The sequence below is a fragment of the Balaenoptera borealis genome (genome assembly GCF_965194805.1).
Source record: "Balaenoptera borealis genome assembly, chromosome: 2".
NCBI classification, from domain to species: domain Eukaryota; kingdom Metazoa; phylum Chordata; class Mammalia; order Artiodactyla; family Balaenopteridae; genus Balaenoptera; species Balaenoptera borealis.
Genome location: NC_138867.1, coordinates 103299017 through 103443195, shown reverse-complemented (window position 1 = coordinate 103443195; position 144179 = coordinate 103299017). Strand labels below are relative to the sequence as shown.

Sequence of the window (144179 nt, the reverse complement as noted above, 5' to 3'; positions counted from 1 at the left end):
TATTTAGAACTGAACAACATGCAAATGTAGATATCAAAATCTGGGGACAAAATGTGTCACTTTAACTATACAGAGACAGGTGTGTAACTTATATGGAAACAGTGTATGACAGAAGTGGCATTTCATTTCAAGAAGTGTGGCATTCCCACACTTCTTGAAATGAATGAATAATAGGCTATTCATTCAATGGTGCTGGACAACTGGCTTTTCACATTGGGAAAACACATGTAATTGGAATCTTGTCTCATGCCATACACAGAAAATGAATTTTTGTTAGTAGAAGAAATTTTTGTTAGTAGAAAAATTTTTGTTAGTAGAAAATCTTTCCACTTGGAAAATGGGACAATCTTACCAAATGGCTTAAATTATCAGTCAGGAATATTAAATCAAGACAAAAGAAACTATCTCTAGCCTAAAACCTTCAGTGATCACACCCTTATTTCCCACATAATATGAGATTAAGCAGATAGATAAAAAGGCCATAATTTATAGACAAGTATAGATGTAGGATTTGTGAACAGACAGCAGAGAGGAAAATGCTCAGTCTTGGAATCACCTGGAATTGAGCATGTGGCCTTGGGCAAGAAACAACCTCAGTTATTTAGTTTTGGTTTCCTCAGCTGTGAAACAGCAATAACACTAATAGGAGTTTAAAGAGACCAAGTATTGGGCTGGCCAAAAAGTTCATTCGGGTTTCCCCATAAGACGTTCCAGAAGAGCCCGAATGAACTTTTTGGCCAACCCAGTACGTTAAGGGCCTAGAAAATGGGAGTTCGTGTGCTCTAAACTATAAGGTTCAGAGTGCGTTGAGGGCACCTGTCCTAGAGCTCTGCCCCCTCTTTCAACACTATGAGGTGTGAGGAGTTCTGTGATGCAATGTAGCACCCAGGGTACTCTGAGGTGGACGTGAAGGGCACGGGCTCCGAAGTCAAGCACACTTGTGTTTGAGTCCAAGGTCTACCTCTTGTTAGCTGGTAGACCTTAGGCAGGGTACTCAACATCTCTGGCCTCAGTATTAGTGTCTGTAAGCAGGGTTAATAATAGTATCCACGTCTCTGTCGAGAGTCTTAGCTTCAGCAACAGATGCCACTGTGGCTAATGTAAGCAGAAAGGGATCATGTTAAGGGTATTGAGGAGTTGGAGACGGCCCAGGCTGCAAAGCCAGGAGCCATGTCCAAAGTCATGCCTCAAAGTGGTCCCATGGAGATGCCACTGTGACAGCAGTGCTCACTGGCTGCTGATGCTGGAAACTTTTGCTGTTGGAACCTGGTTATGGCTCTCCTGACCAGGACATGCCCCAGCCAATCCCTGCTCCTTTGTGTCATTAGTTCTCTGGTGGAGGTCCAGAACAGGTCCATCTGACTGATGGAGCCTCAGGGACCTGTCCCCATCCCAGCTACACGGGAGGCTGAGAAAGTACGTTTTCAGCTTCCATAAAGGGAGGAAGGGAGTCTCTGACTCCACTTAGACCTCAGGCTGGGAAATCCTCCAAGAGAAAGGGAGTTCAGATGCTGGTTGGCCACGAAGAATGTCCACTACACCTGTCTGAAAGATTACTGTGAGGATAAAATGAGCTCATGAATATGAAACGCTCAGCATAGCACGTAACAGAGTTTCAGAGCCCAGCGGGGAGGTTTAATGGCAGAAAACAGGGGTCACACGAGCATTTGTGGAAGAAAAACAGAGCATATTCTGACCAGGAAATGGGGTAGATGTGTTAGAAAGTTCTTGTGTTCCTATTAGCCAAGTTAACAAATGTTTCCAGAGATTCTGAATTCTAAATTCACACATAAAATATGAAGGACCTTGAACAACATTGAACGAATGGAAGATTAGGGAAGAAGACAGAAAATCCTGTGTTTGGCTTCGTTTTGAAGGGGACTCACCCGTGATGAGCCAACAGAGAGAAAACCTGTTTCCCTCTGTTCCCAGGCGGATACGACACTATGGCCTTTTTCAGCACAAGAAGCAAACCTTCTTATTCCTGGGAGTTTAATTTTTAAAACGTAACTTACAAGATTTTTATGGAGCTACCTTAAGCAGAAACATGAAAACACCTGTAATTGCTCTTTTTTTTTTTTTTTTTTGGCGAAAGAATTGAGTTCACAGAAAAAGCCACTTTTCCTACGTCATAATGAGGCAGCAATCACAGAAGGCTTGAAGACTCATAGTGAATAATCAGGTGGAGTTTTGCAATCTTTATTAAAATCCTTCCTGCCTCGACCTACTTCTTCAGCTCTGGCCTTATTTTCTGCAAATTCTGGGACTAAGCTTTATATCAGACCATAAGCAGGTTTCAGGGAGAGGAACACAAGTTCAGTTTTCCTGTTACTTCCCACAAAAGCTGGGCAGGATCGCACTACTTCCCCAGCATTCAGCAAACATCATTAACTACAAGCAGTCCATACGCTGTATCTGGTGGGCCACCGCCAGCCCCCTGCTCCCTGGGGCACAGGGAGAGCACCCTCGCCTCGTGCTATGAGAGTGGTCAGCATTGAACAGTATTTATTAAATAGTCCTATGCATGGGGCACCGGGCTACACAAGTAAGTAGGACCGTCGTAGTCCACACCCTTTGGGAGCTTACAGTATCCAACAGGAAATTTCTCAGAGCCTGGAGGCGCACTGGTGAGGCGCAGCACTAAAGCATTCATTCACATCACAGGGCCTGGTTTTCTCCCAGCCAGCGGTTCACTCCATCTGGCTCCCCAGGCTCTAGGCTATCATTTAGAGGCAGCTAAGCCTCAGCTCACTTAAAAGTTTCATTATTAGGAGAATTCACTGCAAATGCCTGTACTAAATCAGCCCTTGTACCAGAACCTCCTCAAGCCCGGTCACTTCCCTTCCACAAGACCCACCAAGCCCCACGTGGGTTACAAGGTGAATGCCATGCTCTCTCCTCCGTCCAGCCTGTTGCTGATCCAGAGGTGTGAGGCACCCCCAGTAACCCTGGATTATGGCAGAGGCCAGCAGGCATGATACAGCTCCCACTACACATGTCCTAATACACAACACAGAAAATGCAGATAATCACACGGAAGAGAAAACTGATCCTTCTGACTTGTGGGCATCAGAGAAGGATTCTGGAGAAGAGGGCATTTGAATTACATCTTGAAATCAGGTGAGATTCTGATGGGCAAAGACCAGGGGGGCAGGCATTGCAAACTTTGGATGGGTCCTGGAAGAGTTGGGGGAAATGATGGATTTATGGTCTGGCTGTCAAATAATTCTCTCCCACGTAAGGCGTATTTCACTTACTTTAAAAAATCCTTGGGTCTATAGGTTGGAAGCAGGATTGGGACGTATGGAGCTAGGAGTCACCCCTGTTCCCCTTCTTCCTCCTGCTACCACCCATCCCCCTGTTTCAGCTAGAGACACTCCACCCCAGGAGCACAAGAATGACAAGTGGAAGAACAGCCACGACCCAAACTGCAGCAATGCCAGATGAAGGAAGACTTTGGGGATCGTCCAGAAATACAGACGCATCCAGCCATCCCTGCCATTCTAGGTCACAGTCAGAGGACTGAAGACAAGGCACTCTCATACACTGCTGGACATGTGTGATCGTTTTCTCCCATCCCGGGAGTCAACAAAAGCATTTTGTCTGCTAGGTGTTTGGGAGTGGCTCTGACAGGGAGAGAAGCCAGTGCCAGCCTTATAGCCTTAGAGGCAAAGGGAGCTCCACAGTACATAGCTCAGCCCGCTGCCTTTAGTCTGGGGAACACGCAAGTCATAAGGCAGAGTTGGAAATGAAATGGTTGTTTCTAACTCAGAGAGTTTCTTGAGGAGATGAGGCTTAGAAATTGATGTGTCCAGCCTGATACTGGATGCTTCCCTCTCTTGAACGTCCTCCTACCCAGGCTACCCACTCTACTCTTCTCATTGATTTGGGGTCACACATTCAAGAGGCACCTGCCTGTCCTTCCACCCCACAATGCCACAGTTCGCAAGGAAAAAGATGGTCCTTAACCAAGGGTCATCTTCTCAGGACAGGAGGTTTCTGCTTTGCATCAAATTCCTGTTCAGTTATATCCTACAATTTCCTCTGCCTTTAGTGATCGCAAATGAAAGCATACAATCATGGATACCAAAAGAAAGTTATTATTGCCCTTTGTTTTCAAAAGAAGAAGGAAAATGATGCCTTAGTCATTTCACATCCTCATATAGAAAACCAGCCAAGTTTGAAAAAGCACATTTCAGCTACACAAACTGAGACTCCTACACAAACTTCTCCTGACATGAGAAAGGATTCATCCTTCATGTGGATGAATTACTCGAGATTCTCTCTGATTTTGCTGGAAGCTTGCAGTTTTCCCATGTACCCCTATATCTTCATCAATCGACTCATAATTCTTTTTTAATGTGGTCACTTATTAAAACCAAATATGTTCTGCTTCTATCATGTAGTAACAGTGTGTGTTTGGATTACACTCATGCATGTTATTGAGAAAAAACTGGATAGCGTCATTACAAATGAAATTCCTCTGGAAGCTGATAACTTGTACACTGTGATTTCATCTTTCCACCTACAAATGGGACCAGTTCTAAAGATCTGTGACATTAAGTGAGGAGTTGTACAGAAATTGCTTGGGGATCATCTGGTTAATAGCAACTAGCATTTGGGGGTTTGTTTCTTTTTTTTGGTTATGATTTTATTATAATTATTTTGGCTGAATTTGTTTCTTCAATTTATAAACTAGACACTAGATAAAGCAACCCAGACAGGAAATTCTCCGCCAGTGAATGTGCAATTCAGATTCATTACCCTAGGTTTAAACTACCAATAAGATTTTTCTTCTTCTGAAAAATAAATGGGTATGTACTATTTCATCCAGGGCAGCAGGAAGAGAAGTTGGTCTTTCATCATTTTTATATAATTAATGTGGTACTCTCTAACTATAACTAAATAACAATATATGGCAGATGAGTAGTCAAAATCATTCATCCAATTTGCTTTAAGAGTTAAGTATGGGGTTTCCCTGGTGGCGCGGTGGTTAAGAATCCACCTGCCAATGCAGGGGACACCGGTTCGAGCCCTGGTCCGGGAAGATCCCACATGCCGCGGAGCAACTAAGCCCGTGTGCCACAACGACTGAGCATGCGCTCTAGAGCCCACGAGCCACGACTACTGAGCCCGCGCACCACAACTACTGAAGCCTGCGCGCCTAGAGCCTGTGCTCTGCAACAAGAGAAGCCACCGCAATGAGAAGCCCGTGCACCGCAACGAAGAGTAGCCCCCGCTCACCACAACTAGAGAAAGCCTGCGTGCAGCAACGAAGACCCAGCGCAGCCAAAAATAAAAAAAATTTTTTAAAAGATTAAAAAATTAAAAAATAAATTAATTAATTAAAAGAAAGAAAAAGAGTCAAGTACATACATTGTTTGAGTGGAAGAAAAGCTTAGGCTAAGATAATTCTTTGTTGGAAAAATAATGGTTTTTTTTCCTTCACTGTAAACATTACATACTTTACATACTTATACAGGAAAGTAAAAGGAAAAACCACCCATAATCCAAACACCCAAAGAGCAACAAATCACAAGTGTTGGTAAATTATGTCCGTTCTTTTCTCTATTCATGGCTATTGAGTTGAATGTTTGTGGTCACACTGTATTTAAAATTTTACATTATAAGTTAACATGACAACATGACAACTTTCTAAACATTTATTAATTCTTTGTACACCTTATTTTAAAAGGCTGCATAATATTGCATTAAGCAAATAATTAATTTAAAGGCATTAGATTGTTTTCCTCTTTTAAATAAAATTACATTGGGCATCTTTGTGCATGAAGCTTTCTCCATCATTAGGATTAATTTTCACTGGATAAATTTTCAGAAGCGAAAGTACAATACCAGTATGTTTTTCATCTTTATTTATAAGACTGTTTGAGGTCTACAATTATTTTAGTTAAGTAGAATTTTTTCCCCTGCCCTAGGGAGCACTCACTTGTCTGCCATAAGAGAAGTGATCTCAAGTTTGCAATAAATAATTTCATAATTTCAGAGGATTCCCTTTTCAAAATGTCCCTGTTTTTAGGAAAATCATATCTTGATATGATCGCACTGTTTTTTTTTCAAAGTCAGGATTTCAAAGCTCTGTTTTGCAAATATCTAGGGCTTGATTCAGTGCTTAGTATAGAGAAGGGAACTCATTAAAGATTGGAAGGAAAAAAAAGAGACAGCTTCTTTTGGCAATATTAAAGTCTTATTTATGTGGCAGGACCAGACTAATTTTCTTTTGTTTTTGCACCATTATGTTATATAGTCCCTGGAAGGGTGTGACACCAGGGTATGGGAATGTCCCCATGCACACAATTCACATCTGCTTAGCCATGTGAATATCACTGTGCCAGGAGGCCGGGATGTCAGTTTGCAGCACAGAAATCATGCTGTTGAGATTTAGTTCCTGAGCAACTGGAAGAGAGATTCCAGAGGGCCAAGTTCAAGAATGACTTAGAAATTATAGACCAGATCACACAACTGTCATAAAGCTATCATCAGTTAATAAAACAGGGTTTTCTTTTCATTAAAAAAAAATTGGCTTTTTTTCCCCCCTTTAAAAAAATTATTGATGTTGGAGGCTTTGGGAACTTTGTCTGACCTTCTTTCTGCTGACTTTTTCATTTCCTGTTTCTCTTTTTTTTTTCTTTTTTGCATAGCGTGGAGATCTCTGAAACAAGCTCCCAATGTGTTAAAAACAAACATACATTCCCTAAAAATAATTGAGCTTCAATGTCCTCGCTCCCAGAGCCCTGCTATTCTAGGGTCCATTGCTTCTGTGAACAAAAATGCAGTCTCCCTCCCTTCCCTCTCTTATCCTCCCCTCTTCCCCTTTGCTCCCACAGAAACCAGGCTGTGCAGACATTTGTAGGAGGAAGTCCAAGAAAAAGTATGAGAATCTTCTGAATGAAAAGCAAATCTCTAGTAAGGATGAATATAAGTGTCTGTAAAATGTTTCATAGATGAGCTTGGTTTAAATTCAAATCCTTACTCATAGCTCCACAGGGGGAAAAGGAGGGCACAGATAAGCCAGAACAGAAAATCACAAACATACTCGCTCCAGTTCTGCAGTGCATCAAGTTAACTAGTAGTAAGATGGCATTCTAGGGCCTTCTCCGAAGCACTGAGAAAGTGCTTCTCAAGTAGCCAGGCCCCTTGCTCAGCACTGGGAATAGAGCAGTCAATATGGCAGACACCATCAGCACCCTTGTGGGCCTTCCAGACACTGAACAAGCACACAGCCCAGCCAGGGAAGGAGCCGTACAGGTGCTGCTGTGAGATCCCAGAACAATGGATCAAACCTTGTCAGGGCAGGGCAGCCTCCCTGAGGAACATGTGTTTTAGCCCAGATCTGGAGCTTGCTAAGCAGAGAGCCAGGTGGGGAGAGGGGCAAGCAAACAACATTCCAAGCCCAGGACCCATGTATTTGGAGACTCCACACCTGGTTTACTGCAGGTAGAGAGGACTGTCCAGAGTGTCTGAGAAAAAGGAAGAGGGGGATTAGAGAAGTTGCAGGGGGCGGGGGCAGGGATGCTATCATGCAAAAGCCCCCAAGACTGTGAGATCCATTTGAACTTGATGCCAAGGGCAGTAAGGAGCAATTAAGTGGGGATGCAACACAAGCAGATTTGTACATGGGGCCAGAGAGTATTTTGAAATAGTAGTTTAGGCTTTTTTTCTTCTGTCCACCATTTTCTTCTTTATCTTTTTCATTTTTAAACAAATATCTGACTGTGCTTTCCAGTATTTGGGGGAGGTGTGCTACTTGCAGGGTAGTAAGAAAATACACCATGCAAGAATTTCTGCTTTAATTTTTAAAGCCTAAGCACTTAGGGAACTTGGAGATCTGCAAAGGAAGTAGGAAGGCATTGTAGGGTGAAGGAGGATGGAGATAGGGGCTTCCTTGCAGGTTAGAAAAATCGATTCCTTTGCACTTGGGGAAGAAGAGAGTGATTAGTGAGTTCTGGAATGGTGGGTGTATGGAGACAACCTCTCAGCAGCAGTGAGACACCAGGGAGCTCCTAAAAAAGAAACAGAGATGTGGGCGATGGTCATCCCAGAGGACATCTGTTGGCTGCCCCTAAACCTTGATCATACAGGAACCTGGAAGACTGACACAATTCCAGGGAGCCAGAGAAATCTCAAGAATGCCTGGGGATAACATTTCTATCGGCCTGGAAGGATTGGCCTTCAAAATTAAGAGAAGGGTGATCCATGAAAAATAAAGTCCCGTGATATTTCTTACACAGCTGACGTTGTGGGCCACGATTCATACCATTTATGCATATCGAAAGGCAAAAGGCTCAGTCTGGCTCCTGTGTGAAAAATGGATCGGAAGGAGGCAGGTGAAAGATAATAGCGGCCTGTCCTGGAGAGAAAAATGTGGGAATGAAAAGAAGTGGATAGATTTGCAAAATATTTAGGAAATGGAAGAGCAAGTACTTGGTGATGGGTCAGATGTGGCAGTGAGTGAGATGGGGGAGTCAAGGATAACTCCCAGGTTTCAGGCCTGAACAATTAGGTGGGTGGTAGAATAATATATGGGTCCATTTCCTTCAGTGACTAACTGTGCAGTGGGGCTGAAGAAGGTCTTTTGGAGATTTTATTGGGTCAGATGCAGCAATGAGATAGGGAGGACGTAACATTTTACCAATAGCGTATGAACAAAGACGTAGTAAATTCTCCCAAAGGCAGAAGATGCAGTTATTAGCTAAGGAGAAATAATCTCAGAGGTCAACACATTGCTGGAGATCTCACCAATCAAAATCCTTTCTGTCCACTGTCTCAAATACAGAAAATGAAATATTAATGCTGAAAGAGGACTCAGGAGTCCTCTGGCTGGAAGTGTTCCCTAAAGCAGGAATCTTCTCTCGAAGGATTTTGACAGCAGTCTCTGCTTCTGCACTCCCAGTGCCCCAGCACTTGCAATCTTTCAAGCAAGACCACATTTGGGATTCATTCCTAATTATAAGAAAGTTCTCCTTACCTTACATGGAAAACTGCCTCATTCTCCTGCTGCTCCCAGTTTTGCCCTCTGGAGCTACGCTTAAGTCCAATTCCTCTTTTACATGACATTTGAAAGCTGTTATCATGTTTCCTCTAAGTTTTCTTTACTCCAGGCTAAAACTATACATCATTTCCTTCATCTGTTCTTTTCAACGGACGTGTAGTAACAGAAACAGCAACTAATATTTATTGTGTGTTGAGAATGTGGTAAGGGGCAGGAATGTCTTCCCTGCTGTAGCAGGATGTCTTTGTCTTCTGCCTGCTGAATGGAGAGGATTCTGAAGCCCAAGGGGTGGGTGGAGGCAAAAAAGAGCATGGGAGCCTGGGTGCCTGTTCGCGGACAGCCACTCCACCATGATACTGCATTAGACAGTGATGTGAATACAAAATAAATTTTCCTGCATTAAGCCATTGAGAATATGAAGTTTCTCTGTTACAGCAACCAGTGTAACCTTAACTAATACAGAGATTTGTAGGGGAAGTCAGATGCCATAACAAAAACCTAAAATGTGTGGCAATGGCTTAGCGGCTAGTTCCAGAAGTTCTAGAAATCGTAGAAAGGGTCAGAGTGCTGGTGCAGGTTGGCTACTAGCTGGCTTTAGCAAGGTATCACAAGAAAGAGATGAGCTTGGGAAAGAATTGGCCAATTTTCAAGCAAGATTGGAATGAACAGAGAAAGTCTAGGGATCAAGGATCTTACAAGGTTGGAAAGATCAATCACTTCTGGACCCCAAAGGTTAAGAGATGAAATTGAAGAATGCTTTGGGGATAATGGCCTAGTAAGACTTCTCAGTTGAACAAAGTGACTCAGTCCTGGAGCAAAAACCAGATTAAAGGTATATTACCCTACATATAACGACCTCAAAGAAGCTGTCATTTAATTGAGAGAGATGGAGACAAGAAAGCAAAGAAATATGAATGCTGGAGAATAATATCTGACAAAGAACTTTGTGTATGGTTACTAGCACAAGGAATTCACAGAAGCAAATAGATCAGAAGGCTTCCAAGCTTCTGAGAATATTCTCTTGCCAGAGAAACCCTGAGCCTGAACCAAAACACAAAAACAAACACTCTTTTGACTGTTTAAATGATAAACATCCTTCAGGTCCCTGAACTTACAGCATCAGAAAGCTGAACAGACTGAAAGGGACACTCCTCAATACCCAGCTTAGGTGTACTTACGGGGATAATGGAGGAATTTTCAGAGGGTGGAGCCAGATCCTCAGGTGGAGGGCAATGGGCAGAGGGTTTCTCGTAGAGAGTAGGACCATGAGGAGCCTCTTCTAGACCTGATAGAAAGGGTTATATATTTCAGAGATCCTGGACTCTGAGCCAGATGCAGTAACTGGATGGGTTTCAGAGCTGTCTCCTTTGGGAAAGAGGTAAGTGTAGAGGAAGAAGGAAGTGGGTAACTGGTGACCAGAATGCTGGACTGTGGCAGAGACTGCTGTGTGTTCACCAAAACTCATTTCCTTTCTTCTTGGGCACTTGCATTTAGTATACTTCCCAGAAACCCTCGCACTTAGGTATGGCCACAGGATTGAATTCTTGACAATGGAATGTGAGTGGAAATGATTTGTCACTTCCCTGCTGATGAGGTTAAGAAGAAAGTAGTCTCTCACCTCCTCTGCAGGTACAACCATGAGATAGAAAGATCTTGGGTCCCTGAATGACTTCATGGAAGGCCATCTGATGAGATGAACCCCATTGGACTGTGATATGGGCAAGACATAAACTGTAATTACATTGGGTCACTGAGAAGTCAGAGTTTTTTCTGTTCCAGCAGTAGGTCTTACCTTAATAAATACAATGCATTATCTCACTTAATATCCATTTTATAGATGAAGAAATTAGAGAAGTTAAATGACGTGTTCAGGATGACTCATTTAGTAAGAAGGACATCCAATGCTAGAACGTCAGTCTGTCTGGTCCCAAAGCCCATGCTTTTAATCAATGTGCTATACTGTTTCCCAGGAGAGCAGACTTCTAGATCCTGTACCCCCTGGCTCACAATCCCTGGATGTTCTGAGTTTGTCCACCTTTTTTCAGAACTGAGCACAATAATTTACGTAATAATTTAGGGGGATGTGACTTAAATTACTTCTCTCTTCTGGAATCATCATCTATGAATGAAGCCCAGGAGCCCTCTAGTTATGTTAGTGGCCAAGCCTCATCCTAGGACCACTGACTTTAATCAACCAACACTCCTAGACCTTCTCACCACTGCTAAGCCCCTGCCCCAGGTGGAACTTAAATAATTACTTTTAATCTAAGGGCAGATTTTAGAATCCATCCTGTTTAATTTCTTCTTGATAATTTCAACCCAGTGTTCTAGCCTGTCCACATTTTTCTTCAATCATCCAGATGACTATCCCATCTGGGACTATCCCATACTGGGATGGAATCAGCCCCGTGGGAGGAACAGTGTCTTAGGATTCATACTATGATGAGTCATTGTACTAAGGACTTTATGTGCTTACTTCCTTTAATCTTTTCCTCCTGCCCATTTTAGAGATGAGAAAAGCAAGTTTTAGAGAGGTTAAGGTTTCACAGTTAGTAAGTGGAGCCCATCATCAGCCCTAATCACTGAGCGATCTGAACTGGTAGTTAATATACTATAATGACTTTTTCCCCTGAAAGGGGAAGAGAACAAATATTTACTAAGCACAAATTTTGTGTAAGGTGCTTTACTCACCCAACCACACTTAATCCTCACAATGATCCATGGCATGGTGGAACTTGGAATAATTTTAAGAGATTTTAAACACAAAATAGAATTATTTGGGGAGGTTCCCTATGTAGTAAAAGAGTCTATATAAATAAATAATGGCAGCAGAAAGAAGTCACCAAGTAGATACCTTGGGACCAAGCTAGCTAGAGTGGAATTCTGTGAAAGCCGAGATTTTTTTTCTCCTGAACACTGCCTGGCACAAAGTAAGTGCCCAATAATGTTTGTTAAAATGAATACATGAATGTGGACCTTAGTGGGCACATATAAAATTCTTCCTGAGACAAAAGCTTCACTCATACAACAATTATTTATCAGGCAGCTACTATATATGAGACAGTTTGTGGGGCAGGGGATGGCTTAGGGAAAAAAGAAATAATCCAAATACACACACACACACACTCACCCTGACGCTACATAGATATTGATTATCCCTGACTAATTTCCTTGGAGGTTGTGGAGCTGAGCTATACCCAGGCCAGCAGCGTCGTGAAGTAGATATGCAGATTACTGTTCAAGAAGCCCTGCATTTAAACCCAATACAAACACCCAGACTTAGCATGGTGTTGGGTGTTGATCCTCTTAAATCAACATTGGCAGATGTTTCATTGGATTGGAATAATTTAAGCATAACCATACCAGGGAGTGGGTCAGAAGACAATCCAGCTAGCCAGGCTTTCTCAATGCCATGGAATGTTTGAGCTCTCCAAAGTTCCCCTGAAACAGACACTAGGGGATGGATTCCACATACACCAGGCCTTGTTTGACTCTCCTAAGTGTCAGCCCTTGTCTGCAGGGGTATTCCTCCATCCTGCTCCTATCTGTGTCCTTTCTTGTTCTGCTCCAGTCTCCTCCTCCCCACCCCCACCCCCGCTACCATTCTATTTCCTTCTTTCTGAGTCTCTTTTTCTCTTTTCTTCCTTCCCCCTTCTCCCTCCCTCTCTTCCCCCCTTCCTTCCCTCCTTCCTTATTTCTTTTCTATATCTTCTTTTTTAGTCTCTTCTCTTTTCTATCACACTATTCTTTACCAGTCTCTCTCTAGAAGACACTGGAATTTAGAAGCTCCAAAGAGGAGTTAAGAACCTCCTTGTCCTTGCTTTGGAGGCTGAGATTAAAGCTGGCAGGGAACAATCAGAATGCGATTTTAGCAGCAGCCATTCACAGGCTACATCATACTTCCTGCTGAAAATCTACCAGCTGAGCTATTCACATGCTGTCATTTCAGGCAAAATTGTTTATGCATCGCATAATGCTGGTCTATGTTGTGTCTGTTCAAGCCCTGGCCAGGGCTCTGTCCTGGATTGGGTAGTTGGACCGAGACACATGGTCCACACAAAACATGAGCGACCCATATTTGGTCATGAGTATGCCTTAAACACAAATGGAGTTTGGCACGACTGTGGCTCTGCAAATCCAGCCCACAGATCAAGTCACACATCAGGGAAAATCAAAACAGAATTAAGTTGGCCACTTTTTCTTTGCACAGACACGAGAGGTATTTTGAGTTAAGTCTGTGAAACCTTGTTTTTCATGTTCAAGTCAGCCTTTGGGCATGGCCAAATGTTATCAGTGCCCTTTCTTTATACAACTTTTTCCCATACATAGATGAAGGAGGCCTAGGCCCAGACTCAAAGCATGGATTCAAAAGCAGCCCATGATCAAATGGTAGTTTCTTTCTGAAAGAGTTTTGAGATAACCGGATAAACACCCATTTGCCCAGGACAGTTTGCATATGTTCCTGCTCAATGGATGGGGAATAAACAGGGTCTGGCCCATGATCATCAGAAGTGAAAACACTTCTCAGAATAGAACACAGGTTATGGACTCTCCATTGTCCTTGGCCTAGCCTTCCATGGACTTTGATTGACATTTGGAAAATTTTTGGACTTATCGTCCATAATTCTTTTCTAGGCACTCAAAATTTCAGTCACATTGGGTAACTCTTTGTTTGCCTGATTCTCTTTCCTTCCAGGTCTTAGCTAATGTGATCCTTTCTCTTTGCACTTTCAACATTTCCAAACTGTAGTCATCCTTCAAGTCCCAGATCAAATGTTAGTTCCAAATGGAAGTAATCACTCCTCTCTGTAACCTTGTAGCACCTTATGCCTCTTTAAAGATGCTTGTCATTTTCTATGTCCAATTGTAACCTCAGAGAATTCTGGTGTCACTAGAGGGAGTGCTAGGCAAAAAGAATGGACAACTCCAGGACCTGCTGGTGCCTCTGATTCCAGAGATAGGAGTTTGTGTTTCTTGGTGCTCCCAACACCCCACTCCACTCCAGCATCTACTCTGTACCTCTCTTTCGTAAAACATACATTTTCTCCTTCTTAGTATTTTGGAAGGTGGGAGAGACAAACTGCCTGAACTGCAAAGGAAAAAAAATAGCAGCAGCTCAGGAATGAAACTACAACAGAGTTTTCCCCCTACCGTACGTTCAACGTGAGGGCTTGCCTAGTAACCAATTTAGAAAATTAAAAGATCAAGGTCACCAGTGAGGGAGAGAAGTACAGATATTAGATGAGACCAACACTGAGTCTTTAAGCATTCCAGGCAACCTAGAAAACTGGGGACTCGGCTACCCAACCACTAGTCACAGTCAATACACTGGAGGTGGTCTTGAACGAGAACCCTGGATGGGAAGACTCCCCCTCCCCACCCCCCTGCCCAGATATGGAGAACAAGGCTGATGGACACAAAGTACGAGATCTCCGGCTTCTCATGAAATCCAAAGACGTGGTGTCAGTTAAATGCATTTCTTTACCCAGTGTTAAAAGTTCACTTTGGAGGTACAGGCATGGTGATAGGAAAAAAAATGGTACTCATGCAGGTCCAATATAATAAGGAATTTGGCTAACTTTTGTTCCTGGTTCCTGGGAGGAAGCCTCTAATCCCTTAGACTTTCTGGAGTGACAGTGGTATCTTTGTTATTCACGGTGCCCCCCTTTCCCATCACAACCCTGTTTATGCCAATGGGATGACTCAGGATGGGGCTGCTGCTGTCAGAAAGACCAACCATGTGATTCAAGGGCTGGGGCTTTGAGCCATGTGATGTCAGCACCATCTATGAGGACGGGGACTGTGGACAAAGATTCACTCATTCATACCTGCATAACCAAACCCCAATAACAACTCTGAACATTGGCGCTGGGGTGAACTTCCCTGGTTGTCCTACATCGATGTGCCAGGAAGGTGATGCTCACTGAGAGCTCAGAAGCTTTGTGTCTGGGAACCTCCCAGACCTCCTCCTGTGTGTCTTTTCTTTCTGATTCTGATTTGTATCCTTTCACCCTATGAAACTGTAATCATAAGTAAAGCAGCTTTCTCAGTTCTGTGAGTCATCCTAGTAAATTATCACACCTGAGGGGATAGTGGGAACCCTCAAATTTGTAACCAGTTGGTCAGAAGTGCAGGTGGCCTGGGGGCCCTGCGTTTGTGGCTGGTGTTTGAAGTGAAGGTGGTCTTGTGGAGGACTAACTGTGCCCTCAACCTGCGAAATCTAACTCTGGGGAGTTGGTGTCAGAAGTCTTTGCAGCAAGGGAGTAAATATCCACAGAACAAGATTTGTGACAGAAAGATACTATTCCTAAATCTAGATACCTGAGTTTCCCATGCAAGAATCAGGACCCAAATAAGATCTCTATGTTAATGCATGCAAGAGGCAGGGCTGTGCCTAAACAGCCCTGTGGTTCCCTAAATAACCAGAGCAAAGTCTTAATCTGTTTGCTGAATGAAGTAAAGAAGTCTCAAAAGAATAGACTAATTCTATCACTTTCACCAATTTTAATGGGATCAAAGTTTTGTAAAAAGTCATATGCCTTCTATGCCCAGGTTAAAAACAGAGAGTGGAAGTATATGCATCAAAATGTTAACCATAGTTATTTCTGAGTAGAGGAGAGGGAATTTTCCAAAATATATTACTTTCTGCTTGCTGGTTTGTTTGTTTACATTACGTTTTGCTTTTATAACCTATTAAATAATGTGGGTTGGGGGGTGTGTGTGGCAAGCTTCTGGGAATAGAAGGATGTCTTCCAAGGGCTAGATAAAACATTGGGTTCTTTCTAGCACTGCTGATGCAGAACCTATGTAATAACAATTTTTTCCTGTTGGTGTCACTTTGGCTCTGTGATCTTGGACAAGTCATTTCACCTCAACTTCACCATATGTTAAATTGGGGCTTAAATAAGATGGTGGCTAATACTTCTTCCCATTCTAAAATTCGAAGTGTACATCTAAAAACTTAAGGTTATGTGCCCATAGCTCCAAAACATCCACAGATGCTGGAGATGAGGAAGAGGAGTTTCTGAATAGGTGAGCTCCGCTAGGGGAATGAATATTTGCATAAAGCTGATTTAGCAAGTGAAAAATGGACTGTGACAGATTAATGCTGGGAGGCTCGATCTGCTCAGTGTCTGGCCCACACAGCCTGGGTCTGATCAGATCTTCAAAGTCACATGGTCCCTACTGGGTTTTACAATAAATAACTCAGACTTATGAGTTAGACATCAATTAATGAAATCGTCCAAGCCAGAGGAGAGCAATCCTCTTGGGCAGTCATTTTGGAAGCACAGACCATCCACTCGGTTTGCCAAGCCTGGGGTTTTTATTCCTGCCGGTGATAGAAATGGTAGGATTCCTCTTAATTCCAGATGATCTTTGCTCTGAAATACACCATTGGTTACCATGGAGGTCCATGAGGGACTGACTCCCACAGGCTTTACTGATGATGAAAAGCCATTCTAATTCTACTCGGAGTTTGGACTCATTACTGGGAAGTACTGGGGGTCTGTATAAGAAGGACAAGAAACTTCTGATAAAACTATGTTTACTTACTTTTTTGTTTATATCCATCCTGAAAGGATATAGGAATGACTCCAGGTAGCATTGTCTTGGAAAGTACTGGACGCAGCGTCTTGAGGCATCATGTTTCTGGTTGAGAAAGAAAACTATTGACGTGTTCATATATATCGAGAACTAAACCCACCACGGGTCCTCAACAAATATCAAGCAATCAATCAATTCTCCAGCACAGAGAAGCTTTCTGTTCCAAACATGCAGTCATGGAAGGGAGCTTGGCCTAAGACCTATCTCTCCTTTCCAAATGATGTGGCTTCCATCTCCAGGAAAAGTTCTGGGTGTTTTTTGTTTGTTTGTTTGTTTGTTTGTTTTCATCCCACAGCAACTGACAGCACAATCCTTGGCAGCCCTGGAAACAGTGATTTCCAGATCAAGACACCAAAGGAGTGAGATTCTGCTGTGTGTTGGTCAAACTTTTACAACTTAATGGAAAGAGAATCTTAAATTATCACCAGGCAGCTGATTGGAAGTGGCTGTACTTGTTTTCAGAAATGTTCTAAGTAAAAATTGATGTGATTTTTATAATGGAAATCTATTGTATGGAACTCTTTAGCATGGAAAGCACTTGCTGGAAGATAGCCATAAGCTACATTTATTTGATTCAATTTTGCATCAATCAGTATGCCTCAAAGATCACATTCTGCATTTTTTATTTAATGATATGTATATTATATTATAAATTTTACCTCTAAGTGTGGGGCAAGAGAATGTTAAAAATCCACTGTAATGTTTGACAAGCTCCTAACAATTGTTAAACACTGCTACTGCAAAAACGATTACCAGTGAAGCTTGAACATTTGCAGTTACCCACTTTTCGACTTATAATACTGAGGTTTCACCAAATGTGAAATTCACTTCTGAGGGTTCCGCTTTTACATTGCCCTTTAAAATGATGCATGTTTTAATGGTTCCTTGGGCACATATGATTTGCAAGACTGTTTCAGCTGTAACTTTAGAGACCTTTTGATGGACCATTTGTCTTTGCCTTTTGGAGAAGAGAACTAAAGTTATGTGTTCATGTATGTTTTCTATTTAATAGCCATGTATCAAATCCCTACATACTTTTTAGTGTGGTGGGATAATAATTTGATATATTAACCATGTGAGGCTTTTTTTGTTTGCATTTTTTTAGCACTGTGACCCCGTGAGCATCTCCCATTAGGGCCATTAGCCATATGGCCTCCACTGGAGGGCAATTTCAGAGGGGATAGGTGAACAAAGGGGTAAATCATGAGTTTTAAATTCAAAAGCTGCTTATCCTTGAGTCTGACAGAGGAAGTGATGAGACCTAATTAATCTCTGTGGGGTTCTACAACTCACCCTCACCCAAAATAGCGATCCTGAGAGCTGGTGAGCAAAACAGAGCTGAGAGGATTTGTGATTGGCCATAAGATGGGGTGGACACTTTGCCCAGGTTGGGGGGTGAGTAATTAGATATAGAGAATTGAGCATGTTTTCCATTGTGGGTACTGAGAGGTGGCCAAGCCCCTTAGAATTCCTTTGTCACCGTGCCCCTGGAAAGCAAGCTAATGGCGTGCAGCAGTGGGAACACAGGGAAGAGAAAGGCAGTGTTCAGGAGGTCCTGAGGCCAGGGTAAGCAGCCCCTGCAAAAGGAGATACGGCCTGGGGCTTCCAGCCAGGGCTCTGATGAAGCATCATTCACTGTAGCAGATGCCAGCATGGAGAGGTGAAGACCAGCTAAGACTCAAAGTACATGGCATCTCTTAGCAGAAGCCAGATCTTTTGCACAGATATGAAGAAGCCTGAGCACTTTTCACCCTCACAATCTCATGCACCCCCCTAAACTCACCCCAGACACCCTATCGCTAAGGAAGACTCTCTCAAATCAACTGAGATGATTCGTTGCTAAGGAAGACCTTCTGAACCCATAATCCCTCACAGGACAAGGAAAGAAAAAGGAAACCTTTAAGTGACTGAATCTGCCCTTAAAATTACAGATCAAATGTTAGAATGGACTAGATTGTATTCTGGCTGTCAGATGAAGGCAGAAATGAAATGTAAGGAATGGAGCCACAATTCTTATAAGTTTGTGGCCTGAGAACTCTATCTTCCACAAGTGTAGTGTGAAACAAATATTCTCCTTATCGCCTGCACGAACAGCAACAACGTACTGCGCAGAAAACAGAGAGGCCAAGTAAACTTTGACTTAGTAAGATCATAAATGAAAGTTTCCCTGGTGAGTGGAACGTCACCAGAAGACTGGAGTTCCAGTCTCAGCCCTGCCACTCACTAGCCGTGTAAGCTTCAGTGAGTCATCTGGTCTTTCCCAGACTCTGTATTCTCATCTGTAAAGTGGGGATAACACTGCTGTATCTCACAGTGACTTGCACAGGGTCATGGTGAAGGTCAAATAAGAAAGTATGTGCCTCTTAGGCTACAAAACACTGCGTAAATGTAAGGTATCTCAACTATTTCTTTCTGAGGAACAGAAACACGGGGAGATCAGTTCCAAGAGGCAACAAGAGCATTCGGCTGCGTGTATGTAGGTCATTCAAATGGTCTGCCCTCAAGATCTAAGAAGCAAAAGCTTACTTGAGATTTTAAATAATTCTTCTTAACTGGTATATTAGGAGAATGATTGGTAGTCTGACTATTTTTCAACACTATGATTTTTTTTTTTTTTTTTTTAATAGAGTGTATGTAGGGCTTGGTACTATCTGCCGTTTCAGACATCCCCTGTTGATGAGAGGGGACTACTGTATTCTTTATTTATTTATTTATTTATTTATGGCTGTGTTGGGTCTTCGTTTCTGTGTGAGGGCTTTCTCCAGTTGCAGCAAGTGGGGGCTACTCTTCATCGCGGTGCGCGGGCCTCTCACTGTCATGGCCTCTCTTGTTGCGGAGCACAGGCTCCAGACACGCAGGCTCAGTAGTTGTGGCTCACGGGCCTAGTTGCTCCGCGGCATGTGGGATCTTCCCAGACCAGGGCTCGAACCCGTGTCCCCTGCATTGGCAAGCAGATTCTCAACCACTGGGCCACCAGGGAAGCCCCAACACTATGATTTTAATCACATCTCAATCAGGTAAGTGTGGAAAGCATTACATCTCCCTACCTGACCTTCATCCAACATGCAGGGGGAAAGCCCTTGAAATTGATTTGGTCCAAACATGTATTCCTCCTTCTTTTACAAGGCTGATTTCTGACTCCCCCTATCAGACTAGTTCTTCATATCGGAAGAATGTATTATAAAGTTAACAACTAATATGAATAAGAAACATCAATCCTCTCATGCTTCATCTCAAGGAAAGTAAATCAGATGCCAAGAAGCTACGAGATACTGCAAAGGAATGGGACCATAAAAAACAGGACTGGGTGATGGATAAACAAAGTCAGGGAGTGGCGGTCGGTGAATACAGAGGAATTATTCAGCGATGGCCCCAGTGCCTGTGTGGCCCCCACCCACGGATGCCCACGAAAGGCCATACACACACCAGGTTAACTTACAATAGCGCGCCCACACATACTCAGGCGGGTCTGTCTTTTTGTGCAATTAAAAATAGTATAAAATTATTTCTTGCACAAGTAATATTTATTATATATTGCTTTACTATATAATGAAACTTTTATACATATACATTTCTGTACTTTACGTGCATTATAAGGGGTTTTCAAGGATGACTGGACTACGCACATTTCTTGCCTTAAATAATACCGACTTTGGAGTCAAATCTCCATATAAAATGGAACTTCTTTACATAGCTTAGTAGTCAATTCTTGCTAAGCTGACAAAATTTTAAACACAAAAGAATCATGCAACTCTCTAAGGCAGAGTCATCTTATCCATATTTACCTACCTTTGGAGAAACAAATTGATTCCATATTTATTTGGAAGTGAATATCCTTACTAGATTTACAGACCTCTAGATAAGATTTGCACCTCCTCTGCTAACCTGTTTATTTCACTCCCAGCTAACCCAATTCCAGGGCTGACAATGTATTTTCAAAATCCTCAGGAATTTGGCTCCCAGAAGCACTGGCTTCACAAGTGGAACAGAAGGTAGGGTGAGTAAGGCATCACATGCACAACCAAGGCTTGAGGTAGGGCAGAGATATCTGATTTGAAAACCAATCCATTTTAATCACATCCCAAATTAAGGAGATGGACATGCAATCCTCAGAAAGGGATAGTACAGGCAGGAAGTCAGAAAACAATCTTCAGTGTCCTCTTTTGCTTTTCTTAACAGTCTCTGGAGATCTACATGAATTTTTGGTGAGAATATTTCTGCAAGTACAATGATAGGAAATTATTATTGACCTTTTCAATAGGCAAAGTTGTGATAAAATCTGTTTTTCTGATGCCTTTCAGACTGGTTACTTCTAAACACCAGCAAATTCCAGAAGTAGAGAGTGACTGTAACAGGTATTGCCAGCCCAGGAAAGACGCAAGAGGATGGATACCCTATGTTTTTCATATCCAAGGGAGGCAAGTGGAAAATAATGGCAGCAAGCAGCATTAATTCTGTCCCTAACAGCATCATTCATGGCAAAACTAAGCCTAGAAGCTTCAGCTCCAGAAATACTGGGGCTATAAGCTTTGCCAGCCATTGCCGCTAGGGAACTGGTTTGTTGAGGATACCTGGGTCAATGCTTGCCCACTGGTTAGGTTTTAAAAATAATCACCTAAAATGCAAAATTTCACACTCTTTTTTACGGAGCCATGAGTATTTCAAGGGACAAAGAAGAGGCCAGTGGGTCCTCCTCCACCCAAAACATCTCCGCTGTTTTATATTTTGGGAGTTTGTTTAAGATTTCATTTTTTTAAAGTTCCACTGTTTTAAAAAAAAAAAAAAAAGCTTAAAAATTACTGATCTAAACTGCGCTTCCAACTAGTAATCTTTTCTACTTCACTTGGACAGAAATGATACCCCCAGGTGATGACTTTCATAGGTTGATGATGCATAGATGTAAAGAGTATATCCTTGAATCAATTTTCAATGGAAGCCTTTTGACTTAATTTTAATTGAATACTGTCTGGGCCTTGAATTATGAGAGAACAAACCAGAAACACCTGTGTGACCATGCATTATTTCAATGTCTGTCATTTTTCCCCTGATATGCCTCATTCTGTCCAAATACTATATACCAGTGACTTCTGATTGGTTTTCTGCATCATTTCCATAACTTTATATTTTAGTTTCCTTCTAATAAATCTTGGTAAAATGCAAAGTTAGCCTCCTACTGCTCTCCAACCCAAGAATTTCTTAGCCTTCCCTCCTCTTCTCGCTGGTCAGTCTTGCCGGTTGCAAACTTCTTTGTCAGCCCATTTCGAGATTTGAGAACAATCTTCACAGTTTTTCTAACTAAGAGTGAAACCAAAGTGTCCTTCCAAAGTCAGAGTAAAGTCCCACAGTTTTGCACTTTCCCTGGCAGCAGGAAAAGATAAAGGTTTTCCATGCATGCATACATCACTCTGACACGTGGTTACTGGAGCTTATCAATTGCTGGCCAATTTTTACACCACTTTTGGCCTTCAGCTCCTAACACATAGCTCTTTGCATATGAGGACTCATGTTCAATGCAGAGAGACTTATTGTTCTACTGAGTGACCCCATAAGAGGCAAAAATTTCATGCTTGTTTTGAGGGAAGAGCTTCATTTGGAGGAGACCAGTTCTCATCAAGGAAATGCTCTTCGGCTTTAGTGAGGGACATTTGCCAAGTCATTTACAAGATCCCCCACCAGCCCTGTGTGAGAAGGTTCCATGCCAACCACCACACACCTGGGCAAAGAGGCATATATAACTCCACAGCAGGTCATTCTGAAGACCCATTTTCTGAAGAGGAAAATGTAGTCGGGCAGAGAAGGAGGGGCATCTCCTTATCACAAAGCCTCCTTTGATAGAATCAAGCACACTTGACTGGCTGATGAACCCCAGGCCTCCCAGGGTAACCCTCAGCACAGACCAGCACTGATTCCCGCTCTCTGTGCATTCCTGCGCTCTGAGGAATGGTTGTCTGAGACAGCTTCACGAAGCTGGAGCTTATAACTTCCCTCTGGAACATTCTTCTGGGGCTCTGCCAGCTAGAGCATTGCTTAGGGCCCCTGGCTCTGCAAGGGCCACAGAAGACAGGCCTCTAGAATAGCAAAGCCTCAAACAACAACAAAAATGCCCCCAAGACCCAGCTTCTGACCCTGTCAGTGATGGAGCCAACGAAGCTGTTTCCACCCACCAGGCCAAACCCAGAAGAAAGGGTTTGGCTGGACATGGTATTGAGTTTTTCTGTTGGCTTCTCAGGTTGACCCACTGACCAAATATGATACCCTACCACTGCTTGGGATTTTGCAAGTTTATAATCCACATAGAAGAAACATTGTCATGTAAACCTTGCCAAGACTCTAGGCCCTTTAAATTCCCAACTAAGAAGCCGAGGAAATTTATGGCAGTGTTGCTAGATGGGGAGGCCAAGTAAACGCACAATGTTGATCTTAGGTCTGTTTAAATTTCTCTTGCCTCTGGCACTTTAAGAAGTAGTGGAAAGAAATCATTTACTCATAGGTGCATTAAGCGTTTGGAAACACAGGGGTACCGGGGAAGAGCATTAGGAATGTAACTGATGGGACACATGTGGTCCTGGCCTGCGGAGGGCAGGATTTCACTCCAACACTGTAGCCATTCCTGTCCTGGGTGGCACAAAAACCTAACAGTACCTTCATGCAATAAGTAGAGTGAATTATGTGGAGGCTCGGTTTCCCTACCAGTGATGTCTTGGTAATTAACCAGCCCTCCCCTGCGTCCCCATAAAAGGACACGCTGCTTGGAAATGGAGCTAGTCATCATACAAGGAAGATCCAGTTGGCCTCAAAATATAAGGTCGTGGCTTTTTCATGCAGGTTTCCTCTGCTCCTTTGTAATTAGTTCTGGGTCTCTCCTCTGTCTTTTGGGTCTGTAATGATTGCAGGATTAGCAACAGGAGTCACTCAATTTCAGGTCCTTTTAGGACTGTAGGTGGAGGAGAGTGAGTTGAACCCTAAAGAGAAAAATCAGCATTTAGCACACACGGTTCGGCCTTCATTTGCGCATTGCACGTCTTTGTGGGAGAATCTGGGATTCAATCAACAATGAATGCTTTCGGCAAAAGGCTGTGCTTCTTTCTGCATGTCTCATGGAGGAGGGTGAGGCAAAATGCCACGGAATCTCCAAGTCTTGTCCAGAGTTGGAAGTGACATGAAGGAGGCTATTTTTACATGCCAGATTACCTTGATTTAATACAAGATGAAATGCAATCTGATATGAGAACTGGTAATGGACTAACAAATGACTCAAGTAAAAAGTCATTTTAATGTAAAGTCCTGGACATGATGTATAACCTTCCCGGGAAGCCTGCTAATTGTGCGCCCCTAAGGTTCATGGCTATAGGAATTTTCTGGATGTGACGCCTAACCCTTATCTACCCTCCTCCCGCAGTCTCCACTTTAGTGCTCACTTGTGTGTAATCTGAGGATTTTATACTGGGAAAACTTGCTGGAGTTGAAAGTGGAAGAAAATATGCCTTAATAGAATTTATAATTTAACAACCCAATAAGTCAGACTAGAATTTATTGGAACAACATCTCCTAAGAATCTTCCATATCCCAACTTCCACAATCAGTGACCTAGATCTTTAAAAGAAAGAGAAAAGAAAGGCATGCCTTAGAATTTTTTTTTTTCCAGCTGAAGAAAGCTGAACTTAAGTCCATAGGGTTATTTATAGATGGAGGGGATAGTGAAAGAAAGAAAGAGAAAGAAAGGAAGAAAGGAAAGAAAAGAAAACAAAACAAAGGTCTTGGTTTCTAATTTCCCTGCAGCAGGAATGACTTACTTCTGTTTTCATTCCCTCTAGTCTCCACCCTCCTCCCATTAAGTTCTCGGATTTGTGTATCTTTAGATGCAGGCACTCGAATGCTTTCTTCACTCAGGAAGTTATTCTCCTCACGCCTTGTGAGGTCTTGGAATAAAAATTAGTTGAGAGAGAAACAACCGCTGCTTCACTGTTCAGAAAAAAAAAAAATTACATTGCATCATGTAGCTCAAAAAAGTGTGGTGGGTTGTGTTTTTTTTTTTCCTTGGTTGGGGAGGGGAGGGTGGGAAGGGGATAGCATTGAGTGGGGGGCAGGGAGGAAGGCAGAGGGGAGGAGAAGCTCATTTCCCACATGTGTAATTTTCTACTCAGGGGAACACATGAGCCAACAGTCACTGTCTGCAAACATGGTTTGTAGGGGAACAAAACGAAGAGCCGTTTGGATATAACCACCTAAGTCAGAATGTGTGGTGTTTGTGCCTGTGAGGATTTGGAGTCTCTGTTTTGTCTAATTTCTTCACGTATCCCTCACTCTCGCTCCCACTAATCCCCTACCCCACCCCCAATACTAAGGCTTTTCTCAATAACAAACAAAAATATTTTACGAAAACTAGGCTTTATACTCAAAACGTTCATTGCTTGCTCCCTTAAAGGAGGAGAAACATGGTTTGGAGAGGCTTTGTTTATTGGTCTATAAATCATGATCACCATGTCTGACCCAGCTGCTGGGGTGCCTGGGGTCACCGGACCCTTTCAGAACGTAGAAGCTCTAAAGCTCCTCTTTTTGCTGGGCTCTTAATCAACCCTCCAAAGGCAGAAAGAACATCAAACAACTAAGACCTTGGAGAAGGATTGGTGGTTTAAGTGACTCAGCCTCTGCTGAGAGAAAGAATTTCTTAGCGATTCGACCTCATCGTAAGTGTGTTTTCTGATTATTTGGAGGCAGATGAGGGATGGACAAGGGAGAAAGAAGAGATCATTCCAAATAATAAAAATAATTTAAAACCAAGAGCAAAGACAATAAATATCAACCCATCTGACTGAGTTCCCTCCTCTTGATACTAAAAATAATAGTAACTGCTTCCCAGTGACACTGAGAGGACTCAAGGGTGATGCTTGGTCTCCCAGTCAGTGTGCCCAGGTCAGATTCTGGCTCTTTATGCCTAGATTTTTCTCATCTGTAAAATGGTGATAATTATAGTGTCTACCTTATACGGCTGTTGTGAGAATTCAGTGAGAAAAGACAGGCAATGTGTTTAGTAATAGGCTGGTATATAGTAAGTGCTCAGTGAAAGTTAGCTATTATCAGAAGACAGTCAAGCTCCTCGCATGATATCTAGGCCCTCAATGAAAGCTGGTTTCCCTACCCACAATTCTGAATTACTGGGGCAAAATGAAGCAGCACGAAGTAATTATAAGTCATATCTGGGTTCACATCTTGATTTCTTTACTCACTAGCCATGTGACCTTGGACAAATTACTTTCTATGAGCCCTGGTTTTCTTCTCTAAACCCGATAACAACGGCTATCTCACAAGGTAGCTATGAGGACAAAATCAGAGGCTCCACACAGGAAAATGTTTCATTTGGTGGTGAGATCTGGCTTAGAAGCTGTCAGAAACCACAGATACACGCTCAGTGTTCATGGGTCTGATGAAATAAGCACGTACTGAACTCCCACTGTGGGCAGGTGCTTCAACAATACATACTGAAGATACAAAGGTGAGTATCACACAGTCCTCCCTCAAGGAACTTCAAGTCTAGGGAAGGAGACACATAAGGAAACATCATTTTAATTCTCTGTGGCTCTTGGTCTTGTCAAAGCATATTCAGAAGACCAGAAAAGACCTGATAGCATACTGTTCCCTTGCCTGAGACATCTTTCTCCAACTCTTCACCGAAGTAACTCCTATTGTCCTTCACTTTTTAAAAAATTTTATTTATTTATTTATTTTTTATACAGCAGGTTCTTATTAGTTATCTATTTTATACATATTAGTATATATATATGTCAATCCCAATCTCCCACTGTCCTTCACTTTTAAGACTGAACTTCACTTGGTCAAGGAAGCTTTCCCGAACTCCAAGCTGCTACACAATACAAAGGCACCCCATGTTTCCCATTTTCTACTCTCATCACATATATAGTGGCTTGTTCATTACACTCCCTACTACCTCAGCCTACTAGCATTTTCAGGGCTGTGTTAAACTCATTCACTTGGAAAATGCACTATAAATCTTTTACACACAAAGAACTGATATGCCCCCCCAAAGTGGCTCATGGATGAATGAACTAATTATGAGGTGAATCAACTTTCTAGGACATCCAGGGGGCCTCAGTGTCTAGCATCTGGTCTGAAGGACCTGGCAGCAATTCTGTGATCATTAACAGAATCCAATGAGTCAAGAATTACTTTGAGAATCCAGAAATAAATCCTCCCATAGATGGTCAAATAATTTTCAGCAAGGGTACCAAGACCATTCAGTGGGGAAAGGACTGTCTTTTCAACAGATGGTGTTGAGAAAACTGAATATCCCCATGTGAAAGTGTGAAGTTGGACCCTCACCTTATACCCTATATCAAAATTAACTCAAAATGGATCAAAGACCAAAATGTAAGAGCTAAAACTATAAAACTCTTAGGAGAAAATACAGGGAAAGCTTCATGACATTAGATTTGGCAATCATTTCTTGGATATGACACCAAAGGCACAGGCAACAAAGGGAAAAAATAGATAAATTGGACTTCAATGAAAATTTAAAAATTTTGTGCATCAATACACACTATCAATAGAGTGAAAAGGCAACTCAAGGAATGGGAAAAAATATTTGCAAATCATATAATTCCTGGCTAAAGGGTTAATATCCAGAATATATTAAACCCTACAACTCAGTAACAACAACAAAAACTAACCTGATTTTAAAATGGGCAAAGACTTGAACAGACATTTCTTCAAAGAAGGTATAACAAATGGCCAATAAGCACATGAAAAGATACTCAACATCACTAATCATTAGGGAAATAAATGCAAATCAGAACCATGAGGTACTACTTCACACCACTAAGATGGCCATTATTAAACAAACAAACAAACAAAAAACAGAATATAACAACTGTTGATGAGGATGTGAAAAATTGGAAAGCTTGTGTATTGTTGGTAGGAGTGTAAAATGGTACAGCCACTATGGAAAACAGTATGACAGTTTCTCAAAAAGTTCAAACTAGAACTGCCATATGATCCAGCAATTCCAACTCTAGGAATATGCCCAAAAGAATTCAAAGCAGGATCTTGAAGAGATATTTGTACACCCATGTTCATATCAGCATTATTCACAATAGCCAAAAGGTGGAAGCAACCCAAATGTCCACTGGTGGATGAATGGATAAAGAGAACATAGTATGTACATACAGTGAATATTATTAGTCTTAAAAAGGAAGGAAATTCTGACATGATACAACATGAATGAAACTTGAAGACACTAAGCTAAGTGAAATAAGCCAGTCACAAAAAGACAAATACTGTATGATTCTATTCATGTGGGTACCGAGAACAGTCAAATTCATAGAGATAGAAAGTGGAAGAGTCTTTGTCAGGGTCCAGGGGGAGAGGAATATGGGGAGTTATTGTTTAAGGGGTATAGGGTTCCAGTTTTATTGTTTAAGGGGTATAGAGTTCCAGTTTGGGAAGATGAAAAAAGTTCTCGTGATGGATGGTAGTGATGGATGCACAACAATGTGAATGTACCTAATGCCTCTGAACTGTACAGTTAAAAATGGTTAAAATGGTAGAATACTATGTTATGTATTTTTTACCACAATTTAAAAAATAAAACATTTACTGTGAACTAAAAGCATTTTGGTAACGAAAGGAATCTGAGAATCCTACCCAAGGTTTGAAGTCTGAGGTTTTTCTCCTTATGGGTTAAGTCAGTTTCCTTTGAAAGGCTGAAGGGCAGTGTCAATTCAAGTAGACAGGTGAGAAGAGAAGGCAGGATGCAGCTCGATGGTATTTGGAAAGAGGCTGGAGTTTGGAAAATCCAAAAAACACTGATCGTCCCAAGCTTCACTTCCTGCTTCTTTAGATATTCTTGTCTTTTTCAGGGAAATGGATTCCATTTGGTCTGAGTCATTAGCACTTCTTGAAATGTTGCTTTGAAGAGCTTGTTGATGTGCAAGAAAACCTTAGCCTCTTCTTATCTCCTTTGTTTTTAATGAAAGAGGCTCTGTGATTGGCCAGAAGATCATAAAACCAGTAAGACTCAAATTCATATCCAAAGCTGTGGCCTGTGGAGTTTGAGCACTTCCAAAACTTGGCTCAAAGGGAAACGGTTGGAAGGAAATCTTGCAGAATGATAGTTGCAGTAGGCTGGGTACCTGAAGAATGAGCTGGGGATGGACCCTAGCTCCTTAAGCAGGGGGAGGACAGGAGGCCAGGACCCAGGTCTTGCCTCTTGGTTGCCTGGCTCATGTAGGCACAGCTGACAGAAGGCTAACCCGCCAGGCTAACGCTCAGGAAGCACATGAAAACAACTCAATCTAGGAAAGCCATCTTAAACTGAAAAAAGGCTGGAAAGGAGGAGAAAGACCAGGGTGCTGGCAGGAAGCTCTTAACTGTGGGAAATGGTCTTTTAAAAGAAAATGAGCCAAACCTATCAGTGATTCTTCAAACCTCACCTTGTGAGACTCAAGGAACGTCCACACTGAATCCAGTGTATTTGCCTCATCAGAGGGACTGTGGCCTTTTGTTATCTGGCCTAAAGTAAATGTATCAAAGTTGCCCCCAGTGAGTAGCAATGGGACATACTAAATATATTTGTCCCATGGACAATGTCAACTTTTAGAAAGCAAACTATTTCTAAACCTGAAAACAGAATTCATCCAGCTGTGGCTTTTGGCCTATTTCCATTAAGGATTCACCTAAGAATAATTTCTCCTAGAGCAGTTACTTTTGGGTCTGTTTTACGCGGGTGCTGCCCTCATATTTGGGACTCAGTGGATCAGGTCCCTTCCTGCTCCTAAAGAGGAGGGCCTAGTCAAGAGGCTTTTTTAAGACTCAGAGCCAGGAAAACTCTTCACGTAGGAGATGCATGGAGGAGTGGGCAGTGTGTGAAGGGGGACAAATGGAGCGTAGTGTGAGGAAGGGATTTTTTTTTTTTTCCAGAGTCATGTCCAAAATTTGCTTGGAGAAGCAGCAGGGCCAGGAAATAGTGATTCACTTCCCAAGCCTCAGGAAAAGTGACTTTTAGACACTGCTGAGTCAGTGTGACTTGGCCCATAAAGAGAGCTATTTAAATGCCCGTTGGTTGCAGAATAGTGAGATCTCCAGGCTCTGAGAGAGATGAGCACTGCTATGAATGACCTTCAAGGAACTTCACAGGATTCTCCTCACTCTTTCAAAGTTTTAGCTGATTTCCAAGTTCTCTTTGTCCTGGTCCTGGGCTATTTCTGTTATGAAAGTCCCAGAATCAATCTCTGTGAATGGCTCAAAGATGAAAACATTAGACCTTTAAGAAAAAATAAACTGGTATTGAATAATCTAGATATACACACTGCAGACGAATGGTTCTGCAGATCTTTGATAGCTACTAGAATTCTGTTAAGTGGTCTTTAGCAGTTTAAAATCATGGCCCAGAACTTCCCTGGTGGTGCAGTGGTTAAGAATCTGCCTGCCAGTGCAGGGGACACGGGTTCAAGCCCTGGTCCGGGAAGATCTCACATGCCGCAGAGCAACTAAGCCCATGTGCTGCAACTACTGAGCCTGCGCTCTAGAGCCCACGAGCCACAACTACCGAGCCCATGTGCCACAACTACTGAAGCCCGAGTGCCTAGACCCCATGCTCCGCAACAAGAGAAGCCACTGCAATGAGAAGCCCACACACTGCAACAAAGAGTAGCCCACACTCGACACAACTAGAGAAAGCCCGCACGCAGCAACGAAGACCCAACATAGCCAAAGATAAATTAATTAATTAATCTATTTATTTATAAAAAAGAAAAAATCATGGTCCTCAAATCCTTTGGTATTCCTTGCGTAGAGAAGTGGGGGTCAATGTCTCCTCTTTTGAATCTGGGCAGGTTTGTAACAGCTTCACCCAATGGAACATGATAGAAGTGATGCTATGTGACTTCCAAGCCTGGTCCTCTTGGGATGTTCACTCTGGGGGAAGCCAGCCACCATGTAACACGTTAAACTCCCCTAAGACTGCCATGCTAGGGAGGCCATGTCCAGGCACTCTTGTCAACCGCCCCAGCTGAGCTCCCAGCTGACAGCCAGCATCAACTGCCAGCCACACCAGAGAGCCATCTTGGATTGCAGCCCAGTAGAGCTTTTCACAGATGATCCAGCCCCATCCAACTGCTGGCTTGAGAGTTTCTAAACAAGAATCACCCAGCTGAGCCCTTCCTGGATTCCTTAACCACAAAACTGTGAGCAAAATAAAAAGGCTGTTTTAAGTCACTAAATTTTGGGGTAACTAGTTATGCAGCAGTGGTAGTCTGAATGTGTCCCTTGGTAGTTTTAGTGGTTTCAGTGGGAACGGTGAGGAGGCAAGTTTATTTACACACATGTAACACATTTGCAATGTATGGTTGAGTAGGGTTTTTACAAAAATCCCATTCTGTTCTCGGTAACCATTATATTCTTAAGTGATACATGCACTATTAGGATTACATGGAGTCAGTTTTTCATGGTTAACTTTCAGTTAACAGGCTACAGTTTTTCATTATATTTGCATGTTATTATCAACAACAGTTAAATTTGTATTTTTCATTCTTGTTATCCATACGTTTTTATTTGCTAGATGGAAGATATATACAAACCACTTATCTGTGCCAGATACTGTTTCAAGTGAACACATTTAATCTTCAGAATGATCCCATATGGTAGTTATTATTATTACTATCCCCATTTTATAGATGAGAGAACTGAGTCACAGAGACATTAAGTACCTAGCTCATGGTCACATAATTTTTAAGTGTTGGATTTGAAACATGACCCCAGGCAATCTAGCTTGAGTTAATAAACTTTGACCCTCTGCTGCCTCTCAATTATCGATCATTTTATTCCCAATTCACACACACACACACACACACACACACGAATTCCAAAGTGATACACTGAAATGCAAAAGAAGTCATAAAAATAGTACTAAAAATATACATCTCAGGATGACGTCATAAATGTAAATGATCATCAGAACTCAAATGCAAATATATAAAATACATATCTACATAGGCTGGGATGAGTGAATCCTAGTATATGATATCTGAAAAATAGATTTTATAAGATCCCCTCTCCATTTACCCCTGGTCTCTAGTATGTTTTCTGGTAAAAAAAAACTTTGTCCTGTAGTGTCATAAAGCAACTCGAGTCTTCCCCTTATTTTTAAACACAGCACAACAACCTTCCTGATAAACCAACAGTTTTTCTAGAACAAGCTCAAAATAATACTTTTCAGCAAGAAATTTACAAATTATGCTGCTAAGGCATACAAGAAACCAAAAGTACAGAGGCATCATTTAAAGTGACATTCTCTACAGCAAAACAAGCCACACTATTGCCCATAAGCTTGAAAAGCCAGCTAAATATTTACTGATTGATATCATGGTTGGCAAGAAAGCAGAACAAGCTATTGGAGAAGCTCCCTTTTCAGATGGCACTGTGGGTGCCACTTCATGACAATGACATAAAGAGGAGCAATTTCCATCATGTGTAGTGATTAAGAACATGGACTCCAGAGCCAGAATACCTCAATCCACATAGCTACTCTGCCACTTGTTAACAGTGTGACCTTGGACAAGTTCCCTACCCCCTGCCCCGAGCCTCAATGTCCTTGTGTATAAAATAGGACAACAATAGTACCGCCTCAGAGCTGCTAGGAGGATGAAGTAAATCAATAATGTAAAGCACTTAGGACAGTGCCTGGCACAGAGTACCTGCTATATAAATGTTTGTCAAACAAGTAAATAAAACATGTGCTAACAGACATTCCACCCTGGAGCTGGACAAAACCACTGATGTACAGTGTACACATTCAGCATACATGAATATGAGGGAGAAACGTGTGATGACTCTTGTTCTAATTAACACTGAAATCTAATACTACAGAAGAAGAGACTTTTGGGGTTACCTTAATAATTATTTTGTGAGCTATAATAGAAAAGGTGAGTCAGTTTGAGTATTGATGGGGTACTTAATATGTATGCACTAAGAATAAAAGAATAAAATAATTGTCAATTATTAAATAAGTGTCAATCCATAGCCAGCTTTATTCACAAAGAACAGTGGGTGGCCAAAAATCTGCCTCCAAATCTTAATTAGATGTTGAAGGAAATACTGAAAATTGTAAATATAATGGACTCACAGCCACTGATCATCTTTTTGATGTGCTGTATGAAAAAGCAGCAGGAACACAAGCTCTCAGATCCTTTACACTGAGCTATGTTGGTTATTGTATTGATAATCTATTGCCACAGTTATTCCATGTAACTAAGAATCACCAGATCTTTGTGGCATGCAACGGTACTGCTCATGTCGTCAGAATCATTTGGGAATTCGCTTGGCAGTGCTGTTGAATTTGGTGGGGCTCACACACATCCAGGGGTTGGCTGGCTCTCAGCGTGGGGCTACTGGGGCAACGAGGCTCAGTTCCAAGGGCCTGGCATCCTCCAGCAGACGACCCCAGACATGTTCTCTTGGTAACGAAGAAATACAAGAGCGCAAGCAGAAACACACAAAACCTCTTGCGGGCTAGGCTCAGAGCTAGCCACAGTCACTTCTACACACACTACTGACCAACAAGCTAAAAGCCAGCCCCTGTTTGAGGTGTGGGGAAATAGACTCCACCTCTTCGGTAACCAAGACTACAAGCTCAACTTGGCAAAGGGAATGAATCCACAGAAGCAAAGGGAAAGACCATTTCAATGATTCAAAATGTTCTCCCCTCAAGATTTATTTTTCAGTGGATGTATCTTTAAATTTTACCTAAAATCGGTGGGCTGTGTGTCTATGAACTGCTGACAATGTGCTCTACAGTTTGAGAGCACGCTGATTCTACAATCAGCCCTAAGATATCAGGATTTTAAGTTAAAATTGTACTTTCTTATAAGACCAAACTGGAATACAAATGTCTAACTGCTAAGGGCTTTTTGATACTTGATTATTTTTATTATTTGTTGGAAAGAAATCAGTGATTTTGGACACTTTTTAAAACCATAAACAAATACTACAACAGAACTGGAAGAAATACTTTCCACAGCCATATGCAATCAGAGTGGTTTAGGAAACCATTTGCCTTTAACTCTCAGGTTGAAATTTCAAATTTCCAGCTTTGAAACAGTGTATGTTCTTCAGGGTAGACTCTGACACACAGCTGAAAGTAATTTTCAGTGATAAAATTCTCCTTAATTCCTGGGCTTGTGGCTAACCTGAATGTTGACCACTCTGAATGGACCATCAAATACCTGCTGCCATTGCCAATAATATAATTGGGAATTGTGTTTCTAAATTAAAAGAAATAAAGAAAAAGAAAAGAAACTGCCAAGCCATGGAAACAGACCTATGGCTCAAGCTGTCCCTCATGGAACCAGACCAGATTACCTTTCAGGAAGACAATTTGGGGAAAGATAACGGACGCTATCATTCCTACTGTTTACATGAAAAAAATTATGATTTATTTTTAAATGTTTTATTATTTAAAAACTTATGACAACTCTTTATACCTAAAATTGGTGGACTACATATATGTTCTTTGCCATTATATGTTCTGTAGACGATAAAAGTTTGAAAAACAAACAATGGTCAGCAAATTATAAAAAAGAGCTTGCCAACCCTGAGAATCAGCAGAATAGAGTCTGTATAGAACCAGGCACTTGGAGTTAGATTCAAGAATACTTATCATTAGAGAATGTTGTCATTCTGCATTGCAAAAGTGACATGGTAAGCCTCATTGACCAACGAGGAAAAGAGCAAATGAAATCACCTTAATGGAGAAAATTTCCCAAAAGTGAATTTGACTGCCACTCACTAGTTGCAAGATGTTGGGTTATGAACTACAACGGTGCATTAGTTTCCTATAGCTGCTATAACAAATTACCACAAACTTGGAGGCTTAAAACAACAGAAGTTTATTCTCTCTCAAATCTGGAGTCTCTAGGGGTCTGAAATCATAGCGTCAGCAGGGCCATGTTCCCTCCAACGGCTCTAGGGGAAAGTCTTTTCCTCTTTCCATTTCTGATGGCTCCAGGCATTCCTTGGCTTGTGGCTGCAGCACTCCAATCTCTGTCTCCATCTTCACATGGCCTTCTCCTGTGTGTGTCTTCTCTTCTTTTGTCTCTTATAAAGACGCATCACTGGACTTAGGACCCACCTGGATAATCCAGGATCATCTCAAGATCCTTAGCTTAATTATATCTGCAATGACCGTTTCGCAAAATAAGGCATATCTACCTAGATATGCAAAATATTCTTGCATATCTGGGTGGATGTGTCTACCCAGAAAGATATGTTCTGGGTAGACATATCTTTGTGTGTGTGTTGGGGGGGTGTACCATTCAACCTGCTACAAATAGGAAAGAGGATGGTAAAACTCAGAAGAGAATACAAATGGAAGCTTGAAAGTCTTGTTAAGGATGTTCAAGATAAAATGGATTGTTATCTCTTATAAAATGTGTGTGTATGTATGTGTGTGTACTAGTTACCTGGAAGCAGGGAAAATTGACAGAAAGGCCCTGTAAGATCACTCCCCATTTTATTATATGGTGAGTTTGGGACTAAAAGTTCAATTTTACCTGCTCTGATAGGTACTAAAGAATTGATTTTGGTTGTGACTGGGATTCTAAATAATTAGTATTCCCTCACAATTGTATGCATGTCATGCATAATTTCTGTACACCCAGATTTGCTTTCAATTTGGGGATCAGAAAGGGGAATAATCCGGGATAACAGGTGGGAAAAATCTCTGCCTGGCTGTGAGTTCCCCTTTTCATGAATAAGAAAATGACCTCTCTGACTTGTTGATTTGGCCTGGCTTCCTTTCTGGGTCTGTGTGGGCCTCATACTACATCATAAACAGGGAGAGAAGTTCTTGGTCTCAGAAGCAGGCACCCAGGCGTCTTGTCACTCTTGCTAGAAGAGGGAACCAATCCACCCTGCTTGTTCTTCCTCATTACTTAGAATCTTCACGTAGAGAATGAAGAAATGCACATCTTTTGATTAACTACTATATCTACTATTACCTATTATTTTCATTTCCATTCAAACTTTTGAAGCTCTAACTGACAACTGAAGGGCACCATTCGAAATGCAAGACCTTAGAGAGTCAGGGTTCTTTTTTTTTTTTTTTTGAACATCTTTATTGGAGTAAAATTGCTTTACAATGGTGTGTTAGTTTCTGCTGTATAACAAAGTGAATCAGCTATACGTATACATATATCCCCATATCCCCTCCCTCTTGCGCCTCCCTCCCACCCTCCCTATCCCACCCCTCTAGGTGGTCACAAAGTACCGCTCTGATCTCCCTGTGCTATGCAGCTGCTTCCCACTAGCTATCTATTTTACATTTGGTAGTGTATATATGTCAATGCCACTCTCTCACTTCGTCCCAGCTTATCCTTCCCGCTCCCTGTGTCCTCGAGTCCATTCTCTAGTAGGTCTGCGTCTTTATTCCTGTCCTGCTCCTAGGTTCTTCAGAACCATGTTTTTTTGTTTTTTTTTGTTTTTTTAGATTCCATATATATGTGTTAGCATACGGTATTTGTTTTTCTCTTTCTGACTTATTTCACTCTGTATGACACACTCTAGGTCCATCCACCTCACTACAAATAACTCAATTTCATTTCTTTTTATGGCTGAGTAATAGTCCATTGTATATATGTGCCACACCTTCTTTATCCATTCATCTGTCAATGGACACTTAGGTTGCTTCCATGTCCTGGCTATTGTAAATAGAGCTGCAATGAACATTGTGGTACATGACTCTTGAATCAGGGGTTCTTAAGTTGAAATCCAGGATCCCTCCCTGAAGTTCAATGTAAAGTTGGGTGCGTTTGTAAATTTTTCTGTGGAGCAGTCACATTCTCAAAGAAGTCCATCACCCCCAAAAGGTAAGAATATCCACAGGTTGACTCAATGCTATGAACCATCAGTTGGTTATTGACCTTTGGCAAGTTCTTTAGTTTCCATGTGCAAACTTATTATCCACATGGGGATGACAGCAATGATAAAATTTCAATAAAACAAAAAAACTTTGATTCAAATATAATACAAATTTCCTAGGGAAGGGCATACTGGGTAGCCTTCAACATAGGTGGCAAATTCTTCCAAAAGAGCCCACATGGACAGTTCACTGTGGTATCTATTTAATAGGGAATACAAACACTTGTCTCTGTTCATTTCGACTCACATCTCAGAAGGCAACTCTGTGGACTTTCCTGAACTCTGCCTGCAGGGAGAACTGACTATTCTCTCAAATCTGCCCCACTGCTTCTTGTACAGTCTCCTACAACCTCTGTATTTTACTTGATTACATGTCTTTCTCTTGCTTCCAAATTTCATCACCCACCATGTCCTAGTGATTTTTGTATTAAGCAAAATGGAATCTTAGCACATAGATTTTAAAAAATATTTGTTAAGTGGATGTATGAATGAATGGATGAATGACAAACACGAGTTGTCTAAGGACTAGAAGTCTCATTAAACCTGCTTAGAACTGTACCAACCAGGAGGCTGAAAACCACAAATACCCTTCTGGCTGGCCCTGCCTTCCCTCCACCCAAGCATGGAGCCTGACCAGAGAAACAAGCTACACAGGAAAACAGTCTCATGTGTATTCCCAGAGCACCCTTTCCTTAAAGAATCTCCAGAATGAAACGCAGGTGCCTGGTGGCTGCTGAGTACTACTATTTTGAAAGTAGATCCTCACTTCTTTTTTTTTTTTTTTTTTTCCCTCACTTCTGATGTAATCTTTTACTTGAGAAATTTTTGCATGTTGTTCCTGGACAATGGGATATCCATTTGGTATGACAGAAGAAGCAACCTGAAAACTCCTTGTTTCCAGGTTGGGGTTCGCTGCTGAGCTTGGCCACTCAGGAGAGTCAACAACCTTGTCAGGCAGCTGCCTGTTGGCAGGATCGTTTTCACATTTATTACACTGGAATCATCCTGGTGCTTATGGAAAGGACAAGCAACCGAAAAATGGAGTGTCAACTCCCAAACAGAAACAGTGCATCTTCCAGTTGCTTAGACCAAAATACCTTGGAGTCATCCTCGACTCCTCTCTTTATCTAACAGCCCGCATCCGACCCATTAGCAAATCCTGACAATCTTCAAACTATGCCCAGAAGTTAACCACTTCGGGCCACCTTGACCACTTCCACCCTAGCAGAAGACATTATCATCTCCATCTGTATTGAGATACCCTCCTAACCATCTCCCATCTTCAGCCCACATTCCCCTACAGTCTATTCTCAACAAATCAGCCAGAATCAGCCTTTTCAGTCAGCCCATGCCCCATCTCTGCTCAGAGCCAGTTTTTCCCCACCTCACTCAGAGGAAACAGCCAAGTTCTCACAATGGCCACCCAGGCTCTAAATGGTCCACCCCACATAATGGACCTTGGACCATTTCCTTGGACCTTTCCATACCTCTCCAACCTCACCTCCTACAATCTCTGGCTCTTTCCACCCACTCCAGCCTCAGTGTCCTTGTTAATCCTTGACGCTCATATATTTCTTTCTCAGATACAAGTGGAATTTTATTTCCTAACAGAATAAGAGATAAATCAAACAGTTGACTTTAGCTTTCTGACTGAGAGCCTCACGGCCTTGGACATTGAGAAGAGTCACAGATCCAGGTTACTAACAGAGCAAGTAAACTTCCTGAAGTTTTATGAAGGCCAGAGATCAAATATCAAATCCATCCTGCCACAGAATTGTGGCTGGGCCTCTGTGTATGAGTTTCGTTGAGAGGGAACCCAACTTGGTTTAGCAAACGGGCATGAGAGCACAGGAGTGAAGAAAAGAGCAATCTTGAATATATCTAATAAACCACAGGAATGAATTTTAACAACCTTCCTGCTAGCAAGTTCTACAAGCTTTCTCATTCCATTTTCTAGCTAATACTTTCCCCCAAAGAGTTTGTTGACTGCCTGCTAGGTCCCTAAGCTGCATGCTAGAATTGAACGGTTTGCACTTGGGAAAAGGACCAATGTGGGACTAGAAAGAAACCAAGGGCGGATCAAGTCATCATAGGGATGTTTTATTAATCAAATATATTTACACTTCTTGGCCAATTATCTCTAAATGTGTGCCTGTTTTTCATTTAAACACAATCGAATCCTGGTAGATTCTATCATAAGAGTACAGCTGCATGCATCATTGCATTGGTTCTTTGTGGTTTTTTTAAGATGTGAGTCTAATAAGTTAAAAAAACATAAGCAAGTTGTTTACCATTCTAATTGCAGAATACTTGTTCTTGTCACATCAGCGGTCTTTACAGCAAGGGATCCTCACTACCCACGGTGAGATTCTCCTCATTCTCTTGACTGACTTATTTAAACTTTCCAAACCTCAAAAATCAAGAACAGAAACTGAGCCCTAACTCTAGCCATTTTCTTTGCAGGGAAGTTGAAGAGAGACATATTTCTATTTCAATGGGGAACATTTACAGTAAATTTTAAATTAGCATATGAGGGAAATTTATACAGTGCCTTGATAGCATCTAAATATCACATTTCTATTAGCATATTACAAAGCTGGATGCCCTCCCCTTGATATAACAAAATAAATTAAGGGGACATCAGGTTTCCAAACTAATTTAGCTGATCTAGCCAAAGTTTTCCTCGATATCTGAGTCACCAACTTGGCATTTGCATTCGTACCAGGGGAAACCTCTTTCATAGAGTACTTAGAACTTCCCAGGAGAGAAATTTCGCCTGTTCTTTGCTATTTTATTCTCTCCAAGTTGGGAGAAGCTTGAGTATGTGTACTAAATTATTCAGAGAAAGTGAGTCTACCAGGGTTGATTTTTAGCGCTAGACAACGCTTGAATGGGGATCAACAGGGACGGTACGCTGGTGGACACTTGGTCTGAAAAGGCCGCTCTCCCCAACATGCGGGGATCACCTATCATCTGTGGTGATAGGAGCTTTTAAAAACATGAATGAGTCGTGCTATAGAAAAATATCTCCAAGTTGTTGAAGTCTATATCAAGATTGTTTTCAGTCAGGAGTGAGGTGCCAAGCTTTGGGAGAAAAGCAGCAACAGGGATGTTTTGCAAGGCAGGAAACAGGAAATACCAACTGGAGCCCACTGTGTTTGACTGACGGGGAAAACACGTTCATCGTTTTGACAACCATTGCGCCTGTTAGAATCCATATTTGGAAAAAAGTAACATAGATTGTAATTTCAGGACCATGGTAAAGAACTGCCCTGTAATTAAGTCAGTTTATGAAGAAGTTTTGTAAACTTCCTTCTTGAATACCTCTCACAAATAGTCTCATCTAGATTGTTTCTAAGAACTTGAACTGGTTCCTTGAGTACCTCACGCATAGAACTACATTATCTGTGCCTTTGACAAACCAAACCTGTAATGACTCCAGTCTTTCTACCTCAGTGCTTTAAATCAACAGCCTAACCACAGAAGCTCATATTCTTAATGGACACAAGTGCATAATTACTCCATTGACGCCTGAAAAGTAACTCACTTAGCATTTAGTCAGAACAAAGAAAGAAAACTAGATTTCACTTAGCCCCGTTCAGGATGTGCTTTCACTTGTCAATAGCGTTCAAGCCTAGTTCTTTTTTGGCCAGTGTCCAACACAACCTGCCTTCCTGCCCGTTGCCATTTGTCCTAATGTGTATCACACACTTGAGAGGATTTTTTTTCTTTTACTGTGGAATTTTAGTTGCATGTTTAGGAAAATAAAACAATACCTGCCAGCAGCGGGATATTTGAAATTCTGCTGTCCAGAGGCACAGATTTAGAGATACAAAATCAGCAACTATAATAATGCATATTTTGAGAATATTTTAGCATTGTTTCCACAAATGCATTTGATAAATAAACTATACCTGTGTTTGTTTATTTTAAAAAGCTCATATGCTTAAAAAGGGTTTGAATTAAGAGATATTTTCCCTTTTAAAAAATTACTGTCGTGTGGTTTTGGAGGGTGAAAATGTAAAGCTGCTAAGATAAGATTAAGTATATAGGAGAAAAGGATAATGATAGTATCTACGTTACAAGGATTAAATCAGATAATCCATGTTGAGCAGTTAGAACAGTGCCTGACAGTGATTGCACAATATAAATTGCTATAATTATTATTATTCCCGTCGACATCTGAGGGAATAAGCTCAGATTTTATTTTTCCATTAAAATATACACAGCAGATTCTTTCGTAATCCTAAGTACAATGGTAGCATCTCAGTATACAGGGCAGACGATTCAATGGTTTTATGTCTTTGCCCTGTTTTATGGCATATTTTTGTTTTTTTATCATTTTTCATATTGATTTGATGAAACATCTGACATACATTACTTAAAAGAATAAATCAAATAAATATGTTAAATGTTAAACACAACCGTGGATTACAGGCTAAACATCTGTGGCAAGGCTTCCATAGATAAAGCAATATTCTTTTCAGTTTGGCTCTCTTTGGCCAGTTGTATGTGACAGGTGATTGCTGGGTTTGTAGAATTTAATCTTGAGAAGGCTTGAAATATGTGGCTTTTCCTGGGACTCTGTTGTTATTTTGTGGTAGTTCAGATAAGTGCTAGTGATGGGGAAAGCCTCAAACTCTTGGGTGGATAAGGACCTAAACATCTTGTCACTTCATAAAATGTCCCCAAACCTCTTCACCTTGAAAGGAACTTGACAAATGAGTGACATTTCTGAAACCTATTGTTATCATTTAAAGAAGCATATCTCTTAGTATCTTTCAGGATTTGGTGTCAGGAATTGGTAAAGGCTATGGGAAATAAAATTAAATTCACGTCAAGGAAGGAAAATTGAAACCAACTTTTTTGAAAATGTGTTTATTTAGTTTATTTGTTGTTCCTGGCCTGGTTTCTGTAGACATATGTAGCCTTAATATGAGAATGATGGATTTGCTTCTCAACACAGGCTCCTGGGCCTGCTCGGAGGACCCATGACCCCATGCTGTTCTGGAAATGCCCTGCTTTGTGAGATGTGCCACGTTTCCCATTTTAAACGACTCAACAGACACTTGCATTTGATTTTTAAAATCAGTGCAAAACAAATAACAGTAATGATGCTACTTCTACTATGAAAAGCAATGAAACATCAGTTTCTTAAATGCACAACTCAGAGCCAATTATTAGCAATTAGTTCTGCAATGATGTGCCAGGTACCTGGGGCCTTGGAGGCGGTGCCACTGAAGAGGAAGATCCTCCAGCTTTAGCGCATAAAGAGCTTGACAGTGAGGTTCGAAAACAAACTTGACCAAGCAACTGCTACCTTTCAACCAGCAGTGAATATCCACCCTGATGTTGCTCTCTGAAACCTCTCAGAGTGCCACAGCCCACACACTGGGGACAAGGGCTGCATTGCCAAGGCTTGACACTCACAAGGCCACTCAGACCCACACAGGGTCTGCAGAGCTCCTGCCCTGAGTAACTCCAGCCCTGTCCGCATTTGTTACCTTATCACTGGAATAGGGTCATAAAAATCTTAAGACCCAGACCCTAATCCTGGTATCTTGAGATTGTTGCTAAGAACCAACAGCCGGGTTGATCAGCCAAAGACATCCAAGTTGTGTATCTTAATTTGTTTAGAAATTTGCTACCTTCTGGTCCCCAGCTGAGTTTATATCTCTCTGATTCTCCCAGTTGTAGCAATCTCTGTAACTTCACTGAGACAATGGTCTAAAAGCCTAAAAGGCCCATGCTATTAGCCAGACGCTTAGGAGGAGAATATTATTTTCTCACCAATATTCAATTAAGTAAAACTCCTTACCGTGAACACCTAAAATGGGGTCTTTATACAAAATAAGAGTTCAATAAATGCTTGATGAATAAATGAATGAAACAATGAACCAATCAATTGACAAAAAAAATTTGATGAGTTGGTAAATGTTAGTAAATCTTTGTTTATCTCGACTAGAATGAACGTTTCCCAAAGTACGATCCGATAAATTGTAAGCCCTGTGAGGACACTAGTGTACCATAAGCCTTCTCTATTATACACAGTTTTCCCCCATAAGGCTACACTTGAATGGACGTTCAATAAATATTTACTAATTGAATCAAATTATATAAATTACACAAGATTTAGTTTTATAGTTTTAACTATCCACACAACTCTATAAAAGCATATCTCCTCCAAAAAAAAGTCATTTTAAAAGATAAAGACAACCAAAACGCAAAGCTTATCTTAAAAATATTTATGCACATTTCCTGGGGAAAATATTCAGCTTTACCTAAAGTTACTGAGATTTTTCTAGAAATATGATGTCTGCACACCCACCTGGAATCACCCCCATTAGCTTAGGCTCTTAGCTAGACAAACTGGCATGTGCTAGGATGGCATGTCTTATTCTGGGGGAAAAAAAAAAAAAAAAATTCAGTCCCCACTGATAGAAAGGGGCAAAAAAGGATTGCTCCAAAAGCCAAACACTGATTCAGCTCTTAGAGTCTCCCTTTCTCATCTTAGATATCCTCCCCTCTCCTCAATGACTCAGAGTTTTTCTTTTTTTCTTTTTATACCATGATTAATTAGGAAGTTGCTAATAAAGAAAACCGACAGATCTTGATGACTGCAGTGTTTACCACCCATTTGCAGTGTCCCTAGGAAATATCTGTCAATTTTAAATAGAAAAGGCTAAAGCAATTGTTGGGAGGTTTTAAGGAGAACCGCCCCCCGCCTCCAGCTTCAATTAAGAGCATTTGGGACCCAAGCGATGGCGGTACCCGCTTCAGGGCTCCAAGTCAATTGGCAGGTATAGGCCTATCTTACCAGTAGACTGATGGCCAAGGCCAGTCTGCTATAAGTCAGCAATGGCTCAGCAATGTGAAAATTTTGAATGTCCCCAATTTTCTATCTGTTCAGTAGCAAATATTTTCAGACCAAATTTGGTAGAAAAGACATGCTAAAAGTTTCCCTTACAAATAAAGGAGAAAAAGGGACTTAAATGAGCAGAAGACTAGAAGAATCTTTCAGTATAGAGGTTACCGCCATATTAAGTGGGACTTTGTGATCAGTTGGCAAAGCCACTAGAGTGGTAGAGACCATTGTTCTGGAGACTCTGCCCACGCGGGGTATCAAGGGAGGAGTGAAGGCTTCTCATACTCGCGTGGGAGCTCACGAGCACAGGGTGGGATGCGCGGCGTAAAACTGTGAAATGAGGCAAAAGGCAGAACTGGTTTTTCTCACTGAAAACAGTATTAGAAACATACAGATGAGTCCCTTATCATTTTGAAAAAGTACAACCAAATGTTTCAACTTGAATAAATGCAGCAGCTTGCTCATCTGTATAGCCAGTCTGTCACTTTCGTGCAGATTTGGGCAGCTACATATTCTTTCCACCCTTCTTGGGCAGATTTTTGCAGCTACATATTCTTTCCACCCTTCCCAATGGCTCACACTTTTGTCAAACGTCTCTATCACTTAGGGCAAGAAACTATAAAAGCACAACACATTCCAATCTACCAAAGAAAATATTTTCCATCAGAAACAGTTACACAGCAGCACAGATTGCTTACTACTTCCATGACAAGGAGACAGCAAGAAATGGGGGAAAATCCGAACGACTTCAGATTGGGCAACGGAGGTCAGAATTAGCCAGATTCCTCTGTGAGACATTATTTTGAGACATATATAAATAAGTTACAAACACAGTTAGTGAGGCCCCGTTTCACTCCATTTTAAATGTGGCAGATGGGTGCTAAGGGATGAGGAAGTGAAATGAAAAGAAGAGGAAGACTTCTGAGAACAAAATACATGACGGTAGATTAAACCAAACCACAGCTATCCTTGCCTTTCAGCGGCCAGTTCAGTTACGTGTCTCACATTTTTGCTAAGAGAAGACAATGGCAAGGCTAAAAAGACAAGGAGTTCCTTAAAGGGCTGTGTCCTGCTATCAGGTGACCAAGAAATCTACAAACAAGAGATGGCTGCTGGTAAGTGCTCTAAACTGTTCAGATTTACACCGGCCATCAAGGTAGACTCGGTCTTCGTGATGCTGCTGGGAGTGACCGGCTAATATGCAAGAGCCGTCAGTTCTTCCTGATGTGGGATTATTGTGTGGAATGCGACACAATTTGATTGAGCACCATTGCTGAATTGCCCAAAGGGTAGCTGAAGTGACACCCATTTTCCTGGCACTCAATCAAAGATCAGTGAAACTGTGTACATACTCCTTTCTCTTTCAGTGGATCGGTGTTGAAAGAAGAATATTATCAAGGGCCAGAGGGGATGAGAAGGTAACTCCTCTTGATAAAATTAGCTGTTCAGGGCGGTCTTTTCTAACCACAACCTCTCCGTGGCCCTTCCTCTCAAGGTTTCCTTGTCTGGGCTATTTTCACCTATTTTTGCAGAAATGCCCCACACTCAGGAGGGCCTCCCAGGCTTCCCCTGGAGGTACGAGGAAGGAAGATGAAAGTGCCTAGAATGGTCTTGACAGCGGGGCTTGGCACTGTTTTTGCTCACATATTCAACACTTTCATAGACACAACAAAAAATTACTGGAAGTCTAATACCTTATATTCAGCCTCATACTGAAGAACTTTATTTTCGTGTTTGTTTTTTTTTTTAAGCTAAAATGTTATTGAAAACAAACTTTTCTCACTAGCTGCTTCAGAACAATATACTGTATTATGAAGCTCCGTACATTTTAAATGTTTTTGAAATCTTGACAGGACACAGTAAGTCCCCATTTTTTTTTTTCCCCTTGAATTTTGAATTTTAAACCATCTTCTTCCACTTCCAGGCTCTTCTGCATCAAGACCAGGCTGCTGGACGGAAGGAGCCGTGAGAAAAGTGCATGAGAAATAGTAAGTGTGGAAAACACAGAAATGGAGCCCCCGTGGGGCTGAAGATGGCCTGGACTCAGCGAAGGCTCTGGCTCCCGAATCTGTGGTCCCTGCTGGGCAGCCTGAGGCAGGCCAGGCCAAACTGAAACAGCAGGAAGAGGGCTGTACAATGGGTCCCCTTGAATCATGCTACTAAAAAAGGTGCAACGAGAAACAAGTCCCTGTGCATTCTGAGTCACAACTGTGGGCAGAAGAACCCATCTGATTCCTCCCTTTGGTATTAAATAACAGTTTAAAAAAGCTTTTTAGAAACAAAGCAAATACACGGTGGGACTGGAAATGTGAGCCATCCCAGGTGAGTTGTCCACTGAAATGAGTCTCATCCCTAGTCATAAATAAATAATCTCTCTCCTGGTCTGACTTCCACGCCAGGATCAATATCTCTTAACATCTTACTTATTTTATTACTGCTTTTGGTTTTCCGGGACTGATTGAAAGTTGCTCAGAGGAAATCTTTGGTTTTGCTTAAGTGTCCGTGACATTTAATCATGACTTTCCTTGAAGTTTAATTCCAACCAGTCAATCAGTTAATCCACTTCGATTGATTCTGGGCTCTCGGTTATTGGCTTGCACTCATTGGGCATCCGCTGGTGTCGGCTCAGCTGGGTGGCCTGCGTGAAGCTCCTCTCACACCTCTCGCACCTGGTGGAGGCAAGACAGAAAATTGAGACCAGAGAGCGGGGCCTGCAGGTTGATGGACTTCCTCTCATCCTGCCTAATCAGAACAGACACTCCAAAGTGGCTTCAGATTTTACCGGCTCAAGAGGTTTAATTGGTGGCTCCTTCCAAGGCCTGGATGCCTGTGATGGGACAAAGCCCGGCTGACGCAGAACAGAGGGATCTGTCAATAGGCAGAGGGAAGGTGATTTCTCCAGAGAGCCCTGTCCTGCTGCAGCTCTGATCACTGTCAGTTCAAATAGATGAAGAACAAAAAGAGATTTTTAGGAGTGAGCCATCAAAGCAGCAGCTTGTCTGCAGTTTTCTGCTCCGTAACCCCAAAGAGAAATTGATGACAAATAGAATTTCACCTGCTGCTAATTTAAAATCGGGAATTCTACTCCCCTCAGCACAGCAGCCAGAGAGCCATCGTCTTTGAATTCGGAAACTGGAAGAAGCAGTGCATTCGTTTTCAGTGACTGTGGCGGGTGGGTGTGGGTGACCGCTTTGGGGCAAAAGCTAGAGTATCACAGCTCCAACAAAGTTAGGGTTAAAAAATGTTTGCACTGGGATAGGGGACTCAGAAAAACCCGAAATCAACCAATGTTTTGTGTGCTTCAAATTCACCTCTACAAGGTACAGCAATAAGAATGTACACGTGGGCCGTAATTAAGGGTTGGTGTGTCTGATAAGGAGAAAACGGGCATCGCACTTCAGGAATATCTCCTCCTCTCCTTAACTTAAAAAAAAAAAGCTAACCTAGAGACCCTGGGCCTAAGCCATCTTCCCTGTAACACACACCGACTAGCTTGATGGCTACACAACCTTCAAAACACACACACACACACACGCACACACGCACATTGCTGCAGCAGGCTGGGCACGGACAGTGGCTTCCCTGTCACTATTCCACTTGTCTGGGCCGCCTGGAGCACTGGCCAAGCACCCATCAGGGCACAGCAACCACCTCAGCGCTCCCCCTAATGTCCTCTCCTGAAACCTTAAAAGGAAAAGATATTCAGGAGAGCTGCAGACAGTTGTTCTTCTTTTAAATAGTGCAACCTTCGGCCTCAGGTCCCTGCACTAGTAGGGCGGTGGTAAAGCCATCAGAAGAAAATCCGCACACGCCCAATCAGATGCCACGTGCCCCACCACCCGGTAGGCAGCCTTGTCTTTTTCCTTTTGAGTAAATTATACAAAGTGCCTTGCCAGGGAAATAATTACCTATAAAAATAAAACACATCTATCCCAACTAGGGAGTCTTGCATATGTTTTACCGTTGGGAGGCTGGAGCTTGACTATCACGCTTGGATTTTTCAGGGCTCCTGCACCAGCTGAATGTGTCAGCATGAGGCAGTTGTGTTTCTGTCATTGTCTTTCAGGGGATATTTTTAGCAGCCTGTTCCACTGTTAAAAACTGCACTGTGATCTTGACAAATGTATAATGTCAGCTTTAATGTATCAGACCTATCAGCTCAATGAAAATAACTCAGAAGTATTGATCAGCTAATGATTTTTGGTGTATTCATTAACATCCATGGGCAGCTCATCCCCTCTCCAGAGCTCCTGAAGTGCTGATGACATGCTAGTGAATTGCTGATTGTTTATTAGAAAACTGATTAGTTCCTAGATTAGTGTGTCAAAATATACTACCTTTCACTGCTTGACAAACTTTCAAATTATTATATTCCTTTTCTAAAATTTTGAAGCTCTAGAATCAATTTCAAAGACAGCAGAATAGTTTCAAAAATTATAAGTTATGACTAGTTACCTAGGTCATGTTTTTGCACCTTTGATCTTGCGTATCAGAATATAAAGAATTCAGAAGTGGGAAGTGTAGTGCTTCGCATAAGGCAAATGTGTATGTCTATATGTAATATTAAACACCCAGATTGGGCAGAGACAGTAAGAGGGGAGTTAACATTTTTCTCCTGTGTTTGCCTAACTGCCTCACAGATATTTACACTCATGGAACCATGTGTTGTCATAGTCAGGAAATGTACTAAGTCTATAGGGCTCTCCTGAGATCATCACTGAAAAATCATCTCTAGGGCCATCTGCTCACCAACTGTGAGTAAAAACACATGCAGATGTGTAGAAAATTACCTTAACTTGGATCCTGTTCCTAGGAATTTCCCCTTCTTGAGGAAAGTGGGCTACTAGAAATAACACCTATGTGTGTTGGTAATTATAAGAATGTAATTTGTATAATTAAGGATGTAAAGAGAACTTGACATAAAAATATTTTTAAATAACGGGAGAGCCTCAGTTTTATGTTCATCATCTTTAATTTTAGAACAAAAATCCCTTCACAAATCATTTACATGGCTTAATGGAACACATCAGAAGGACAGACTCAATGCAAATACTTAGGTTCTGGCAGGTCAGAGCTGGACTTCAGCTGTGTTGGCACTGAATTAACCCTGAACTACAATCCCAGCCAAGTGACTGGCCATGGGCACCTCCAAGCCTGGATTTCATGTGGTTTAGCAGAATAAGAAAGAAAGAAAGAAAGATGCGGGTAATGATCCAGGAGACTAAAACTGCTCTGGCACCCAGGGTCTTCCTCTCAGTGCTGACGTCACAGCCTTTAAGGAAACATTGCAGGAACAGTGAAGTGGAAAGCCATCCAAATATCGCAGCAAAGAGAAATTCCCCAACTTTCTGCCAGTGTGGGCACCTTAATTAGACTTGAGTTCCTTTTAGATTTGAGATCATTCTTTACTTAATGTGATAGTTGACTGGCTTATAGGTACAGAGGGAGCTTAACAATTGTCATCTGAAACTGACAGATGTGCAAAATGATGTCAAGTTCTGTTCACAGAAAACCTACAGGAAGTTTTCTTTCTGGTCCTCTATAGCCTGTCACCAAATATTTCCTGAATTAAACCAAATTGCTTCGTACGTATGATGTGCTTAATGCATTTTACTGATGTGTTTTTTTGGTTTGCTTTGATTTTGCCTAGATCTTGTTAAAATATCAGATGCTCTTTGGAATATCCTTTGATTATTTTTTATACTAAGCCAAACTGTCTTCACTTAAGGCAAAAACTTAGTGGTATTTCCCCTGCTTCTAATGAAGAGGGAGAAAAGAAACTCTCCTATGGAAAGTCCTGGTCTTCCCAGGCGCAGGGCCCAGGCATCAAGCAGCTCACATGGACCCCGGGCAGAGCGGCCTCTCTGAGATCTTGAGAGATTATGTTTAGTAACAGAGAAGGAGGAGGGGTTCTCACTGTAAAGAGTAAGTTTGAGACTGACAACTTCCTTCCTTCCCTCCTTCCTTCTTTCCTCTTTTCGATAAAGTGCTTGGCAATTGCTGTGAGATGAAATGATGTCTTGATTTTGTTCCTTGTTCTCCACAACTTCCAGTCTCACAGTACAAACGGAAAGTACAAACTTCAATATGATCCTTTCATATGTGCTTTTCCTATGATCTCCTTCACCTTATAAATTCTGCATCCACAGCCTAGGTTAGCTGCTGACAAACCCATGATCTACCTAGAGCATGCGGGATGGAGTCTTTCAGTGGCATTTCAGCCAATCAGATTGTGAGACAAAGCCTGGAGTGAAACTCTCATCTCTTACTGCCAAATCTTCTCCAGGCTTCTTGTATGGCAATAATCTTGATCTGTCTTGAAAAATCACTTTTCAGCAGAAGATTTTAGAAGCTAGAAAAGGCTTTCCCCTGTTGTGGCCTGGGCCCTAAGAATCTTGCGAAGGCATCCCAGGCCCTGGGTGGGTAGGACAATGTGGGGACTGAGCCATTTGGGGCATGGGTTGTGTATCTTTACAAGATTCTTTTCTTTCTTTGCAACATTGTTTCAGCCAATACCCATTAGTTGAAGTAGTAAAATTAACCATTGTGGCAAAATCCATTTTTATTGACTAATCTGCAACAAACTTTTTTTGAATGTTTGTTTTATAGGCTTGTAAAAGGATATCCTCATAATATTTACAAATGTCCATGGGATGGATATCCATGAGCTATGGTTGGAAGATTCCCAAAATTCCCTTGGGGTAGTTCAATCCTGAATGATCTGGTTGTATACACTGAAGGATTTAGCTTTCCATTTCCTAGAAGACGTTTAAATCTTGCACTTATAAAATAAGCGTACACTCAGTTCTCCCCTGGCAATATGTTTAACATTTGATAAATTAAAAAAACAAACCCTACAGCATATGGCTATCTTAATATGAGAAGAAGCAGGAGGAACTAAAACAGGCGCAGTGAATCTAATCCAACCAACTCTGGTGTTTCCTTTTTTGTTTTTCCAGATGAAATTAGGTTATGGTCCCCAAAAATACTTTGAGAAAGGAAAAACATGCAAGCACCAAAGCCCTTCAAATATTAATCTGATGAATTAAAATTAAGTTAAAATGGCACCTCTATTGGAAACAGGACAAAAACAGGATGTTAAAGAAAAAAAACTGACTGGAGTCAACGAGGTTATACTTAAGTAACACCTTAACATTAATAGAAATCTATTTCCCATTCTGACCCTGAAACCTCTTCAATTAATTACTAAAATCTATTTACACAGCAACAAGATAAAAATCAATCTGATTCCTGGCACTGTATCCATCTGGCTACCCTCTCTAATATAAGGGGCCAGGAGGATTGTCAGTCCTCCTGCATCTCTGATTTTGAAGAGCTCTCTTGCTCAAAGGCACAGGGAATGTGCCATTGCCATCTTCTACATCTAGAACAGTGGTGAAACCAGAATCTGTGAACCCCCAAGGGCCTGGGGGAAATGACAAAGCCCACTGTGCAGACACAGACACCTGCCATAGGGAACTCGAGGACTGTGCTAACCTACCCGGCCCTTAAGGGTGGATTTAGAAAAAGGGCCCCTTGGGGCTATGGCAGCCCCAGAGGGCACAGCTTGGCTGGCGTAGTGCAGGCTGGATTTTTAGACCCCATACAGTGCCCTCAGCCAGATGCCTTTATGCAGTAAATAAGCCCCACCTGTGTACACAGACAAAAATTAAAACTTTTCATTATTAGTTAATATCATAAATTAAACCACAATGGAAAACAGTTAAGAATAATGAATAAAGGTAACTAATTCATGGGGGAGGTGGGTAAAGACGACAGCCTTTTGTGAGCCTCTCCCTCGCCTGGCAGACACCGAGGCAGGCAGGACCCAGACCAGCAGGACTCTGCCACCCCAAGCTGAGCCCAGCCTCAGGCCGAGCACCATGGCAACTGCATGCTACGCCAGCAGGTCCAGAGGGAAAAGCATGGGTAATGAGACTCTGGGAAGACTCCTTGGCTGAGACCAAGAAAGGAGATTCATCTCCTACTGCCTGAATCATTTCCTTTCTTGCTTGATCTTGTCCTACAGAAGGTAAATAGGCTGTTGTCCATGCCCTTTTCTTGTTCCTCCTTAATCAAGGAAAGTCATTATGGCAAATGAAGAAAGAGAGATATAAGAGGGTTGAACAAAAAAGAGTCTATCACACAGATAGTAAAATCTGCTCTGAGATGACCAACCACTCACACAAGCTGGCTCACCCTCCCAAGCCTTTCCATGTCCCACATGGGCTACCAGAAAGCCTCCTTTCCTTTGTATGTCTGGAAAACTCCTACTCATCTTTCAAAACACATCTTAAACATCATCTTCTCCAGATAGCATTGATTACTCCACTTCCATGCTACCCCGAAACACTGTACATACATGCCTTATTGTTTTTCACTTTTGCACCCTTCACCCTATGTGGTAATACTTGCTTATTAATTGGGCTTCCCCATAAACTATGAGGTCTTCAAAGACTAGGGGGCTGAGTTTCATTCACCTTTATATCTCTTGTGTCTAGCAGGGTGCCTAGTACAAAAGAAGATGTTCAATAAATATTTGCTGAATGAATGAACACATATATACATGAATGAATGAATGAGTGAGCGAGTGAATGAACAGACCATCTTGCAGGATTCAGATGTCCACCGTTTTCATGACTGTGCTATATCTAGAAAACATAGTCTCTCGCTCAGGTGCCCTTACCTTGCCAAAGCCCTTGGAATTCCGTTCTCTTTCCACATTCCCTGAATCCTCAAGGACTCAGACATGCCCTATGTTTGGTTTGGTTTTTCTTTTTTTCATTAACATGATAAGTCTGAGATCCGAAGGGCACGCTGAAAAGCTACCAATTGGCTGCTATAATAGATTCAACCCCCCCGCTTAACAAATATAAAAGAGGAGGAAATCGTTCATCAGAATCCTAAAGGGTTCACATTTCCCAAGAGACGATTCATTCAGCTGTCCTCGACTGTGGCCACCTTGCTGATGGTCAGGGGACTTGCTTGCTGATGGCCAGAGAAGGCATTCTGCATGCCTCCTAGCTCAAATTCTAGAAGCACAGACCCTCAGAAACCAGAAAGAATCTTAAAATTACTTACTCCTACTTCCTGATTTTACTGGTGAGAAAACAGACCACGAAGAACGTCTCACGTCCAAGGTTGCACAGCTCAACCCAGGATCAGTGTATACATTTCCTGACTTCATTTTCCCAGCATCGACCACTAAACAAGCGGGGCCCTTCTGCAGCCTGGACGCTGACTTTCTAAACAGCTTTCTCCACCAGCGGGCTGAGCCAGGCAGTGCTGGGGCCACCTTGTCTACCGGCTCTCGGGAAAGGCTCAGAGAAAGAAGGGGTACAGTGCGAGCCGCTACTTACTTGAAGGGCTTTTCTCCAGTGTGGGTTCGGATGTGGTTGTTGAGCGTGGTGGCCCCGGCAAAGGCACGACCACAGTAGCCACATTTGAAAGGCCGGTCACTGGAGTGAGTGACCACGTGGTTCCTCAGTTCTGAAGGCTGGGAAAAGGACTGGGAGCAGTGGCCGCATTGGTATGGTCTGAAACAAACGAAGACACTGCCTGGTCATTACGTTCCATGTCAGTCAGTAGACGTCAGCATCATGAGGCAAGGGCCAAAACGTTTTGGTGACGTTCTCTCAGTTTCTGGAACAAAGCATAGCGCTGGGGCTGCTAGGTTCTCATTACTATACGTGTTGCCACACGAACAAACTTAACAGAGCTGATGAGACCTGTTCATATTCCCCAAAGAATATTCCTTTCCAGTATTAGCCATACCATTTCAAGAACTCCTATTTCTTGTTTTGAGCCACCCCCGGGCAAATACTGGAGCGTTGAGAGTACAGGCTTGATGAAGCAGAATAGTACAAGAGAAGATATGTAATTGTCTCTCGTAATTCTGTGGCCCTTTAACTTTTCAAAGGGCTTTAACATCAATTATCTAGTTTAATCTTTACAATAATCCTCTCAGGGAAAGCAGATGTTATGATCTTTGTCAGTTCAGAAAAGTGAGGATAAACTGTCCTCCAAGGAAATAAGCTCTTGATGCCAAGGTCACTCTAGGGTGACTGGACCTTATTCTAAGTCCCAGGTAAAGATGCAGGCAAGTCAGCAAGCTGCATGTGTGTTTCAATAGATACTAGACTGACCTGGGGTCTGTCTGCAGCACATCCCCAACTTGGGGTTGTCTGATAGTGCACAGACCAACACAGGCGTGCACACAGATTTGTTTCTTTGTAAAAGAAATCCTGACTTCTACTTACTCTCTCCCCACCCCAACCTAAACTCATATTTATCCACTGGGTCTTTTTTCGTGAACTTCGGCTCCCCAGTTTAATCTGGTAGCAAGCAATGATTTATAGCAGCACAGAAATGACAGGATGTCACTATGTTTGCAGGAGGAGTACTGGGATGCAAAAGCAAATGGAAGGAAGTTGTGACAAATACCTGATAATTAGCAAGATTATCAGAGCGCATTCTTTTCAGCTCATGAGAAGGAAATCAATTTTTGGTTTTCATAAAATAAATTAAAATTCTGTCCTCTCTACAGAAGTTCTTCTGCTTACTTAAGCAGAATCTGGTGAGTGATATAAAACCTGGGGAGTTTTCCCTATTCGAGGCTATTTCATATCATTCCTTGACAGGGCTCTAATTTGTTTATCAAAATTTTTCTTGAGAAAATTAATAATCTGTCATGAGCGATATCAACAGAGCTCAGGAAGCCTTGGTTTGTGGGCTCAGACATTTCTGGCTGCGTTTAGAAAGCCAATGACAAAAGCAGACTTAATTGCTCTACCTTTAGCAAATGCATAAGCTCCAATGACCAGAAACCAAAATGAAGGGCTAGGAAACAATGGTGACCGAGCATGTACAACAATTCAATTACGTGCAAAATAAAGTGTACCCTCTCATTTGTCAAGTGAAGTGCTTAATTGTGGCTACTTGCCTCACTGAACACAAATACGATTATTTTACCAGCCTTCAGCGCACTGAGCACTGATTGTAGAATTTTTTAGCTTGATTAATAGTCTGGGATTGGTCAATAACTCAATACTATACAATTTTAATTACTTACATTTAGAAATCTATCTAACTGCTCTCAAACAAGTTTCAAAGAAATATATAAGAGTCCTTGGTAAGGACTTTATCAAACTTGACAAATTGCACATGCATTCTATTACAATCATGAAATAAAGCTTTGAAGCCATTAAAATCATATGTAGATGAAAATATCCTTTTGCCAAATTTATTCTTTGTAGTAACCATTAACCTTAAAGGGGTCCTCAAGAAATCATTCTCTCAGGGGTGAATTTTTTAAATGTATTGAAGATTATAAACAAAATAATATATTAATATATGCTATATCCACTGACAATTGATTTTTCTAATAGTGAAGGACCATTAACATTTATTAGCCTCTGGTTATCTATTTTTAATAGCTATCACAATAAACAATAAGCCACTAAATAAAACCAATTAATCTTTTTTTTTCTAACTCTGCTGTCAAAAGTTGGGGTGATTTATTTCCTATAGTCAGAAGTCATTCCATCCTTTTTATGCTAATAGTCAAGGTGGCAAAGATTTACACACAGAAGAGATGACCACAGAGAGGCTTATGCTGAATTCTTATATCAAGGTAACACCAATGAAAGGCAAATCAGATTATAAAAAATCACCTTGGCCAGTACCAGCCTGAGCGGTATTCGCTAGGTATCCCATGACCTACGGCACAGCTTCTAAAACTTTGCAGAATTCAGCTGACTGAATGGAACAGCCTCGAATGGGTGAGATGGGAGAGGTGAGTTCTGCTTCAGCCTCTGACCCCAATCAGCTGTGGGACTTGACAAGTCGCCCAGTGTCCCTGACTCTCCATCTCCTCATCTCTCTGGTAAGCAGGATGGACTGAACTAGATGCCCTCTCGCATCCCATCATGTTCTGCTCCTGCTTTCAGATAATCAACAAGCACGTGCCACCTAAGGATCTGTCCAAGACATGGCCTCACAGTAGACAGCATTGACGATGCGACCTCCCTCCTCCATCGTGTGTACCAGCCAGTGCCCTGCAGGGAGAGCTTTCCACGGTTTTGTGTGTCTAGTCATGCTAACTAGAATATAGACCGTTTAAACTTACTTGGTAAACAGTTGAGAATTCAGAGCAAGAAGAAAATCTAGTACCAAAATATAGGACCCAACTTTAGTTGATCTCAAAAAACAAAGTGATATCCCTTTAAGTCTGGTACCTTAAAGAGTAAGATTTTAGAGCATATGGTCATATTCACCATTGCAGAAACTGATTTCATGTAGAATTTAGAACTAAAATGTGTACTCTATTTGCCACTGTGTTAACAGATTCTCTCTCTCAGCCTAGAAATATATGGAAAGTTAGCCCTCAGAAAATACAGACAAGATACTGCTTTCCCTAGATTTTCAGTATTTCCTAAAAATGAATAAAAGGAAATGATCAAAAAGTAATTTTAACATTAATTGTATCCTAGAGTTCATCTAAGGGCATAGGAATATATTCAAGACAGAATGAAATCTTCAAGACCAAGAGCAGGGCTTACTTAGAAATCATCATCATCACCATAGAATCTCAGACATCACAACTTCTTTTGGGACAACTGACCACAGGATTTAAGACTCTGTATGGATGCTTTTAGTAGCACACCCTGACTCCTCACCTCTCAGATTACAGCTAAAGGGCTTTGGGGGCACAGAATCAGTTGCCATTACTCAGCTTTTTACTGTGATGACTAACATTCCCATTAACTTTTAAAGGTCTGGTCAAAGGGGCAATACCGTGGTGGGGGAGTGGCAGGTACAAACTACTGGGTGTGAGATAGGCTCCAGGATGCATTGTACAACACGGGGAACAGAGCCAATATTTTGTAATAACTGTAAATGGAGTGTAACCTTTAAAAATTGGATATTAAAAAAAAGACTCATAGAATAAAGGGTGGGGTTTGAAAAGTTCTACAAATACTAAAGGGATAAAAAAGTGAAAAAAAGAAGAAAAGAAAATATCATCGACCAAAAAAAATTAAAAAGTAAGCCTTAATTTATTAAACTTTTGGATACAATCAGTTTCAAATCCCAAGTTCTGCTCCCTTTGATGTGTCATACCAGAAGCAGCCCAGGAGGACTGGCATAGTCAAGTGCTGTGTTCAGCTTCACTCTTTGTAGGATCTCATGTCATTCAGCAGCTAAATGGGACTCTCCTTTCTAAAGCACTTTGATTCTTTCCAAGTCATCATACACACACAGCATTTTATTATTCTCAAAACAAATGCAATGAGCATTCTTCACAAAGAGATAACATTTCGTAACCAGTAAAAGCTTTTGGCGGTTTTTTTTTGTTTTTTGTTTTTTTTAACACTACTTGAGACATCCAGCAGTGCTGTCAATGACGGAAGTGTTCTATATCTACGCTATCCAATACGGGAACCACTAGCCACAAGCAGCTACTGAGCACTGGAAATGCGGCTAGGGTGACTGAGAAACTGAAGTATTATTTTACTTAACTTTGATTAATTTAAATTTAAATAGCCTTGTGTGGCTTGTTCCAACACAGAAATATCAAGCTTCATGAAAAACTAGAATGTGCTCTGTCCTCAACAATGAAATATTTAAAAAACAGACAAAGCCTGGGTCGATTTAGTTAGCGTATATCAATGCCGGTAGATTTTTAAGCAAAAAGAAAGCAGCAAGACAATTTTGTATGTCCCCTGGCATTCTCTGCAATTGGCGGCTCCTCTGCTAAAGATGACTCCAGTAAAATGTGCAATTCATTTACTTTGAGTCTGTAATTGGTTTGTTGCACACATAGGAAAAGGATGAAACATTTAACAAAATTAAGTGTGGTTTGGTTTAGAACTATTATTAATCCTTCTTTGATTTTTCTTTCATGGCATGAAAGCCTCCAGGACAAAAGTTGTTCAGTTGGGCCCACAACTGAACAACAAGCAAGGAATGTCTCCTTGCTCCCCATCAGTCAAGCCCAAGTGCACATCGCCCGAGACTTCATACGGGGCGCTACTTAGGTCACTGCTAGCTGTGTGGAGTGAGAAAAGAACTAAGCTCTATGTAAGGAGAAAAAGATTTCAGGAAAGTGGCTTAACTATGGAGCCGAAACCCTGGGAGAACACGGAAAGAAGGTAACCTTCACACTTGGGGGAGGGGGAAACAATGGAACACGAGAACACTGACACATTCCAAAGAAACTATTATGGTGATGGATTATCTCCAGGCTCCTCCCACCAAACAGCTCCTTCTAGAGTTATCTTCCCCTCTGGTACCACCACACCCAATTATAAACAAGGATACTCAAAACATAAATGTGAACGGCTGACAGTATGCCCAGGAGGCCTAAAGGCAAACTTTCCCCAGGTAGCACAATCAGAAAGTAAGGAAAAGGATGCAAAATAAAGATAAGCACTAAAAAAGACATTCTGCAGAAAATAAAAGAGAACATATTAATCAGAAAATAATCCACTATGATTGAAGGCATTGCTTACCCCTTTCTGGACTCCCCCTGCCCCCAAATGGGACTGCTGAAACTTTCTGTAGTGGAAAAACAGAAGAGAAAAGGGATTTCTAATTCCTGTTTCAGGCACAAGTCAGTCAAGCTGCCCTGGCCCAGGTAATAAGCTTATGCCAAACCTCAAATGTTTATGAGGTCCCTAAGTCCCTCATCCTTAGTCTAGATCTAGATTCCTACAGCTTCTTCCCTTTGAATTCACTCAGGAAAGAAAAAGTCAGTAGCTTGAGAAAAAAGAAGAAGAGACTTTTGGTTTTGTATGTTTAATATTAACAGAATAAAATAAAGAAATAACAATTCTGTGGCTGCTGGGCCCTCATACGGGTGTATTTTTATCTTGAATGCTAATTCCTACTATGAAAGGTCAAACGGAATTTTCTTCTGCGTTCAATGTAAGTAACACGGTAGTGCAAAATGGTAATGCTGACAACCCCGGGTACCCTCGGACCTCCTTCCTTTATATCGAGGCATAGACTCACTGATGGTCCCTCACATGCAAAAGCTCACAAATAAAGACACACACAGTCTCTTTCATGAAGGTTCAAATGTCTTGGGTTTCATGGCCAAATATTCAGTGTGTTGAGTGAAAAATCTTTTGGACCTAAGATTTGGGGGCCTGTTTCAAATTTGGACGTGTTTGAAACTCTAACCTGTTTACTTTCTGACTTTGTCTTCTGTGTCTCCCTTTCTTGCCTCTAGTTCTAGCAAGATTTTCCTATCAAAATAAAACGTTTGAGTTTTTCAAATAGAAGGGAAATGGTTTCTCACTGGCAGGTTCTAAGCTTTTTCACTGTATATGGCTGAATGGGCACAAACTGCCAAAGACTAAAAGCCACCTAATTTATGGAGTCAATCACTAAAGAAAATATGTATATTCAGCAGCTGTAACTCTCCACATGGAAAATAAGAGGAAAGACTCCGAATTTCACAACCGTGCACAAATTGATGTTCCATTTTAGTTCTGCATATTTCTCCTCTTTAGCAATTCACCTGTGTGGTTAAGAATTAGGGAGAGTATCTTCTACTTCAAAACTTGCCGGTACCAGGAGAGCATGCTAGGTTCTAGAACACCATACAGAACCTATATGCTGAAAGCAAATTATGTATCTCAATGAAATTATGTATCTCAATGAAACTAGTGGGTCAAAGAGACTGGGCATCTCTATTTCCCTTATCTCCAATAATCATCTCAGATGTGATGGAGTAATTCAAGCATCTCCCCATTACTAGTAAGAAACATTGTACTTTCTTACTTTGCCTATAAAGGGACTAATTCTTTGAACTCATAATTCTTAGTTTTAACTTATTCATGAATGATGGTGAATCATACCACCTCTCAAGTCTTCACCAACAAAGCACAGGGAAGAGAGAAGTAGGAACCCACTGCTTTAATAATTTGATTTCCACCCTGGTGATCTACCTGAATATCAAGCACATTACTTCACCTCATCTGGGAACCTGGCCAAACGACACCTGGGCATCTGCATCAAATAAGCCCACCAGGGTCTCGCACTGGATGGGAGTCTCAAGCCACTTGGATTTTTGCCAGTAACTCTAGATTAGCTTGGAATCAGCGATGACCTAACAGTCTCTCGTGGAAGTCTATTTTGTGCATGTAAGTTTTCTAATTTGTATGGCACTTTTCTGACAGATTACATAGATGCTTTACAAATTCTGACACTATTATTTGACAGAACAGACTTCACAGGGACTTAAACCATAATCCACATAGGGTTTTCAAAGCGTAACTGGCGTCAGACAAAACAGTCTGTTTTGCTAACTTTCTATTTACCAAGACATATTTTCATTGTTTTATATGACATTCAGCATGAAAACTGTATCATACCCAAAGCTAAGCTTTCAGTTCCTGTATCCAGAAACTTTCAACTATCGTTTCATCTTACCTTGTATATTCAGTTATTACGACCACAATGAACCTGTGCATATAACAGATCCATACACCTAAACTCATTCAATTCAAAAAGCAAGTTTATAATAACAAGATTTTAATGCATTTTTATATTTAAAAATAAAATATAAAAATAAAATGCTTTGCAAACTCTGAATAGATGTATCTTGAGGCTATCTGTATACTTGCAAGGAAGGCAGACTTTAAAAAAAAAACCCTGTTGGAGTAAGGAAAACATTTTCAAAACTTTTGTGTCCCCTCTAAAGCCAGTAGTACTAAGATATGCAGAAGTCTGTGGATATTTTCACCAGGGGGCTCTCCTATTGAAGGTAAAAGATTATAAAGACACAGCCGCCTTAACAGCTGTAATACAAATGCTTCAACATCAGTCAGTCACAGCAATGCTTGATGCCAAGCAAGTGGTTTCTAGAATGGCACAAATAAAAATATATACACATGTAAATGTGCACATGTACCCTAAAATGGATCATTATTATTTCTGAAAAGATTCACCCCCTCTCCATCACACTTCTATCCTCCCTGCCCGCTTGGGTTCGGGTACACTGTCGTATCCTGCAGAGCTGGGAGGGGAGAGTTGGGTGTGTATCATAAGGCAAGGAGAGCTGAGTGGCTTAAGGTTAATCATCGGTGGCCAAATTAAGAAAATAATTCCGGAGTCCTGCTTTCGAGTCTCCTATCCTACTTCCAAAATTTACTTTCTGCTTTTATATTCAAAATATTCTTAGATATTTGGGGTTTAATCAAATTTTCATAGGATGTGAAGGGGAGATAAAACACTGTCCTTTCTTACTGAATTAATTTGATTTTTGTCTTTTGCACTCCCAGCTATCAAGACTGTCGAATAAACCAGTTTTGATTCATAAATAATAGTTCCATTATATCTACTGTGCCACTTGTCAGAGTACCTGAAATTTTAATTCACTTGTTCAGCTAAATTTCATCCTCAGTTCATGGCCATAAAATTCTTTATTGACAAACTTTCAAAGCAACTTTGACTCTGAGGTATCTAGTCAACATTTTTCTTCTGTGTGGATATTAGTTTATTGAATAAGTGGCATCTGTTTTCCTCCACATCACTAGCAGAGTAGGTATTTCCTTTTGACAGCTTTGCAGGATTTATGGGTTTGCATGCTCTGAAGAAAAATAGTACTAAGCAAAAAATTCCAATTCATTACCTCTTAGTACTTAATTAAGTTCATACCCACGGCACACTGGAGGTGAACCCTGAGACAACTGAACAGCAGCAGAGCGGCCAGCTATATTATCTTTGGAAGACAGAGAGGATTCTAATTATCCTGACCTCATTTTTCCATCTATGATATTCATCAATGTGCCTTCTCTTTTGCCTCCCGTCAGACCCGGGCAGAGCTGTTTGGAAAGCGACAGCAGATCCCTTTCTGCAGCCACTGTTCATGCAGCCCTTCTACACAATAACGCCAAAGAGGGGCCCAACATTACTCTCTGACCTTCCAGAATGCAGACCTCTGATCACAGAGTTTTCCCCGAGGTGTGACTGGAGGAGGCGACAGGAAGGCAAGCAGTGAGTCTCAGAAGCAAACACAGCCGGCGAGCAACGAGAGGTGGGGTTACCTGTCGGGGTTCTGTGTGCACACGTGCATCTGTAACAGGATCCTCTGTGTGAAAGTCTTAAAGCACTGCCCGCACTTCCAAAGATGCCAGTCACTGAACTCCGAGTGCAGCTGGCTGGTGGAGGTCGGGCTTGCAAGGACTCGCTGGTTTTTCACGTTGATTTGATTAAATCCTGATTCCATGGGCCCAGACTTATCCAGGAGGGAGAAGTTCCTGCCGCACGGAGTCTGTGGGAAGACGACGGAGCGCTGCTGGGCGGCAGGGGAGAGTTTGCTGCTCTTGTTGAAGGGCTGCAGGGGGTCCTGTCTGCACATGGCTTCCATGACCGTCGAGGGGACATTTACTGGGAGAACAGCAAGGAGTTGAGAAGATCAGTTTTATTAGCCCTTCAAATAAGCATGATAACACACACTTCTAAAAAATTCCTATAAGTCAACAGTTTAAAAATTGGTTTTTCTGGACTCAGAATGGACATAGAGCAGACAATTTGATTTAAGGGGGCAAGCACAATTACCACAAATGAATTCATTCAATGCCTATATTTATTAAGTACCTATTTTCTGCTTGAGATTTTTCATACATGGTGTTTGCCCTCACAGAGCTCACTTATGACTTGAGATAAAATGACTCCATAACGAGGCTCCACGCTGCAGCCTAGATTTGGGGGTTCTCAGACGGGAGGTACAGCAAGAGACAGGGAGAGAAAGGTGGGGCTCCCCAGAGAGGGTGGCCTTGAGCAGAGAAGGTAGATTCAGGCCTTCAGGATTTCAGGCCTTCCATCCAACCCTGTCAGCACAAAACAGGTTTTCAAGAAAAACTGGCTGAAGAGATGAAGGCAACCCTATGAAAGACGCCTGGAGACAGAAGTCTGGCACGCTGGTGGGATGGCACGGGAATCGAGCTGACCGAGCACAGCATGGGCTTTCGGGGAGCAGATCTCAGAGGGCCTTTAATGTCCAAATAAATAAACAGAAGACTTCAGGCCTAAGAAATAGACACTGACCGTTTCTGACCAGAGGAACAGCAAGAAAAGAATCAGTGTTCAGGAAGGGCCCGAGTGAGGCACGATGCACAGACAGGGTGCGGTGTGTAAGGTAAGAGTGGGAGGCGACAGAGTGTGCAATCTTGGAGCGTGGTGCTTGACACTCGGGCTTTGGAATCAGAAAGATCTATGTTCAAATCCTGACTCTGCCTTTTATCAGCTTGGTGACCTTAGGCAAGTTATGCAATCTCCCTCTGCCTTTGTTTCCTCATCTGTAAAATGAGGACAATGGAAGTAATCATCTTAACAGTAATAGCAGCATGGCTTAGCGGTCGAGATGGCCTAAATTTAAACTCCACTATTCACAGCTGTCCCTTGGTATCCAATGGGGGTTGGTTCCAGGACCCTCGCAGATACCAAAATCTGTAGATGCTCAAGTCCCCTGTATAGAATGGCACGGTATTTGCATATAATCTACTCATATCTTGCCGGATACTTTAAATCATCTCTAGATCAGTTATAATACCTAATACCACGTAAATGCTATGTAAATAGTTGCCAGCATGCAGCAAATTCAAGTTTTGCTTTGTGGCACTTTGTGGAATTTTTTTCCCAAATATTTTCCATCTGTGGTTGGTTGAATCTGCGGATGCAGACCCTTGCATACAGAAGGCTGACTGTAATACCTTTGTGACTGTGGGCAAATATAGAACATCTGAATCCACAATTTAGTCCTTGGTAAAATGTAAAGTGGTTACTGGAAGGATTGGGTGCGATAATGCATAGACAGCTGCTTGTAAATGCTATGGTTGCCACTCGGTAGATGTTGAGCTCTAGGAGCCCTGGCTTCCTTATCTTTAAACCCCCTTTTATGAGGTTTAAATGAGATACTGAAAGTACTCATCACAGGGCCTACCATCAACAACAGCCACCATTCTTATTCTAGAAGAAGAGTCTGGAATGAAGGGAGATGGATTCAAGCACGGGTGGTGGCAGTGGGAGTGGGGAAAGAATTAAAAGAAACATTTTTGAGGAGGGAACCCTAATATACTTGAAATTTTTCTTTCTTTCTTTTTTTTAAGTTGTCATTGTGTTAATAATATATATCATGTATTCACTGGTCAACCCACAGGTTCAGAGGTAATTAGAACCTAATATGCTTAAAAACTGTTATTCTTTTTTTAAGTAACCACTCTGTCAATAAAATGTCTTTCTTGGTATTTCAGAGATCACAGAGATGAAAGGTTACAGGGTGGTCAAGAGAAGGAAATTAGAGACCAAGAAGTTTAAAAAGGATGACTGGCAAAAAGGTTAGTGATGGGAAGTAAACTATGGCTGTTGGCCACTAGTTCAAGGCCACGTGGAGGAAATACATGAACTGGGAGCTCTCATTCGTCCGACACGGACCATCTCTGAGAGTCCTACGAAGCACAAAGACTCAGGCGTCCTCAACTATAAAAAGAGAGTGGTAGGGGACCATGACCGCCAGGAGGCTCCACGCTTGAGTGGACAGGTAGACACCACGTGTGGAGGTTAATGGGTCGCCACTAAGGACTCTTCATCTCTGAGTGTTCTACATAATCACATGTATTTGATGAATCCAGCAAAAGGAATAGCTCATCCTACAGGGTTCTGTTGGCCTGGCCCATCCTGTCTTAGGAAGGAGAAATAAAACAAGAGACTCACAGACCAGGGGAGAGCCTAGAGTTTGTCTAGTTGGCAGTTCTTTACCCTGAATGCATATTAGACTCACAGGGGAGATTTTTTTTTTAGATACCAGAATCTCTTGGTAGGGCCTAGGCATCTGAATTTTTAAAAAATTCCCCAAGTACTTCTAATACACAATCAGAGATGAGACCCACTGATCTAATCCTACCCTCTCTTATTACCAAAAAAAGAAAGAAGGAAAAAAATGCTACAGACCAAGCAGGTCTAATAATTTGCCCATGGTCATACATTCGGTTAAGGATACCGCTAAGTTGGAAGCTTTAGCTTTCTGATTTCCAAGGCACTTTTTTCTGACCACACTCCTATTCTGTGTCTGCTCAATAGCTGTGTTGCAAAAAAAAAAGGACATTTTACAGCTAGTACAGAGCTCTGTGTGTGTGTGTATATATATACCCAAGCATAAACATATGTTATATATGCACCTATATACACATGCATAGACATATTTATGTATATATTTCACATATAAAATTTATGTATAATTTCAACTTCTGGGACAAAAGTGTATAACCAATATGAAATGTGTGCACACATTTCAGACTCTCAAAAAATCTTTGTACACAGACTGTGACTTTTAAAATACATACTGAAAGAAAAGGAGAAATGTTTTATGTTTTGGCTCTTTCTTAATTAAAAAAAAAAAAAACAGCAGCATTGTCAGAGATTAGGGTAAAATTCATCTTATTTAGCCTGTTTATAACTAATCCAGAAGAGACAAAGCACAGGGAAACCCGCAAGTCTTCAGGCAACACTAAGCTCTTGCGGACTGGGAAGGCCAGACTAGCAGGAAGGAAGGCGGGGTGCGGAGACTGTGGAATGAAGATGTCATCAACATGCAAGAGAGCAGGAAAAGCAGCCAGAAGCTCACTGCTGGAAAGAGGAATATGATGCCTCTGGGGGAAATCATACAAATAATACTCTAAGTATAGATTATAAATGCTGACTTCTCGCTTAAGCTCCTAGAAAGTAACCCAATAAATTCATTTTGAAAAATTGTTAAGGTCGCACCACCTTTCTATTAAACAAAAGAATGTGTGGGCCAATGGATTTTTCTAAGTTTAATAATCAATGTCAAAATAGTAATAAAGAAAAGTTTATACCAGTTTGTGTAATGATTTGGGGTAAACGGGATCTGAGTTAATGATAATAATAGCATTTAGGTAATAAGAGTTGGGATGGTTACTCTCTGTCTTATTTCATCCTATGGGACACCTCAAAACAAACATACTATGTTTTCAAGATATAGAAGCAACACCTGCACTCTATATTCTGCTTTTGGCATGATCTTTTCTTGTACTTGTGAATAAATTCAATCCCGCTGAATGAAATGAGCATATAATTTAGAGAGGAAATAAAAAAAGTAAGGCTAGGAATGGATAAGTTTCATGAAAGGAGCCATATTTGCTCTCAAAGCTGTCCTGCAGAGCTCCTGCACACTTCCACAGGACCCTAGAGGTCTAGATACAAAGCACACTTTTTTAAGCAGGACTTAAAAGGACACAGAGGATCATTCTTCCTAATACCAGTCTGACTGGCCCAACAAACAAAAGTATTAACAAAACACAGGGAATTATAAGATGAAAAGAAATGAATGGAAAACACTATGTTATCCCAAGCCATGACAGTCCAGACCACTGCAAAAGGCCCAGAAACGACTAAGGCAATTCCCCAAAAGGATGAAGGGGTTTCTACATGAAGACATAGTGAGCAAGTAAAATCTCTTCAGTCTATAAGACAAAGGTTAAGGGAAAGAGGGCAAACTTTCAAAGCCCTAAAGGATTTAGTCAGGAAAGAACATGAACGCATCAAATCCTGCAAAATTAAACCCCTGAGAGGACGCAATGCAGGATCTATACAACAAAGTCCTACTTTACACCCTCATCCATTCATTCAGTCCACAAGTGCTTACAGAGCATCAGTGACAAGCCTGACATGGCTGGCACTGAGGATACAGGGGAACAAGAGAGCCACAGCCCCGGCTCTCAGGCCACGTAAACTGTAGTGACAGAGACAGATATTATACAAATGTCCTTACAGGTGAATATTTACTCGGTTTCATCAAATCTAAAATTCCATTGATTGCAAGCCACACCGTTAATTGTAAGTCACTGATCATTATAACACACTTACCAGGTTCAGAAAGATTAAAATGTGAAAAATATATGAATTTTAGAATTGACGATATACAGTTGCTACAAGTGTAATAAGTGCTATGACAGAGAAGAAAGGAGGCCAAGAAAATGTCTAACAGGGATGGCTAAACTTAGGGTGGGAATGACGGCTTCCCTGAGGCAGTGACCTTGAATGTGAGTCCTGAAGGGTACACAGCATCAGACAGGTGCAAAGGGAGGAAAAAGGTGATGAGAGGAGATGACACGTTGGCAGCTGTGCCACTGGGTCTGCATGACATGCTGAGGTGAGGAGCTCAGGGCATGGAAGGAATGGAAAGCAGACTCATGTGGCCAGAGAACGAGGCAGAGATGGGCTGTAGCTGAGGCTGGAGAAGAAGGCAGCACAATTTCCAGTGCCCATGGCGGCAGGGCACATAGCAGAAATAAGTGCTGGGAGGCAGGTTAACACAACAGAGGATGGTGGGGTCTTCAGCAAACTAAATAGGGCATGGCCAGCGTAAAGATGTTTGAATTCGAATTTTGCAAAACACTATGTGAGCCATAAGAAAACATTTCTGGAAACTATATGTAGCCCATGGGCTATCATATTAAAGAACCAGGGATTGATTATAAGAGTAATGGCTAGCCAAAAAAGGGTTTTAAGCTAGGGTATAAGGTTATTAGATTTATGCTTTAAATGCATCATCACTCTGTATCATTAAATGAAAAAGCGAGGTGCAGAACAAAGAATATATAGTATGCTGCTATTTGCATACAAGGGGAGGGGTAGAGTGAGAGCCAGAGAAAGAGAGGGAGAATATGCCCAAATGAGAGAATGGGCAAAAAATACATCTGGAAGGACACCTAAGAATGTTTCAACTGATTGCCTTTTGGAAGAAGAATTATATGCCCATATTACTTTCTGGATTTTGATCTATGGAACCGAGCTACCTATTAACAAAACAAGTGAATAAGCTGAAACAATAAAATCAACAAATCAGTGAATTTTCACTTTGGCTGCTGTGATACTAAAAGGGAAAATGTGACATGCAGGTGGCTACCGCAGGGGTCCAGGCCAAAGCTGATGGTGAAGCTGATCGGGAGGTGGCAGCAGAAATGAAAAGAAACTCATTTAAGAATACACAATCAACAGGGATTTATGAATGACTGGATAGAAGGGGTAAGAAAGAACAAGGCATCAAGGTTTCTAGAAAGAACAATTGGATGAATGGGAGTGAGAGGTACTGAACTGGGGGAGAGGCAGCTTGCAGGACAGAGTAGGATGGTTTCACTTTACCATGTTTAGTTTGAGACGCCTGTGAGACAGGCAAGTTCAGGTGGGAATTCGACAGGTGGACAAGAGCCTGGGCTCCGGTGAGAGGTCTGGGTTGGCAGTATAAATCCGGGAGCACCTTTCAGCCCTCTACACCCCCAGAAATGGGGGAATGAGGGCCTGAATCCTAAAGCAAGGCTGGGATCAAGGAGCCCAAGAGGTCAAATCTCTCATGACAACAGGTTTCCTTGTGTCTTTTGCCACTTCCTTCTGTCAAGGTGTTTTCAGTGGCTGTTGCTTTGACTCCTGTGCAGATACCAAGACATCCCTCTGGGGTGACTTCTCCTCTGTTTGCTCTAGGACCCTACAGGTTCCTCCAGTTCTGAGCCAAGTTTTATATTACTTCTTGGCCCAGGGTTTCCACAGCTGGCAGGTAATGCAAAATCCAACCCTGTACCCTCCCATAGCTGGGGCTGGTTTTTTGAAGCATGACATACAGTTTTTTTCACCAATGGCCTATTGGCTTGAGGGTAGCACATTTCTAGTCCCATTAAGGGACAAAACAGTGACTTCTGGTTCTTGGATTTATGTGAGGATCCAGTCCCAGCTGCTCACTGTGTACAAGGAGCCTAGAACCGGGCCCCTCCCAACTGCAGTAAGACTGGGCCTAACACCCACCTAGCCCAGGCTCACTGCTACGGACATCTCACATGGCACCTGCGTTAGGTTTGGTGTTGTAGTTTTTGCTTACGTGCCTTCTCCTACACGGAGTTCCTTGAGGACAGGGTCTGAGGTTTTGTACCCCATCACAATGCTTCCCACAGGGCCTTGCACACAGATGTTCTCATTGGACTGAACTATACTGTAATCGCCTCAATGTTCATAAGTAGAAGGCTTGAGCAGGGCGTTTCTATCCGGAGCCTAGTTCCTTATTGTTGGTGGGATGGTGGGGTCAGGGCGCCGTGCAGAGGTGCCCATTTTTATTTTCTGCTCATTAAAATCAAAGGAAAAAGGCAGGCCTCTTGCGGGCAGAGTTTACTCCAGTGCAGCGAACCTCTGCGCTGCCATCAAGTGTCACATTCTGCTACCTCAGCTTCACATGCCAAGACAGAAAAAGCAGCAGGAAGACGTGTTTAACATTTATTCCCAGGTTTCTTTTTTCAATTTCCTCTGAAATGAATATGAATACACTATGGTCTTTACACTCTGCAGGAGCTAATCCCCCACTGGAAGCTTTGGGGAACCTCATTCCTTCTTGCGGATACAATCTGTCGACACAGGCGTTCCTTCAGGCTCTTCTGAAAGGCCCATAGTGGACAGAGCTGTGCTCTCTTTGGAGCTCTATTACACTTATAACTATGGGGTTTTTTTGTTTTTTTTTTTAAGAAAATAACATAGGAATTGCTTCCAGAACCCAAATGCCTGTGTGAAACGCTGCCTTCTCTTTGAGGCAAGGCTGCTTTCAATGGCTCCTCCAGGCAGTGAGTGTGTCCCACTGCTTCGTGGCCGCTGCCAGAGGGCCCAGTGACTGAAGCCTGAACCCGCCCACATGCTCAATAGGAAATGTGTACTTTCGACGTTGAAAGAACCATGAGAAGAAAATGATATTTTTATAAATGAAAGTGCTTAATAAGTATTATTCACTAAGTAAAATCATATTTTCCTTGAATGTCTTGGACCATGTATCAATTTCATTAACCAAGAAAAAAATCTAGCTGAACTATGTACCCCTTCTAGTAATGGCAACAAAATTCTCAATATGTATCCAGTGAGCACGTATTAATTGTTTACTGTGTGCATAGCACTATAAGGAGGCTCTGTGGAAGCATTCTGTCAAATAAGTCTTTGATCTCAAGAAGCTTCTTTTTAGGGTACCTAATTTATTTTGTGGCTAACTCGGTAGGATAAAAATTGCCTTCAAACTGCTAATCCCATTGAGATGATTTCAATTACTCAGGGTTGCAGAAGGCTATCTGTTAAATTATCTGTCCATGCCCTTTCACACATTTGTGCTTTTAAATCACACAGAGTATTTTCTCAGTACAGAATAAGGATCCCTCATTATAAAGCATCCCTAGGTCTCTCCGTGAATCATATGGAATGACAATCCATCTTCGAGTTAGAGTCAAAGTCATATATCTCCCCCCACGCCATCTGATGAAGCTTTCCGCTGGTTTCCTGGGTGGCCAATCACATGACAGATATATGACTTTGAGACAAGAACTGAAATAAAATTCCTGTAATACCCTTAGGGGGGAGGGGGATGGTCACTGCTGAGCACTTTAGTCAATGACTTAATTCCCTTTAAACTTCCCTCCACCCTTACTTAGAGTTCTGAACTCAACCCAAAAGAGCTGCCTAGTTTACCTACTGAATCCATAATACTTCGAGGTGCGTTAGCTTTGTGAATTTTCTTCCAAGGATTTCAGGTGCTAAATGATACATAACATGTGCCCCGGGAGAGTTTATTCAATACTCTAATCAGCAACCTCAAGAATGCTTCACACAGGTTGGACGATGGGAGAAAGAAGGCCTCAGAAGCAAAGCACCTGGTGTTGCCAGAAAGTACATTTTTGATGGCACTATCACACTGAAACTGGAGACCAGCTGGTACACTCTTAGACACCATCGTCAGGTGGCTGTGAATGGCACATACAACCCCCAATCCTCCAGCCCAGCCCCTAAATCCCTCTCGTCCCTGTAATAGCATCATGAGGTGGAAGCAATGTCGTAGATGTGAGACTTCCACCCCAGAGATACACATTCCCTGAGCAGTCGTTCCACAGTTCCCATGTCTGACTCATAACTCAGTAAATGGCTATTCCATCCATCCAGTTCCTCAGACCAAAGCCCTGGAGTTATCTTTGACTCCTTTCTCTCACTCAGCATCCAATGTGTCAGCAAATGCTGTTGACTTTACTTTCAAAATATATCCAGAATCCAACCACTTCTCACCACCTCCACCACTTTTACACTGGTCCAAACCACGATTACCTCCCCCCACCGAATTCCAGCAAGAGCCTCTAACTGGATCCTGCTCCATCCTCACCCTCACTGTCAGGTCCCCACTCAGTAGCCAGAGTAATCCTGTTACAACTTCACTCAGATCATATCACTCTTCTGCTCAAAACTCTGCAATACCCCCTTTGTCCAATGCACACAGAGTAAAAGCCAGGGTCCTGACAGTGACCTCCTGGGCCCTACAAGATTCCTGCCCCCAAATCTAAGGTAACTCTTCCCCACTTCAACCAATACACTCCAACCAACACACCTATGTCAATCTTTGTGATGCTCTTCCGACAGTCCAGTAGCATTTCCATCTTGGGTCTTTACACTTGGAGTCCAGCTGCCTGCAACACTCTGTTCCCAAAGAACACATGGCCTGTTCCTTCATCTCCTTAAGTCTTTGCCCAACGGCCATCTTCCTAGTAGGGCCCACCCCAATCATCTCTAAAATTGCAACTCCCAACTCCTGGCACTCCTCACCCCTTCTCTGCTTTGTTAACGCTATGACACTTATCATCACCTGACAAACTATTTATTTACTCATATACAGGTTGATAATCCATCTCCCTCTACTAGACTCTGTGCTCTAGGAGGGCAGGAATTCTTGTCTGTTTTGTTCACTGCTGTATTTGTAGCACCCAGCAATGATGCTGGTCCTTAGTAAGTATTCAACAAATATTAATGAATGAATGAATGAATGAATTTATTTTTGGACTGTGTGCTGTGTACTTTACAACTCTAGACTTTGATATGTTTACTCCCAGACATTCCTTGATACACATACCGCAATATTTTCAGAGTCTGGAGCAGGCTGTACTAAAGGAGGAAACAGGAGGCCTTGTAAGATTTCTGGAATCTTCTTGGATCAGATTCCATCCTTTAGAAGGTGAAGTTACACCAAGGTTCTAATGTATAGACAGGTCCATGTCAGCAGATCAGGGGAGTTGATACTGGTGCTTTTCCGTGTCTGGATCTACATCTAGTTTTAGGGGAGCTGGGCATGGAGCCGTTGTGGGAAGACAAAGCACACTGGCCGCCATGGCCATTTCTGCCTGTAATACCAACCACACACTCATGTCCAACACTGAGATTTTCTCCTATGAAACAGACACTCCCTCAAACAGGAGTATGACTGCAGAAAAGAAACTTTCCAATGGAAACTTGGGAAGTAAGAAGAATGTACTTACATGTCCAAAGATTCATTTTTTGACTTGAGATTGGTTTGGGGTTAGGGTAAAGTAGAAAAGGAAAGTTGAGAGTAATATGCTTTTTGAGGATTCTATTTTTTACAAAGAAAATAAGGATAACATGGAAAAGAAATATCTGATGAGCATTTCGATCAGTAGTATTATAAACATTTTTTTGGAGTTTATATGTGTGTGAGAGAAAGTAAGTAGAGAAGGAAAAATTAAAATAACACATTTTTTTTCCAAAATGAAGTTTCTTAAATACATCTGTTCTCTCTGCTTCTTTTTCTACTGTATAATCCCAAATTATCAGTTCACAGATTAGTCAATTTGATGACAAGAAAAAACAGTGTCATTAAAACCAGTGTTTCTCACTGAAGCACATCAGAATCACTTAATTCTGTTCCAAATACTGGAAATCACTTTATAACATTTTCCCAAAGAACTGATAAAAACAAATATATAAAGTTTAGGTGAAAATTGCTGCAAAAGTTTGCATCTGCCTAGACATTAGATTATTTTTTAAACATAATGATTGCCATGGTAAGAAAGATAGAGAAAATTACATGGTTCACTTTTAGACTAAGTTGTTTAGAGAGAGACAAATTCCTCAATCATACATCTATGATTTTTCCTACCATTTCTCATTCCAATGACTACTTAAGAGGAAGCAAAGCCAATCGACTGGAGGGGTGTTACTCCTGATTAAACAGCAGTGTTTTCTCATTATTTCATCTTTGCAAATAATGCGACTCCAGCAAGACTGTGCATCCCTTCAGAGGAGAAGTTGTATCTTATGCTGCTCTTGTAAACAAGCACATAGTAGGTGCTCAGTAAATACCAACTGCCTTAACATTTCTGCTGGCAATGATTTAAAACCAGGACAAAGGTTTTAAAATCATAAGCAGGCGAAGAAAAATTGGCCTGTACAAGTCAAGACTCCCTGTGAAAAAGCAAAGGACATACAAGGAAAAGAAAATGATGGAACAGACTTGTGCACATTTGTGTTACACAGCAGAGTGAACCGCATTTCAGGAGTTTCAAACAACACTCTTAAAAAGTTAGCTTTGAAACAGGTATTTGGAAATGTGAATTCAGAGCTAAAATAAATTCTTACAGTTTTCATCCTGGGCAATGCATTGTAAAGGGATCCCAAAGAAAGACGTATAGCTGTCATTGTACCACACCAGAAGCTCGGTACCCCTGGGAATATCTATACAGGCTCGGTAGAATATATTCGACCTATTCAAAACAAAAGAAAACCCAGCTTAGTAATCGGTAGGACTCATGTGCCCCATCCACACTTTTATTGCCCCAAAAAAGTTCTGCCCGGCTTTCCACCTAAACAGTTTCTGTTTGTAATAAAATCTGCACCCACCTTATCGTTCCCAACAACCAATTAGAGCCTGTAACCTGGTATGATAAATAGCTCACAGTTTATTTCCACAGTGTCCCTCCACAGAACCTCTTGGCTGAAGAGACAGATATTTGGCCCGGGAGACAGCAGAAAGGAAGAGTTCATTAAAAAAAAAAAAAAAAAAAAAAAATTCCATCTCATACTAATGAGAAAATTCTCTCTATTGGCAAATTGCAGACTCCGGTGCCTTAACCGCACATATAAATTAATACTATTGATTTCTTATTTGAAGGGAAAGCATTGCGTATATTCTTACAACTTGGCATTGGGAGTTCTCAAATTTGTAATAAAATTAAGCAGCTTTGTGATATAAGGACTGAAAGAAATAAAAATCTTCCCCATTGCCTTTTTTCTAAAGTTTGATACAGGAGAAGAGAAAAACCCTCTTATGTGAAATGGATGGAAATTCAGTAAATACAAGAGGAGCACTTTACTCTGGCTGAAAGATTACACTCTGAAATGATGGAGTGAAGGTACCAAGAAATAACCATTTTTTTATAACAGCTGTGGCACTGTAAAGAAAAATCTACAGATTAAAAGAAAGAGGAGCCTGCCACCGGTTTTCTCAATGAAGAATTGCTACAAATATTAGCCTCAAGTTCAAGATAAAAGTGTTTAGGGTTGGTGGACCTTAAATTTAGCCTTTCTGTAAGGAATTGGCCATAGCAGGGCAATTTGTTCCTTGTATAACACTGCAGACATAAGGCGAAGCCTTCACCACATTTTTCATGGCAGTGAGATATGCACTTGTCAACATATTTTGTCACCACAAAGTGGCTCTTGGCAATAGTATCATAAAGATCAATAAAAAAAGTGCAGATTCTCAATATTTTACTTGCAGCTGCAAAAATTTCATTTATCTTGTTATTTTCCTTACTTGCTGCCATTCTGTCTCACGAGGGCACTGCTAGCTAAGCAGAATGTTTTTTCCCAACATTCTATGAATATCTGACAAAAACTCCAGCCAGCTGTCCGGACCTCTCTCCCCTTCCTCCCTCCGCACCTCCAAGAGCTGTGCATTTTATTAATTCTTTCCACTGCTACATAAAAAAATCAAAATTGGAGCCGGGCTATAAATCACTGGCATCTCCTAACTTGAGAAAAATTGAGTCGACTTTGTACTTCACCCTTGTAACATTTCATCTCTCGGTTTGGCTTCCCTTAATATAAACACAGCGCCCGGCAAATGAATGTGCTAAAACCAAATGACACACTTTGCCGCTGAAAGAGCAGAACTGTTTTCGAGCAATGGGTGGTCTTTTGAGGCACAGAGTAGGCCGAAAGGGGGAAAAAAATGTGTAAGCGTACACCGTTCCTTACAAGCGGGCAGAGCTTCCAAAACTCGCAGAAATCTCTGCATGTTGAAGCACATCAAAGGGATTTTTCCCTTTTCAGATAATATTTCCTTTGCTGACATGTATTTAGTATTGTGGTTGGATGACTCATAAAGATAGCTTCATGGCGTCCCAACGCAGCTGAAGCAGAACACACGCCAACAAACATTATTGTCAGCCTCAAAATAAAAACAAAACGTTCAGCTAAGGGTCAATCAATCAAGGGCGCTTTGAAGAAAATTCCATTTAGATATTACAAATCATAACAGAATGAATCTAAACCAGCTGACTTTTTGTGAAGAGGACATTCATGTACAATAAAAATTAGGCTGGCTCTTCGGGGTCCAACTTTTCTATTTTCTTACTCTTGGACGTGGTCACCGGTGATGGATGCCAGTTTTTAAATTGTGTTTTTGTAGTTCATTTTATAAAGATCTGAAGTAATCGAAAACAGATCGGCAGAGAGAACTTGATGTGTAAGTGCCATCAGGAAAGGGAGCAATAAAACCCACTTAATATTGACAGAAAGGTAACGACTTGCTCATACCCACCTTCCTCGTAGGGGTTTCTTATTTTCCCAAAGTCAGAATTTGCCTCAAGAGCTCCCTGGGTGCCCATGACAGAACCAGCCAATCTATCTCTTGCCAAATGGACAAGCAGAACCTTTACTAATTTTCTAGCTCCGAGGTTTATAAAAACTTCATGACAGAGATGCAGCTGCAGGGAAGGTGGGTGAAGCCCATATACAGACTGTAACCAGATCCTGTCGTGCACAAGTTCGTTTAAACCCTTATGTAATGAAAGATAACTGCCTAGGAAACCAAGGCAGTGAGTCACATGCTGCCCAAATATGTTCCTTTTGAATTTGGAGGCCTTTGGAGAGCAAGCCAGATTTGTGCAGCCTTTAACCTATAAGGGGAATGAAGCTTTTTTTTTTTTTTTAAGTCTTCATTTAAAAAAAAAAAAAATGAAAATGAAAATAAATCGTCATAGGCAGGACTCCAAGTTGCCGAGCAAGGGCCCTTCTGCTTTGATGTGTCTGTGGTGCCTGGTAAAGCTAAACAGTTGCTTCTGATTCGAAAGGGAACACGGCTGTTTATAACTGAGGTCATATATTTACATGGCACATGTTTTCGAGGGATTTTGAGAAAAGAAGGCTTAGTGGCAGGGCTTTTTTCCTATGGGATCTGTCTTTGCCTTTTTGTCTCCACTCCAGCTTTTAGCAGTAAATGGAAATGCCTGACCAACAGGTGCACTGGGCAGGTGTGGCTTAGGATCTGGGAATCCACCTTGCTTCTATGCCCCTACCCCACCCCAGGCCTCCCTATGAGACTCTGGGCAATGGGGGTGGCTCCACCTCATCTTTGTTACCCTTTGGGCTTTGCCCAAATATCTCAGGAGACCAGAGCCTTCTCTATGCTCTGGAACCACCTCATCCCCTGAAACGTACTCTGAATTGTCTCAGGACCAAAGCCAAACGCTTTGGCACCTTTCAAGGGATCAGAAGAGGTTGCTCTGACTCAGCCAAGGCTGCCGAGCATAACGGTTTTAGAAAAGCAGCTTCGGGAGGGTTGAGAGTTCCTGATTTCCCATGCCTTTGTACAAATCAAACTGTTCTCTCTAGGAGACAGCCAGACTGAAGGGGACTGAAGGCAAGCGACCTGGGGCTGAATCTCTAAACTCCCGTTTACGTGTGGACACGTCTGCTGGGGGGGAAATCCCTCCGAGTCAGTGAGTTCGCTGGGCTCACTCAGGCCATTATGAAAGTTCAGGTGATGATGCGGAAGTAACTTTATCACATGCAGTGAGTGAAAAAGGCCTTCTCCTAGCATCTTTCTTCCTGAATTCTCAAGAAATTACTGTTACGAGAACTAAGGAGATATCACAAACCTAGCAAAAAAATTCCTGCCAGTCCTTGCAGTAGTTCTTCAGGACTCTGCAGGATTTTTTCAAAACTAGCAGCAAGCCTGAATTTATATATGCAAGGCAAAGGGCTTCGGCTTTGTAAGCGGTAAATCAAGGTATACTTTACCTGTACTGAACTACTGTTAGATTCTGTTCTCCGCAGTGCCTTGCACATCGGATATACCTCATCCAGCTCGACTTACTAGGTTCCCCACCATCAATAAAGTGCTGTAGTGTCCCATCTTGGTCATATATCTAGAGAAGAGGTCAGAAGGTCAAGTAGTTAGAACGAATCATCAGCAATCATTTTCCCTGCTTCCCTTGGTGTCTTTATGTGTCGGCTGCAGCAATTTATTGCCCGTAGGTTTGCTAGTGCTTATGAATGCTTGTGGAAACTCAACTGGAATAACAGAAGAAAAACATTTTCTGGTGATGCAAGTTAATCACGTTTTTCTTATCAAGCCAATCTTCCCTTTATTAAATATATTTGTGGCATCTCAAGGATGTGAGTGACCATGTTTCCCAAAGAATATTTAACCTCTTTTGACAGGCTACTCTTAAGTAATGAGCTGCTGGGTAAACAAAGCAAGCTGAGAGGCGAGGCCACGCTGACATGGCTGGAACATCCACATGAGAGGCCCTGCTCTCAAACGCATAACTGTTCGAAGGCATTCGGGAGGCAGGGACCGTCTGCTTAACAAGCTGGGTGACACCTAGCAGAGGTTGGAGCGTTATGGAGCTGTATCACACTGATAAAACAGACTCTGATTCAGATGAAATAAACGGACTCTCACCTCGCAGAAGATGTAGGACTTCAGCTGTCAGGACCTGAAACTATTAGGAGAGGAGTCATGAAAAAAGAGAGACCCTCACAAAGGGAAAGAAAAAATAATAATAACTGTTTCCTATGGATTTTTAATGTCTTAACTAAGGTTGGTCTAATAATTATTGCCTTAGGTCACCTCAAGCAGATTTTCTTTCAAGATCACATTCAAGGAAATGAAATCTGCTTCAAACCAGGCAATAAGTGTGGGACAAAAAGTCTTCTGCGAAACAACTAGCCAGCCTAGGACATGCGGAGTCAGTGCTGACAGCAGAGACAATCGGCTCTCACTTCCAGAAACCAGGTCGGCCCTGGGTACCTTGAAGGCTGTGGTATCTAGAGGAGTGGGAGATCCGGGGTTATATATGTACGGCAATTCTCAAAGGTCGTCCTCAGCCCTAGGGGCAGCCAGGAAGCAAGGGGTGCAGTTCTCAGAAGGACCATGGCAAAATTGGACCTTTTCAAATAAAATCAGCAGTAAGATTCTGTTCCCCAGAGCATCCTGAGAAAATATGTTTTACCTTTGCTAATCAGCCTTTCCACTTTTCCTTTCCAAGTAGACACAGAGAGAAGTCTCACAGAGAGCCTCACTGGTTACATTTCGGCCCTAAAATTAGTAGGGTCATTCATATTAATTTAGCTCAGTATTTCTATTCTGGAGGCCAAAGGGCTTAGTGATGACAGTTCTTTTTATCATCACCAGTCATTTTAAAATAGCTGATTTTTTTCTTTTTTTGGCTTTTCTTGAACTCATTTGTCTTCACCCCCAATCTTTCCACTAACCCCCAGAAACAGAAGAGAGACACCAATCTAACCAATACAATTGTTGGAGAAGTTATAACTGGGTAGCAGGCCAGAGTGATCACAGCTGATAATCAATGTAGCCTGAGAAGAATGAAGAGATTCCTGGATTATATTATATTTAAGATTAATGACTTTAAATTCCTAGTTCGGGGATGATGGCAGAGAATGGAAACATTTCATGCAGTGGATACATCTGCTCTGCGAGCAACCTAATGACAAATTTCATATTTAGGTTAGGTTATTACACTGTACTTATTTTGTTGTTGTTGCCTTTGTTTTCATTTTAGGAAACTGGTTCAAAGGCTCAAAGTCTCAACCCTGAGTCTGCTGTTGACCACCCATGCGACACTGAACAAAGCCATCAGTTCTTTGAATGCCACTGTTTATCTATAATGGAGCCCAAAATGTTGATGATCCAGCCCCCTGCCCTGTCCTTCCCCATGAACTAACCACCCATGACAGCTGCTAGTGAAAATAATGACACATTTGGAGAAGCGCAGTTCTCCTTTGTGCTTGTAGCTAATGTCCTCAACAGCAAGTAAAACTCTCTAACGTCTGTATGTAGTCGTGGGTGCTGTCTTGAGCGTTAGCTCATTTGAACACCAGACACTAGCCAGTCAGTCTTGAAAATGAGTATAAAAAAGTGTTTCCTTCTTTATCCATTCATGTATATGTATAGCTGATTCACTTTGTTATAAAGCAGAAACTAACACATCATTGTAAACAATTATACTCCAATAAAGATGTTAAAAAAAAAAACCAGTGTTTCCTCCCACACTGTTTCAACAAGAGTCTCCTTAAACTAAGTATATTGTGATCACAGGAATTCTACAATTTTTGCCTACCTGGTGAAACTCCTCTCGCCTTGAGGAAAGTACATGGCTATTTGTCAGGCTTTCCCCAAATATCACACAATGAGCGCATAGCACGAGGTTGAGCTTCCCTGGCTTCAGCCTGATACCGATATCACACGATTTCACATGAAACTGATGAAAATCCCATGTACCTAGTTGGATCGCACAAGTGTGCATCCAGCCAGAGTTGAGGAAACTCATTCAACCTTGACACTGTTCTTTCCCTCAACCCCCCAGAGCCCAGCTATCACCAGATCCAGCTGAATCTGCCTCCTAAACATCTCTCCCTCTCCACTGTCACCATCCTGCCCAAACCAGTTTCCTCTCCTCAGCCTGAAGGACTACAAAGGTCCCTTAACTGATCTTCCTGCAGCTTCTTCAGGCCCTTCCAACCTAGTCTCTAAAGTATAGCCAGAGTGATCTTTCAAAACACGAATCTGATGATATGTTTTTCAACCCCCGCCCCAAAATAAAAGCTTCATAAATGTCATAAAATGTCAAGTCATAACAACATATATTCACAGCATGTGAAATTTCCTCAAGGGTGCCCATCACGCTAATACGGGCAGCACCTCCAACCTAAGTTATTTAGGGAGGTGGGTCGAAAACACGTGCCTTTGCAGTTGGCTCAAGACCATCCTGGAGCACTTTCTGGCTTCTGCTGTTAGGAGTTAACATTTAAACTGTGTTTCTTGAAAGAGAAACAATGGGCCAGAAGGCAGTGATGCCTATTTCTGTTCATTTTCCTAATAGAAGTAGAATAAAATTGGGAAAACCAAGATACCCACATGTGCACGCTAAAGAGGAACTAAAGACGACTTCTCAGAAAAGCTCTGGGTCCTAATTTGAGTCTTATTATTACTCTCCATCATTAGCTCAGGTTTGCTTCCATTTAAGAGCTTAGTTAAAAAAAATTTTTTTTAAAGATGGCGATAAAATTCTGCATGTATCCAAACTATACAAGAACACTGTCCCTGTATCCAGATGGGCTGACATTAGTCCTTCTAGGAGAGGAGGAACCACGAGTGGGGAAATGTTTCAGCAGATTTCAGTCTAGAGCAGTTGCAACAATTTCAAGGTCGGGAAGTTGTTCTTGGAAGCCGCATTAACATCTACATTTGTGTGACGCTAAAATGTAATTTTAAGCTAGATACCTAATAGGTCTAAAAATTTTAAGGAATCTAAGGAGATGTATTAATGCCAAGACCAAGAGTTATTTTGTTTTCATTACCTTTCAAAAGATTTAAAATAAGCAGAAAAATATCAAAAATCATGCATAAAGTGTTTAGACAATCTCCTCAGGACTGATGAAAATGTCGAAAAGGTCAGAAATTGTATTCATTCAGATGGTTAGAATGAAGGTAAGAGTTAAATTTAGATTAGGAAAAAAATTCCTTGAAAGAACCCTTGAATCAAGCACAGTTTTGCTGGAAACTGTGCACTTTATTCTGAATGAATATGAACCACCAAAGTTTTAATATTTGCTCTGTTTTTTCTAAGGAAGCTGAACAAATGACCCTCTGGAGGTAGGGGAAACACATGTAAAGAAACACACAGGACACTTGGTAGGAAAAGGGTTAAATTTTGTAATGGTAACCCCTCAAAGCTGTAGAAAGTATATTCGTTTTACAAAGCTAATCCTAGCATTGCTGAAAAGGAATATAAAATGGCACAGTCACATTGGAGAACATTTTGGCAATATTGAAATAAAGTTGACAATGCATATTTCCTGTGACTCAGCAATTTCACTTCTAGGAAATTACTCCAGTGAAACTCTGATACATGTGCCTAAGGAGATGAGTTCAAGGGCATTCACTGTAGCACAGCTTATAACAGTAAATAATTAGAAATAAGAGAAATATCCATCATCAGAAGAATAAATTCAGTGTGGTTTATTTATTCAACAAAAAAGTACAAAACACTTGAATGAACTAGACTTGTTTGCATTAAGATCTAGTTGATATAAACATCAAAAACATAATGTTGATTGAGAAAATCAGGTTGCAGATTAAAGTATATGATATCATTTGTCAACATTTCAAAATATACAAAATAACACCCTAATAGTATCTTTTATAAGAGTGTATATTGTAATATACATATAGCAATATGCCTATCTATATGTATCTATACATATAGTACAATTCTGAACAGACACATAGGAAGGATTCATGATAACTTCATCAGAGTCCTGGCTTTGGAAAGAAAGGGATGGAAGGAAAACAAAGGGAACTCACATGTATCTGAAATGCTTCATTTAAAAAAAAAAAAAAAAAAAGATTCTGAAGCAAATATGGCAAAGCGTTAACACTCACTTTTTTGGTGGCTTGTATATGGCATTTATATATTATACTTTGGACTTTTCTGATTTTTTTTTAAATCAAAGAGAGAAAAATAAATGAAAAGAAAGCCTAGCCATTTATTTCTCTGTACTTCAATTTTTGCATGTGTTGTTAAAATACAGAAGCCTACTATCTTACCCAAGGTTAAAAACTGTATCTGTGTTATCCTCCTGGGAAACTCTTGGTAATATGTATCACTACATTATCAGCCACTGATTTCCTTCCTGATTGTTTTGTTGCTATTTTAAAACCACTGGTTTTGGTCTGTACTTTTTCTTTTATCCTGTATCAGCGGGAGTAGAAAGATAAGTAAGGGGGAGAGCTCGTTCTTACCTTTTTAAGGAAATTTTTATAGTTTTCAACCCAATAATATTTACTGAAATGCCACACATGTGGTTGAGATAATGATCACACAAATTGTCGCTCATTATAAACCACGCATAGATTAACTGAAAACCACCATGTGAAAGGCATTTCATGCAATCCTGAAGATCAGGAAACTGCATTCTCTCCTATGATCTTATTTTCCTAGAACAAGAATCTATTTTAAATGAGAACAACATGAGTAAAAACTGCACCAGTGTTGTGTCCTAAAAACACTGGTCGTGAGTGGCTTGTCCACAGCTTTGTCATTTATGAATGCTGCCAACTAACATTAACAATAATAATCATAGAAACAATGTAAGCCAGTGACTGACTTGGGCCCATTTTAACATAATAGCAAGAAAACCACCTTCTGAATGATAAGAATTTGTGTATATTGGTGGCTCTGAGCAATCTGTTTCTCTAAAGCAACATTTGCAAACTGGTGGCCCTCCGGCTGAATTCACGTAATTGACCAATTTTGTTTTCTCTCCGGTGTTTTAAAATTTTGGAAATTTTATCTAATTTCTAATTTTTCTTGAGAAAAAAAAATCAGAAGATGGGTCCCCAATCTCTGGCACTAATCCACAGAAACTGAGGCCCCTTCAAAGTGGCCCCTTTAGATTAGCCATGGGCTTTTCTCCTTCTCCATACTCCCTACTACTCCCTATCCTTAAGTGTTCCTTACTTCACTCATTTACTTAGCTGCTTGGCCTCATAAAGCATTTAAGTTGGTAATTCCAGCTGTAAAGGAATTATTGCTACCCCGTGAAAATCAGTCTGCTACCACTGCGGGCACTTTCAAGAAAACCTGTTTGAACTGATAGCCTGGAAACACTGCAAACATTGATCCCTTGGGTGCTGCCCAGAAGTCATCATCTGACCAAGATCCAAGCATCTGTGCTGTAGTTTTCCAGGGAGTGGGAGTGCAGAGAAGAGAGTTCATTTCTTTTATTTTTACCAGAAGAGGCTTTCAATAATCTTTTTAAGCAAGGGGTCCGTTTTAAGTCAAAGAGGTCATAAATGTAATTACACTATAAAAACAGATAAAAGTTGCTGTGGTCTACTATAAGAACAGATAAAAAGCAAGTCCACCAGGAAGCACCCCACCAGCTCAGCGAACCTCACCTTTGCTGTCTGCCGCAGTCACTGGGACATCACCAAGGGCCCACAGTGAAGCGGGGACCCTGTTTGAAAAATCACAGGCAGAGCACTTCCTCCACTAGATAGGCTTCAGTCACCAACTCTGCTAGACAGCTGAGTACCTTGGCTAAGTTTAGAGGCCAGGGAAATGAGATTTGGAAGAAATCTCAGAGATGGCCTGTTCTAACCTGATCAGTTTGCAGTCAGCCCTTGGTTCTCGTGCAAGTTCCGCATCCGCGTATTCAGCCAATCGCGGAGGGCACACAGACACAAGGGCAGAGGGCCGAATGCACCATGCTGGCTTATACAGGGCAGCGGTCCCCAACCTTTTTGGCACCGTGACCAGTTTCACAGAAGACAATTTTTCCACGGACCGGGATAGGGGGTGGGAATGGTTTCGGGATGATTCAAGCGCATTACATGAATTGTGCACTTTGTTTCTATTATTATTACACTGTAATATATAATGAAATAATTATACAACTCACCATAACTACTCACTCACATGCAGAATCAGTGGGAGCCCTGAGTTTGTTTTCACTTGCCACTCACTGATAGAGTTTTGATATGAGTCTGCAAGCAATTGATTTATTATGGTCTCTGTGCAGTCAAACCTCTCTGCTAATGATAATCTGTATTTGCAGCTGCTCCCCAGCGCCCAGCCTCAGCTCTACCTCAGATCATCAGGCATTAGATTCTCTTAAGGAGCGTGCAACCTAGATCCCTCGCATGCGCAGTTCACAGTAGGGTTCGTGCTCCTCTGAGAATCTAACGCCACCACTGATCTGACAGGAGGCGGAGCTCAGGCGGTAATGCGAGTGATGGGGTGCAGCTGTAAATACGGATGAAGCTCGCTCGCTCGCTCACCCACCACTCACTTCCTGCTGCGCGGCCCGGTTCCTAACAGGCCACAGACCAGTACCGGTCTGTGGCCCAGGGGTTGGGGACCCCCGATATAGGGGACTTGAGCATCCACAGAATGGGGTATCCGTGGTGGGTCCTGGAACTGATCCCCTACAGATACCAAGGGACGACTATATACATAAGGAAAAGGGGTCTCCAAAAGTGAGTGACTTAGACAAACTGAGACTCTAGTCAATGGCAGAATGAGGCCTCCTCACACCTCATTTAATCCTACAGATACTCTAAAGAGAGCCACGGACCTTAAACAAAAGGAACTTGAATTATAACTTAAACATTAATCTGCTCCTCCCAGAACTGGGGTCTCTGAATTTTGGCATGGAAAAAAGGAAATAGAAAACGTCCAAAGGTTTTATTTGATAGTATTAGCCAATTTTCAGAGAGCAGGGAGACATCTCAGGCCCCCTCTCCTACGATTCCACACCGTGGCATGTCCCCGTGCCTAGGCCCAAGCAGCAGCATTTGGTCATGTGCTGAAACACCAGTCTCCTTCAGTTTTCCCCCAAAATTTGAGGTGAGGGTGCATATTTTATGTCCAAACATCTAACACAAGGCCTAACACGTTGGCGGAACTCAAAACATGCTGAAGTGAACTGAAATGAATCCTCACAATAATTCTATAGCTTCTTAAAGATCTCAGATTTTATTCAAAGCTTGAGAAGAAATCGCCACTAAATGCAATTAAAACTTCATTCTAAGCGCTAACAACCAGGGCTTTTTAAAGAAAATACTGCATCCTTTTTGAACCTAACTTCTTTCAATTCTATGAAATGCAAAGGTGGTTTTCATATGATGATTAAAATGTAATAAACAATTACCACAGAAATGGGTCAAGAAGAGGTCTTGGGGAGTTTTCCAGTTTAGACCTGAGAACCCAGCACTGTTTTAAGTCCCTTCACAGCACATGGAAGATCCAGGGAAGAACAGATACAAAGAGGGTTTCTCAGATCTCCTCCACCTATTCTCTACACACTACCTTTAGACAACCCCATCTTTCTGTAAAATTCAGAAAACAAGGGCTTCAATAATCAAGTGTATTAGTCATTTGAGAAACTGAATTGAAAACTATACTGTTTGGCAAGATGGATAAAAATGTTTTACTGTGAGATTCCTTTGTATCAGAAGATAGAGGTGCAATATTTTGTTATACAACTGGTTACACAAAAGAATAATTCTTGACTGTTTGGACTGAAAAGTTAAAAAACACAATGCCTTTGTTGCTCAATAAAATATTTTACTTTTAATCGTATGGTTGTTAGAGGAGAATTTCTAAAGTATTACCAATGAAAACATGCAATAGGAGCCACCCCAGTCAGGAGGAACTGGAGAGGGTAGAGGGCAGAGGTTAAGAGCACGCGTGTGGGTGTCAGCTCCAATGTGTGTGAGTTACAATCATAGCTTCGCCTCGGATGGCCAAGTGACTTTGGGCAGTTACTTAACCTCCTGAGGAAGCTGAGACCTTCTTTGAAAAAAAGGGTGTTAATGACAGTCCCAGTCAAAGGGCTGATATGAAAATCAAACGAGCTAGTATATGTAAAGGACTTACATCAGCGCTGGGCACACGGTAAGAGTCCAAAAAGCATTAGCTATCCTTAGGCCATCACTATAATTAGATGGGAAATGTCAGCCTGGACTTCATCTACTAACCTGCTCGTGGACACTGACCACAAGATAATACATGTGGCATTTGCAAACTCATTACTGCTAAGATTACAAGTCCGGAACATTACAAGCTCATTGAGGGCAGGAATGCATTTTAAATATTTTAAGATTTTAACCATCGGTACCTTACACAAAGCTTTGTACATACCAGGAAATCAACTTTTGTTCAAAGAGAGAGAAGGAAAAATTGGGAATAACATAAAGGGGGTATAGGAATAAACCAGTCGTTCTAGTTTATGTTTTTGCACCCCCAATGAGTCTATCCAAAAAGAAAACAAAATATAAAAAATGCTGGATGAATGTGAATACTATCTAGAAAACAGTAAGGAAGCATTTCTTCAGTTCTACATTTTCCATTTCTTAAAGTTAACACAGTGTTACAAACATGTAACCCAAAAGACACAGGCACCCACCACACCTTTAAAGAGCATTCCTGGAGTATCTCTGTAACTAACAGGTTGTTACAAGCATTTTAATTAACTGTGGCTTCAGCCCTCTTACTGAACATCCCCTACCATGTAGGACTGCTTGACCTCTGAAGACACTGACATTTCTGGCCAGAGGAGGCTCCAACTCACAGTGCCTCATGTCTACATGAGCACTGAACATGGTCAAGGTAGGTGAGCTGTCTGTGCAGTCAAATGCACCTGGGTGAGGAGCAGGGGACATGTGTGGACGGCAGCTTGAGCATCAGGTCGACAGGGAGCACTGCTTCCCAATCTAGAGAGGAAGACAGCAAGAACCACACCACTGTGGTCTCCTAAAAGCTTTTCTTGTAGACTTTCAACTCAAGCTAAGTCAAACCTTGAGAAGAGAGACCACAAAACAATACTTGAGAAATGAGTTAAGCAGGAACTCCCTGGCGGTCCGGTGGTTAGGACTCTGTGTTTTCACTGCCGAGGGTACGGGTCTGATCCCTGGTCAGGGAACTAAGATCCTGCAAGCTGTGTGGCTCCACCAAAAAAAAAAAAAAAAAAAAAATGAGTGAAGCATCTGCCTCCACCTTAACACAAAGAAAGAACAGGAGCTAATAACCAGGTCATACACATCTGAGCGGGATTTTAGTTTATAAAATACTTTCCCAAGCTTAATTGATCCTTACAACTGACCTAGAAGGTAGGCTGGAACATTTATTCCATTTTACAGATCAGAAACTTTGGGCTGAGAAAGGTGAAATGACTTGCCCACAGTCATATAGTGGGTCTGTGAGTGTGACAAGGATGAAACCCTCCTGAATCATGGGCCACCATGTGACTGTTGTTTTTAATCACATCCCATTTGTCTTATCAGAGAGAACTAGCCGAGCTTTTTCATTAAAAGCACCTGAAACTCTTCAAAGGAAGGACTGAGGGCCATGAAAATGTCCATAATGATTAATAATGTCATTATCAAATTCCTATTTTCAGAGCAAATGTCAATTTAGTGAGAATTACTTAACCTCTTAGTCAAATTTACACAAAGCAACCATGCAATGGACAAAGACACCACTCCCCCACTCTGTAAAACCCACTCTCCTTCCACTGGCAATGTGTCATAATGACCAGGACCACCAAAAGAACAGCCAAAGCATAAGTCTGTGGATGAAAATGCATATTCTAAAATGAAAGTTCCTTCATTAAAGCAAATACTCGTTAGTGTGGCCAGATTTATTTGTGTTCAGTTTTTCCACTTTTTTCTCAAATATATAATACTATACATGTTTTTTCATTTCAAAAATTTCTCCCTCCATTAGAATTAACTTATTTTGTTGTTATTTTTCATAAGAAAACTCTTCCCTCTCATTTTGGTTTGGAGTATTTTGGAATATCTGGAATGCCAAGGTTTTGAGTTGAGGCTTCAAAGGTCAAGAAATGAGTAATGGTTATATACACCGTTGCCGTATTTTCAGTAATGCTGATATAAAGCTATATACTGTACTTTGTCAATTCACATTCATCAAGTTCCAGAAATATTAGAAAATCATTAGAGGTTTATGTTGACTTTGCAGATAATACTAACACATAAGTCAAGACTGAAATATGGTAATCAGAAAAACAGTTGAAAAGTGTCAATAAACCGTAAAACACCGGTGGTGGTATCCGTGAAGCCTGCCTCAGAGAGCCAGGCGTGGGAAGAGATGAGTTGGGTGTTTTGGTCACACTGTGGGGTAGCAGCTGTGAGGCTGCAGGCTGGCAGAGGAGAGTGGGTGACTGAGGATTCCAGCATGGAGATCGGGAGCTCCCGAGAGCCTCTGAGCATTTGGTGAATCCCTTTATCTCCGAGGATGGCGGTGGTCATCCATACAAAGCCTGCCATCCATCAATCCAGATTCTTCTTCAGACATCCTCTGTCTGTTGATCAGAGGGAAGACTTTGGGGATCAGGCCTGCATTATCAGGACTTTGTCTGTGATCCGAACAAGCCACTGAACCTTTAACTTTTCACTTGGCAGAAGCATATATGCTGAAAAAGTCCTGACAGTTCATTCATTTTGCTCCATCCTGGAGCCCGCTGATGCCTGACTGGGGAGACCCACCCTCTTTGATGTTGTCCTCTTTTGAGAGTGCCCTGCTGTGAAAAAAGTTTTATCCATCCAAATTAAAGAGAAATATTTCTGCATCCAGCTGTGAGCTGTGACACATTTGCCATTTTTCAGGGCACTGGCTTGGTGCCATCTGCAGGCTCGGTTGCAAACTTATCTTTTCCCCTCTCCTCTGTCACAGCAGTAATACCCACAGTGCACAACTGTCTCCAGTATCCATACAACATCTACACTGAAAAGGAAAATACCACTAATCCTATATTGCTAAGAACAGCCTTGGAAATATTTTCATGCAGCAATTTATCTTTCATTTCTTTCCTTTTTTTTTTTTGTATCAGCACTAATGTCTTTCACAAACTGTAAAATCTTTGATGTAAGCCACCCATTCAAAGACTGCTTTTACTCTTTTTTTTAAAAATCCAGTTTTAATTAAAGTAACCAGCAAGAAGTCCTGACCAAATGAAATGAATTTGAATCCTGTGAAAACTTGTTTCATATGTACTGGGTCCACACTTAAAAATGGACATTTGTTCAGTGGAGAGAGCTCTGTGTAAATGAAGAAAAACTCTCATGAAAGCTTGAATAAACATTCAGATCTAAGTAATCAAGAAAGCCTGTATCTTCTCATATTTGTTAAATGCCACTGGGGCTTATAAAGACTGCTGCCACGAACTGTATGTATTATAAACAAAGGGCAGCTCACAGTATTACCACGTTTTCCTCTATCTACTGAGATGAACGAGCGAAATACCACAGCTTCCAGCCACCCTCCCATTCTGGCCCTTCTTGATCTTCTCTCATTTTCACTTTGGCTGAGGTGGAAAGGGATCTGTGGAACCAGATCTCAGCACTGAGCATCAGAGAATCCCGCCTTATGACTGATCTCAGACTCTGACTAGTGAACACGCACAGCTACGCTCCATCCTTTCTCAAATCAGTGAGAGGTGGGTTTTGAAAAAATTAAACAACAACGTGCTCCTTGTGAGAAAGCATCAATTTTGGAAAATTAAACCACAGGGAAATTTGAATGAACATACTCCTACAGTTGGAAAAACAAAGCCTTAGTTTTCTACCAAATAGGAAAGGGGACCATTATTTTGTTAAAATAATCCTAGAAATATTACCAGTGTGAACTGCTGGGATTTGCACATTATCTATGATAGTGTACCAAATAGTTCCACACTTGAAAGCTACGAAAGAACACAGTAAAGTGAGTGCATTGTGGTAAGCACTTGAATTCTCCATATGGTTCATGCACTGTATCTCATGGGGTACTATTTAACCCTTACTGTAGTAGAAATTACTGGTTTATAAATTCCACGGGGTATGATACTATACAGACCTTTAGACCTTGATGAAAATGATTAGTGATTTTATACTTCAGCATGGTAGCTATAATTTCCAAGAAGCAGCTTGGACCAAAGCCTAGGTGCAAACTGCTATGTTAGTGATAATATTAAAAAACTTACAAGGTACTAAGTGGGGAATGTTTGCAAAGAGAATGTCCCTAAAAAATCAGAGCGAGGCTACTTCCATGTATGTGTAGACACACACACACCATGCCCTAGAAGTCACCCTCCTTTTTTTAGTAAGAACTTTCTGAAGACACAGAACGTTTGTTCCAATGAAATCATGGTTTCCTATGGTTTTACTTCTTTTCAAAGTAGTCTACAGCTTTATTTCTTCACTGCAATGTGTCACTCTCTAAATTATTATGTTTTCTCAAGTCTACGACATTCTTTTCCTAACCACACCAATAAAGTGTGATTGTCAGACACGCTTTATTAAGGGGAAAGTGACCATCTGTCGAGCGTAGAAAACATATTTTCAGATCTTAAATAATTTAGGAGACATTCCTTACATCAAGTTGGGACAGTACCAAGCATGCCCTCAATTCCCAATTTACACCATCATGCCTTGGATCACAGGAGAATGGAAGAAACAAAATAAATCCTAGATTCAGGGTGCTCAAGAAAGTGAGAGCGTGGAGGCTAAAGCAGGCCTAAACCAGGTGGTCTCAAGGGAGAGCCCCCTGAGCTTGCTGTCCTCCCAAGATAACTGCTTACAGGCAAAACCAAGTGAAATTCCAAGTTTGTCCTGGAGCAAGAAACATGGGAGAGGGTTGAAATTTGGCTTCTCAGAACCATTCTTCTTGAAGGAAGGTTTGCACAGTTGTGCAGAGGACTGAATGATCACATTGGTTTGCCATAGATCTCCTCCCCATCAAGATCCAGGAGACGAGGCAGCAAAGACAGAAGGTCATGGCAGTAATGGTGAGCCTTGAATGGAGACTTCTGACTTCCCAGACAGCATTCTTTCAACAAACATTTAGAAAGCAGCTACTATATGCCAGCCACCGTGCTTAGTGCAGGGCATTAAAAACTTAAGACCCGGTCCCTACCCTCAAGCAATTTACAGTTCAATAGGAGAGATACACACTTAAACAAATCAGAAGACATTTATTCTGGCATGACCATCTGTAGATTTTCCCATCCAATCTTTGAACATTTGTCTAGAATGGGGTTCCTAGGTGTAGGAAGGGTAATCCATTACAATTCTGTAAAAAGGACATCGGGACTTAAAGAGTTAAAGCTAACTATCTAAACAAATTGTAGACTGTGAAGGCAGCATTAAACAAACATTTAATTAAAATCTGCCAGACTATAACCTCAATGAGGGCAAAGATAAAATGTCTTGTTTGCTATAGTTTCCCTAACGGTTAACAGAGAGCTCAGCATACTGTAGTGCTTGGTGTTCAATAAATGTCTGTTGGTTAGTTGGTTTAGTGGGTGGATGGGTGGATGAGTGGATGGCTGGATGGGTGGGTGAATGGGTGGATGGGTGGGTGGGTGGATGGGTGGGTGGATGGGTGGGTGGATGGATGGATGGGAGGGTGGATGGGAGGGTGGATGGGTGGATGGGTGGATGGATGGATGGGAGGGTGGATGGGTGGATGGGAGGGTGGATGGGTGGATGGGTGGATGGGTGGATGGGTGGATGGGTGGATGGGTGGATGAGTGGGTGGATGGGTGGATGGGTGGATGGGTGGGAGGGTGGATGGGTGGGTGGGTGGATGGGAGGGTGGGTGGATGGGTGGATGGGTGGCTGGGTAGATAGATGAATGAATGGAGAGTCAGAAGGATACAAGTGATAGGATAAGGTGCCTTCTAGGTACCCAAGCACTAAAGGCTGGACCATGTCTCTCTGCCCTCTGGGCAGGCCAACACATCTAAGGCAGAATTGAATATCCAACTGGGAAAATTTTAAGGAATGCAATATTGCCGAAAAAGTGTACTTTTCCTTACTAATTAAAATTAACAGTACTTTTATTATTTTCCCCCTAGTTCTTTGTTTCTTTTTTAAATTTCAGTTTTACTGAAGTATAACTGACAAATAAAATTGTAAGACATTTAAAGTGTACATGGTGATAATTTGATATACACGGTAAAAGGATTTCCTCCCCTTCTAGTTACTTAACACATCCATCACTTCACAGACTTATCTTTTTTTTTTTTTTTTTTTTGGTAAGAACATTTAAGTTCCTTTAAAAATGTTCAATTGTCTCTGCAGAGCAGAGGTCACTGCAAAGCAGCTGGATGGAGACTTCAGTCAATGGCAAGGCCAGAGCCTGGCACATACCTGCCTCTCTGCAGTTGTCCCCTCTCATCCCCCCACCCCCCCACCAAATCTGCCCCCTGCTGTGGTCACTGTTACTATCTCTAGTCTTCTCTTTAGGTGGCTCATTTTCTACCTTCCATCATCCTTCCAGCCCTCTCTTCTGGGCCCAGTGCTTGCCCTCATCAGGCTCCCAGTAACTGAGACTTACACCTAGTTTTGAGTGTAGGTCAACATGCTGCTCCTGGAAAGAATTTTTGCATTTAGAGCTTTATCTTCAAGTGAGGCTTGAAAGGGGGTCTGCCTTTTGAAAGGAATTTGAAGTACCATAATAAGGGCTGAAGTCATCCTGGGGAGGACAAATGACCATCCCTGGGACCCTTTTATTGCACAGATAGATGGTCCGTTTTGGTCCTCAGTAGAGGTGCAGGGTGAGGCCACTGACTGTACTGCTACAGCTCCAGGTCAAGGACACAGGTATCTTTGGAAGTGCTGGGGGCCTGGAGGAGAAGGTCAGGGACTCTGGGCAACCCCAGCTCCTCCTGCAGAAGCATTTTCTGCAGATCCTCTCCAGGGGGTGCCGGCAGTGCCACTCAGCCTCACTTACATAAAGAGCCTCAAATTTAGACCTTTGAAGTCATTTCCAAATGAGGTTATACCTACAATCAGGAGACAGACTGACAGGATTAAAAGAAGGCAGCCTTTGCAAACTCTGAACTTGGGTCCTTTGACCAGACCACACTGCCTGAAGTAAACCATAAATTAACATTTTTATGAATCCTGTAATTAACTTATGAATAGCGCAATTATATGTTTCTGGTATTAAAAGCATTAAGTTGTTAAAGATAAACATTTAAAGTATACCACTGTTTTTGTAACCCTGTTTCGGCATTTTTTCATTTTTCCATATATCAAGGACCTCAAAAACTGGAAGTTGCCCAGGTCTCTAAACAGCCCTGGTTAGGGCTTGTTAATAAAGCTCCTTTTACACAGTCAGGCCAGAGGGCTGGCCAGTGTGTAGCCGACATGGTATTTTCCCACAGAGAGACAGTCCTGTGTTCCTGGATCCGCAGTCAAGTCCTCAAGGCATGATTCCCCAGAAATCCAACCAAGAAAAGTAGTAAACCTGAACGTCTGAGGCACAAGGTATGCAAATCTCTGGCTAGCGGAGGTGTGACTAATGTCAACACCCAAAGAAAACCAACACCTAGTTATCACATTGTTAGAACATGCATGCTTCCTAACTTTTAGACAAGACTTAGGATTCCTTTCTTTCCACAGGAAGCATCTGTGGGCTGAAAGGAAAGAATGGAAAGAGATCTCTCACACCAGGGTCCATAGCGAGGTTTCAGGCAAGGCTACAAATACCTTGAATCTCAAGAAAATGACATATGTGCATATGGGTAATCTTCTGGGAAGAAGTTCTGTAGATTTAGTGGATTCCCAAAGGGGGTGTGTTTACACACACACACACACACACACACATGAAACTACTGCCAGATTCTACACATTCAGATAGGAGAAAGTACTGAATGAAGAAATGGAAATGAGACCATCTGTGGATGAGCTAGAATCCTTGAAGTGTTTTATGTACTTTTGGTGAGGTTCTCTTTAAGGACTGATAAGCTTCTTTGGGTCTCTGAATTATCTGATCTCATTCTCATTTCCTCTTCTCTGAAGCTAGGGACTCTGAGCTTTCCGTGATCCCTTTACAGGATCATTTTGTATTTGATTACAATTGTGTTTTGTTGTACTGGTTTTGTCTAAAACTCTGACCACATTTTCATGACCATTAGAAAAGTAAACTGGAATAGTAAACCTTTGGTTGGTTTATTTCATAAGACTTATTTTTAGCTTAAAGATCATGTGAGTGGGCCAGATTACACTGGGTGGCTCAGTGTTTCAGCTCGGTGGACGTTAAGCATCCTGGATTTAGTGAGTCAATGGTTATTAATACTCCAAAGCATTCCCTTTCAACTTTGATCAAACCCTTTGATGCCACCATTTTTTCCTACTAAAAAGAAAGTATATAGTCACACTAAATCAGCCCACCCAATAGAACTGCTTGCTTTGTAAACTGTAAAGTTTTTCTAAATTAAGGCATTATTTACCTTCTTCGGCCTTATGCCTTTATATTTCCTAATTAATTCATTGGTAGATGAGCTACAAAATAGGAATCCTGGGTTCTAATTCTGACCTGGCCAGTACTAACTTTGTGATGTAGATAAGTCACTTAACCTGACTTTTCAAGTCCTCCAATGTGAAGTATGGATGTTAAATTAGATGATTCTTGGGATCCTCCAGCTCAACTTCCATGATCCTATGAATTGATGACTATGTAAATATGTCTTAAATATAAGTACTTGGTTGCTGGAACTCGGAAGGATAAAAGCTATAACAACCATTTCGAGTACATATAAAAATATTTTGATGTCCAATAAGGGGGGGGAGAATAACAACCTTAAGTCACATACTTTTTCATTAGATCTGTGCCAATTTAATTATAATTCATACCTTCCAAGCTGTAGAGTATATCTAAGTCAAAAATAAACTCTTCAACAGTTATATATTTTTAAATTCCATGTAATTGAAAGTGAATTCAATTATGCAAATATGTAATGGATACATTCAGATTTCAGTGAAAAGTAGACACAGTCATGGAATAGAATCAGACAGCCTGGGTCTGAATCTTGGATTCAGCAATTAGGAGCTGTGTCATCTTGGGCAAAACACTTATCTCATTTGTAAGATGAGGAAGATGTTAGTGCAACTTCAAAAGGGTTTGGTTAGGATGAAATGAGATGATCCATATAAGTGCCTGACACATAGTAAGTGCTCAATAAATAGCACCAATTATCATTGCTTTTTACTGGTGGGTTTGAGTTTTCCTTTCCAAAACAAATTTCCCTTTAATTCAATATTTCTGAAAAACTAAGTACAGAAGAAAATGACAGAGAATTTTCATCCCTTGGGTGTTGTGTGTTCAATGGAATTGGGCAGAATAGGAATCAAATCTCAGCTGTGTGACTTTGAGTTGTGGGTAACTTTGAGCAAATTGCTTAATATTTCCAAGTTCATTTTTTCATGTGTAAAAAGAGAATAATAGGCTGTGCTAGGAATGAGAAAAATAAGGCACATAACAAAGGCTGAGAATAGTGGCGGACACACAGCTACAAAAAAGAATTACTAGAAAAATTAAAAATTTTTCTGTATTTTTCTCCATTATCTTAAATACTAAGAGAGCCAAATAATAACAAATTCTGAAAAAAACTCTATACAATTATTTTTAATTAAAAACATAAATGCCACGGTACTCAATGTTTAAAATATTAACTGAGGCACATTCCAACTTGAAAATAAATTTCCACGTCATTTCAGTTTTATCTCATTTTATTGTAACACATCGTATTTCTTTTTAGGTTAAAATAATAGTTTAGAGGGGGAAAATAATACTACTTCTATGTCCTCAAAAGAATTAGAATGTGATATATTTATTTTACAGAACAATTCTGAGCTTGGGATATAATTACTCAAAACTGGGTTATAAGACCAAGGAGGTATAATCACAAGAAGCTTCACAGAATTTATATTTTTCTGTGGTGAACTAAATGGGAAGGAAATCCAAAAAAGAGGGGATATATTTGTACATATAGCTGATTCACTTTGTTGTATGGTAGAAACTGATACAACATTGTAAAACAACTATACTCCAATAAAAATTAATTTTTTAAAAAATTGTATTTTTCTCTATCTCAATAGAAATATTTAGTTTCTATAATCACCCTTGCAACAACTACCATAATTAACCCTAAAAAATAACTGACCTCATTTAAAAAATTTTTTTACCTTAGAACCTGAGGTTCAGTTTAAATGGGAGGACATGACTGATGAAATAATAGGTCAATAAAAAAAGTTAAAAACAGTAATACCTATAATTTATTTAAGAATTAACAACTTACCTTCTCTTGATCAGTAAACCATTTACAAACCAGCAACAAGAGTAAATATGTATAACAATTTCACGCACCAGAGGGAAGACTGAATATAAAGATTCTCTCATTCATAACACCCATTTCTCAGACCTCTGCTTTCATTAGAAAGCAAAATAATATAGTCTTACCAAGATATGTTAAATTATATAGTCTTACCAAGTCATTATTTAATTGATTTTTTTTCCTATAACCGTCTTTACATTTCTTTTGTCATAAATTAAGTACATGTCAAATTCTAAATGGCATAATCAAAATCCAACAAATATACATTTTTCCTTTAAGTTGAATAATTTTGTCCTGCTAAGAAGCTGCATAAATCTTGACTAGTTTGTACATTTTTGCTTTCAAGGATGTAATGTGACCATTGGAGCTGTTACATCATATAAATAAATTTCAAAGATGGTATTAATATAAGAACTATATCACATAACCCTAAAAATTTAATATAGCTGCCATGGCAATAACCAGATCATTTTTCCAAACAAATATATATTTCATCATGTCATTTTGAACTTTTTCTGACCTTTTTTTTTTTAAAGAAAGAAATCTACAATTGAGACCAAATGTTTTGTGAACGAAAATACAGGCAAGCTGATCTGGCCAAGCACGGATAATTTCAGATTAAAGATGTTCTTATATCTTAGAACTTAACCCATTTTTTTCATAAGCATGGTAATTATGATATAATTATGATCTGAAATTATGATGTCACTTAGGAAATCTATGACCTTGCAGTTGTGCTTAGAGTATTTTTTGAATGGTTTGATACAAAATGTGACTATCAAATACACAGCTCTTTTTTTTAAAAAAATCAAATGCAGGGCTTACTACGGTTTGAAATAAATTGTACAATTATGTCAACATCTTTTTACAAACAAATTACAAAAACATTTGCATCAAATAGAGGCCATTCCTGCAGCATCCTTTTTGCCACCCATCATTCCCTGTTCCTGGTCATCCTCCCCCGTCACTCAGCCCAACCTTCGTACTCCTCCCTCCCCTATTTAGTTCAACTCAATGAGCAAGAGGTTCTGCCCTCTTTCAATTCAACTCCACCTCTGTAATAAACCCAAAGTCCCCAAATTCCCACATTTTAAGCATTGGTTGGATCAGTCAATGGAATCAAAACAGTAGGTGCAGTGACTTTATAGAAATAAGGCACCAGGGTCCAGCACAGCCTGCACACACCAAGGGAAGACTGTGACCTCAAGGATGGGCTCAGCATATACCAGTAAGGAAATGACTCTCCAAAGATCCCTTCAAGAACGGCAAAGACCCTGTGGCCCACACTGTCCTGTATCCTCCTCTCTCTCAAGCGCACTATCCCAAACTACACACAAAAGAAATTACCCAAAAAATGGGTGCTAACTTTAACACAACAGCAAGACCTAACTTTCACTAAATATTACCTGTAAATGACCAGCTGTGCTTCTGAATCATCCATATGAGGAGATTAGTTCACAAACCACCTAAAAAAGAACAGGCTTTCAGAATCTACCAAGATTCCAAGTTATACTTTAAAGTTGATTTGAGCCAGGCTAGCTCCCTAGTTGGAGGGATAATAAGCAACTTCTCCTTTTTCTTATTTGTCAAAGAACAGCCAATTTAATATTAGAATTTCATTCATTTAAAAAATGACCTAGTGCACTTTCCTGGAGGGAGAGATAGAGAAATGGTGCTTAACAAGGGTGGTTGAAGCAACATGGATGGAGCTAGAGATTGTCATACCGAGTAAAGTAAGTCAGACTGAGAAAGAAATATCGTATGAGATGGCTTATATGCAGAATCTTAAAAAAAAATTATACAAATGAACTTATTTATAAAACACAAACAGACTCACAGACTTCGAGAACGAACTTATGGTTACCAGGGGGAGAGGGGTAGTTAGGGAGTTTGGGATTGACACAGACACACTGCTATATTTAAAATAGATAACCAACAAGGACCTACTGTATAGCACAGGGAACTCTGCTCAATATTGTAACAACCTAAACGGGAAAAGAATTTGAAAAAGAATAGATATATATGTATAACATCACCTGAACTATCACAACATTGTTAATCAACTGTACTCCAATATCAAATAAAAAGTTAAAAAAAAAAAAACAAGGGTGGGTGAGAGCCCTGTTACTCCCCTCCATGAACCCAGCTGACATTTCCAAGGGTTTCCCTCCATGTCTTCAAAAACAATCAACAAACAGCACAAATAACTGAAACAAAACCAAGTATTTGTTACCTAATATGCTCAAATCTTGAACATTCTAATTATGTCTGCTTTGCTTTAAAAAAAAATGTGATATATAAATATCCAAATTTATACGAGATAAAGGGGTGATTTTGTTTGACAAAAAGCTTTACTAGTTTTCCTTAGAATATTCGACTTCTGCAGAGCCCTAAGGGATAACCCAAATAAAGCAAATTCAAAGTATTTATAACATTTCAAAAATATAGCTACTGTCTGAAAGAGGGTTTACCTGTGTGTGCACATACAGCTACAGCGAAGGGAAGATATGGGCGCTTCACAATCTTTGTGGAACGTGAATGAGTAAATATGCATCTGTGTGTGATAAGATAACCCACTATCAGAACCATTCCTGACATTTGGGTTTTCATATCTGCCTTTTCCCTCTAAAGTGCATCTCACACTTCCCTCAGCTCGGTGCCAGTGCCAACAACTACTGCTTCCCTTTGCACTTAGGATTCTAGAACAGGATGTCATACGGTTAACCAATATCCATTTATCCGTTTTTTAAGTTACTAGAACAGGAAATACTCCTCGGGCCAAAGAAGTCTCTTTGGGCATATAATCATGAATAGAAAAAAGATCTTAAATCATAGAAAACTGTGTGGGCTGTCACATAGTTCTGGCCTCTGTCAGTATCTGAAGGGACAGGGGTGAAACTGGAATAGCAGGATTTCCCATACCTCAGCGTCGGCATTAATGATTTTTGCTTTATCTTTACACTATCTATACCATTACCTACTTGATGCCCTTTTTTAAATGACTTTAATTCAATTTGTTCACATAACTTAGCCTTGACATAATCAACACTATTTATAAAATTGTGGGTTTGCTGTATACTACTAATGCTACTACTTTAATACTACTAATCCTGTAGTAAGTTTAATACTACTTTAATACCACTAATACGGTAGTAGTGAAAAACATTTTTCTGTATACTACCTAAAATTATTTTAACTACAACAACATACACACTTTGGCAAACACTGACTTCAGAAATAAGAACACTGCATTGGCTTCCAAGGCCAGCTCTGCCCTAGTTATATGTGGCACGCAGGGAGTAATTACAGGCTCTGTGGATCTCCTGGTTTGCTTGGCCATAAGTAATGTCAGGGTAACCTTAAGTCTCTTCTAAATTCTAAAATGTGATGATCCCAGGACTCCTAGAATGATCTGCACCATCACCGCACACAGAAAGCCAGAGCAGAACCAGATCCAGACCTCGGGTTTCTTGACTCCCAATTTAGTGCTCCTTCATCCTCATCTTACCTTGCACACAAATTTGCAAGTGGCTTGGAAATGAGCATATTGGGAAACGACAGCAAACATCTACCTAGTGCTTACCTTGTTTCAGGGGTGGTGCCATGGATACACCATATATTATCTCACTTAATCCTCACAACCATTCTTTAGCCTATTTCACAGATAGGAAACTGAGGCATGAAGAGAAGGAACTTGCACAAGATTATAGGGTTAGGTAGGAGGTGATGTAGCTGGGAACTGGAGCCCCAGAAGCCTGCCGGCAGTGTGGACTTTTAGGTTCCCAGGCACACTGTGCTGACAGAACTCTGAGGACGTGAGGAGAGCAGTAGGAGAGGCAGAGAGAGAACCAAAAAGTAATATGGAGAGTGAATGACAGCTGGAAAATGAAAAGGAAACTGAAAAGAAATACACTGCAACATATATTCTTTAGACTAAATTTAGCTTAAATGACATCAGTAATATTAAACCTTTTAATAGCACTACAATCAACTGAAAAGTAAAAAACCCCAATAATCCATACCCAGCAACTCCCTGCCCCTCCCCCGCAAAAGGATTCATATTAAAAAGAAAAATTGTGGCCTAAAATGTACTTGCAGTCTCTTAGATTTACTGGCTAATTAAATAATTTGTAATTAGGTTTTTTTTTTCTTTTTACATGTTCATTCTTTCTACAAAAGAGCAGAAAATAATAACGATTGGAAACACTTTGGCCTCTTAGGTATCTACTTTGTGAAACAGTCTACTGTATTGGGCGAATAACGTCATATATCTCACTGCCATTCTTGGCCAACACGAACCCTATAAACACATTAAAACAATTAGAGCAGAAATAAAATAGAAGTGGTGTGGCTCGTCTTAGGCCTACATAGTTCACCATTACACCATGCAACATGCCACAGAATACATTCAGAGTTGCAGTCATATGATCACAGCCCTAAAACGTAAATGGAACGATTTCCAAAAGGAGATAAAGGTCTGACTTCGTAGTATGATGAGGCTTAAAATACAGCCTTATAATTTAACTCTTCCCCGAAAGTTCTCATAAGAAACCTGGTCGCTCTCAAGTCACAGAGACCTCTGAAAACCCATGAATGTCAGCAGAACAGCGAGACTTGGCCTAACAAGAAAGTTTCATTTTTATTGTAAGATCTTAGGCCATCTGCAAATATAATTTTAATACTTTCCTTCACTTAGTGAGAGTGAAAAAGTAATAAAAAATTGAAAAAAATATCCCAGGGCAATGTGACAGTTAACAAAACAAACTAATGAAATTCTTAAATAATTATGTTGTACTCTGCTGTCCAAATAGATTGGTCTGGTTATTTTAATATTTGTGTAACATGGATAAATATGTGTGTGTGTGTGTGTGTGTGTGTGTGTGTGTGTGTTGGGGGGTGATGGTGCATGAATAGATTCTAAGGAATTCAGAAATTCATCCAAAATCCAGCAGTTTGAGATGACTTAATGAGTTTGATAATAGGCTACAGAAACTTTAATTCTTAAATCATTTGTCTTATTTCAAAGCAGTCAGGGGTAATTAATCAGCTTTAGTAATAGTTTAGTGGCTTAGATATAGTTCCTGGGGCTCTGGGCTAGGAAGATGAGGGTGATTTGGGGTAATGTTGCATTACCAACATCTTATCTATAGTGACCATTCAAGGACACACCCTCAAGTTTTATTAAATCCACAGGTCTTTAATACAAAGCTGAAATGCAGCCTCCAGACATGAACACAGAGTCGAGCCACATCAGTGGAGAAACTCCTGCATTCACTCTTGGAGCCAGGGATGGCGTTCTGGTTTGTTGTGTTTTGTTTGGGGGAATGGCCTTAGCTTTTTCAGTGTGGTGAGTTTCACAATCCTACATTGCCTTAAAGATGTTCCACGAACACTTTTATCTGAACTGCTGACTTCTAACCCTCCCTCTGTTAGGATGAGTAAAACGTTTTCAATGCTTATAGTTTCATCCAAGTTTATCCGACATCACGGTGCATTTGTGTAGAACTTTATTGTTCTCAAAACACTCTCATACATTTTACCTCACTATAGTTTCCAGCCTGTGTAAACCATCCAATAATTGCTAATTCTGGGATGACCATGATCTTTTAAATCAAGACAGCCATAGAGATTGATTTTCAGCAAAAGTTTCTAATTACTTAAGGAGAACAGGGATCCATGAGCTTTTCTTAAAGAATATTTTGCCTCTTTTTATGCATTTATTTGGTACGATCTGGGTGTCCTCATATCCTGCAGAGGCTGAATGTGTCAACCACTGCAGGTTAAACGTTCCTGCACTGCAATGTGATCAGTTTCTTAAAACACTGACATCTTCTCTAACGTTCTATTACACATCTCTGCGTGCTGAGCAGTAACTGGAGATGAACCAGTCTATTGAAATGTACTCAAAGAACTAATTCCTGCAAGCTAAACCACATAGACTGTTTAGCAGAAATCTTAACTAAAAATGATTGGTGGAGATGTGAGGTTAATAATTTTTATATGTCTGTTTACAGTTATTCCGTCTTAATTTCATTTAATGACTCCATTTTATGACAAACACATGAACAAGTTCAGGTCCTTCCAAAAATGAATTAAAATATGCCCATAAATTAGCTTTCTGTGTGCTACAATAATTTAAAATACATAAAAATTAAAAAGCTTTCTAAATAGATGGAGGGGATCGAACATCTAAATCTATTTCCTTATACCAATTCATATTTTGTTAACAGACTGTACCAACCCTCTTCATTAAAGTAAGCTTAATCTATTACTTTGAAATTAACATGTACATTTTTTACTATGTTTCTTCTAGATGCTCATTTGAAGTACCAAAATAAGATCTCTTTAAAAACTTACTGATTTTGAATGCATCTGCATTCTTTTTGGTGTTACATTTTAGAGTTAATGTTTCCAATAATTAAAGCCATTACAACTGTTAAGAAAAAGAAAACAAGGAACCCAAATGCAGTGGTAAAATCATGCTAGGAAAATATTATGTAAACCTCACATTTATTTTTCAGATACATTCTGAGTTTTTTACAAGGCGAAAAGAACTACAACTTGGCTGACAATTAGAGAAAGCTCTTTGTAAAAAGACAAAGTGACTCCGTTGCTGGAACTATTTATACAGAAGTAACCCAAAAGTTTATAAAGTGATCCTTAACTGGTTTGATTAAAAGAGGGTAATTAATAAATGACAAGACAGAATGAAAAGTTCAGTGTGGCATTTGATAAACCACCCAAGAAGTTAAATCAATGCTTTTCTGTTTAATTTCACTATTTGTTTTTCCATTTGAGCTGCCAATTTTTTAACATGCTACAGAAGGAAGAGAAACTTTCCATTTTATTTTTTTGATTGATAAACATCACAGATTTTTGTTTCAAATCAATTGATCTTCTTCAAGATGATCCTTGTATTTGCTGTCACACTTCTGGTGAAGCCATTATTCCATCAAAACTCTTTAAATAGCCCCCCTTTCTTAGCTACTTTGACAAGAACACCATAACAGTTCACATCACCCTTGACCTTCAGGGTGTATATCATCTTGTCAACATATAAACAAACATACTATTGGTTGTGTTTTAATAGATTCTGTAAATATCAAGATTCAATTTATCAAAAGGTTCACCCTATGTGACAGCGCTGAAGTTCTGGCTTGTATCTGCAATGCTAATTATGACTTTTAATGAAAAAAGATATTTTGGTTGTGTTTTGTTCTTTTGTCTTTTTTTTTTCTTTTTAAGAAGGTGTAATAAGCTACCAGAACATTTTTCTTTTTTTTTGTCCTTTTCTATGATGGAAGCTTTGACTCTGATTCCACTTCAAAAGGAGAAAACTACCAGTACTATCAAAGGTGGTTATTTCTCTCAGTTACAGGAGGAACATACATGTTTGAACAGGAAGAATTTATATGAGATTCCTACTCTCTCCTCAGTTTGGAAAAATGCATAACCTATGATAATAAGAATACTTTGTTTTAAATGGAAAAGGAGATTATAACAAAGGTAATTAACACCATTTCTGCAATCAAGTCATTCTTCTCTTTTTACTTCCATATTTATAGCCATCTCACACTAGGTGTCGCTGACTTTGTATCTTCTTTCCAAAACTTAAAATGTGTTATCAATATCAATGTGTCCTTTCTCCTTACAAGGCCCTTCACTAGGAGATACTGTACATTTCCAGGGCTTGGAGAATTGGATGGACAATATGTCCTGTTCGTCAGAAAATAGCCTTCTAGATACTATTTGCCAAAGATAATATGTAGGAGTTTATCAAAGTTCAATTGTAAAGATATAGTATCTACATGCTGGAAAAAATAGAAAAAAATTAACAAAACCTAACACATCTGAGAGAGTAAATGTTTAATAAATAATTAAAACCTCTAAAATAACGACGATAAGAGAAAGGCAGCGGTCTGGAAGAGATATCAACCTGTATAATACATATGTGTGTACAACCAAAATTCTACCATGTTAGAAATCATCTTGGAAACTATCCTGTGTAGGCACATTTCTCTGGGTCTGGGCCAACCACTCAGCCCAAAACACCGATGCATTTAGAAACATTCAAAGCTTCCTGAAATGTCAACACACTTTAAGAGTGCTCCACCAGAGATATGGGGATGTTATACCTGCTCTTGTGGAAAACTAAACAAGGAAACCCATTAGAAAGTACTTACAGAACATCCAGGATTTGGAAACTTCTCTTTGATAAGTTAGGAAGAGGAAACAAAAAACCCCGCATAACTCGTTGTTACTTGGACAGAGGAATGTGTTTATCCCGCTATGTGAAGGTTGAGCCAGCAATAATTCTAATTTTGAAAGGCCTGAGGTGTTTCTCCACATTTATGTATCCTGTGTGTTAACAGATGGGCTTCTCAGTGCTGAAAAGACCACAATGTAGGAATTTAGCTTGAGTAATAGACAAAGGAAGTCTGGATCTCTCTACATGAACATTTCTAAGTGTAACAGCAAGAAAGCTAATGTACAGGCATGATAACTATACTTAATAACACCATACTGAACAGTAGAAATATGCTAAAATATAGATTTCAAGTGCACGACCACATACCAAAAAACAGTAACTATGTGAGGAGATGATTTATTAATTAGCTTGACTATGTAATCATTTCACTATATCTATATTATATATATATATATATATCTCAAAATCCTCAAGCTGTCACCTTACATATACACGATTTTTATTTAAAGATATGTAAATAATTTTTTAAAAAGAAATATAGGTGTTTTTATAAAAAGAGCACATACTTTGGAATGAGACATGCCCGGGTTGGAAATAATAATGATAGTTAATATTTACAGGCTGCTTGCTCTGTCCCAGGCACTAAAAGCTTTATATGTTAACTCATTCACTCCTCAAGCTGCATTACAGAAAAGATACTATTATTATGCCCAGTTTGCCTCTGATGCACCTAAGGCACAGAAAGGCTAAGCAACCTACCCAAGGACACACTCCTATTAGAGGGCTAAGCTGAGACACAAACCTAGATCATTCTAGATGCAAAACATCTCGGCACAGAGTAAGCACTCAAAATGATAACTCTTATCATCATTGTTCATCCACCAAATATTTATCAAAACTGAAAATATACAGTCGACCCTTGAACAACATCGGTTTGAATTGAGCAGGTCCCCATTATACACAAATTTGTTCGATAGTAAATACTATAGTACCACAGATCTGAGGTTGGTTGAAATCTCTGTGCAGAACCGCAATGGGGAGGAACCACAGATACAGAGGAGCGAATGGAAGTTATATGTGGATTTTCAACTGGGCAGAGGGTTGGCACCCCTAACACCCCGCGATGTTCAAGAGTCAGCTGGACACTTGAGTCAGACATGACCTTTGACTTCAAGTTGCTTTTATTCAGTCTACTGAGAAATACAGATATTAAACTTTATGACTACAATGCACCATGATGTTATGATAGATATAGCTTCCCAAGACCTCAGCTCTTGATGTATAAAATGGGCATAATTAAACCACCCTCAGAGGGATGATTCAAGGATTAAGATGGATAACGTGTGCAAAGTGCACAGAACAATGCCTGGCACGTGGTAAACGCTGTTAATATTAATAACGATAACTTTTAACATAATGAACAGAATGTAGTAGCCTGGAATACTGTGCGCTGTCAAGAATATAAGTGGAATTGCAGCTGTATTAACTTCTCAGACCATCTCTTGAGAGAATTCATAACTGCTTATTGACTATCATTTGGCTCAAATGCGATTTTTAATCCCTTAATACTGGAAACACTTTAATGGAACACATGGACTTTATCATGCAAAAAAAAAAAAACCCTAAATAAATGAGAGTATTTAAATAAAGTCATTACAAAAGAGATCCTCTGTGTCTGATCCTAATCCAAAAATATACGTGCATTGTTGCATGTATTAAGAAATGAGTTATTCCCCACGGTTGAAGATTTCCTGATTCTTCAAGATGTGTTTCAGGGCTAACCGCTGTTGAGAAAAAGATAAAGAGAGAAGGGAAGGAAGGAAGGAGGGAGGGAGAAAGGGAGGGAGGAAGGAAAGAGGGAAGGAGGGAGGGAAGGAGGGAAGGAGGGAGGGAAGGAGGGAGGGAGGGAGGGAGGAAGAAAGGGTGCCAGCCCTTTCAGACGCTATTTTTATAAACAGGAATTGCTTAGGTCTGACATAGTAGATTTGCTGATTCTCTCTGGCTTAGATGTTAAATGGAGCAGAACTTCATACTCTAGATGTTTTTTGAAAATGCAGCGAAGGGAAGGAAACATTTACTGAGAACTGACTATGTGACAAGCAGCATGCTTCATTTATATAACTTAGTTGTATTTAATTCTTATCAAAGTTAGATAAGACTGGTATTCCTCATTTGACAAATGAGAAACCTGAGGCTAAGAAAAGTTAAAAGTGACTTGTCCCAAATCACATGAAGTGGGGTCAGGGTTTGAACAACCTGCATGATTACCAAGGCCTTATTCGTTACATCACCCCACGTAGCTCCTTTCACATAAAGGCTCATTCTTCATACAGCACTGGAAGGAAGGAAGATGCTTGGGAAGATCACACAACAACCTTTACTTAACGTCCTCAAATGGTGTTGTGCTTGTTTACAATGCAAAGTGTTTTTCAGACACTTTGAATCAGTATATTCAGGGTAGAACTAAAGCTTAATGAACACCCCAGGAGTTTCTTACTATGCTTAGATTTTGGAGATGTTGTTTGTTAATAATAATCCATATACTAAGTCCTGAATTCCATATAATCTTAAATGACTTCAAAATACTAACATATTATCCCAGAAATCCCTTAGAATATCATTCCTCTAAAAGTTCTGTTTTAGGCTCAAAATCCTTTGCTTTAGTTTCATCCACAGATCTTGCCAAGGCATGGATTTAAAAGTTAACAAACCTTGAAAAGGGTTAAGACTCATTACTAACAGTGTTTTCATTTTTTTCAACCCCAAATATGTAGTCACTTCTCCATTTACTTCTCTCAGTGGTGCTGCATACAGAGACCACATCTTTTACCCTCAAACTTACAATTCTAAGGATTAGAAATGAGAACTTTTTCCCAACCTCTTGATTTTTTTCCCCTTCCACCTCAACTATCAGATTTTCCCAGTGCTTCTGATTAATAGGAGTAAAAGGAAGTAAGTGTTGGGAGTGGGGTGCGGTCTTTGTCTAAGTTTTGGGAGTCTGGCTTTTCAGTTAAATTTACTGCTAAGTCATTTGTACCAAAACAACAAAAACATTTATCAACTTTCCTTACACCAACAGAAGAAACCACTTTGTATCACATTATAAGACAAAAAGTCTTATTAATAATTATGATTATGATAAAAAAAAATCTTTGGAGACTAGGATCAGGTGAGTATCTGGAAGATTTCTTTTGTGTAAAACCTTTGGATATTCCTGTCATTGGCAAGGAATAGTCTCCTTAAAATTAATCTTATTTCCTACATTCTAAGAAAATGTAGGAATATATATGACCTGTTGTCTAGGAAATATATCTTGCTTAAACAAACAAAACTTGGTTAAAACAGAATCTAAGAAATCAGTAATGTCTTAAAAAGAACTGGACCGGTTCTGAGAATGTTTCAGAACCCAGGTATGGTGGTGGCTGGTATGAGACCATTTCCATAACTAATTAGCTAAGTCCAGAGAAAATGCTCTTCCCAAACAGAACTAGTTCACTGGTCACTGCCAGGGGTCTCAGATCTACAGAGATCCACTACAGAGAAGCTACATTCGAAACTTCACTACGAAAATCATCATCAATTATAGTCAACAATCCCTGCTGGACCTAGAGTCTGTCACACAGAGTGAAGTAAGTCAGAAAGAGAAAACAAATACCGTATGCTATCACATATATATGGAATCTAAAAAAAAAAGGTTCTGAAGAACCTAGGGGCAGGACAGGAATAAAGACGCAGAGGTAGAGAATGGACTTGAGGACACGGGGAGGGGGAAGGGTAAGCTGGGATGAAGGGAGAGAGTAACACCGACATATATACACTACCAAATGTAAAATAGATAGCTAGTAGGAAGCAGCTGCATAGCACAGGGAGATCACCTGGTGCTTTGTGACCACCTAGAGGGGTGGGATAGGGATGGTGGGAGGGAGATGCAAGAGGGAGGAGAAATGAGGATATACGTATATGTATGGCTGATTCGCTTTGTTATAGAGCAGAAACTAACACACCGTTGTAAAGCAATTATACTCCAATAAAGATGTTAAAAAAAACAAAAAAAACAATCCCTTCTTTCAGACTTCAAAGCAGTCACCTAAGGACAAAGGAGGTGTCCTTTGACATTTCATTCCAAGCATGAGATATAGTGATTGTCACGAATGTGACATAACTCATGGACTCCTACTCCCTTCTCTTTGCCTTTATTGATACGACCCAATACCCTCTCAGATTAATGAGGGATTGGGCCTAGTTAGGCATGAACAAGAGTGAGAAGCTGAAATGAACTGGGGAGAATTCCTGACAGGTTGGTTCCTCATTCCCAGAACTTGTCTGCTGTGCCAACTTCGTCCCTATTTCCTAACTGTTAAAAAGTAAGTAATTACAACCTTAAAGTAACATCTGTAAAGCCGTAAATGAACGACTATATCTCTATCCCTCCCTCCATTCACATAAGCACAACAGAATGAACGTAGAGAGAGAAGGACAGGACCCTATATGGGCTTGACAAGAACTTGGAAATGAGAGCGTGTACACTGTTCTCCATGATCTCTGAGAAAGGACATTCTATGGTTTCTCTCCAAAAGCCTGCATGTTAGGGCTCAGTGTCCTTCAGACCACGAAACTCTTCAATGAGAACACTTTGGGAAATGGCCTCTTTTTCAGACATCTGAAACCAAAAATATTTTTTTTTCTAACTTTCAAGTCTCTCCCACTACAAGTCACCAAAAAACACCGAAGAAATGCAGGAGGAAGTGTTCCATTTTGAATATCAGGTAGTTTCTTTCCTAAGCCTAATTACAATGTCCCCCACCCAAGAGTATTCATCTAGCTTACATTCTGCTGTAAACTTATCAAGCACACAGGAGGAGTAAGATTGGAGGAGGGACCATGTCAAGTCGACTTTGAATTTCTGGCAAATGGCTCACTGCATATTTCATTTCAAAGGCCCAATTATGTCTGCATAAATAAACTGTGCTACGCAGCTTGATGCATGGCCATTTGTCATATTAAAACAATAGCAGCCAAAGTAAATCCCCATTAACATTGTTTAATTTTAATGCTTTGGGGTGTCTGCTACTCAAATGATTTTTAAAAAATGGAGTGATTTATGACACCGCAATTTAAATGAGGCAAAAAAAAAAAACCCAAATAGACTGTGAGTCACCAGACTTAAAATGTACTACAAGTCTAGCTGGGTTAGCAGCACGAAAGGCACCCACAGCTGAAGAGTCCCTGGGGGTGTGTGTGTGTGTGTGTGTATGTGTGTTTATGTGCACTGAGCAGGGTACTACTGGGAGAGTTTTCAGGAAAACGCAACACAAGGTTCAAAAAAAAATGTTTTATAAGTTGCCCACACTATACGTCTCCAGGGAAATATCTGTAATGATGAGGTCCTAGCATCAAATCTTTGGGGTACACAATATGTGACTAGAGAGAAAGCAGTTTTTTCACAGATCTGGATGCGAAAGCATGGATGGTTTTTCCCTTTATTTTAGTTTTTTAGAAAACTCTAAGTAGAGTATCTTTATTTTATATGAAGAGAAAAAATACAGAGGTAGAAGACATATCCTTTCAGAGGCCATAGATGAGTCTTCTAAAGTAAAGCATGATGCAAAGGCTAATAAATTAATAAATGACAGAGTTGTCTAACTTTCCAGACTTCCCTGGTCTTAACCATAAATATTCCGGATGTGGCAATGTCTTAGTTTTCACTGCTGTCAAACTTGGCCACTTTGCTCCTGGGTGGAGTCATTTTATTCCCTGATCCCTGTCCCACCTAAATCAAGGCAGTGTGATTGCCAAAAACAGCAGAGTTTCTGAATTAGACACTGTATCTGTGAAAGACCAGAATCATTCCATTTAATGCCAGCTCTATTAGGCTATTGTCTTAAAAAGCAGATTTGGATAAAAACATTTACCAATGAAGTAATAATATTTTTGCCTTAGCCCTTGAGAACCAAAGTTCCTGTAAATACTTCCATAAAAATACTCTGAGGTCTTTTAAAACAAAGCACCATATGAAGTGTGTATAAACAGCACAAAAGTAAGCTAAAATTTGGCAACATTCATTGTACCAATGTGAGTGGCTACACTGGACAATTTAAGATAAAATCATTTCCATTGGAGTCTAAGTTATCCCGCTAGCCATCTAGACTAAGATAATTATTCAGAAAATCACCAGATTGACTCTTCCTGTTGTGCTGCATAAAAAGTCACAAATGCAAAGTATTTTGGTGTGGTTGCTCAGGACAGTTGCCGCACACAACAGAGATGCACAACCAACTTGCCTTCAACACAAAAGTAACAGCAGCTCAGCCTGTCTGGTCAGGCTCCAAAGTTGGCCCACCCTGGGCCAAGTTGAAATTTACAAGGGATCCTGTCTTCCCTGACTTTGCTCATTCCACTCTGATGAGCTTTGTTTAAGGACTGTCATCTACTCCAAACCATGGTTTTCAACAGTTTTTAAAAAATATTCAAAGACCCCAGGTCTCCCTTTCCCCATCCAAACCTTAGCTGTCTTTCCATGGTATTCCTTTTTCAGTCACCCTGTAATGACAGCCCCTAGAGCTCCCATCTGACACAAGAGACTGGACTGAAGGGGAGCCAGAAAAGCTAGATAAGAAATCAGGTACATTAAGGGTCTATGTCACCCAGGGCTAAAGTTTCAAACTGTATCAGAGTGGTATCAGAGTTTGCATGGGAGGAGAGACAGAACATATGCCTATTATGGCATCAGAATAAATGTCAAAAGGAATGAAGGGTAATAAAAATGGAAACTATACAACCAATCGTAAAATATTTTGTCTGCAAATTTGGTCTCTAAGGTTACTAGAGATAATTGAAAAAGTTCATTTATTTTGGATTCATTTTGCTTATCCACAAAATGCAGCTACCTCTAGAACAAGGATATTTCATTATCTATGCCACAATGCAATATTTAAAATGATCAAACTACACAAAAAAAAACTCAATAGCAGCTACATGATTCTACCATCCTTTATCCCTGTAATGAGAGCTGAGGGTTTTGAACTGACCACAGGTGGAATCCCTGACCCCCGAAGTGTGTTTCCTAATACTCCAAGAGTCAAAAGGATCAAATACTGAATCATCAGGTATCATGTGCTTCAGAAAGCATAACTGAGTGTAAGTGAGGTCCTATATTAAAAACCACTAATATGAAAGAGGGAATGACCAATAAGTGGTTTATAATAGAAGAAGAGCACAATGTAGATATGGGGTCAGGGAAACAAATAGTTTCTCATCCACTCAGAATGTAAACTGATACAACGCTTCCGAAGGCAAATAAGGCAAGATTAAAAGCCTTTAAAGTGTAAAAACATTTTAGCTTAGAAATATAAAAAGTTAAACCAGGAAAACAATCATACATACGTAAAAAAATCTATAATGATTCTATTAGAGTATTATCCATACCACGGAAAAAAATTAACAAGACAAATACCCAACATTAGACCACACCCATATGCTGGAATACTAAGCAGCCATTAAATTTATAGTAAAGAATGTTTAGTCACCGAAAAAAACATTTACAATATATCATGTTAGAAAGTTACCAAAATGCTCATAATAGAACTTAAAACCTTGTTTTTTAAAAAGTTGACTGTCATAGGAAAAGACTAGAATGAAATACAGTGAAAATACTATCAGTGATTACCTCTAAACAGAGAGTATAGATAATTTTTATTTTCTTATTTCCCTACATATTCTCATTTAAAAAAATTTTTGCAAAGATAGACAACTACATATATGATGCAAATAGACTGAGAAATTTTAGTACTGATTTCTTAACAGGAAACAGTAAAAACACCTATCAGAAGGAACAATCATCAAGAGAAAAAGAAGTTATTGTGAAAAGAAAACATAAATCACCTCAATCATCACCCATACAGGAAGTAATTCTCATTTTGGGAAAATCCAATAAATAAAGGGTTCACATTTATAAAATAAATAAAGCGGGGAATTAGGGGGTAATTATTTTAATATTTCAAAAAGTTTACTCCTCTACTAACAAATTCACTCCAAAGGTGTCTTAACTATGCTCCTCGATACAGAGATTCTCTAAGCTGTTTCTCCATCAGAATCACTGCTACAGCTTCTACAAAATGCAGACCGTCAGACTACCTCCCTGATGATTCTGATTCAGTAGGTTAGAGGGGAAGACTCAAGAATTCTCATAAAAGAAAAAAAAAAAAAAAAAAAGCTCCACAACTATTCAACAGTTATAGATTAAAAGAGACCTAAGGGAAATTTCAACAAAGTGCAATGTGACGATCTTGTTTGAATCGTTATTCAAACAAACCAACTGTAAAAACAATACTTGGGAGGAAATTATGGAATATGCAAATTAGATAATATTAAGAAATTATTGTTAATATTGCTGAGTGTGATAATGGTATTATGGTTATGTGGGTTTTTAAAATCTGTATCTTTTAGAGAAAGTATCTGTAGGTAAGATGCTATGGTGCCTGGGATTTACTTTAAAATATTCGAACAATAACAAAAAATACAAAACAAAATTAAAGCAAGCAAAAAAAAAAAAAAAAAAAAAAAAAAGCCAGGATAGAACAGAAGGAAGAGAATGGAAAGAAAAATTATTCAAAACAGATGCTGGGTACAAGAGGACTTATACTAGCTCTCCCTTCCTTTGGGTAGATTTTAAATTTCTATAGAAAGTTAGGGAAAAAGCTTCCCAGTGGCTTGGGAACCACTGCCCTAGTGATTTAAAAATATTCAGTTTGCAAAACTGAACCTAAAGCAACTTTTCAGAACTCTCTCTTGTATAAAGTTAGGAATTTTACATTTTTGTAATTATCATTTTCAAAATATCAGTAAGTTAATGTTTATAAACATCAACTCACAGATCTTAAGACAGCCCTATTCAGGCCAAAGGTAAAGAAAATGGGGGCCCATATTTAATAAGAACCTACTATTTGTCATATATTACCTTATTCATTATTATCAATAACCCTGTAAGAGAGAAATAATTCCCAATATACAGAGGTCAAAAGCATGGTAAGTAACATGTCTAAATATGTTCATAAAAATAATGAAAGCCTGTAAACAACACAGATGCTAAATATCTAACAATAAGGAAACAGTTAAGCTAATTCTGACTTATCCATTTGCTGGACAATATATTAAATAAAGTGATTACAAGAATATTAATTATACTCCAACACACTTAGGCAATAATTTTAAGTAAAATTTTTTTCAACATAATACACACACACATATATATATCTTTCTTTAAAAATACATTTAAAATTTAGAGTTTGTAAAATAAAATAAAATAAAATAAAATAAAATAAAATAAAATAAAATAAAATAAAATTTAGAGTTTGTTGCCAGGTGGTGGGCTATGAGAATTTAATTTTTTTTTAAATTTTTGATAATAAACATCAATTCCTTGTTTTATAAGCAAAAAAAAAAAAAAAAATTAATAAAGAAACACAGCATTGCACAGCTACAGTCAGCTACACCCCACAGACAGATTTTAGCCTGCCCAACTCTGCATGTGTTGCTCTGTTGCCTCCAGATGATGGTAACATCATACCCATTCTACAAGCAAATAAACAACAGAACACTTGGAGGGGGAGTAAATCAGGTAACCATGTCAAGACAACACTATTTGGATATAACACATTCTAGCACCAAAACAATACCTAGAATATTTTTAAGCTATGCACATTTGTTGCTATTTTCCATTTTCATATCCCTAAAATATTTATCAGTCTCTAAATGTAGACTTTCTAAGAGCCATTTTAAATCTTTTTGGAACAAGGTAAAATGAGAATAAATAAACACCTTGAAAAAATGAAAGATGTTAAAAACTAAGCAATAACTCTTTACAAAATAGCTAATGTATACTGGGCACTGTAGAAGACATGATGAAGGAAAAACCTGTAAGAATAATTTTTAACTTAAAATGTTCAGATTAAAGAAATTTAAAAATATAAATTAAAATATAAATTTTCAACCTTGTTTAAAGCTCTGGAATAAAACTGACCTGACTTAACTTGGTAGTATAAGCAGAGACATATTTTAATTTAAAATGTCTTTATTTAGCTTGCCCCCTTGAAGTCCTTTCTGTTGCTTAATTTCCAAACAAGAGATATTACTGCTAGTCTTAAATGGATGAATCATCTGAGAAGGGTCTCTCTGACATCGCTGACAATGTAGTTCTAAAAACAGAAAATTATAGATTATCAGAGAAGGAAGTTTAGAAGTATCAGCTTCGGGTCTGAAGCATGTCTTGTGAGGCCACCCAAAAAGACAGCTTTCCTTGTAGTCCCCCACCCGAAACTCTAATCTCCAGCCCACAAACAGATGCATTCCTCTAATTCCAAGAGGGGGCAGGGCTAGGCATCACAGGCAGAAGCTGCCGGTCACTGTAGCAGGAATGGAGAGGAGCAGTTATAGCCAAGCTATAACAGTTTCTGCCTGGTCATCGAAGAAACATGTGCTCTTCCGTTATCCTAATGGAAGATTATGTGTTTTCTGTTGACTAATTCCGGACACTTTTCGTCGAGTGCTGCTTTCAGTTGGTCTAATTGGGAGCAGTACTTGTTGGAATTAATCATTCGGCTTTCCAGAAGGAGCTCATAATAGAGGACTCCCTTCCAATTGCACCACATACACAACATCACCTTCTTTGGATGAAGACTGGCCTTTGGTGTGGTTGGTGGTGGTTCATTTCACCTGCCCCACAATCTCTTCCGTTCCACATTATTGTACAGCATCCACTTTTCATCGCCCGTCACAATTTGTTTTAAAAACGGAACATTTTCATTACGTTTAAGTAGAGAATCACATGCAGAAATACGATCAAGAAGGTTTTTTTTCCGCTTAACTTGTGTAGAACCCAAACATCAGAGTGATGAACATAACCAAGCTGGTGCAAATGATTTTCAACTCTTGATTTGGATATTTGGAGTATGTCGGTTATCTCCCGGGTGGTATAATGCTGATTGTTCTCAATTAATGTCTCGATTTGGTTGCTATCAACTTCAACTGGTCCACCCAACCGTGGAGCATTGCCCAACGAGAAGTCTCCAGCACAAAACTTCGCAAACCACTTTTGACACGTTCAATCAGTCACAACACTTTCTCCATATACTGCACAAATCTTCTTTTGTGTTTCAGTTGCATTTTTACCTTTCTTGAAATAATAAAGCATAATATGCCGAAAATGTTGCTTTTTTCCTTCCATCTTCAATATTAAAATGGCTACACAAAAATTCACCGATTTTGTAAGTTTTTTTTTTTACTTCCACGCTGATATGACAGCTGTCACAACACAACCTAACAAGATTGTTTTGAATGAAGTTAATGACAACTAAGTGCTACTAGAGCCATCTTAACGGAAAAAAACGAACGAACATTTTTGGCCAGCCCCAGTATATAGACTGACTGGTTGAGCGGCTCTCCTCGGTCACAGTGTGAACTCTTCCAGATCTGGGACTGCCTCTGTTAACACTTCACACATCTCCACAACTTCTGCTCCAGTTTTCAGCGTGCTAGTCATCATGCATGCAAAGCAACTGCTACTTGGATTTTACATTCATTCCTATGTGACACTCTCCACAGTTGCTTTGAGTGATGCTCTCTGCTCTGGTAACTTCAGCAAGATTTAAATAGAATTTCCATCATTAGACATCTTATGCCAGTGGGGTAAATCTGAGCAAAACCCACCGGTGACTCTAGCCAAACAGGAGAGGTGGTAAGACACCAAAATGAAACCCACCTTATTTCCTACTGGTTACCTAGTCCTTTAGAATGTGTTCCTAAAACAGCCATTTTAAACTTTCCAGACACAAACTTGCTGCGATCCAAACTTAAGAGCGTGAAAATTTCCATCATGCCAGGCTACTAAACAGTTTTCAGAAGTCACTACCGTTCCTCTTCCTTGGCCAGGAAAAAAAAAAAAAAGCCAAAAACCCAACGTACCTCAAATGACCCACTGCCTTCTAGGGCAGTCCAACCTTGGCTGTGACCACTTAGCCATAAGCCCCCTAGCAGAGACTGCTGGGTGTGTTCACTGCCCTCTCCCAGTACCCACACCCCTTATTAGGAGCCCTAAGACTGTTAAAAGTTGCATAACTCTATAATTACTCTGGACCTGGGTCCAAAATTAAATGAACTGTTGGGATATCGGGCATCCTTGGAAGCCCCATGGGGAAAGTCATCAGAAAGCCCAGAGCTTTCAGGGCTCCAGAGCTCCCTGGCGGGGTGGCGGGAACCAGTTTGTGCATAAAAGCAGGAGGTAACACAAGAGTCTCACAACAGAACTTGGTAGCTGGAAAGTCGGTTTATTTGAGGTACAGAACACAGGAATTTGTCAGCTACAGAAAAGTGAAGTAAATTAGGGAGAACAAGGAAATTACTGGCTGGGAGACAGAGTTATTATGAAAAGCTGATTTCACTGTCCAAAAATGTTAGCCTGCATTTATTCTCAAAATTATCCAAATATTTCAGCAATTACCTATTTATATGGCTGTTTTCTGAATATATCCTTACTGTTTCTCTCCAGTCTTTTATACAGTGTGAAAGTGATTTGCTTTTGAAACCATTTCCCCACTTTTCGTCACAACCTATAAGGCCTAATCTATCCACCCCTCTAGATCCCAGAAGGTCCGGACTTGGAAAAGGGTTTCAACTGGCCTGAAACGAAATGTCCTGAAATAAAGAATTTTCATTTTGCTACACAGTTAAGTTTGATTTGCATATTTATCCCCTCCAAGAGCCACTGTGGACAGTGATCCAAGTGTGCTTTTAAAAGATATTTCTGGAGGGGATGTGGGGATACATGTATGCATATAGCTGATTCACTTTGTTATACAGCAGAAACTAACACAGCATTGTAAAGCAATTATACTCCAATAAAGATGTTAAAAAAAATTAAATTAAATTATAAAATAAAAGATATTTCTGTTTTCTTGTAGAACTCCAGGCCTGGAATACAAGATGTGCAAAGACGTAGAACAATTTTCTCAGTTGGAAACCAGTTCAATACTACCTTGGCAATGCAGACTTTGCAAACCAACTTCTCCTGTTTTGTACATTTTCAAAAACAAAGCTCATAATAATGAGTGCGTGAGTCATTCACGTGGAGGTGACTTATAATTCAAATTGAATTAATGGTAAATGCAAGCAATTTGAAAAAAATGAAGCCCTTATGTTCAGTGTTGTCACTACATTTGTTAGGGATTTCATCACTGTATGGAGGCGTTTAGTTCCAGGCTAACATTTGGACAGATGGAAAGCTCCCCTGGAGCAGTCGGGTCAAAAGAGCCAGCTCCACCCGCCAGGCCTTCTGAAGCGCAGAGCAGGCAGCCCCCAGGACCCAGCTTCCCCATCTCACTCGTACCAGGCAGGACAGAGCACTCCCTGCATTTGAGAGGCTGCAGCAGCAACAAAAATCAGTGAGCCGGTTGTGAAATCTCAAATAAATTAGAAAGTGCAGGACAAATGTCTCCTGTTGTTCTTAATGTTATTTTTGTTAGTATAAACAGAGTTTTTCTGTGTGTTTTTTTTCCTGCAGGTATTTTGGCAAGCATGATCCAATACACTCAGAATATCAAATGATTAGTAATACTTTCAAAGTAAGGAGAGAGGGTGGAAGGAAGGAAGGGAGGAAAGGAGGTAGGGAAGGAGGGAGGGAGGGAGGGCCAACACAAGTACTCAACAACCGGATTCAACCATATTAAGAGTATATAGCCAATCAACATCACTGGCTATATACTCAAAGAATTTTCAGAATGGGGAAAAAATGCTTATTGATTTTATGATAAAAGGCAAACAGCATGTTTCTGTCTGTATAGTAAATGAAAAAAACTAACTGCAATAAGAATGACACCAAATTAATTATAGCTCATTTTTCTTTTCTTTTAAAAATATTTTTCTGCATTTTCCAAATTCCCTTTCATAAATATGTTTAGCACTTATAATCGTAAAAAAAAAATAAAATAAAGACCTCGCAAGAAGTATGGTGAAAAATGCAAGAGAACATGGGGATGACTCACTACGAATAGAGGACATGCATGAGATTTTCCACAGAATGTGTAGGTGAGTCAGATCAAGCAGCCTCTCCTTGGGGAAGGATCCTGGTATAGACCGCATCTAGGACATAAAATGGCTTCATGGTTCACAGATGCCAACACATTTCAGAGCGGCAGCATCATTCTAAGTCGCTGTATTACTGCCTCACTGCCATTCAACCACAGAGGCAAGAGTGAGGACAGTTCCCATTACTGGCGCAGGAGGGAAATGAGGTGAGGCATCCACAGCTATACCTAACTACATGGTCCTTCATCCACATTCAACCTGCAGATCCAATTCACAGAGGTTTCTAGAACTAGAGACATCGTAGCTCTCCTCTAGTCAAAGCTCTGCCTACCCACACTGCCCAGCTGACCTCAAGTAGTCCTATGGATTTAAATAACAGCCAAATGCTCACAACTCCTATTTCTTTCTCCAGTCACATCCTGTCCTCTGAGTTCCTCCTACCAGCATCCACCCTTGTCCCACCACAGACTTGTTCTCCACACAGCACCCCACAGTGATCCCTTTAAAACAGAGGTTGGGGCTTCCCTGGTGGCGCAGTGGTTAAGAATCCGCCTGCCAATACCAGGGTTCGAGCCCTGGTCCGGGAAGATCCCACATGCCGCGGAGCAGCTGAGGCCATGCACTGCAACTACTGAGCCTGCGCTCTAGAGCCACGAGCCACAACTATTGAGCCCACATGCTGCAACTACTGAAGCCCGCACACCTAGAGCCCACACTCCGCAACAAGAGAAGCTGCCACGAGAAGCCTGCACACCACAACAGAGTAGACCCCGCTCACCGTAACTAGAGAAAGCCTGCACACAGCAATGAAGACCCAATGCAGCCAAAAATAAATAAATTAATTTTAAAAAAACCAAAAAACATAAGTTGGCCTGTGCTACTCCTCTCTCAAGATCTACTTCACTCAGGATAAAATGCAGTCTTTCCCATGGTCTAATTTACCTGATCCCAGATACCTCTGACCTTCTCTCCCACCAAGCTCCTCTGAATTCACTGGGCTACCAGCACGCTGGCCTCCCTGACAGTTCATTCCTTTTTTCATCAGGTCTCTCCTCAACTGTCACCTTAATAGGACTGCACATTTCACACATAAAAATACAGGACACTCAGTCAAAGCTGAATCACAGACAAACAACAAGCAATTTTTTGGTCAAAGTACGTCCCCAAAATGAGCTTACCAAACCGAGGCTGCAAGCAATATCAGGCGAAAGAGCAAAACTTTAACAACTGTCAAGGACAGGGTTGAAGGAAAGAGAATGTGGAAAGGGCGGTGGAGACCTGGGATTAACCCCCAATGAATTCTTGGAAGATATGACTCTAAAAAAGTAAAAGATATAGGTTGACCAGAATAAGAAGCAAAAACCTTCTAGGTGAAGTAATAGCTTAGGCAAAAGCACAGCAGTGGAAATTAGCAAGACATTGACAAAGAACAGGAAGCAGTTCACTTAGAATGAAGGAGCAGAGGGAGAAAGCTGGGCTTCTAAGGACTATGAGGGGATGGCTGAGCTTCCCCTAGAAGCATCTTTCCTCCCAATCCCTGACTCTCTGAGTATTAACTATCTATGTCCCGGGGTCAAATTCCTCCTCCTTCCCTGATCTCAGCAGGAACCTCTTCCCTCTGTGCACCTCAAAAAGCACCTTCTGGACACTGTTTTCAACCGGAATTACTTGCAATCCTACTACTCTACAGTACTTGAGGGCAGAGTTGGTCTTGCCCACCTCTGTGACACGCACAACACCTCATGCACAGTAGTTTCTCCATAAATGTGCTTCTCTGAATGCTGGGGACTTTACATTTTCTGGGATGATGAATGTGGAGCCCATGATCCTGGAACACGAGGTGGACTAATCTCAAGGGCCTGAGCTATGGGGTCTCTGTGAAGCTGGCTGGGCTGTGTCTGAGAAACCAAAGCAGTGCCCACCAAGGAGGGAGTGTTCCCAGCCAGGTCCAGAGACCAGGTTGGATGCACAGAGAAGTCTGTGGCAGAGACTGGAGTCCTGTCATATGATGGGAGTTCAGGTCTGAGAGTGCAAAGGGCAGGCAGCACAGCAACAGATGGGTTCAGAGCAAAAACTCTGCAGCTCACACAACTCAGTGGAAATCCTACCTTTACTACCTACTACCTTGGGCAAGTTACTTAAGTTCTCTCTGCCTTCACCCAAAAACTTGCTTCATCTGAAAAATACTGTGGTAGTCTTTACCTTATTGGGTTATTCTGAGGGTGGATTAAGATAACTCCTATAAAGCTCTCAGCAGAACGCCTGGCACAAAGTCTCAGCTTAAATGTATTAGTTGTTATTACTGCTGTCAGATCAACAGCGTTTCCAGTGTCAGATTATTACCTCCTTACTTGTTACAGAAGTAGGCTCTTAAAGTGGCTCTTAGCACCAACTGCAGCTTGTGTCTAAGATGTCCCACTGCAATTTTGAATACCTTGTTTATAAAAGTGTCACAGATAAGATTTCTTTAGACATCTTTAGTAATGTCAAATGAGTTCTCAAATTTCAAGAATAAAAAGAAATCTTCTTTTATTTTTTATTAGCAACAGAGGATATTTGCCTTTCAGTAATGGGTACTTCTGGCCAGAAGCAAGGATGTAATTTAGGATTCATATTTGGACTTTGATTATTTTTTTTTACAGAATAATTTATATGCACTATTAACTTTTACTTGAGTGATCCTCAAATTTATTTTTTTTCAAATTTGTTCATATAACAACTCCAACTCTAAAAAAAAAAAAGATCAACAGTGTTTATTAAGTGCTTTTTGTGTGCTAGATACTCTGTTAGTTGCCAGAAATACAAATATTTTAAAAAGCCATTACAGTAACGCCAAAAATGTTAGGCTCACAGGCCAAAAAGGAGAATGAGAGAACGGTAAGTTAAGGATAAGTGGATTCCTATTTGAGGAGGTGTGAGGTGGCCGCCATTAGTGAACTCAATTTGAAACAATGTCAGGATACCTAAATGGAGATGTCCCACAGACAAGCCAGGATAGAGGACTTCAGACCCAGTGTGGGAAACGGAGTCTGAGAGCCACCTCTCACAGGGAACAACTGAAACAGTAAGAGCAGGTACGGTACGCTGTGATCAGAATACAGGCTGCATCCTCCCTCAACGGGCAGAAATGGGAACCCGAAGAGGAAGACAGAAAACAACCAGCACGTTTGCAGATAAAGTTAGCATATGGAAAATTTACAGACTGCAAATCACAAATATCATGCAAGGAGTATATGGCCTCTCTACGATACAGGGTTGCACAGAAGGGGCTGGCAGGAGACATGGAAAGGACAGTGCCGTCAGATGTAGTGCTGGTAAGAGCCGAGGGAGTGAAGGTGTCTGCTTGCAGTCACACAGCTCACACCCAGTGAGGGCTGGAACTCAGGCCCTGTGAACGCCACCAAATGCCTTCCAGAGGGCCACCTCCTCCTGAAGCACACCTTGATTGCTACGGGGCTAATTACACACTGCAGCTGACACGCAGTGGAAAGCTTTCTGCCTTTTTGGCTGCTTCCTTATACCTGGCCAGATGGACTTCAGAAAGACAGAAAATATGAAAGTCAGGGAAGTCCATTTTGCTATCTGTTAGTAGTTCTTTAATATTTATATCTATTTTTATCTGTCTATTTACTTATCTTGGGGTGTGGGTGGTAAGGGAGGAGATTGGAAATGCCCAGAGATTAGCAAGGTGTAGCAGGAATGAAAGCAAAGGGTGAGACTAGAATTAACATAGGAACAGATGAGACCAGATATAGAAGGGAAACCGAAGAGATATGCCAGGTTTGCTCAAGATCAGCCAAGACAAGGGAAGAAGCACGAAGGGAAGCTGACAACCTCAGGAGTAAGGCCGAGAAAGGTGGAGCTTGGCACTTCGTTTCTCAAAGTGCAGTTCTAGCACCACGTGGGACATTGGTTCAGAAACTTGATTCCTGGGTCGCAATGCAGGACCACTGACTGAATCAGAATCTTTTGGGGGCAGGTCTCCAGACTGAATTTTGCTGGGCTCCCTGCACCTGGAGATTCTTGTCTCCAGGATGTGAGAGTTTAAGAATCACTGAGCTAGAAGAAAAATCACTGAAAATATAGTTATTATTCTTTTCTTATTGTGGTAAAATACACATAAAAGTTACCATATAGTTTAGTAGTGTTAAGAATATCCACAATATTGTACAATCAACCTCCAGAACTTTTTCATCTTGCAAAACTGAAACTTATACCCATTACAGACTGTTTAATGGCTTTGCTAAACCTCTGCTAACTATCCTAGCTTTGGAGCTGATATGTAGCCCATGGAGCACAGATACAACTGTAGGCATCCAGGTTTATGAGGCAGGGTCTAAGCTGGATTGGTTGTCAAATATTTTGACTATCACCCCTGATTAGATTATCATCAAAGTAAAAACTCCAGATAACATAAGAGATATGGTTACTATTCAATAAATATATATTAGAAAAATATTAATTTCAGTTTCATTTTTGTTCTCTATGACAAGTTTTGGTAATTATGTTTATTTTTTCATTTAAAATTTTCTGTCACTTGGAATTCTTGCTTTGCATGTGATCAACACTGACACACATTCATAAGTTGTATAATGTACTATTATGTAGGTATTCACTGGTACACACATAGCTGCACACACAGTTTTATGGACAGTGGCAAAAGTGCCACTATGTTAATTTGTTGTCATTTAATATTTATTGACAAGTCACGATATGCTGGGCATTGAGATGTTTTTCTATTCAGAATTCAATATCCAGGGTCAAACCTACCTAATGAATTGCTCCTGATTCAAGGTCCATGGTCAAAAGACCTTCAGGTTTAGGGCTGCTTGGTGATTTTACTAAGTCCTTCCCCTTGCATGTTCATATTGCAAGTCAGTTCTCTGTTGTGAGGATTATGAGTGACCATTTCACTTACTGAAATCATGTACCTCTAGGAAATGTTCTTTATGTGTCTAATATTTGTAGTCACCCTGTTGCCCTCCATTAGAAATGTTCTTTTAAAAATTAAAGCCAGCGATGATTTTTTGTACATCCATGTTGTATGGTATCCCCTTAATACATAATCCTTTCTTACTTGTAAGCAGTGCTAAATAAATTTGCATTTAACTATTAAGCCTGATTTTATAGTAAGTAATTAAATCCAAACTGTGTATCATGGGCTACCATGTACAATCTTTTGTTTCCACAGACAAATAATGAGATTCTTTATTACTATATGCAAGTCCACTACAGAGTTAAAAATTATTATTAAAACCCCAATCGAAAAAGGGAAAATCTCTTTTGTTAAACAAGCATCATAAATATTGTCACTCTAATTTGTGTAATAGTACAATACGGCTCTCTTTTACATATGGAGAAATAAGAGGTACAAAGAAATTAAGTAGTTTCCCCCAAGTCTCACACACAGCTACATAAATCAAGGAGTCTTCTTACTTAGAAAAGCATTTCAAAGAGATTTGATTCTTTTTTGTTAATACCTTGATGTATTAAAAAGAAACACAAAAATTTTTTCCTTCCTCCCTGAGGACTATGAAAATCTCCCTATAGATCTCAGAAAGGCTCTGGTCTTATTAAAGATGTGCTATAAAGCATGAAAATATCAGTAGAAATGCTTCTATAGTATCAGTAGGGTCTGCAGACTGTTAATGAAATTTCCCACCAGGAAAGATACAGAGAGCGGAGGGTGGGACTAGACACAAAATCAAAATCTATTCATGGGTGAGCCAAATTTAAACATCTGCAGGAGATCCTATGCAAACAGTGTCATTAGTTGCTGCTTTTAAAATGTGTTTTGCAGTATCAAGGAGCTAGCACAAGTATCTTTTAGCAAAACTGTGATTCAATGTATATACAATGCATATACAAACAAAGGTATATTACATTACATAGTCATCTCTCAAAAGACCATTATAAAGATTGTCAATAATGGTTACCACTGGTTTATACTTTCATATAGTTTAAACTTCTTATGTTAAGAATTATTTTTAATAGAAAAGTTCATTTCTACCATTTTAAAGTTTAGCAATTAGATTTTCTACTTTGTAGATTATCCAGGTCACATTTTAAATTGTAATTAATTGCAATAAATTGAAATTAAGTGTTTTCCTCAGTAGACCAATATTTTTCAGGACTCTCTCTCCCAGGAACTATTTGTGCATTTTGTATATCAAAAATAAATTTTAATATTAGTGTGGGACAAACACAACAGGTTCTAAAAACATTATATTCTAACCTAGAATTTATTTACGGGTTATCTACCATTTTGGAGTTTGCAAGGATATCTAGGAATTTAGTACTGTTGCTTTTGCGATAAACATTAATATTCCCAAGTGTGCTAACAACACTTGAGGCCCTGGTTTTTTACAAGATACTGAAAACATGACTTGATTACATTTAATTTGATTCCAATTATAAAAAGCACTTAAGAACTTTCTACTGAATTAGATTACACCGAATGTTTCTACAGACACTTCATTATCTGAGGCAGGTTTAATTTAAAATGATCACAGAGAGTGAAAAACACTGTTCATTTTAATAAAATGGGCTTAATCCCATATCATTATTTCACAATTGCATGCTGTAGGTGTTGGTTTATTAAATAAATTTACAAGGGGACTGGCAAAAACACCTATAAAACTGAGTGCTTCGTTCAGAGTTCCCCCGAGACAGATCTAGTCACACGGCTTTTAAGTCTTAACAGAAACCAGAATACTGTGTAAAAAAAAATTTAAATAAAAATGAAGAGATCATATCAAGACACTGAACTGAAACACTGCCTTTTTTACTCAATTTTTAAGTAGTGAATTTTACAACTAATCAAAAATGAAAATGAACTTCTGACTTACAGTATTAAATAACAGTAGCCAAATAACTGCAAAGTGCCCCCAAGCCACAGGACTTCCCAAAAAATATATATTCAATTTAAAACAAAGAACTACCTTGAGATCAAATTATTACATATTCAAATCAGGACAAACTGAAAATTTTTTGCCTTCCCAACAGTGTTAAACAATTTTCTAAAGTGTTATTGTTTTACAAGCCCCAGTTTGTGTTAGAGTTCCAAAAGGGGAAAATTATGATTAAAAACAAAATGATGATTGAAAACAAATGTCTAAAGTTAGTTATTCTGTACTAAGCATAAACTGCACGGCCAGCTTTCATTGGATAGAGCTCTGCAGATACATTTGGCATGCCCATCTCTGATATTTCAGAAATAAAGACAACTTTGTGGTTTGTGGTTAATGATTAAACACCAAGTGAACTTGTGTGCATTCTTATATAGGAAAATCTGCACCATTTTGAGCATTTCACACTTGTAACAATGTCTTTATTAGGCTTTCCAGAATTAATTGACCTAAAATCCAGTGACTCTCTGATATATCTATTGGGTAATTAGAACTCTAAGGACCAACAAATAAAACACATTATTGACTTTTAGATCTTCAATCAAACAAATATTTACAGATGCAATTTGCAAAAATTATTTCCTTTTAAGTTGGAAACATCTCAAAATCTGTGCTACTGGTCTGAAGCATATCGGGATCATCAATACCCTCCCCACAAAGTATGATTAAAATATAAAAACAGTGCTCCAACCTTTTTTTTTTTTCCTTAACATTTTTATTGGAGTATAATTGCTTTACAATGGTGTGTTAGTTTCTGCTTTTTAATAAAGTGAATCAGTTATACATATCCATATATCCCCATATCTCTTCCCTCTTGCATCTCCCTCCCTCCCACCCTCCCTATCCCACCCTTCTAGGTAGTCACAAAGCAGTGAGCTGATCTCCCTGTGTTATGCGGCTGCTTCCCACTAGCTATCTCTTTTACATTTGGTAGTGTATATATGTCCATATATACACTACCACTCTCTCTTTGTCCCCACTTACCCTTCCCCCTCCCCGTGTCCTCAAGTCCATTCTCTAGTAGGTCTGCGTCTTTATTCCTGTCTTGCCCCTAGGTTCTTCATGACCTTTTTATTTTATTTTTTTTTTAGATTCCATATATATATGTTTGCATACGGTATTTGTTTTTCTCTTTCTGACTTACTTCACTCTGTATGACAGACTCTAGGTCCATCCACCTCACTACAAATAACTCAATTTTGTTTCTTTTTATGGCTGAGTAATATTCCATTGTATATATGTGCCACATCTTCTTTATCCATTCATCTGTCGATGGACACTTAGGTTGCTTCCATGTCCTGGCTATTGTAAATAGAATGCTACAACCTTTAAGAGCAACCCACACCTACCCTCACAGCCTAGGTGAGTCTCCTCTGAAGACAAATGAAACTTCATAATTATAAGCTTCTTTGAAATCAGTCTGCCTGACCTTGAGACCAAGAACAGAAGCGGGGTGAGGAATACTGACCTGGTTTAGTGACCAGTAGCTACAGATATCAGAATGTGCTTGTTGTCAATGATCGTTGCTGAAATCTGCCTGTACCACACTGGAACAATCAATTTTGTAAATGACTGCAATAATCAAGGAAATTGCCTAATTTATAAATCCTTGCATACAGCATTTTAATGGATTCTTCCATTTTAATGCTGATGCCTTCAGAGTTAAATGAATTGTTGTCCAGGCTGTCATTACACAAAATGATAAAAACATTTGTCTGGTGGGGAAACCACATTTCATGGATATTCAGACCCTCAACCCATAATCACTCATTAGTGACTTCCATGAAAGTTTCACCCTGCTGAGCCCCAGGAAGAGCAAAAGAACAGGCTTATCTGTCTCTCTGCCTTGGTAGAAAGCCCTGTTACAGTTTTGCAATTTAAACAAATTACCTTTCACCGAACTGTAACGCACTGGATGTGTCTCCCAGTTCCGACAGCCCCATATTTTAATAGCTTTTTTCTCTCTCTCTCCTTTCTAATGCTAGGGGCATTTTTTACCACCCAACTCAGAATCAGCAGGCTCTGCCGCTCTGAACTCCCAGATCGTGAAGCATATCGACACGATGATGCTGGATGCACCACAGCTAATGGGTGGCATCCCAACCCTTACAGGTAAATTTACAGACTCCACCTGGAAACCCAGACTGCACACTTAGCTCTTTCCCTAAGCCCACCACACAGAGATTGCTCTTCTCAGTTAAACCTTGGCCAATTGATTCCAGCCAATAGTGTGCTGTCAGTACTTTACTTACTGCTCAATCTCACTAACCTGACATTTATGGTGCACTGATTGGCCTCTGTCAGTGGTGCTGGTTGTAAATTCACTTTGAAAAGCTTTGTGTTAACAGCCTTCAACCAGGCTCCAAGAAGAGTACGAACAGGCAGCCTGACAATTGCTCGACCTCCTGCCCTTATTACAGTGAGTAAATCAGGGTTTGAGCCATTAGGCTGGAGCCTGGGGCCTACACAAAAAGGATTGACATGACGAAAGGTCAACCTCTGTCACACATGTGTAACAATTTGGATAATGGAATTCTGTAACTTATCTGAGCGAGGTGGCAAATGCTTACAAGGAAAAGTATACACTGTTCTGGCTGCTCTGGCTTTTATGCTAAGTAGTTATACGGGAGTCTGTATTTCTTGTGTAAATACACAAGGAATGTCTGAACTCATGAAATTGTGGAGTATATATGATTCTAAAAAAGAAAAAGAAAAAAGGAGAGCAAGGCAGTCTCATAGTGGTCCCACGCACAGCACTTTTTAGAAAAGCCAAACACCAATGTATCACATCCACCCTCTGAGAAAAGAGGATTTTGATACTGTGGACATGATTCCTCAGCTGAGTAATAGGCAGTTTTCCATATTCAACCAAAAATGTTTAAAACTCATAATATTATACGACAACTACAAGTGGTTTCTGGGTAACACAGTAGATTTCCTTGAATAATTAAAACTGCCTTAATTGACACAGTGAAATTAAAAGGCTCCCCTGCAGGTTTCTCTGACCCAGTGTTACCAAAATCACATTTTCATCAGATCACTTGCTGCCACGCAGTGACTGGGGACAGCAGATTTCATCTGTCCAGTAACCTCTGCGATTCTGATTTTAATTTCCATACCCTATTTTTAAGGCAGTGTGGAAAAAGGAAAAAAAATTATACAATGTAAGAAAATATGCAGTTATGGACCAAGAAATACTTGTGAATTACTTTCTTCACATGGACCAAATGCTATCAAAAGAAGCAATCTGTAAACAATAGATAAACTGAACTGACCAATGAGAAAAACAGTCCTGCAGATACAGAACACATCATTCTTTATAAAGTATTTGCAACTAAAATACTGTAGTGTCACATGCATATTTGGATTAAACTTCACTAACGAGAATTTCCAAATGGCTGTTATAATTTTTTTTAAAGCAGAGTCATTTTTGGACTTAGAAAACCAAGGGTGGCATTTGGTACATAAACCAAGAGGACCAGGACTTTAAATGGACCTTTTCAAAGCCAACTTTAAGTACTAAGTTTTGATTTTTAACACAATTCTGGAAACCATTTCAAGAGGCGGCAGATGGTTTTACAGTTTATGTAAAACTACAAAATGCTCACACTCGATCAAGTGGGCACCACTATAAAAGGTATCTTCAAATCAAATGAGGCAAAGCCAAAGAGATGCACCAGCTGTTACTCTGCATAATTAAAAACATAATAGTAACATGACTATGGTTTATTTTGAAGGAGACATTATTTGGATTTCATGGAGTCGATATATTCAAAACTAAAATGACAAGCACTCTGCTATATTAAATGATAAATTGCTAAGAAACACAATTTTTACTTCAATGTAGCTGTGACAGCCACATAATTCTGTCCCCTGGTGTTTTGGTGAACAAGGCCAAAATGAGCCCAGGTCTATAAAGCAAAATATGGAGTATACAGTTACAGCACTATCACTGGAACAATTTTTAAGTGATTTTAATTGAATTTAAAAATGATTTTTATTGAATTTAAAATTATTATTTTCAAGTGATTTTTTTCAACATCTAAATATATACAAATGGGTACAGTACTATAGATGGAGTTGGGTCGCTTATGGAAACATATAGAATACACTTAAAATACGAAATCAATTCATTTCCTTCTAGCACCAATTACCTGTGATGGCTTTGAAATATAAACATTTAGCAGCATGTAATATATTTTTAAAATTGGTTTTCATTAATGTCTTTTGACCTAAGCTAAATAGTAATGATGAAAAATAGACCATTTGCTTCAAAGTAAAACTCTTATTAAATCTAAAATATTATGGCACAAAATCAAACCACAAAAAGGACCACATTATGTTATACCCCTTGATTTTCTGAAGAAAAATAATGACGCTTTCTACGTAGTGCAATTGAAAATGAGACACTCAAATTTTACTCAGGCAAAGAGAAATTCTGTAAAATTAGTACCTTGACTGTAATCCTAACAAGTTACTGCATTATTTCAATTAACAGAAAAACTTTTCTAGGGTGAAAATAAGTGCAATTTATTTTGTCAATGTTGGTAAAATTTCTTGTCAAATCAGACTTTGAGTTGAAAGGTTTGAGTAATTCTAGGCTATCTTAAACTGTAACTTAATTTTAAATTTCCGTATTTTCTTCCAGTAGAATTTAAAGTATACACCGTGTACATTCCTCAGGTCCAGTCGTATTAAATTCTGATGTTAAGCAGAAAGGGGAAACCATGTACGACTAGATTAATTTATCTCAAGGGAAAAGGGGCACATTAATAATTGAGATAATGTTTTCATAAATGTTGGAATCAAATGTGCCTTTTCACTTCTTTATTAGAAAACACATTAGGACGAAATTATCTCACTCTCATCAATAAGACCTAATTGCTGAGAAAGACTATGTTTTCTTTGCAAAACATTCAGAAAGATCTTTCCCGTTATGGCCAAATAGCTAGAAATATATCATGCATTCAAGTCTTGCTGGAATACAGGTATATAAGCAAGGCAAGTGATTGCTTAATCCATCCTGTAATATTTCTGTTTTAAAGTATCTGAACTTATTATTTTTTTGTAAAACACATTAGAATTCTGAGTCTAAAAGAAATTGGCCCAAAAAAGGACTAATAATTTGGCTTTTAGCTTGTTAACCTCCTTAAACTACAAATACCCAAAAGAGTCAAAACATAATGAAGGTAGTGGAATGATATTTAACTTTCTTTAAATTGTATTTTTATGAACCAGGATTTTACATAAAGAAAATATTAACTAAAAGATGATAGCACACTTACAAACCAATCAAACAAGCTCTCCGTAAATGATATATGTTAAATATTTTAAAATGATTTTTCTACAAGAAAAAAAAAGAGCTTTTAATGATTCAACAAACGGAGTAACTAAAGTGAATCTGATTGTTTCTGTAATAAGCCTTCATGTGTATAATAAAGTACAACCTTACTAAAAACAATGAACTGTAAACTGAAACAAAAATCCATCATCTACTTGGAAACAGTGACGGGATTAGCAATCCATTTATTGTACTGAAATAAAGATAAGTAACCTTGGTAAGATCCATCAGGACCTGAGTATTGAACTCTAAATATAAAGACATTTCTTCACCTGCAAGTGACTTGAAAAAAAATGTGAGAAAGAGAAACAATTCCAGTTGACTTTTTAAATGAAATAGTCATGATCGATTGTTTTTAATTTTTTCAAGATCTGCTTTATGTCGATCTGATAGTCTGGAAGATATCTTTAAAAGTATGTTTTCAAAATGGATAATTATTACATGAGTCATTAAACAATTATTGCCAAAAGTTTCCTATAGACCTACAGTGTATTCCAATTACTGATTCTTTCTAATATAAAAAATATAATAATTAAAAATTTTTCACAATAAAATTTAGATTTGAAAGGAAAGACTAAAATCTGAGGAACAATCCAACATTTAGAATTTTCCGTTATAAATGTAACAATTCAAATAGTCACATTTTATAAAAATAATAAATCATAATGCTTAAAAATTAAAAATAAACTTACACTTCACATCTTAAAAATAATTATACTAGTAAAACTCTGAAACCTATTAAATAAGTATTTTATCTTACACATGGACATTGGCACTAAGTTACCTGACCCTGGTCGGTCACATTTATATGATCTCCCAGGAGTCTGAAACATATTACATGGCCTCAGTTTTAATATCCCTTCAATCCCCTAAATGCATGTTATTGTAACTATTCTTACAGATGATAAAAATAAATAGATTATGTCCTTTTTAGAAGCAGATCATTCAAGCATAAACTCAGCAAGTCTTTTTTTGTAACACAGAACCAAGTCTATGTACCACCCCCCAACACACTCAACTCACATACCCTAAACAGCAGGTAAAACTCCCTTTATATCCACCAAAGTATCATCAACAACAACAAACTAATTAAATTCCCCAGTCTCTTTGCTACAACAGAATTTTAACTTCATCAAGTACAAGTAAAGGTGCAGAAAAAAGGCTCCATAGTTTTCAGTATTGATATACAGCATCATATTCTATCTGTATAGTGGTCTCCTGCCAACATCCCAATCATTCAAAGCCTTTTAGGAAAACAAAAACCAACAACTACAATAAGCTATGGGATTTTTTTCATATTTATGGCTTTGTCCCCTGGCACTCTAAAAATAAACAGGCACTAAACCCAAGGCATCAGAAGGCAATGTAATAGTGCTCAGTTTTAACATTTTCAGATAGAACAAATCTGTACCACTAAGCAATTGCTTTACGATTTCCTCAGAAAAGTATTGGCAGATCTTTAACTGTATGGTATAGAGTTCCTAATATCACTGGAACACGAAAAGTGAATGGAATTGTTTTATAAACTTGAAACCACAGTGGAGGTAACAACTAATTAGTCAAAAACAAAAACCAACTAGAAAATATTTCAAAACCAGATGCTTTATTTCCCACATGTCAGTTTTTCCTATCCAAAAGCTCTGAAGTCTAACTTGACTCAATGTATTGACCATTTTCTCCTGGCCCATTTCCCTATATAAAATTTCTGTTTAAAAAAAAAAAGCACTATTTGGCAACATAAATATGCCTCTTTTTTTCCCTCATTCAAGAATTCTATTCTGAAAGATTAAAAACGTATAATTGTTTTCCAGTAATAATTTCACAACAGTTTGGGTGTGAAATGGAACCTGGGCGCCTGGGCACAGTGCAGTGCACCAGTGGATAACTGTAGGGTACACCGCCCATTGGCCACCATGTGGTCATCTTGGGCTGCTTGGCTATGAGCTCATAGATTTAGCCCCTCCCCTTTAATCAAAGGCAGCTCTGCAGACACAGGCCTTAGTACCCCACTGCCAATAGTCATACAAGCGTTCTGGAGACCAAGTCATAGTGCTGGCCAGAGTGGGTGCTCAGCAAAAATCTGAGTGGATTATTGAATCGCATGAGTTTAGTTAGTGACTATAAGGCAACTTGCAGTGGAAAATGATCATCTTGCAGGCTACTGAGCCAAGAGTGGGGGGCAAGCTGTTGCAGAAATGAGCCATTAATGGAGCCTTAAGGTCCATGCCAACTTGGCCCCTGGCATTTAAAAAAGTTTGTCTTCTGGCAAATCCCACTCCATTATATTGCCTGGCCTCAGTCAGATGTACATATTGCTTAAGAGTAAGACTTCTGGCACCTTATTTTCATAAATAACTCTCCATGGTGGGAGTATCTAAAACTGGTGTGGGGAAAACCTACATTAAGGGTCTGTCTCTTCCAGAATGGACCTCAATAATCAACCATGAAGCTTTGAGACAAATCTCAGGTTAATAGTTTTCAAATACGTTGCTGACTTTTAAGTAATAGCATCAGGTAAGATTGTACCATTGAAGTACTATCAAATGGGTTACACCAAACTGCTCAGAGTTTTCCTACAGTACCTTGTTGAAGACTGAATAACTGTACTTTGTCAGAAAAAGCATAATTTGTGGTATCTGATTCACAGTATGATTTTGCTTTACTTTGGGCACTGTGAAAGTTGTGAAAGATGTTACAGTCTCTCACATTCAGCGTTTACCAAATTGTTTTTATCTGAGAAAATGAACCTGGCTCTCCTTCCTCCTGTTGATGCTTATGTTCTTTCTTGCCCAGTGGGCAAAAACAAAAACAACATGTTGGAAGAGCTTAAAATAGGGCACAAAATTCACCTAGCTCACATCCCAATGCCCAATCTCCTCTGTTCTATCTCCTCAGGTGTTTTCTCTTTTTCTCAAGACCAAGGGAGACAACAGTCAAATCTATCACAGCTAGAATGGAAGCTTGTTATGGTGATTCCATCTTCAGAAACCTGTAAGCCCTGTCTTCCTGGCTGGGTTGCTGTAGTGCGGGGCCTGGCTCTGCACCTCTTCACTGCAGGTGCTGCAAATACCAGGCATCTGCGTGACCAGAGAAATCGAGCCTCCACTACCCTCTGGGGAACAAGGGAGGCTCTCTGCCGGCCAAACCTCCAGCTGGGTGGCAAGGTTCTCGGTGGCGGCCGACTTACCTCCCAGAGATGCTGCGTGCTCCTCACGGCGCCGGCCTGCACCTTCTCCGGGGGCAGGAGCACGCCCTGGAAGGGCCCAATCCAGGTGCCCTGCTGGATCCTCTGCGCCGCGCAGATACCGTAGGCCAGGCCGGGCACGGTGCTGGTGCACAGACACACCTCCCGTGGCAGGTCCCGAAGCCACTCGGGCAGCTCCGGAGGGGGCGCGGCGGCCGCGGCGCTGCTGGTACCCACGAGCCGGCGCAGCGAGTGCAGCGGCCCGTGCATGGGGCACTCGCCGTTGCGGTTGTCCGCGCACATGTCGCAACCTGCCAGAGACACGCGAGAGGGAGGGAGGAAAGGGAGAGGGTTAACCCCGGGTAAACCCCGCGCCAACAGCATCCCCGCCCGGGTGAGCCACCTGCGAGGGAGGTGACGCCGGAGGGCGCCGAGGCCACTGGGAGCAGGGGGAGAGGTGACCCGACGCGCTCCCTTGGAATTCGTCGCACCCAAATCCACCTGGCACAGGGTCGAGGCCCCGGGCGCCTCCAAAAGCCTCCCTAGTTGGGTGCGGACGGCGTTGTGGTCTCCAAGGAACCGATGGCTCTAGGCTTTCCTCCCCGGCCTCTGCCCCTTTCTCTCCCTCTTCCCTTCTGCCTCCGGCTCCCTCTGACCCTCTCCCCTGTTCCCTCGGGTTCTCTCTCTCAGCGGTGTTTCAAAGTGTATTTATCGTTGTACCAAGAGAAAAGGCGGTCTCTCGACCAATCTGATATCTCGGAGAGATTCTACCTTGGTCGCCAGGGTATGTCTGGTTTTCCTTTCTGTACAGTTATAGAAGAGACTTTCAAAATCACCAGAGCAGGTGGGCGACCGGTCCGGCGCTGCACGCCACCCCCACTCCTCGACCCACGCTCCCCTCCCGCGAGAACGTCCACGCGAGTGGGCGGAGCCGGCCTTGGCCTCGCGGAGCCCCAGTTCTAGGCCCCGGCCACAGAGGGCGCACTGGCGCTAGGGTCTCTCGAGCGCCCCGGCAGCGCCCGCTCCGGGCACTCCAGCCAGGTGGGGACGGGTAGGGAAAGGGGGGGGCTGTTCTGTCGGGTTTGGGGTGCCCTGTGCGTGCGTGCAAGCTCTTCCCGGAAGCCCGCCCCCCAAAACACCAACAGCAAATTTAACGATCAAGATAATGGGTCTTTAATGATGAGGATAAAGGTTCAATGGAGAGGGCCCCAAATCCTGCCCAGACGGTTGAGCCCGAGGCTAAATGCGATTATTTTGCGTTATAAATTAAGTGAGAGCTGTAGTAAAGCCCACTCTCTCCTATGTTCCTCAGAGCAGCCGGCGCGCGAGGGGACCCCCACCCTCTTGGGCGGCCGGCCGTGGACCTCCAGTGTCCCTCGACTCAAACTGGGCAGGAACAGGTCAAGCAGCCGCGGGAAGCAGGCCTGCGGCGACCATGCTGTCGGATCGCAGCGCCCTCCGGGTTATTAATGGGCCTGGCGGAGCCGCCGTGTCTGCGCCCTGGCCTGGCGGACCTGCCTCTGGAAGGCGGCCTCGGCGCCCGCCGGCGAAACCGGCCTCCCTGGCCCAGCTTCCCTGGGGAGCCACGGCGCCCCTGCGCAACAGAGCCCTGTGGCACTGGGCCTGATATCGGGCGAGCCCCGACTGGCGGAGATGGCAAGAGCTGGGCACCAGCGGATGCGCCAGCGCTAGGCGGCGGGTCGCCCTCTGGGCACCTACGCCCAGCCTTGGTCACAGCCAGTCCTGGTGCATCGCCCTGGGTGTGCCCTATCCGTGCTTGAACAATTGAAATGCCCAAAGAACTTGTGACAAGTGAGTCACTGAGGAACCTTCGAGGAACACCTAATCGCAACCCAGCATGGTGTGCGATCCCATTTTGCCATTCGCTTCACGGCGAACTGAAGGTTGACTAGGTGAGTATCCTATTTCATTGAAGAAGGGCTGCAGCCTACGGCGCCTTCCCCTCCAGCAGCTACTCCTCCACTTCCCCCAAAAGAGCCCAGGGAATGAGCGGACCTTTGACCTCAGCTTCTTGAGGGTGTCCCCAGACCTCTCAAGTGAAAAGTAGCAACCTGTTTCTGCAGGTAGTGAAGTGGCCATGCCTCCTAGACCTCCATCACACAAAGGACCCCTCTTTCAGCAACACAAACTAATGTCAAAACTGTGCCAGGCTCTGCTTTTGACCCTAGAGCTAGATGGAGGGAGGTAGTCTCACCCTTACCCTAAGTCAACACCTCCAGAATGCAGACACTTCACACACCCTCTCAAGCTTCTGACTGTGAAAACAAAAACTTTAAGATAAAGGGGGGATAGAAGGAAAAGACAATAAAAACTCACAATTACCAAGTGCCTACTATGTGCCAGACACCTACCTTCAACCAAACAACCACCATATTATCTAAATACCACAATTCCCATTTTGCAGATGAGGCAACTGAGGCTTCATGAGCAATGTAACTTGACCAAGGACCAGAAACTAGAAAGTGGCTGAGAAGGATTCACAATCAAGTCTGCCTGACTCCAAAAGCCTCCAAACCTAGAGATCTAAGATTAATGAAAACTAGGAGAATTTTATATCCAAACTCATAACTCAATCAATATAATTGAAATATTTCACTGAAGTCACTATTTTGGGGCTGCAAAACTGTTGTAGCATGATTGAATTAAAGAGATTTCTCTCTTTTTCCCACACTCTTGGGTTTGGGGAGGTTAACGTAAGAGGATAATTTGAAAAGTAAGTAGATAATGTCCATAATTTTGAATTTTAGTGCCTAACTTCAGAAATGGGCTTTCAGCACCTTAGCAAAAATAGCTTAAAACAAATGACAATAAGCAAAGGCAATATGCCCATAAAAATAAAAATAAATCACCCCAGGGAGTTAACAGACTTTCCCTTTCTGGTTGGCTCAGTGAAACAAAGGGTGAGAAGAAAGAGTATTTGGTATTTCCTCCCTAACAGTCCATACCAGAGATGCCGTCAACTTACAAGATCTCCACAACCTGTAACATCACACCCACTACATCAGCAATAAAATAAGGAGGAAAGGTGCCAACTCCGGCCACCACCCACACAGACAACAAGCACACTCCTGTTATTTGTTATGCATGATAGAGTATGGCTAGTCCTTTCTCTAAGAAGTCCTCTAAAGTACTTCTTCAACTTATTAAATTTCATTTGTCTCCATGAAGTGCTGAAATACTTAATAGTAGCATTCTGCAGAGTGACAAGCTGAGGCTCTCCCAATATGTAGAAGAATACCTGCAGGGTAGGCAAGGCCAACCCACCATCATTTGTCCATCCAGTATAAGTTTTCTTCATTTATAAACCATTTCATGCTATTTCAAAATACTCTACCTGAAAGGCTACGGCAAAATACATGTTATATCCTAATGTTACTGTTTCTTAATACACAAAACTTCCGCCACTGAAAACATGTGGCTTCTGACTTATGTCTTGGAGTCCCAAAGGAGCTTGAGGATGACTAAAACAAGTAACTGATTAGCTGGGGTTGACAAATGTGGCCCAAGCGGACAAACATTCTAGCAGAGTGTTTTCTAGACAGCAAGCCACTAACACCTACATGAAAAGATTTGAGGAAAAAAGTGGGCTAGATGCCTAAACTACACATAAAAAATATATATGTATTATATATATGATACAGCATTCCAGGCCAAACAATACATAGTACGTCTATTTGTACTCATAAAGAATAGGCAAATAAATGTTCCTATTTTCTCTCAAAATCAGGGTAAGTTTTTTCACAACTTCATAATTATTATTCATAAAATGTTGTCTGTATCTGTGAGAGATATTATATTCCCCAAGCAAGATACTTCAAAATGCCATTTTAGCATTAGGGAATGTAAGAGATCATGGTCTCTTCTCTCTCTTGAATAGATCTGTTAATACTCTTGTTTATGGGTCTCTAAGTAAGAGAAGGAGGTATCATCAAGTTTTAGACTTGTTCACCCACTGGCTTCAGAAGGCCAGGCCAAGTGGAGTGAAGACCAGACTTTCACTCTTCCCTCCTTATCCTTCTGTATTGTTTGAATGTTTTTACAAGGGCACGTGCGACTTGTGTAATTGAAAATGGGTCTATTTTAAGGTAAAAGGGGCAAAGCAAGCCAGAGTTCTCTGGTATCTCATTTCTCGTTCTAGGAAAGGTGAAATATAAAACGTCTCAGGGCTCTTTCGCCTTCTCGAGAGGTGGGCAGGAGCGCGTGGACGCAGGCGGAGCGGGGACCCTCGGGACGCGCCTGCCGCGCTGGGCCTTCGCTCCCCAAAGCCTCTCCGCCGCTTTCGTCTGCCCTCACGTGTCCTCCGGGAAGGGAACCGAGGAGCAGCTGAAAAGCCTGTCTCCCCGCCTGGGAGGCGGTAACCGCCCGGCTATAAATTCTCAGCGACCGCCGCCGAGGTCGCGGCCCTCTGTCCCGCAGGCCGAGCCCGGTGGGGGCCGGCGCCCATCGATCGCCGCCCGGTGACGGCGACGCGGCCCCGGGAGTGCCGCCTGCTGGCAGCTCCGCGTGCTTCGTGGTGGGGGCACTGGGCCTTGGGGTCGCCGAGGGCGCCGGCCGACGGGGCCGAGGGCAGGCGGAGCGCTGTGGCTGGGAGTCTCTCGCGCCACAGTTCCACGTCCCCCTCCAGCCCGCACTCCCTGCTTAGCCCTCCTCGCGCCAAGCCACTGGCTGGCTGGGATGGCGGTGGACCGTGCACGGGGTGGGCGCCAGGCCCCCCAGCACTTAATCTGTATGTTGAAGGCCTTGCCCCTTTCCTGCCAGCGGGAGGGTTTTTCTAGGCTCCCGGGAGCGGGTCTAGGAGCAGATCCAGAGGCGAGGCAGGCCCGCTAGGGGAACCGATTGTGGTCTCGCCCCCGCGGGGCGGCCCAGCTCCCAGGAACCTTCTGGGAGCCTCTCTCTAGGCGAGTTTAAGGCTTCCCTACGAATTGCCTACGCGCTGGGCTTTCCCTGCTCTGCCTGGCTGCCGGCTTGGCCCTGGGATCAAGAGGGAGAGACAAAAGGGGGAGGGAAAGAAAGAGGGAGCAAATGTGGGTTTTATTTGTCTCCTGATGACTGTATTAATAAATTAAATGGCAGCGCCAGTGTGTGAAGGTGAGAGAATATTGCGCCGAGATAAACCTCGCCGGCCCCTGCCCCTGCGAGGCCGCCATATACATTGCGGAGATGATGAATAGGAGACGCGAGAGGAGATCGAAGCGGGTCTGGGCTGGCTCCACTCTCTCCGACAAAACTATAGGGCAATTAATTGTGGCTTGTCCCCTCATCCTTCATCTTCTGGTGGCACATATCGATGGAGATTACTGCTGATGAACCGTTTTATCACCTTAAATAAACAGTCGCCACCTCTTCTAACCTCAATCTAATATATGGCTCTATGTTCAGTTTCAGGGCGCTAGATAACGAATGATGTAAAATAGCTAAATTATGTGTGTTACGGGATGAGGCTGGGCGTGCACACAAAAAGAGAGCAAAGAGAAGAAGAAAAAGAGGACAACACAAAAGCACACACAGTGAGGCCGAGCCTCCCTCCCACCGGGGACCAGGTCTGAAATCTCAGTCGCTTGCTGGCCATTGACAGCGGGGAGTAGCGCAGCGAGTGTGCCTTGGCGTAAGGAGAATCCCACTGGTGGGTTACTGGGCTCGGGAGCTTCCCAAACAGGACCTGCGTTTTCCAACTGGGTGGGAAGAGATTAGGGAGGGTCAGAAAACACTCGCCCTCCTTTTCTCTCTTTCCCTGACCTCTCAACCAAACAAACCCCAGATTTCCTTCTCGCCCCAGTATCTCTCCTCAAACCCTTGGAAAGGATGGCGCTACCAACAGGGGAGCCTCGGGCCCAACTCCAACACCTGCGCACACGCCGGTGCTGTTCCCTGCGCAGCAGGCCTCCCCGAAATACGGAGGAGATAAGAGACCTGCAGCTGGGGAAGTTGCGGACTGCCCCGACTCAATTCTCCGCAGAGAGACCCCAGGCGGGATTAGTCCCCTGCTCTCTCCCAGGTACGAGGGAGGAATGTCTTAACCAAAAAAAAAAAAAAGGTATGAAAAGCTAACTGGCTCGGCCGGCTGTCTCCGAACAAACACAAACGTCCGGCGCCCCTCTTGGCCGCTGCTCAATACCTTCCAAGAGTAGTGACAGGGTCTCAAACAACGCACCAACTCCCGGAACCCGAGAAGAGGCCACGGCAACGGAGCCTGACGGAATCAATGGCTTCAGGCAAACCGGCAGCAAATGAGGGCAGTAATACAGGAGGAAGAAAGGTCCCCATCCCCCATTTACATTACACAAGCTCCACCTGACTTTAGAGATAAAGGAAGAGGCAACTAAGCATTGAGAGCCTCAGTGGAAAGCGTACTTCAATCATAGAATAACTTCATACACAGAGTTAGTTAGATATATACTGGAAGAGCTCACCCGGGCCAGCTTGTATAGTTTCTGCTGGTTTTAAATCTTTTTATGTGTGAAAGAGAGCTACAACACCCTTCACTTATGGCATTTGCCATAGGTGGCAATAAAGTTTCAAGGTGAAGGTGATACTGATTACAGGTGTTACTGGGTTGCTGATCTCAGGCAAAAAGTTACTCTTCTAAAAGGAGAAGTATGGAGGCCCCTTTCTTTGCCTTGTAAGAAAAAGAGAATACGACTCAATACGTTTTTAAATACAAAGCAATAAAACGAAGCACTGCTGAGTGGTCACTTCACAGAGTTCTTTTAGAGGGAAAGGGCAATAGACTAAAAGGAAAACTAGGAAGATCTGTGACTGATAAATTAATAGGTGCTTCCCTTCTGCCCGCCTCTCACCCCACCCCCGGCCCACATACAACCTGGGAATGGGGAGAAGCTGTTATTCACCATCTTTCAAGTGATATATCAACTTTCCCTGCCAAGGGAAAAAACAGTTTCGCACTGTTTGCATTTCTGAGTTGTTCTGATCCCCTAGTTAGATTAAACTCAATCGCTTCTCACTTCATCTTTGTAAAACACATCTCATGGTTTCAAATGAGTGCCTACTCTTGCCCAGAGAAGTTCCTGGAAGCATGGCAGACCTAGTCTCCCAGCATTACATGGAGAGCCACCTCAGCTTTCTATTTTCTTTCTCAGTTGCCCTTTAATTAGAGAGCAATGTGAAGCGTAACTCTAATGGGACAATCTGACTTCCCTTCACTCCTGTCCTTGCCCCTGCACTTTGCACACTGAAGCAGTCCAGTCGACTCAAAAGGAGATATCAGAAGGTTAACACAATAGGAAGAATTTGAATAAATCATAATTCATTTCCTCCAGCCACGGAAAAAGGGTACCTAGACAATAAACTAGTTCAATAGCCAAATATTAATTAGGAATCTGTCCCAATTCTTTCTCTGATTAGTCTAGGTTTTTCTCTGGTGAAAATGTATTGAACCTCAAGATTGCACTGTAAACAACACATTTAGCTCAGCGCACAGCCAGGGCTTTGGGGTGCACTGCTGGTGTCTTTTCCAGCACTAATTTAATTCAGAAGAAAAACTGCAAGTCTGCTGAAGCACTCTCAGTCCACAGTGACTATATTTCACTTAGGGGTAAGAAATACCTTTTATGAAAGCATATCTTATTTTTTTAGTTTACATTTTTAAAGAACTGCTTTGAAAACAACACAATCAAGAAATTCAGTAGGAGATAAGTATTTTTTGAAATCCATTAAGACAACATAGTTTTATAAAATTTTCTGGAACTCTGAAATATAGGAATTTTCTTAACTGCAGAGCAAATCTGAGTTGAAACCCTCATTTTAAACCAAATACTTTACCCTCAGACTCTAGAAAGGAAAAAAGTAAATACAACTACTCTTTTTATTAATAATAATTATCTCCATTAGAACAATTATCTCCAACCATTATGAAAAGATTAATACACCTCAATCACTAGGGTCATGCTCAGTGTTTTTAATCAAAGTAATAAATTTGGGAGTCCTTTAAATAACTACAACCTGTAGTTATTTTGCTTTTACAACGAATTAAGAAGCTCACGGATTAGTAGACATTCTGCAAGAAGGGACTTGTTTAAAATAGAATGATCATATACATTTACAATTAACTTTCCTCATACAGAAGCTAGATGAAGGAATGAGACGAAGAAAGAAGCGGAGCGCGGTTTCAAATCCCGTATTGCTTTCAACCTAACTCTTGACCTGCTTTAATGCTCTCTCCTGGGGTCTCTGGAAGTATACTTAGCATTTATTTCAACACATTAAGTGTAAACATAGCATAACTTCTGAAATTACCAAAAAGAATTGGATATAAAAAATAAATAACACATCCTTGATCTTCATTTAGAGTTTTGGTTCAAAACCTGAAAATGGAACTACACTTGGGATCAAGAGTTTGAAATTGTGAATACAGGAACGGAAGCTAGAAGAAAACTGATGTTAATTTAGGCATTTTGTCATTTATTTCGGGAAAAGAAGAGCAAGCTTCTTATACTAAATTACTGTTACCCTCATTAAAAACAATACGTAAGCCGACATGCGTGGCTACGGACTGTAAACGTTTGCAGGGTCAAGGGTGCACGGAGAATGCGGGATCCGCAGGGAACGACCCTGCCCTGAAGCCGGAAATGTTTTCTCACTAAGCAACTGGCATTCTTTTTCTTTTCCTTCTTCTCTAAAATAAATGGTAAACCTAAGAATAATGCCTGCCTGCAGGGAGAGACTGACCCAGTGTCATCCAAAACTCCTACTCCAGCGAGGCCGGGCCAGCCTGCAGCTCCCGGCCGGTCCCCCGACAACCCCGCGGTCCGAAAATGAGCTGACGCAGTTAACCCCAGAAGTAAGATAGCGAGAAGGAGAAATCAGCTCTGGAATCCACGCTCCCCGGGACCGCTAACAGTCCCTGCCCTGTCCCCTCTAAGGCCAGGCCGGGCCGGTCCCCGGACACTCCCATCGCGCGCCGCAAGTACCCGCCCCGCGCGAGGCGCAGTATGCCGCGGGAGGGCTGTGATCTGTACTGCCCGGTCCGCGAGCAACTCGGGTCTTCAAGATTCGGGGCTGGGAAGCAGGGAATGAGCGGAGGGGGAAGAGGTAACCCAGAGGTGTCACCCGGCCGTCCCAACCGTTCTCCTTCCTTCTCTAACCCAGAAAACTTTGGCTACAGTGGTCTGAGAGGTGCGGGCCCGCGGCCTGGAAAGCCCACAAGCCGGTGTCCCCCTCATCCGACCTGCCTCCCGGACCGGCGCCCGCGCTCGACGGAGCCAGCGCCCCGAAAGAGAGCACGCGGGCTGCTGCTACGTACGGTTGTTGGGGTCGCTGGTGTGCTGGTTGAGCGGGATGATCTCCATGCGCTGCTGGCCGTACAGGTAATAGTCCAGCTCCTCCGCGCTGCAGCGAAAGCGCGGGGCGCCCCGGACATCCCCGACGCCGCCGCCGCCGCCGCCGCCGCCTCCTCCGCCTCCGCACTTGGAGGGCCCCGGGCCCGAGGCGGCGCCGAGGCACAGGTCCTTGGGGGGCAGCGGCTCCGAGGCGACGGCGGCGGCGGCCAGAGGCGCGAACACTGGCAGCTGCGCCACGGGCAGGGTCGAGAGACCGGCCAGCGCGGCGGCGGCGGCCGCCGCGGCGGCAGCGGCGCAGGAGGAGGCAGAGGAGGCCGAGGTGGAGGAGGAAGCCGGAGTGGAGGAGGCGGAGGAGAGCGAGGCGGGCCGCGGGCGCAGGCTGTCGGGCTGGGGCTCAGTGCGCTCCGGGGGGGGCGGCGGCTGGAGGGGCTGCGGTGCGCCCAGGGGACCCGCGGCACCGCCGCCCTTGAGCGGGCCGCCGCCGCCGTGCGGGAAGAGTTGCTGCCAGTGCTGCAGATAAGCTGGGTCCACTTTGAGGAATGCCGAGCCGCCGGGGTCTCCGGGCTTCAGCATGTCCGACGCTTCAAGCTGGGGGCAGAGGGCAAAGAGGAGGGCGCGCGTGAGCCGGACTCAGGGCCTGGTGCGAGAGGGGCGGGGAGGACCGCCGCCAAGACCCTGGAGCGAGAGTTTGAGTCCTTGGCTCCGCCGGCGGCAACCCGGTTCGGAGGCTTCCTCCTCCCAATTCGGCTGGGACGCAAAGTTTACTCTGAAGCCGCAGCGCCGCGCGGGGGGAGCTGTGTGCACCCTGCCTTGCCTCCCAGCCCGAGGCGCCCAGCGCCCAGCCGGCACTGTTGAAGCCCGGAGAGAGGGCGCTTCCCAGCAGAACTCGGCGGCAGGACGCAGCCCCCACCCTCTGCCCCCGCCCGGAGCCGACCCGAACTGGAGTGGCGCAGCGCCTGAGCCGCGCTGGCCTCCGGCGCCAGGAGGCGGGACAGTCTCGCCCCCCGCCCCCAGCGCAGGACCTCCAGCCTCCTATTCCCCGGGTCCAAGACCCTCAGCCACAGCCAAGCCTCGCTTACCTGAAAACTCGGAGCCGCCGGCGGGTGCGTGCGTGCGTGTCTCGGTGAGCGTGCGGGAGAGTGTGCGCCCTGGGTACGCTACATGCCCCTGGGCAGCGCGGGATCAGAGCCCTAGAGATCCGCCCGCCCGGGACCCTCCGGGGCCGCAAGCCAGGGATGTGGAGGCCTGCGGTGGGCGTGAGAACAGTTACGCTGAACGCGGGAGTGCGGGCGGACCCGGGCGCCGGAGCCGCGGCGGGCTGCTGCGCTCGGCCGCTGCCGCGTCCCGGCTCCTCCGCTCCACGCTCTGGCAGGCTCCCCGCTGGACACGTGGGTTTTACGACAGCACAAAATACAAGAGTGTGTGTGTGTGTGTGTGTGTGTGTGTGTGTGTGTGTGTGTGTGTGTGTGTGTGTGTGTGTGTGTGTGTGAGAGAGAGAGGGAGAGGGAGAGAGAGAGCGCGCGATGGGGGTGGGGGTGGGGGGAGGCGGGAGGCAGGCCAGAAGAACGGAGGGGAGGGGAGAGGGGAGAAGGAAGTTCTAACTCGGCTGTATCCACACACAGCTCGTGCGCCTCTCCTGCACAAAAACCTCCTCCGCCCTCCCACCCCCCACTTTTTTGTTGGCGTGACGTCTCCCGTTC

At 41.3% G+C, this 144179-nt stretch overlaps 1 protein-coding gene across 3 annotated transcripts; it reads right to left on the bottom strand.

Annotated features, from left to right (window-relative positions):
* Positions 1-43139: 43139 nt before the first annotated feature.
* Positions 43140-143932, bottom strand: PRDM6 (PR/SET domain 6). 3 transcript variants are annotated; one of them, XM_082380709.1, is made up of 8 exons: positions 143559-143932; positions 142443-143067; positions 133166-133473; positions 76530-76657; positions 72864-72988; positions 61460-61802; positions 52766-52942; positions 43140-46075 (listed from the first exon to the last, which is right to left on the bottom strand). In XM_082380709.1, the coding sequence occupies exons 2-8, from the start codon at positions 143050-143052 to the stop codon at positions 45961-45963; spliced, it is 1806 nt and encodes a 601-aa protein (XP_082236835.1). In that variant the 5' UTR covers positions 143053-143067; positions 143559-143932; the 3' UTR covers positions 43140-45960. The 3 variants fall into 3 exon arrangements, with proteins under 3 accessions (XP_082236835.1, XP_082236837.1, XP_082236836.1); XM_082380711.1 differs by lacking the exon at positions 52766-52942; XM_082380710.1 differs by lacking the exon at positions 143559-143932 and having other exon boundaries at positions 142443-143164.
* Positions 143933-144179: the final 247 nt, after the last annotated feature.

Excerpts from the sequence above, each read along its gene's own strand:
- PRDM6 (XM_082380709.1), bottom strand. The coding sequence starts at position 143,052 with ATGCTGAAGCCCGGAGACCCCGGCGGCTCGGCATTCCTCAAAGTGGAC. Across the intron at positions 76,658-133,165 it reads GCACGCAGCATCTCTGGGAG|ATATATGACCAAGATGGGAC; the intron begins GTAAGTCGGCCG and ends CCTCTTCTCTAG. Across the intron at positions 52,943-61,459 it reads TGCACACAGAACCCCGACAG|ACCATACCAATGCGGCCACT; the intron begins GTAACCCCACCT and ends CGTTTGTTTCAG.